At 43.0% G+C, this 144,179-nt stretch overlaps 1 protein-coding gene across 1 annotated transcript; it reads right to left on the bottom strand.

The window, feature by feature from the left end:
- Positions 1-83,592: 83,592 nt before the first annotated feature.
- Positions 83,593-138,483, bottom strand: LRIG2 (leucine rich repeats and immunoglobulin like domains 2; the record flags this gene model as incomplete). The annotated part of the gene is made up of 18 exons (XM_080690947.1): positions 83,593-83,816; positions 86,771-87,019; positions 87,226-87,375; positions 89,611-90,060; positions 92,065-92,346; positions 93,550-93,870; positions 96,728-96,891; positions 104,449-104,517; positions 104,868-104,939; positions 106,645-106,725; positions 111,618-111,761; positions 111,967-112,110; positions 113,105-113,248; positions 113,370-113,513; positions 114,092-114,226; positions 114,382-114,456; positions 116,640-116,705; positions 138,248-138,483. 18 exons carry the CDS (start codon positions 138,481-138,483, stop codon positions 83,593-83,595), a joined length of 3,150 nt encoding a protein of 1,049 aa, XP_080547073.1.
- Positions 138,484-144,179: the final 5,696 nt, after the last annotated feature.

Below are 144,179 nucleotides of genomic sequence, written 5' to 3'. Positions count from 1 at the left end.
CTTTTTTGAAAGTCCTGTATTATTTCTACAGTTATATTCCTGATTTGATCTTCTGGAAATCTCTGAATTTCTGTGTTATCATGTTCTAATATTGTGGGGTTGTGGGCCTTCATTGCTCTATTGTTGTTTCTCTTTCCTGTGATTTCAGAAGTTTGTGCCTTCTCTGGGATCTTCCCTGGGTTACCACGACTTCACTTAGGGTGCTCTGGATCTGGAGTTTGTGGTAATCTCAGCTGCCACTACTCCTTTACTGGGTTGTGTCGTAAAGTCTCAGACCCAGGGAGTTAATCAAGGCTGTGAGAGACCATGGGGGTGCTGGGCTGGGCATTTTTGCACAGGGAGCCACAACTAGGGTGTGGTATCTCTGCCACTGCTACTCCTTCACTGGGTTGGTCTGTAAAAATATCAGACCCAGGGAGATTATCAAAGCTGAGCAAGTCCCTGAGGTTGCAGTGCTGGGATTTCTCCTGTAGGGGCCGCAATTTCACTTGCAGTTATTGTGTGTGCCGATCTGAAGCTGTCGTAGGTGTGATGAACTTGCTGCCGCCGCCGCCGCCACCACCACTGCCGCTGGCAATATGGTGCTGCTGCCACACCCTTGGCCTTGAGGCTGGTGTATTTCTTTTCTGATTTTGAGCTCCGTTCTGAGTCCCTGGAAGGTGTGCTGAGCTTGGCCATTGGGAGTTTTAGACGTTCTTTGCGCTGGAAGAACTGCTGAATTACACCTGAATGATCTGCAGCTGCTCACTTCAGCTCCTTGTTTACCTTGACTCTCTGGAGCCTGGTGCTGTGAGGGAAGATGGCACCAGTATGGCTCCACTGCTGGATTGTGGGCTGGTTTTTTTTCTGGTCTCTGGTTGTTCTTCTAGTTTTCTTTTTCTCTGTCCCTTGTGTTTACATTTTTAATTTATCTGCTAATAGTGTTTTCTGGCTATGGAAAGCACTGATTTTGTGGCAATAAAGATTGTTTGTTAGCAGGCTCGTAACAATCTTTTCTTGGTCTTTTCTTGGTTGCCATCTTCCCGATGTCTGTATAATTTTAGAGCACTAAAATTTTCAAACAAAAAACTCCAGCTAGCCATTTGAAAAAGCAAGCCTGAAACCAAAACCTCATTTTTTTATATCAAAATAAATTTAAGCCCTATGTGGTGGTGCATGCCTATAATCCTAGTACTTAGTACTTAGGAGGTTTTTTTCCTTTCTTTTCTTTTCTTTTCTTTTTTTTTTTTTTTTTTTTTTTTTTTGGTACTGGGGATTGAACCCAGGGGCATTCTTCTTCCAAACTATACTCCCAGCCCTATTTTATTCTTTATTATGAAACAGGGTCTCACTAAGTTGCTGAGGCTGGCCACAAACCTTTGATCCTCCTGTCTCAGCCTCCCAAATACTGGGATTACAAGTGTGTGCTGCCATACCCGGATTTTATTTGGGAGGTTGAAACAGGAGGATCACAGATTCATGGACAGCCTCAGCAAGTAGTGAAACTATCATCAACCTAGTGAGACCCTGTTTCAACATTTAAAAAACAATAAAACTTGGGGTGAAGCTCAGAGGTAGAGGTAGAATGCTCTGGGTTCAATCCTTAGTACCACAATTATTATTATTTTTTTTTGTGGTACTGAGGGTAGAATCCAGAGGCTTTCTACCTCCGGGCTATACTCTCAGACCTATTTTATATTTTTTATTTGGAAACAGGGTCTCACTAAGTTGCTGAGAGCCTCACTAAGTAGCTGAGGCTGGCTTCGAGCCTGTGCAATCCTCCTGTCTCAGCCTCCCAAGTGCAGGGATTACAAGTGTGCACCATCATGCCCGGCCAAAAATTTGAAATTAAAATAAAATATAAAATATAAGCATTGCATGGTGTCACACACTTGTAATCCCCGCATATGGGAGGCTGAGACCAGAGGATTACAATTAGCAGCCAGCCTCTGCTACTTAGTGAGGCCCTCTGCAACTTAGTGAGACCCTTTTCAAGATAAAGAATAAAAAAATAGAGCTGGGGGTATAGTTTGAAAGTCAAATGCCCCTGGGTTTCATCCCCAGACCTAAAAATAAATTAAATAAATAAATAAAATAAAATATAGAAATATCATCAAAAGTTCATGTAAAAAATGAAACTATAAAAGTAGAGTGGAGTGAAAAAGATGGCAGGGAGTGTTCCTCAATGTCCCTGAGCACTGCAGGCAAAAGGAGATGCTCTGCTAACCTTAGGAGATGATTACCAGCAAACTAATAAGGAAGAAACCTACAGACCTGGTAGATACAGAGGACCAACTAAAGGGACAAATATGATCTGCTCTCCATGCCCAGAAACCTATGAATCACCAGGCTGCCCAGCAAATATCACCATGGCCAGGCCTCTGCAGAATCAGAATCCTGAGAAAACAGACTCTTCCTACAGAATCCTAGGAGGCTCCAATACACCTTGTAGCTATCACAAGTTTGCAGTCAGTTTTGCAGGCGTCTGCAAGGCTGAGGAAGGGTGGGGGTGAGTCTCTATGGAAAATACTGAATTCATGGAGTCTAAGAGTTTGCAGAGGATCCCTGCAGATGCTAGGACATTAAAGCCAGACATTGGAAATAAGAATTTGCTGACAGCCTCTAGTGGTTCCAGGGGGCAGAGGCAGGTAGCAGTAGTCTACATTACCCCTCCAGGCTACCCATAAACCAGGGGCCATTGACTCTAGTTGTGATATCCAAGGGCTATAAAGCACAACAGAAATTGAGAACATTGGTATTATTGAGCCTGGACCTGATCTGGTTTGCTAGTGGGTGAGTCTCTGGACACTAAGGTGATCCTAGTTGAAAGCTATAGTTACCACACTCAACAGAATGGTTGAAATACACAGGACACAGACTGCAGCAGTGGACTTTCAGGGCGAAAAACACTTAACACAAAGTCATGATTACCCATATTGCTGAACCTGTACCCTATTAGCATGGGTATACAGTCGGGTCCTTAGACATTAATACTTTCCATCTACCAAGACTGCCATGGAGACTGGCTGACAGATACAGAGGAACTGCAACCCAGGGCTGAGGCGGCAGATCAGCAGGGGGCTAATACAGGAGCAGACTGCAGCCATGGTCTCCCAGGGTGATAAAGCTTAACCGAACACTGTAATCACCTCTAATGATGAGTTTGGATGACAGTAGGTGGCACCCTCATCGAGTGCTTGGGATGCTGCAACACTATGCCCCCAGCAAAGTGCAGGCACAAGAAGTTGAGTCTGGGCCCCTGAAACAGGCAGCCTGTAGCAGTTCAAGTGTTCACTGAACAAAATGGGGACTCAATGGAATAATACAACCTATGCAGAACATGGAACTTTGTGAAACACAGGGTCTTCTGTGACCTCAGCAGACACAGAGTATAAGGCAGCCCCAGTAACCCGAGAAATGGAGGGGGGAATCTGTCTGGAGAATATAAACTAGATAGATACTCCCTGCAAGCTAAAAAATGCTACAGCCTCCAACTGGCTCTGTCTGGCTCTGTGAGGACAGAGGTTGGCACATAGTCAGTGGTCACCTATACCAGTGCTCCTTAAGACATAACAAAGTAAATGTTTACCTACAGAACAAGATACTTCATAAAAGGAAAGTGATTAGATATAGGAACTTTATATAAAAAGAGAAAGAGAGAATTGGCAAACACAAAAAGATACAAATTTAAGAGTGATATAAACATGTGAAAGAAGACTAGAAAGGAAACAATGAGCTCCTATGACTACAAACCCCAAAACAATGGAAATCACTGACTCAGAGGTAGAGAGAATGCCAGAAGGAGAATTCAGAACTCGAATTATAGGTATGTACAAAACTTTAGAGATGAGATCAGAGAAAGTCTAAAGGATATGAAGAGAGATATCAATAAAGAGATTAGTAGCTCAAGCAAGAATAATAAAAATCTGAAATAAATGAAGGATGCAAATAAATGAAATAAAAACTTCAATAGAAACCACAACTGGAAGACTAGACCACATGGAAAGCAGAGTCTCACTCTTAGAAGACAATTCATTCAGAAATGAACATGCAGTCAGCAAAATAAGACAATTTGACAACATGACCAAAACATCCAAGAGATTTGGATTATTATTATTTTTTGTGTGGTAATGGGGGTGGAACCCAGAGGCCTTCTACCTCTGGGCTACATTCCCAGACCTATTTTATATATTTTATTTAGAAACAGGGAACCTGCGCGATCCTTCTGTCTCCACCTCCCAAGCGCGGGGATTACAAGCGTGTGCCACTATGTCTGGTGAGATCTGGATTATTTTTAAAGGAGAAAACCTAAGAATAAAGGGCATACAAAAGGATCTAAAAAGTTCAAAAAGGGAATTAAAATCTCTTTAGAATGCTGGGCGTGGTGGCGCACGCTTGTAATCCCCGCGCTTGGGAGGCAGAGACAGGAGGATTGCGCAGGTTCGAAGCCAGCCGTGCGTGCTGGCTTAGGAGACTCTGTTTCCAAATAAAAAATATAAAATTAGGTCTGGGAGTGTAGCCCGGAGGTAGAAGGGTTTCCAGGAACCCCAGTACCACCAAATAAATAAATAAATAAATAAATAAATAAATAAATAAATAAAATCTCTTTAGAGAAGTAATATCAGAGAACTCCCTACTTATAAAAAATAAGGTGGACACACATTTTCATGAGACTTTAAAAACCCCCAATTAAACAAAATCAGAGAAGAACTTCACAACACATAATAAAAATGACTAATGTAGAGATCAAGGAAAGAATCTTTTTTTCTGTGGTTGTGGTACTGGGCATTGAACCCAGGGGCATTCTGCTTCTGAGTTACACTCCCAAACAGTTTTTATTTTTGAAACAGGGTCTTGCTAGGTCAATGAGTCTCACTACTTGCTGAGGCTATCCTCAAACTTGCTATTCTCCTGTCTTAGTCTCTCAAGTACTGGGATTACAAGTGTACACCACCACACTCAGCAAGAAGTGAATATTAAATGCATCAAGAGCAAAAACCTGGGTGACATTTACAGGTAAAACAAAAAGATTCACTCCAGATTCTGAAACCAAGTTATGAAAACTAGGAGGTCCTGGAATGCTGTACTTCAAATGCTGGAAAAAAACAACTTCTAGCCAAGACTACTTTATCCAGCAAAGATACCTTTCAAACTGAAGGAGAAATAAAAATCTTCCAAGAAAAACAAGCTAAAGTAATTCATATTTACCAAACAAGCACTAGAAAAAATACTCAAACACAAATAAGAAATAAAAAATAAGCGAGGTCTGGTGGTGCATGCTGGTAATCCCAGCATTCAGGAGGCTGAGACTTGAGGATTACGGTTGGTGGACAGCCTCAGCTACTTCGTGAGGTCCTCCACAACTTAGTGAGACCCTGTTTCAAAATAAAGAATAAAAAATAGCTTGGAGGTAGAATGCCCCTGGATTCCATCCCCAGACCCACAAATAAATAAATAATAAATAAACACTAGAATCAGAAAAGGGATGAATTCCATCAAATGAACAATAAGCAACAAAGAATTAACACTATCTCAAACAGAAAAGTAACTCAATATGACATGGATTAAAAATCATTTCTCACACTAAATGTCAATGGTCTCAACTCACCAATTAAAAGACACAAACTGGCTAAATGAATTAAAGAACATACTCCACCTATATGTTGTTTGCAAAACACACTTTACAAAACATTCATAGACTAAAGGTGAAGAGTTGAAATAAGATATTCCATGCAAATAGAGCCTAATGACAAGCAAGGGTAGCAAATCTTATATCAAAGTAGACTTCAAGCCAAAACATATCAGAAGAGATAAATCAGGTCATTTCTTACCTATGAAAGGAACAATCCAACAAAAGGATATAATGATAGTCAACATTTGTGCCCCTCACATAGGTACAATGATTTTATAAAACAAACTTTTTGTGGCTTTTAAGTCCCAAAACAATAATATTAGGTGACTTCAACACATTTCTCACACCACTATATTGATCTTCCAGACAGAAGATCAATAAAGATGCTTCAGACCTATAAAATTTATCAAATATTATAAACTAAATTCACCTATTAAACATATATAGAATACTCTACCCAACAGTAGCTGAATACACATTCTTTTAAGCTGCTCATAGAAGCTCCTCCAAAATAGAATATATTCTAGGACACAAAGCAAGCACTAACCAATTCAAAAAAAAGTAACATAATTCCTTGCATTTTTCAAACCAGAGTAGAATGAAAGTAGAAACCAACAACAGGAAGACCCAGAGAAATCACATAAATACCTGTACATTGAATATCACACTTCTAAATGAAGACTGAATCATGAAAGAAATAAAAAGAGAAAAAAATTCTAGAATCAAATGAAAATAGAGAAACAACATACCAAAATCTTTGGCACCCTTTGAAGGCAGTATTAAGAGGAAAATTAATAGCATTGAATGCCCACATAAGAACAAAAGTCACCAAATAAATAACAAAATGGCATACCTCAAAGCCTTTGAAAAACAGGAGTGGTCTAATCTCAAAGCCAGTAGAAGGCAGGAAAATGTTAAAATCAGAGCAGAAATAAACAAAATAGAGAACAACAAGACAAAAAAACACAAAAGATCAGCAAAAAAAAAAAAAAAAAAAAAAAAAAAAAGCTGTTTTTAGAGAAGAGAAATGACTGATAAATCCTTAGGTAACCTAACCAAAAGAAAGAATTGACCCACATTACTAAAATAAGAAATGAAAAATGAGACATCACCAGAGATAGCATGGAAATCCAGAGGAAATCAGAAACTATTTCGAAAAATTATACTCCAATAAACTGAAAAACCTAAAAGAAATCGACAAGTTTCTAGACACATACAACATACCCAAATTAAATCAAGAGGAACTTAAGCCATCCAATAGCAAGTAAATAGATTTTTGTTTTTAATTTTGCAGTCCTGGGAATGGAACCCAGGGGCTTTCTACTTTCGATCTACACCCCCAGCCCCATTTTTTTATTCTTTATTTTGAAACAGGGTCTCACTGAGTTGAAAAGGGCCTCACCAAGTAGAAGCTGAAGCTGGCCTTGAATCCCTATCCTCCTATGTAAGCTCCCAAATGTTGAGTTACAAGCATGCGCCTCCACACCCAGCTGCTAATAAAGATATTTAAATATTAATACAGAGCCTTCCAACAAAGAAAAGCCCAAGTCTAAATGAATTCTCAGCCAATTTTTAAATTAAGTCTTTATAGAAGATCTAAGCCCAAGGCTTCTCAAACTATTTCATGAAATAGAAATGAAATTATTTCAAACTCATTTTATAAGGCCAGCATCACCTTAATACCAAAATTGAATTTAAAAAAGCTCAAAAAAAGAAAATTATAAACCAATATTATTAATGAATTTACATGCAAAACTCCTAAACAAAATACTAGCAGTGACACACAATCACAAACACATCAAGAAAATTATATATCATGACTATGTTGGTTTCATTCCAGGGATACAAGGTTAATTCAACATACTTAAAACAATAAATGTAATTCACCACATAAATAAAGCTAAAAATAAAACTCATACTATCATATCAATAGATGCTGAAAAAGCATTTGACAAAATCCAACACCCATTCCTGCTTAAAAAAAAACAAAAAAACAAAAAACAGCACTGCAGAAGCTTGGTGTGGTGGCGCATGCTTGTAATCCCAGTACTTGGGAGGCTGAGACAGGAGTATATTACAGATTTGTGACCAGCCTCAGCTGCCAAAACTTAATGAGACCTTGTTTCAAAATAAAGAATAAGAAATATGAGCCAGGTGTTGTGGTACACGGTTTTTTTTTTTTGGTTTTTTTTTTTTTTTTTTTTTTTTGCGAGTCTGGGGATGGAACCCAGGGGCATTCGACCTCCAAGCTACACCTCCTGCCTTATTCTATTTATTATTCTTTACTTTGTTGTTGTTGGGGGTTTTTTTTTGTTTGTTTGTTTTTGGTTTTTTTTGGTGGTGGTACTGGGGGTGGAACCCAGAGGCTTTCTACCTCCGGGCTATACTCCCAGACCTATTTTTATATCTTATTTGGAAACAGGGTCTCACTAAGTTGCTGAGAGCCTCACTAAGTAGCTGAGGCTGGCTTCAAACCTGTGCGATCCTCCTATCTCAGCCTCCCAAGTGCGAGGATTACAAGCGTGCGCCACCACGTATTATTTATTTTGAATACCGGGTCTCACTGAGTTGCAGAGGGCCTAAGTAGCTGAGGCTGTCCGCGAATTGCGATCCTCTGTTCTCAGTCTCCCAAATGCTGGGATTACAGTGCGCCACCACGCCTGGCAAGTGGCGCAGGTTTGAATCCCAGTACGTGAGAGGCTGAGACAGGAGGATCACAGGTTCACTGCCAGTCTCAGCTACTGAGTGAGGCCCTTTGCAACTTAGTGAGACCCTGTTTCAAAATAAAGAATAAAAAAATGGAGCTGGGAGTGTAGCTCAGAGGTAGAATGCTCGTGGTTTCAATCCCCAGTACTGAAAGGAAAAAAAAAAAAAAAAAGCTGAAGAAAATCAAAATTGAAGGAATGTTCTACAAAATTGTGAGATCAATTTATAATAAGCCCAAAGCCATCATCATACTGAATGGGGAAAAATTATAGCAATTCCCTCTAAAATCAGGAGCAAGACAAGGAAGCCCCCCCATCACCACTTCATTTCAATATAGTACTAGAAAATTTAGCCAGAGCAATAAGGCAAGAGAAAGAAATAAAAGTAATGCAATTAGGGAAAGAACTGAAGTTTTTCTGAAGTATGATTGTGTTCCTGTATTAGGAAGGCCTAGGAAGATTTGAGAAAGCTCTGATTATTGATAAATATATTTCAAAAATCATTTTGTAGAAGGAAAGGGCAGACCTGGGGAAGGACTTGGTTTCTGCCAAGATGCAGGCCACTATTGTAATGTAAATTAACCTAGCTAAAGGTAATTAACAAGTGGAAAGAGAAGGGGAGCTAGAACTCACTCATTCTAAATGTAGGTTTACATAATAATGGGATAATCTAGTTAGGATGGGAGGAGGGGTCGACCTTTGGAAAAGGAGAAACCTGGGCGTAAATTAAGAGTTTGGCTGAAAAATTAAAAGGGAGGGCTTTACGTTTGTCAGCATTATGTAGGAAAAAGAAGATGGAGGATGTCATGTCTATACAAGACTGTTCCGGGTTTTATATTTTGGTGGTTTCGTTCAAAACCCCACCCCCATGCCACTCCTGAATGGCATGGGGCTCTGTCTTCTGTTTTTCTATATTTTTAATAAGTTCCTTTAAATCTTCAGCAAGAGTCCAGGCTCTTAGCTCAGGACAAGAACCCGTGGGTTTTTTGAGGGAAATTGTTCCTGGGGGTCTAACAAAGATTGGGGACTGTTCCCCTACACAGTAAGTCACCCCAAAAGGTAATATTCATCTTTCACCGCAACATCTTTCACTGTAACAGGCTGTATACCTAAAATAGCCTAAAAGCTCAATCAAAAAACTTATGGAGCTGATAAATTGAGCAAAGTAGCAGGATACAGAAATCTATAGCTTTTCTATACACCAATCACAAATCTGCTGAGAAAGACATCTGGTAAATAATCCCATTCACAATAGCCCCAAACAATAAAATAAAATATCTAGGAGTAAATCTAACCAAAGAAGTAAAAGACATTCTTGAAATGAAAACTTTATAAAACTATAAAGAAAGAAATTGATGAAAGCCTTAGAAGATGAAAAGATTTCCCAAACTCTAGGATAGGAAGAATAAATACCATTAAAATAGCCATTCTACCAAAGATGATCTACAGATTCAATGCAATTGCTGTTAAAATACCATGGTCATTCACAAAACTAGGAAAATCAGTCCCAAAATCATATGGAATAACAAAAGACCCAAAATAGCCAAAATAGTTTTAGTGATAAGAACCATGCAGGAGGCATCACAATAACTGACTTCAAATTATACTACAGAGCTGCAGTAATAAAACAAGCATGGTCCTGGCACAAAAATAGACATATAAATCAATGGAAAAGAATAGAATATTCAGAAACAAATTCACACACACACACACACACACACACACACACAAAGTGATTTTTGACAAAGGAGCCAAAATAGATACTGGAGAAAAATTAGTCTTCAAAAAATGGTGCTGCGAAAATGATTATCCATTTGTAGAAAAATAGAAATAATCTCCATTTTTTCACTCTGCTCAAAAGTCAAGATGGATCAGAAACCTGAAAATTAGACAGACACTTTGCAATTACTAGAAGAGGACATAGGATCAATACTCCAATAATTAGGCATTGGTAGAAACTTCCTCAAAAAGACTTTCCAAGGCACAAGAAACTAAAATGAGGATTAATACGTGAAATTAAGGCATAAGAAATTAAAATGAAAATTAATTTGATTATATTAAAGAGCTTCTGTGCAGCAAAGGAAACTATCAAGAACTTTAATAGCCATTACAATTGAAGAAGATCTTTGCCAGCTACTCCTCTGATAAAGGATTAATAACTAGAATATGCAAAGAACTTAAGAAGCTGACCACTATAAAAACAAATAATTAAGCCAGGCATGGTGGCTCATGCTTATAATCCCAGCATTCGGGAGGCTGAGACAGGAGGATCATGGTTTGCAGACAGCCTCAGCTACTCAGTGAGACTCTGTTTCAAAATTAAAAAGGACTAAAAATAGGGCTGGGGGTGTAGCTTAGAGGTAGAATGCCTCTGGGTTCCATCTCTGGTACCACACAAAAAAATAAAAAAATTTAAAAATGGGCAATTGAACTTAATAGGCACTTCACAAAAGAAGAAATACAGCCAGTGAGTCCATGAAAAAGTATTCAACCTAATTGGTAATCAAAGAGATGCAAATCAAAACTACACTGAGATTCCATTCAACTCCAGTTATAATGGCAATCAAGAATACAAACAATAATAAATGCTGGTGAGGGTGTGGGGAAACAGGAACCTTATACACTGTTGCTGGGATTACATTTAGTGTCGTGGCTATGAATATCAGTATGGAGGTTCCTCAGAGACTAGGAAGGGAACCACCCTATGACCCAGCTATATCACTCTTGAGTATCTTTCCATAGGAATTGAAATCAGAATATTATAGTGATACATGCATATCCATGTTTATAGTACAATTTATAATAATTGTACTTTAATTGTAAATAACGGAACTTTTTAGGTGTCTATCAAGAGGAGAGAGCTGGATTATGAAACTGTGGTGTATACGCACAATGGAATCTTACTCAGCTATATAGAACAAAACTATATCACATTTAGGAAAATGGAGAGAACTGGAGAATATTATGCTATTTGACATTAGCTAGTCTCAGAAAGTAAAGGGTTGTTTTCTCTCTTATGTGAAGCTAAAAAGAAATTGTGAAACATAAAGCACTTCAGGTAAAAGAGGAGAAACCCCACTGTTGCTATGGAGGGGGAGGAAGCTTGATGACGGAAATGGTTCCAATAACGCTATGTATGTATACAGAGTTATCAATGCCAATCTGAGTAACCGCTATGGGGAAGGGGAGGGAGTTGTGTGGAATCTGAAGGGACACGCACCAAGTGCTGTGTGCGTGCCTGTTCCTATCACTTTGAAACTCATTATGTTGTATAATTACAATGCAACGCTAAAAGTATATTTTTAAAAATTACATATAGATGGGCATCTTATTTTTAGTACTTAGGTATAAATCCCCAAATAATTTTTCCAGAATTTTTCAAAGATTCTGCTTTATAATATTAATCATGACACATAGCCTTCAACATGTGACATTGTAAGATAACACTGAATAATATATATTTGAAATAGTGAAGAAAAATAATTAGACAAAAGGAATTTTAATATGGAATGGCAAGATGACCCCAAATAGAGGCCATTTGATTTTTTGTTTTGTTTGTTTGTTTGTTTGTTGAGGGTCTGGGGATGGAACCGAGGGGCATTAGACCTCCGAGCTACAGCCTTTGCCCTATTTTTTATTCTTTATTTTGAAACCAGGTCTCACTGAGTTGCAGAGGGCCTCACTAAGTAGCTGAGGCTGTCTGCGAACTGCGATCCTCTGGTCTCAGCCTCTCAAATGCTGGGATTAAAAGTGTGTGCCACCATGCCCAGCTGGCCATTTGTTTTTTGAAAACATGATCTGACCCTACCTACTTAGATTAAATTTGGCTAGGTTTTTTTTTTTTAAGGAAAAGAGTCCATTTAGCAAAATCCTTTTACCCCTCAAATATTTTTTTTTAATGCCAATGTCTTTTTTTCCCCAATTCAGGGTTCCCATCCCTCTCTATCCCCCCTCACCCCGACATCTAAGTTGTATCATTAAATAAGTGTGTGATTTAAATTTCCATTTTGCCTCCTCTCCTCTCAACCCCATAGATGTTAGAAATGTGCCCTTTAAGCCAGCTGTGGTCATGCTAACTTTGCAATCCCAGTACCCTTTGGTGTTTGTTAGAAAGCAGAGCACCATGTCATAGCATCGCGATGTGACTCAAGTGTGGCCAGCCTTTTGACACTAATCATTTCAAGTTGAAAGGAAAAGGACTTGAGTACACTGAATGTAGATAGGATAAGGTCTTTGAAAGCCCAAAGCTATCACAGATTTTTGACTTAAAAATGAAAAGGCCAATGAAGCATCTCCCACAGGTTTTCACTTCTAAACAAACATCAGTTTCCATAACCCACCAAGTCCTTACTTATTATTAAAGTGGAAGAGGTCCTTGAGGCCAAACAGCGACACAACCAGCGTGAGTCACAGCCGGCGTGGCAGGGCCACTTCTGACTCTGACCTCACAAAGATCTACTGTGAGAGAACTCCAACAGCAGCTCTCCAAGGCCCTGGCTACTGCTGGAGTTTTGTCCTTAAACACGGGGAGCTCTTGGCTGATGACCTACTGGCCTAACAGCTTGTTTGGTGGGTTTTTGTTTTTTAACTTTGGTCTGGGAGTTTGTCTTCTCTCTCTCTCTCTCTCTCTCTCTCTCTCTCTCTCTCTCTCTCTCTCCTTCCCTCCCTCCCTTCACTAACATTGTTACCTGATGTTTCCATTTCAAATGTGTAGTGACACTGGTGGGACAATCCTGGGTGGCAGGGCCTCATGGCAGCTCTTTCTACAAGGAGACCCTCACATACCATTTTGAGGTCTTGAGGCACATTGGCCAGGGCAGCTTTGGCCAGGGCTAACTGGCCTGCCATATCCTCACTGGGACAGAGGTGGCTGTAAAAGTCCTGCCAAAGGTAGAGCAGAAGTCCCTGCCTGCCTCCTTTAAAAAAAAAAAAAAAAATGGTACTGGGGATTGAACCCAGGGACATCCTACCTCTAAGCTATACTCCCAAGCCTTTAAATTTTTATTTTTAAAGAGGATCTCACTAAGTTGCTAAGGTTCTTGCTCAGTTTCTGAGACTGGCCTTGAACCTAGGATTCTCTTGTCTCAGCCTCCCACGTACTGGATTGCAGGCGTGTGCCACCATGCCCAGTGAAGCTCCCCTTCATTATATCTGAGCTGTATATATGAAGAGTGTGAAGCAGCCAAATGTGACCCAGCGATTTCACATATCAATCAATGCCTTTGACCACCTTTACCTCGTGATGGAGCAGACAGCTACTGTACCACCTCCAGGAGGCTGGCGGTATGGAGGAGGCAGACGGGACAGTATTCAAGTAGATGGCATGTGGGGTGCTATTGCCATGAGAAGGGCATCACGCACAGAGACCTGAAGCTGGAGAATGCTGCTGGGTGCCAGAGGAATCATCAGACCCACCATGGCTGGGCAGGAGCGGTCATGTTCTGCGGCACTCTCCAGGGCTGTACCCCGAGCTCTCCCGGTGGGAAGACTGAGGCCCCATGGACACCTGGAGCCTGGGTATTTCCTGTACTTCCTGGTCACAGGGTGCCTCTCATTTAGAGAGACCTTTTGGCAGCTGCAGCAGCAGGTCCTGCATGCTGAGTACCACACTCCCCCTCGTGTTTCTGCTGAAGTGCAAGGCATCATCAGCCAACTATGCCGTTGTCTGCTTGCAGAGGCCCGCGGTAGGCCAAAGCCTGGCACGAGGCACCTGTGCTGAGCCGGGGCGAAAACCGTTCACCGACTCATTCTAGCAAGCCACTCCCCAACCACCCGAATGATGCCCAGCTACCTGCTAAACAGAAAATGTGACGAGACGGCTACACATGTGTTGCTCTGCAGCATCAGATACCCTGGGGAGCAGGGAACACATTTTAACTTAAGCTGGTGTATCTGGAAGTTGAGTATCCTCCATCCTCCATATATCTTCCCACCTATGTTTTCCCTCCAAAGAGGAGAGCCACTGAGCGTGCCCTTTCCACCCCGCCCCGGCATCGGCTGGCTGAGGAGGGCAGAAGGGCCGCAGAAGAGCCAGCCTGCTTCCCCTCTGCAGCCTGCAGGCAAGGACCCCCCACCATGCCCAGCATAGCTCCCTCCCAGCCTTGGAAGAACAGCAGTACAGGGGAGAGAGCAGCTCGTCCTCCCAGTGCATCATCAGAAGAAGAAAACCCCTCTCCACGGGCAAACCCACAGTGGGACCACAGCCTGTACCCACAATGACAGAGCTAGAAGGGCGTCCCTGGAGGACGGCCACCTGTATTATACAAACGAACTGACTCTGAACCAAAGTGGACAGCAGAGACAGACAACGCCAAGTAGGAGCGGCAGTCCAGCTTCCTATTTTATTTTACATATGACTTTGATCATGTCATTTTCAGCAGGCAAATCATAACTACATACATTTATGGGGTGCAGTGTGATGTTTAGGTAAACCCATGCACTGTGGCATAATTAACTCATGCAAATTCACATATCTCTCAGCTCCATGGATCCTGAACACATGGTGTGGGCATTAGCCAGGCCTGGACTCAGCTGCAGAGAGAGGGTGTGAGCTGCCTCCGGCTTCCTCGTGGGGACTGCAGCCGGAGGCGCCCAGAGCCACGTGGGGAGAGGGGCCCTACGCTCGCCTGGGGACTGCTTCTCCTGGGGCACTTCTCCTCGCCCTGATCTGTCTTTTCTCCCATGTTTCTGGGATAGCAGAAATGATTCTTAATTTCTGTTCCTCACACATCTTATAATAAAATTGATGCTCCTGAACGATGAAAAAAAGTTTTTAATAAATTTCAATTTTACTGAAGCTGCCGGTAGAATTGAAGGGATTGTATAGATGAGCGATTTTATTGAATGTCACTTCACATAAATTTGCATAAAGCTTCAAAAAAATCTACACAGTCTCTAAAAGTCTTCTGAAGGAGAAAGATAAAAAATGTATATTTACTGAACACCGACGGATGGTCAAGCACCGGGCTGGATCTATTATCTCATTTAATCCTTATGGTGAACATATGAAATTAGCATTATCATACTCGATTTATATGGGAGAGAACAGATCCTGGAAGATGAAAGACCAATGGGAAGTCACACCCAATCCATTCCAGCACCCACGTATAACTGCTCCCGTATCCGTGAGATGAGAACGTATATGCTGTGTACGTTTCCTTTGTGGTCCTGCAAGTCCTTTGGTGGCATTTCAAAGGGTCTTCAGACCACACATGCTCGCTGTCCGCTGCTGGGAAGTATCTGCTTTGTCCCTCGTCCAAGCTCAGATGCACTGTGGGGACCACCCAGTCACTGCCGCTGAGGCCTGGGTGGTCATCTCTCCCCTTGGCCAAAGCAGCTGGAGTCCTGGCTTCCCTCTTTGCAAAACCTGACTGCTAGAAGCTGCCAGCTTCAATGACACTGGTTTTTTACAGTTTGGTTCCTTGTTTTCTGATATTCTTGTCTGATGCTCAGGGGGGAATAGACCAGCAGAGAAGTCCAAGCATGAGCCTGGCTCTGTACAGGGACTTGATCTCTCTAAGCTCATCTCCTTATCTAAAAACAGGAGCTACTGATAGTCCACACCTGGCAGTGCTGTGGAGTTTATGATCAAAGGCATGACGCTTGATGCAGTGTTGGTGTGCGGTTAGGCGCTTCCTAAGTGGGCACTGTTTCTGCACCTCAATCTCAAATTCACCCTTCCCCGTTGCCCAGGTCCTTATGTCTGAACCAAGCATGTGCTGGACTCCTACCTTTGGGATACATCTTCCCCAGCCAGCTCCACAAGCCCTGGCAGGCCACCGCCCCTAGGCCTGTGGTCATTCCAGTCTCCCTGGATCCAAGGTTGGCTCCAATATAGGCACAAGCTTAACCCGAAGATAGGCCGAGTCTCCTAGAACCTAGAGTAACTCTAGGCTGACATGCTCCTGGAATCAATGTCAAATTAAAATTTCCCCTGCTCACAATTGATCCAGACTACCGAGGGGACTGTGACTCACCATGGAGGGAGGAAGGAGCATGTCTGGAGTACAGGGGATCCCTTAGGGCGCCTCTTAGTATTAATTTTTCCCTGCTGACAATTCTGCAAGATACTTGTTCCAACAGAGTAAGCCAGTGGCTGGCAGGTGAAGGAGCACTGTCCCGGGGAGCTGGCAGCTGCTGGTGGCGGGCTGCTCCTCCCCAGCACACTGCCCTTCTGGGGTCTTTCTTGCCTCCCTTGCCTGCTCTCCTGACCTTCTTTTATCCATCGCTGCTGAGTGGACTGATGTTAAGGGCTCGGTTTCCCCTGGCTAGTGGCCTAACTCGGATAAAGGTAGGCAACACACTGCACACTTGGTCGCCTTGGTCACTGGCCAGGACTCTAAGAGACAGGACAGGACCCAGTTGCAGTGCTCAGCGCTCCCAGTCTTACTTGATTATTCCATCCCCTTAACGCCCCCACGCCCCCTTGTTTCTGAGCGTTGTTAGCTCATGCTGTTCCCTCTGTGGGAAATGCCTTTCCCTGTCTCTGTGTGTGGGTGCTCTTGATGCCTCCTCCACAAAGTTTCAGACCCCCCCACCACGATTGTGATCTGCTCAGACCTCTATCAGAGCAGGAATGCACTGCTCCATGCGGCATGAAACTCCATATGCTTCAACCAAATTGGTTTTCTTATTTTATTTGGTATCTGTGAAAACATCATTCTGAGATGATTTTTCACATTTTTTTGATGCCCAGTGCCATAAAAAACACGAAGACCCCCTGAATCCAGACTGTGGTGAGTGATTCGGGAGGGTGGAGACCATGTCCCTGCCTCTAACCCTGCCCAGGGCCAGGTGGTGACTGTCCTCACAACCAGTGGGGCAGTGGGTCCCCAAGCAGTGTGCGCCACCCGGGAGGATGGTGCGTCCCGTGTCATGGCCCAGGGTCGTCTAATCTTGCATGTGCGGCTCTGTTGGCCTGGCCCTGGTGGCCCTGGGCTCCCGTGCTGCCAGCCCAGCTGCTCCCACATCGGGCTGGGAGCCGCGGGCAGGGCTGGGGCTTCTCAAGGTCACAGGGAAGGCTCCATCACCGGGCTGAGCTTCCCCAGCGCTAAATACAGCCTCTGCGGAATTTCCTTTGGGCTAATTTGTCTCTTTTAGTATCCAAGGAGGGAAATCAGGCTCATTGTTCCGCTCTTAATAAAATAAAACGCGATCTGGAGAAGCAGAAGAAAGCTGGCAGGGCCTCTCGGCTACACGGTTTCACTAAAACCGATTGATAGTTACACATGAGCATACAAAAATGAGAGCGCTTTTTGTCCCTGGAAATTCCTCATTACACACTTTATCCCTCCTTGAGGCTTCCCAGTAGGGGATGGTTCACAGCCAGGAATGTTCTAGGAAAACCGCAGGGATCTGGCTAATGAAATGCAAGACAGCCCAGAGGGAGGAAGGAGGGGACGGCTGTCTTTGAGCATCTACTGTGTCCCAGACACCGCATTAGGCATGTTACAAAATTTTTTTCACTTCCTGTCATTACAGCCCTCTGAGTTGGACAGGATGATCTTCACTTTTCAAATGGGGATGTGAGGCTTCAGAGAAGGTAATAAATGTGCCCCGGACTACACAGCTAGTGAGGAGTGGGGCCGGTTTGAATTCCGCTTTGTCTAGCTGCAGAGCCTTACATTTCCAGTCTGTCAAGGGGCCTAGGAGAGGGCAGCTTGGAGCTTGACTTTGACCTCTGGCGTGGTGGAAGTGTGGCCCTGGGTGCTGGGCGGCACCTCAGCCACTGATCGTGTGCAAAATGTCCTACTACTGTGCTGAGAGTAAAGCAGCAAACAGGTAAAAGAAATGCCGAGGTGTTTCAAAGCAGGGCACAGGCTCAGCAGCCTCCCAGACTTGTGGACAGAATGTTAGTTTTTTTGAAATCCCCAAATTCTTTTTATTTTCATTTTTTAATTTTAATTAATTTGTGGTACTGGGAATTGAACCCAGGGCCTCACACATGCTAGGCAAGCACTGTATCACTGAGCTATGTCCCCATCTCTTTTTATTTTGAGACAGGGTCTTTCGAAGTTGCCCAGCCTGGCCTTGAATTTTCGATCCTCCTGCCTCAGCCTCCTGAGTAGCTGGGATTACAGATTTGTGCCACCACACCAGGCCCGAAATCCCCAAATACTTTTTTTCTGTGTGTGTGTGTGTGTGTGTGTGTGTGTGTGTGTGCGCGCGCACGCGCACACACATACATGTGCTACTGGGAACTGAACACAGAGGTTATACTTCTGGGTTATATCCCGGTTCTATTTTATTTATTTATTTATTTATTTATTTTTGTGGTACTAGGGATGGAACCCAGGGGCTTTCTACCTCTGGGCTATACTCCCAGACTTATTTTATATTTTATTTGGAAACAGGGTCTCACTAAGTTGCTGAGAACCTCACTTAGTAGCTGAGGCTGGCTTTGAACCCGTGTGATCCTCCTGTCTCAGCCTCCCAAGCGCTGGGATTACAAGTGTGCGCCACCACGCCCAGCTTATTTTATTTTTATTTAGAAACAAGGTCTCAGTAGGTTGATGAGCATCTCATTACTTGCTGAGGCTGTCCTCCATCCTGGATCCTCTGTCTCAGCCTCCCAAGTACTGGGATTACAAGCATAAGCCACCACGCCTGGCTAAATCCCCAGATTCTTGATCACATCTGTTCTTTGGTGCTGCTGTTTGCTTCCAGCTACCACATTCTTTTTGTGTTCCTTTGAACATGTCACAATGGCTTTGTCATCGAAGCCTGCCCGAGCAGAGCACTTGTACAGGCGGGTTCTCCCTGACTTCAGCAAGGCCTAGAGCACTCTTCCACTGATCTGCATATTTTCCAGGAGTCAAAAGGTCTTACATCTAAGTACTGAACTTATGAGTTTGTAACTTTGGAGTAGGTAGGCAATCTGAAGGAAGATGGGGTATAGAGGAGGGTTAGAATGTCTCATCTGGAGAGTCCAAAGTTCCATTTTATGGGCAGTCATCAATAGTGAAATCAGTCTGTCTCTCTACCTATCATCTATCTATCATCTATCTATCTATCTATCATCATCATCATCTATCTATCTGTTTTTGTGGCACTGGGGATTGAGCCCAAGGACATTCTACCTCCAAGCTATACCCTCAGCCCTTTTATTTTTATTTTGACACAGGATCTTGCTAAGTTGCTAAGGGTCTTAATTGCTGATTGGGGCCTCAAACCTGCAGTCCTTTTGCCTCTGCCCTCTAAGCTCTGGGATTGCAGGCATGCACTACTACCCCTGGCTGAAATCAGTCTTTAAAAGGTGTGTCTGGATGGGGATCCCGGGCTTGGCTCTGTAACCATGGAAGCTGTCTCCCCCTCTGCTGCTGACTGTCACCTCCCTGCCTCCTCTTTAGCTATCGACTGCACACACGTTATCATGATACCGAAGTGTGAGAAGACGTTTGGGGGCTGGCACAGGCCTGTGGCTTGCTCCCAGGGAGGACTGGCTGAGTCTGGTTGGGACTCCAGGGTGAGACAGAGGAACCTCCCTGGCCCTCGAAGAGCTCGGTCTTCAGGGCACACCATGACTTTACCATTATACTTTTGGTGCCTATAAGTGGAATGCTGCAAATAGCAAGAAACTAAAATGCTTTGAAAATTGGCCTACTGAGTGAATGAATGGTAGATGATGAAAATAAAAAAGAATATGGTATGTTCTGAAAACTGAAATTATCTTAGAATTAGTAGAGCAGAGGGTCCATTTTGGTGGGAATACCAAAAACTTTCTTAATTAAAAAACCATTTATTGCACCTTTTGTTCCTGATACTGTGCTATGAGCCATGTCTGCAGGGACAGGGCAGAGGCACAAGCCCAGCGAGCTGGAGAGTTGCCGACTACACCTAGATGCATGAGCTCCTTCTCCTCCCAGACCCCTCTGCTCCCGCTCCTCATCTACAGTGGTCCACAGGGCCTCTGCCTTTAGCCTTTTTCCCCCCTTCTTTCCTCCCTCCCTTTCTTCCTCTCTTCCACTGGGGATTGAACTCAGAAATATTCTACCCTTAGATAAAGCCCAACCCACAACCCAAGTCCCCTCACCTCTTTTAAACTTCAAACAGGTTCTCATTAAGTTGCTGAGGGTTTTATTAAGGGGCTGAGGCTGGCCTTGAACCTGCGATCTTCCTGTCTCAGCCTCCTAAGTGTGCACCACCATGCCTGATCCTTAGCCTCTTCTACCCTCATCCTCATTCTCCTCATTCATCCCAAGTCTGTTCCCAGAACTTTGGATCCATTTGCAGCAGGATAAAGCATTCCCACAAAGAGAAGGCTGGGGGTGGGGGGGCACAGCCGAGTCAACGGCCGGGCACTTGTCATGCTCACTGGAGTATTCACACTAAGCACCAAAGAGGAAGGGTTCAGTTAATGGGACTTAGAGGGGAAAAGAATGAGAAGAGCTAAGGTGGCTGGCAGGCGTGCAGAAATACTTGGGTTTCTGCTTTTGGTGGGCTCTGTCATTATCACTCCTTGAAATCTTTGGCATGTTACCCCTGTATAATATCTATTACGTGAGCTAATATGTTATTGCTACTATATTGACATTACCAGTGTTAACATGTAATCATTGATAACTACTTGCTGCACACCTCCTGTGTGACGGGCTCAACTCATTAACGCCCCGCGGAGCTGCCTCTGCCGGGGTGCCGGGGCAGCGGGGTGTGCAGCGAAGCAGTAAGTACAGCATCGAGGTGGATGTGGACAGAGGGAGGCCTCTAGCCTGCGGAGGATGCGTACCCCACATTCAAGCACCTCTGGGATGCCGGATGCTCCTGCAGGAGCCGGCGGAAAGTCCTGGCTGGTCACTTGGTGTCTCAGCCCAGGCACAACACACGTGGCAGTGGACTCACATTCTCTAGTCCACCCAGCTTGCATATTTTGTGTTCTTCATCTCAGCTTGCAGTTGTGTGTTCCGAGTCTCAGCAGAGAGCACTGTTATCCTTACAGCCATGTAAAGCAGGATTCTGGTGCCATCCCTCACGCCCCCCAGTCCTGACTCCTAAGCTGCTCGTGCCCATCTATCAGAGCGCGGCAAGCATGACTGTTGCTGGCCATGTCTGTTCCCCTGGACGGTGCTCATCTCTGACAGCACCTGACATCCAGGAGAAGCTCCAAAAATGTTGGCTGAGTGGAGGAAGGAATAAACTGTCATAAAATGAGCATAAAGTTGAATTCCCCAGCCCTCGGGAATGTACTGTCGCTATCCCTTCCCCTCCTTCTCCTTCCCTTTCCTCCCCTCTCCCTCCTCCTCTCCTCTCTCCTGCCTTTCCCATAGCGCTGGGTCTGGTCAGTCAATGACAGCCCTTCTTTCTATTTTAGCTGCCATCTGACAACATCAAATTCATCAGTGTTCCTGTTCCCATCCTCACCGCCAGGCCTCTCAAATCCACGCTCAATTCCTGCCTAGGCCTGGATTCACCCTCTCTCCACAGGCTTGGCCGGCAGTTTCCATGCAGCCCACCCTGCTCAGCACATGGCAATTCTAAAGCAGCCTTTCCTGGGGCCAAACCACCTCCCACCACCAGGTGTACAAATGTTCTTATACCAGACCACAGGCCTCAGCTCAGCAGAGCAGGAGCAGATGACTCAGATCTGCTACATTCCTTCTTTTATTTGATTCCTCTTCTTGCTCCTAGAAGGGTTTCTGTGGCTTGCTTTTATAAATAAGCATTAGCAAGGATGCCATGCTCAGTTGTGCAGGACACTTACTGCTCCAGAGTGCCCACTGAGGGGAGAACGGAGGCAGAAGCCCCACCCTTAGCTGCTCACAGAGCCATGCAGTCCAGCACAGGCCACCCCTGCCCACTTCCACAAAGTCTTCCAGTTTACACACTCTTCTGTGGACCAGCATGAGGACACAGAAGGGAAGAAGAAAGAGAGAAATGAGGCTGAGGACAAAGGACAACCAAGTCCTCAGGATGGGGAGACCCTCAAAAGCAGATCTGTTCAAATCTTCGCCCAAGTGTGTCCCCAGGAAAAAGAGAACCCAAGAGCCTTCAAGCCCAGCCACACTATGGGCTAAAAGAAGAGAGGAGGTTGAACCGCTGCTGCCTGTGGGAAAGACAAGAAGGACTCTCAGGAAAACACACCACAGGCGGGCATGGGGTGCACACCTGTAATCTCAGTACATGGGAGGCCGAGACAGGAGGATTGTAGGTCTGAGTGCAGTCTCAGCAACATAGTGAGACCCTGTTTCAAACAATATAGCTCAGAGGGAGAATGCCCTAGGTTCAACCCTCAGTACCAAGAAAAGTAAAAAAGACAAAAGAGCACACACCACAGCTTCCTGCTGTGCCGTGCTCTCATTCCTCAGTGTGCTGCACCTGGAGAGTCTCAGCAGGCGAGCACGCCCCGCAGGGTGAGGGCTCCCACACCCTGGCTCACTTGCACGCACTGACCCTCGCCCAGGACTACAGCTGGGCGCTGGCCCCACCCTCCCAGTACCTCCCTGGGGAGCCGGGTCCTTCTCAGTCTCTTTAGACTTTTACTTTGCACGTTTCTGTTTCTGACTCACATGTATTCTGTAGGCAGAAAAGATTAGAAATGGATCCTGTGATGCTACCAGACCCTCAAAGCTGAAAAGCAAAAAATGGTGGCAGTCCCGCCAGTGCCTGCTCTCCACATCCTGGTTTTCCTACGCTCTGGCGAAACAATTTTCAAAAAGCTTTTGCATTAGGATATGAGTGAGTTGCGCACTCTGCGACCCCCTGGCTCACCCCCTGGCCACCTCATCAATGTATTGAAGACGCAGATCTATTCAAGAATTGAACTCACCATCAGGACGAGCAAAGGCTTACCGCCTCTGTTTACTGGCTCAAGAGACTCAGATTAGAAGGTGTGTGGATATCTTTGCTTTATTTAGCATGTGTAATGCTTGCGAGTAATTATCACAACAAAACAAATGACAGCTTAACCCCAGGCCCTCATCTTGTAAGACCCACAAGGGCATCAAATAATATTAACAAATGCAATTGCAAAAGCTACTGAACCTGCTCAACCCTGCGGGGAAGGTTGCTCTACCCCTCCCTCCCACAGCAGAGGGACAGGCTGGTTGTGGGTGAGTGCCGGGGATAGGCCACCTTCCTAGAGCAGGTCCCAGGACCTGTTTCCTACCTTCTAGGGGCTGCAGGCCACCTGTGTGTGGGCCCCTGCCAGCTCTCTGAAGCCCAGGGCCACTTCTGGCTTCATAGTCTTTCAACATCTCCCAGTTTGTTTATGTATAAAATAGGAACAATACTCTTTACCCCCTCCCCAAATTGTTGTGAAATTTTTTTTTTTTTTTGCAGGTCTGAGGATGGAACCCAGGGATACTTGGCCTTCAAGCTACACCCCCGCCCTGTTTTTTATTCCTTATTTTGAGACAGGGTCTCACTAAGTTGTGGAGGGCCTCACTAAGTAGCTGAAGCTATCTGCGAACCACGGTCCTCCTGTCTCAAGCCTCCTGAGTGCTGGGATTACAAGCGTGCGCCACCACATCCAGCTCTGTTGTGAGATTTAGATGACACAACATATGTCAAGTGCTTCAAGGATCTGGCACATTACCAGGCCCCGGACAAGTGACAAGCGTTGTTAATCTCAAAAGAAACAAAGGGGTAGAACGCAGGGGTCACAAGTTCGGGCCCTCTCCCCGGCCTTCCTTCTCCAGGTTAACCAGAATACCAGAAGCCAAAACAGAAAGGGAACCTCTTCTCTCCACATGCTACATGCTGCTCTGGGGTTGTGGCCCCTGTGCTGAACACCTGCTATAAAGGATGAAGGCTACTTTGTATTCACATCACTGTGAGGCCGCAGGCTGAGCACAGCTTGCAGAAAGGTTCCCAGCTCCTGACCTGGATAAGCTGGTGACTGGTATGCACAGGAATAGGGTTTCTTCATCAATAATAAAAGGCACTTTATACAGATAGGGTACAAAACACACAGCCACTTTAAAAAAAAATCTGCTCTTAAGAAAGAACAGGAATCAACCTTTGAGAAGATCATATTTGACAGTAACACAAACACAAGCATTAAGGGAAGGGTAATAGGCTCCCGTCCAAACCCCCATGCTGTGCCATGCAAGCATGAGAAACCCAAGCTGCCAGGCTTGCACAGCACTAGAGAAACAATGCCAAGTACCACGTGCAGAAGGAATCTGAGGGTGCTGCAGAGCAAATATTCAGGGGAAGCTCTGCTATTACCTCTGAAAATTGAGTTAGAGAAGTTTCATTAAGATGTTGGAGCCAGAACAGGCACTCACTCTGCAAGCCTAAAGAAAAGTGAATAATGTAAGGGAAGCCATTCCACTAAGTAGACGGGTGGACAGAGCCCTAATGTCGGCCGTCGGCCCTGGCTAGGTTATCCAGCAGGCTCCCTTGGGTTAGAGCCATGCAAACCATACAGCATTAGGTGAAAGGACCTGGCATGTCTGTGAGGCTGGAGCCAACACGTAGGACAGAAGCCACAGCGTGACGTGAAGATGGAGCCAGGCAGACAGAAGCTTGCGTTGAGGAACCCAGATCAACAGAGTTATGAAGACAGGTTACAGTGCCCTGAGGCCAAAGGTCCTCATTCTACCTGTCCCCACCTTCCATCCCTATGTTGGCTGGCTTTCCATTACTATAAACACCTGCAGCGATCAGCTTATAAAGAGAAAAAAATTATTTTGGCTCATGGTTTCGGAGGTTTCCACCCCTGATTCCTGTTGCGCTGTCTGTGACACATAAACACATCATGGTAGGAGCCCATGGCAGAGCAAAACTGCCCATCTCCTGGCTAAGCAGCAGAAGGGAGAGAAAGAAAAGGGCTGGTCCCATAATTCCCTGCAGGGGCATGATGACCTGATGACCTCCCAGTAGGCCTCACCTCTTAAAGGTTCTGCCATCTCTCGGCAGAGCCAAGGGGAGACAAGCCTTCATGGGCCTCTGGGGGAAACTTGAGATTCCAACCATAGCAGTCCCCGTGAGCGCAGTGCAGTGTGGCTCTGCAGACCAGAGTCATAGGAATCCATATAATGATAAAAACCTTGAGGGCAGGGGCCAGGAGTACAGTTCAGTGGTACATCGCTTGCCTAGCATGTGCCTGACCCTGGGTTAGATGCCCAGCACCACCACAGGCAACCGACAGAATAAAAACTGGCTTCCTGTGTTTAGTGTTCTTAAGACTCCAAGGGATGCTGGGCGTGGTGGTGCACACTTGTAATCCCAGCATTCGGGAGGCTGGGACCGGGGGATCGCAGTTTGTGGACAGCCTCAGATACTTAGTGAGGCCCTCCGCAACTCAGTGAGACTCTGTTTCAAGTTAAAAAGAATAAAAAATGGGGCAGGGGGTGTAGCTCATAGGTCGAATGCCCCTGGGTTCCATCCCCAGACCCACAGGGAAAAAAAAAAAAAAAAAAAGAGAGAGAGAGAGAGAGAGAGAAGGAAAATGAAAGAAAAAAAAGACTCCAGGGGATGATTTGGAAGTATACACTCAAGCCCGCCTTGGTGGTGCAGGCTTGTAATCCCAGCACTTGGGAGGCTGAGACAAGGAGGGTTGCAGGTTCGAGGCTAATCCTCAGCAACTTTTCAAGACACTGTTTCAAAATAAAGAATTTTAAAAAATAGAGCTGGCAGTATAGCTCAGAAGTAGAATGCCACTAGGTTCAATCCCCAGTATAAATAAATAAATAAATAAATAAATAAATAAATAAATAAATAAATAAATGGAGGTGAGCCCGGAGATAGAATGCCTCTGGTTCAATCCCTAGTACCACACCAAAAAAAAAAGAAAGAAAGAAAGAAAGAAAGAAAGAAAGAAAGAAAGAAAAAGGAGAGAGAGAAAGAGAGAGAGAGAGAGAGAGAGAGAGAGAGAGAGAGAGAAAGGAATCCAAGGCAGGGTTTAAAGACCAAAGACACAGAAGAAAAGGTCCAAATGTCAAATAATTCTCTTGTCTATACTTGGTTCCAAGAGAAGTGGTCCTGAGAAGTAGTTTCTGCATAAAGTTACAAAGCCTTGTGGCTGATCACCTAGGGAATTTACCCCCCCCTGCCCGGCCCACCAGGGTTCCAGCCCCGGGTAAACAGGCTGTGCCACAGGAGAAAGGCTGTCTCTGAGGAGGCTTGGTACAAACGCTGCTGCCGCAATCAGGAATCTTCCAACCCGGCTATCAGTAACCCAGCTAAAATAGGAAATGTACTGGCTCCCAAGAGGAGGTGGCTCTGGTGGCGCAAACGACATCGTCAGGGGGCTTTGGCTTTGAATCTCTCATCACATTAGCTTTGTTTCCTTCACATGACCTCTTCCCCTGTACCCGGGCAGAAGGTGGCTGGGAGCAGCTCCACAGTCAGGCTGAGAACGTGCGAGCCACGAGCGAGCACAGCGGCTCTGCTCCAGTGGCCACGGCAGCACCAGAAGCCGACTCTGATTGGCTGCATCGAGTCATGTGCCCAACTCTCTGCCAATCACTGCGATAAAGACTAGGCGGCCACTTTGATTGGCCAGACTGAGGACAGTACCCTCCCTGTGTTGGATGACGCGGATCACCCTGGTGACCCACAGGGATGGGTCCACGAGGGAAAGAAGTGACTTATTTCTAGGGGTGAGTGGGAGGTAAAGCAGGCAGGTGAAAACAAATGTGCCCCATTTCTGAACCCTAGGAGAGCCCACTTGGGGGGAGGTCGCTGCTGCTGCTGCTAGATCCTGTCTGCTAGGATAAATTTTGGATATTCAGAAGGAGGTGAATCTGTTGGCCTTAATTTGGAACCCAGGTTTCCATGAAACACACAGAACCTCTCCCCACCATCTTGAAAGTACCGGGACGCGAAGTGACTGAACGGCCGAGAGGATGGGCTTCTGTGCCAGCGGGAAGGCCACGGGTTACCTGGGTGTGTTGCCTCCTCATATCAGTAAAGAACCGAGCAGCACAGCTGGCCAAGGCCTCTCTGCTCTGCCCCACAGGTGGGCACAAGTGCACGCCCAGCCCTGGGCCCTCGCCTCAGGCCCCCTGTCATTCTGTGGGTCCGTGTTTACTAAACAGACCCAGTGAAGTAGGACATTCCTTCCTGTCCCCAGCATAGCCCCAGGCACCAAGGAGGTCCTTGAAAAAACTTGAGGCCCATTCTCATCAGGTGAAAGTAAATACTTGGGGATGTATTCTGAGGAAAAGCCAGGAGGGCTCTTTATCCTTAATTTTTCTTTCAACTGATGAGAACTCCTTAAAGAACCTGGATGAGATATTCCAGAAAACACTCATACTCCTGAACAGAAACAAATGCCTGTAGCCCCTACACACCTGTTTCTCCTGGGTTAGTAGCTGTCGAGTATTTGACAACTCCTTTCCTACAAAAAAGCAAGCCAGGCCAAACAGAAGACAGCTCATTTATTTGCTGAAAAATCCTGGAAGCAGCACAGCCTTGGAAGATCCTGACCAAATAACAGCAGGGAGAAGCTCAGAGTTTTGGCAGGTATCTATCTCCTCCTGCCTCTCCACCGTGCTGCCATGGGGAATGGGCGGAAAGCTGTCTCCGACTGGGTTCTAAATGCCCACCATGGGAAGTACTGAGGAAATCCAGGAAATATTTATACTCTGTGATAATCTGAATCCACAACCCCCCACCCCAATTCATATGTTGAGGTCCCAAACCCCAGGACCTCTGACTGTGTTTTGAGATATGGTCTTTAAAGAGGCAATTTAAGTTAAAAGGAGGCCATTAGAGTGGGCTCTAGTCCAAGGTGGCTGGTGTCCTCAGAAGGGGTTAGGAGACAGATGCTCACAGACGGTGCACAGAGGGAAGGGGGCCATTGACAAGCCAAAGAGAGAGAGAGGCTTTGAAAGACAACAACCCTGCCGACACCTGGTTCTCAGACTTCTACCCTTCAGAGTTGTGAGAAAATAAATGTCTGTTGTCTCAGCCACCCAGGTGTGAAATTTAGTTCTGGTAGCCCTAGCAAATTTATAAGCATATTTATTTATTTATTTATTTATTTATTTATTATTTATTTTGTTGGCTCTGGAGTTCCTGGAAACCCTTCTACCTCTGGGCTACACTCCCAGACCTATTTTATACTTTTTAAAAAAAAAAAATTTAGAAACAGGGTCTCTTAAGCCAGCGCAGCTGGCTTCGAACCTGCGTGATCCTCCTGTCTCTGCCTCCCAAGCGCGGGGATTACAAGCATGCACCACCACGCCCGGCAGCATATTTTACAGTTTATGAAGCTTTTTCTCACCAACTCCCTTCCTTTTCACGATTCGGATCAGCAAGAGTATGATCCCACTGTGGATGAGGAAACTGAGATTGTGGAACATAAAGTCCCATTGTAAGAGGCAAAGCCTTGCCTTGAATCCAGTTTTGATTCTGGATCCCCTTTTCTTCCGATGGATGCCGCTTCCTGTTTGTGAAGTGCTCAGCACCTTGTTTTCCCCAGGTTCCTGCCCATCAGCCATATACAAGTGGGTTAGAGCTGGGTCCTTGAATATAAACAGAGGCTGAGCTATGTGTTCAGGCTTACACAATAAGTTGGCATCTAGAATGATATTTGTGTTAGCTTTCTGTTGCTATGACAATATACATAAGAGGGTCCACTTACAAGGAGGAAAGGTTTACTTTGGCTCAGAGGTTTCATTCTGTGGTCAGTTGGCTCTGTTGTTTTGGGGGCTGTGGTTAAGCAAAGCATTGTGGTGGGGCTGGGGGTGGGGGCAGGAGCAGGCGCACACGGTGGAGGCTGCTCTTCTGGCTGCCAAGAAGCAAAGAGAAAGAGGAAGGGACCAGATTCCCAGTCTCCACTTCAAGGGCACTCGCCCTGTAACCTAACTTTCTCCCGTAGGCCCTCCTCCCAAAGGCTTTACCGCTGTACAGCACCACAGGTCAGCACCCAGCCCTTTAGGAGATGGGCTTTGGGGGACATTTAAGAACTAAACCTTAACAGTTCTTGAAACTCTGGGTCACTGTAAGTGATGACTTCTTATTTCTCCTGTTCATTCTCCCAAATCCAAAGAATTGAGATACTGCCAATGACTTTGCTCCACCGCCCATGCCGACTCCAGGTGTCGTCTAAAATGTCACAGGCCATCCAGAATGTACCCGCTGGGCACCTGAAGACGTCTAGGTTGTTTTGCTGCCCTGCTGCAGAGCGGGACTTGCTGGGCCCCCGAGTGCTGCTTTCATCAGTCACCAGCTCCCGGGAGGAGACCTGACCAGAAAACCAGTTCACCTGGGTTAAAATAGTCATGTCTTTTCCTGAGAATATGAATCAAAAAGATAAGATCAAAATAAGCAAAGGAGCCAGGTTAGCAAATTCCATTGGTTCAGGGTTTTTCAGGTTGTTTTGTTGTTGTTTTTCCTCTTTTTGGAGGGAGCAGGGGGCTGGGAGTACATGATAGGGTAGTGAGCACGATTGTTAAAAGATTTTTTAAGCCAGGCACTGTGGTGAACACCTAGAATCCCAGTACTTGTGAGGCTGAGACAGGTGGATTGCAGGTTTGAGGCCAGCCTTAGCAATTTAGAAAAACTCTCAGCAATTTAGCAAGACCTTACTTCAAAATAAAAACGGGGGGCTGTGGACGTAGCCCAGAGGTAGAATGCCCCTGGGTTCATTTCCATTACCAAAACATAAATTAATTTTCAGTGTAGTGCACAACACAGAAATGGGTATCTGGATACATAAAGGGGGAAATGGTACTCATACCCCTCCTCCTCCATTTCTTCTTCTTTTCTTTTCTTTCTTTCTTTCTTTCTTTCTCTTTTCTTTCTTTATTTTTTGGGTGTTCCTTTCTGTCCTTGTCCAGACACACACATTAATTTTTACAGTTATATTCATGGCAAAGATGAGATTTTATATTTTCATTAACATTGTAATATAGGCATTTTTCCAAGTCACCACATAACTTTCGTGATTATATATTTTTTAATGGCTGCATAATAACACTTGAAGCCATGGAACCATCATTTCCACAACCAGCCTCCTTTCCTCAGTCATTTAGGTTGTTTCTAATTTTTCGCTTCAAGTAATACATCCTCTTGCAGACTGCAAGCAAGCAGCGGGTTCTCAATTTAGCTGGAAGTTTTCTGGTACCTCACAGTGTTTCCCTTTACAGGTGGGTTGCCCTGAAGTCACCTGGGGCTGTGGAGACACAGCAGAAGGCGGGGTGGGAGGGCGCCTCAGAGCCAGCTAGGAGGCCTGGCCACCGCTCCATTCTCCCACCCCGTCTTCCCTGTCTCTCAGGGACCCCTGGCCGTTGCTCATTTGGCGCATGTGAACACAGTGGGTAAGTGGCAGAAGGTCCCGAGAAGCAGAATCGACCAGGAGCCACCTGGGGCAGCTCTGAGGTGTGTGTCTTGCGGCCTTTCTGAGCTTTGGCCTCCTCATATGAGCACCCAGCGGAAGAGAAATGGAGGCTTCGGCTGGCCTCATCAAGCGGCGTATGGCTGACCTGATCCTGGCTCTCTTGCTCCCCGGCGACTTCTGCCGAGGGGACAGGCAGTGCCAGTCCCAACGCCGCCAGGCATCCCCCTACGTCCTGCCTGTGCCAGTTGGGACTCCTGGTCCTGGAGCTTCTTGCCTGCTCCTTTGGGGAGAATACCCTGGAGAAGAGAATTGCTGACAGCTTTGGGAAGTGCAAACAAGCAGGAAGGCAGAGGATGTTCTCTTGCTTTTAAGGTCAGCTGTATTTGGAGAGAATTCAAAACGCAAGCATACTAATGCAGTCACTGTGGGCCAAGTTAATTTATTGCCTTCTGGTTACAGCCTCAGTCCCACCCCATAGAATGAGTTGGATTTTGGAAACTCCTCCATTATCCTCTTCATGGTTGTCAAGGTCACTCGGAACTTGTTTCAACTAGTAATAGCAGAAGTAGCCCACACCTAAAGAGTATTTATTGCTTGGAACTATGCTGAATGCCTGATACTATGCTTTATACAGTGTCTCAAATAATCCCTTGCAACAGCCCTATGAGAGAGGATTATTATCATCCCCATTCTATAGATGAGAACACAAAAACACAAACAGGTCAAGTAACTAGCCCCAAGGCACAAAGCTGGGGAGTCGGTCCGCTAGTTAAGACTTTTTGAATGAGAGAACTGAGCATCAGAGAGGTGACCTCACTTCTCCAGAGTCTGACTACGACAGAGACTATTTTCCAGTAAAGTCCAATTTTTTCTTCTTGTTTAATGATAGACTCCTATTTTTAGCCCGGCATGGGTCTTTCTAGAATGAAGACTGCACTGTGCAGGCCCTGTTGAAGCTAGGTATGTTCATGTGACTAAATTGTGGGCCACAGATAGAAGCCAAGATGGTGCGTGCAACCGCCTTGAATCTCTGCCAGGAAGCAGACACCGCAGTGGAGTGGGGTGGGGGGAACAGCCAGAGCCCAGGATGTGGCAAAGGCCATGGCAGCAGAGCCACTGAGAAGCAGGGGCCTGGATGTCCAAGGGGTCCACAGAGCCCACTTGGAAGTGCTAGGGCGGTCACTTCTAGATTTCACATGACAGAGAAAGAACTTTAATGTTGTTTAAGCCACTGTTGTTGTTGGGGGGGGGGGTTGTACCATTTACGGCCCACCCTAATCCTTATTAACACAGTGGGGGAGCTGGAATTTGAGCCACTTTGACTCTTGAGGCCCAACTTCACCACTTTACTGTGTTCTTTCTACTGGACAACTCTGTGCCCACACTGCTTCATCTTATGACCAAAGTGGTCCACTCCCTTCCTCTTGTCAGTCAATTAACATTGACCAAGTGCCAGGCTCTGTGCTGGGGAATAAACCAAGAATATGAATATGAAGATGTGGTTACCGTGCTTAAGGAGCTGGCGGTCTGTCTCGGAGGACAGAGGCTAAATAAATAAATAAAAGGGAGTGCGCTGGAGCCAAGAGGCCAGTGCTTTGGGGCCCTGGGAGGGGCAGGAGGGGCGTGCCAGCCAAGGGCAGCACCATCAGGCACAAGGACATTTAACCCCTGCCCTCCAGAGCCTCCCCAAGGTCTAGGAATGCAGTCCACCCTGGAATTCTAGATACTAGCCCATCATCTCTGGAGACCCCTATGGCTATCAACTTAAGAATCCAGAACTTTTCTGCTTTCTGACCCCAGAGTCTCAAAGAAAAATGTATGTGTGATCCCTATGCCAACCCCCTCACAGCAAGGAAGAAAGGAAAGTGGGAAACAGAAAGGCAAATAAAGACTGCTCCGAACAGCTGCGAAGCCAGACAGCTCTGCCTGTACGACCACCTTGGAAACCGCGTTTCCAACGCAACCTTTCTACCTGCTCTTCTAGTGGCGGAGCTGCTGTCACTGTTAATAAAGGCCGAACCCGGCTGTCCCTGATTAGCACCAATTAGAATCACCTTGAGGGGCAGCCAGGGCGGCCTCGCTGCTAATGAGGGCAGCTGGTGGGTTGGCAGTGGCTTCCTGGCCCCGCAGAGGAGATGGAAATGCTTACCCTGCTCCCCCCGCGGCCTCTGATGACTCTCCTCCCCACCCCATGAGTGCCAGCTCCAAAGCCAGGCAGCGAGGCTCCCCACAGGAGGCCACGTCCCGCGGTGCTTTTCCGGGCTCAGCATGTATTTCTGAAGCGACTACTAGGTGCCAGATGTGGTGCCAAGGGCAGCACGTAGTGACGAATCAGACGCAAGCAGGACGAGCTGACCACATTGGAATTGAAGGGGGAGCTTCAGGGCTCCCAGGAGGGACTGCTGGAAGGGACTGGGGCAGCAGGTCTCCTGCCCGAGCTCCTGGGTTCTGTAAAATTTACAAGTCAGTCATTTTCACCACACTTGGTCAGGACTGCTCTTTCCATTCTGGCTTCCCTGCCATGTTCCCCTCATGGGCTGGCACCGAGGAAGCCACGGGCACTTTGGGGATCTGGCTAAGAGGAGATTGAGTTGGGGGTGCAATTGACTTTGGGGTTTGTGGGACATAGATGGTTTGTGGTCGCTCTTGGGTATGGTCATTGCTGGCCATTTCAGTGGAGAAATGGCAGGAAAACAACTGGCATCATGCTGGCTTCTCCGGGCATGGCGGCACCAGGTGATGGGCCATGATGACCAGGCTGAGTGTGAGAGCACCTCTGCGATGGTGCTGGAGGGGGAAAACAAGAGGATGGCTACAGGATTGGATTCTCACTGACTTCCGGTCACATACAGTAGGAATATGTTCAGCAATGCAATCAGACAATTATATGCTATGCATTTTTCTTTTTTGATAGGAATTATGCCAAATATATTTATCAGAATTCTTGTGCTTATTGGACACAAATTATATCCACCATACCCAATATAGTCAGTTGTCCAGCAAGTATGTCCAGCAATGACATCGCATGTTTTATGTGCCCTGACCATCAGGGGTTTTGTTGTTACTTTGTTTTGAGACAGGGCATCCCTAACTCGCTTGAACTTGTGATCCTCCTGCTTCAGCCTCCTGATAGCTGGGATTCAGAATCATGTGCCACCATCCTTGGCTTCTAAACATGATTTTTATTATGCTGGAGAAAAGACTAATAGGATAATCCTTTCTCTGTATAGAAAATATAAGAAAATTGTTACACATGAAGAGGCGATGAAAGATAATTCAGCCAAAAGACGCAAAGGGAAGAAGTATTATGCTGGAGGAAGCAGTGTGTTAGGCAATTAATTAACAAAAATTATATTGTTTTTCTAAACATTGTGATACTTATGGTAATTTTCCATGATAAATAAAGGAGTACTTTTATGCCTAATTTTGTATTTGTAATTTTGGTTTGTTCTTTGTTGGTGGTGGTGTGTAGGGGGAGATTGGGGATTGAACCCAGGGGCATTATTCCTCTGACCTACACCCCCAGACTTTTTATTTATTTATTTTGAAACAGTTTTTCACTAGGTTCCTGAGGGCCGTCCTAAGTTGCTGAGGATGGCTTTGAATTTGTGATCCTTCTGTCTCTGCCTCCAAAGTACTGGGTTTACAGGGGTGCACCACCCTGCCCAACATAATTGTGTGCGTGTGTCTGTGTGTGTGTGTGTGTGTGTTACCAGGAATAATTGAACCCAGAGGTGTTCTGGCTCTGAGCTATACCCCAGCCCTTTTTAAAATTTTTTGCTTGCTTTCTTTCTTTCTTTCTTTCTTTCTTTCTTTCTTTCTTTCTTTCTTTCTTTCTTTCTTTTGGTGGTACTGGGGTTCCTGGAAGCCCTTTTACCTCCAGGCTACACTCCCAGACCTATTTTATATTTTTATTTAGAAACAGGGTCTCCTAAGCCAGCGCGTCTGGCTTCGAACCTGCGCGATCCTCCTGTCTCCGCCTCCCAAGCGTGGGGATTACAAGCATGCGCCACCATGCCTGGCAAAATTTTTGGTTTTAAAACAGGGTCTCACTTGGTTGCCAAGTTTCACTGCATCCCTGTGGCTAGTCTCTAATCTGCAGGCCTCCTGTCTCAGCCTCAAGTACTAGGATTACAGACATGCATCACCAGGCCTGGCTTTACTTTTTTCTTAAAGAGAACCCTCCAAGCTGTCTAAGCCTCAGGCCCCACAAAACCCAAGTTTGCCCTGATGTTGAACAGCTCATTATTCCTTGCTGTGGTCTGGTGGGAGCACCCTGCCACCTCCCTCTCCTCACTACATAGGCGCTCGGTGCCCAACACAGGCCAAGCTCAGCGGGAGGGCGGGAACACAGGCCCAGCCCCTTCCACCAGGAGAGGAGAGCCGGACACCAATAAACCCAATCATACAGCACCCTGGGAGTCAAAATAAGTGTGGAGGGGGAGTCTCCAGTGGGAAATAACACGTCAGTTGAGACTTAAAGAATAAGTAATGGCGCGTTAGATGAAGAGTAAAACAAAATCTATGCCAAGCAGAAAGAGCGGCGTAAAGGAAGGCACTGAGCCAGGCAGGGCTCGGTACCCCGCAGGTGCTCTGCGAGCATCTATTGAAGTAACTAAAACAGAAAAGTCAGGCACAGTGGTGCCCTCCTAGATCCAAGTGCCCGGACAGCTGGTTGGAGGATCACAGCTTCCAAGCCAGCCTTAGCAATGTAGTGAGACTCTTTGCAACTTAGTGAAACCCTATTTCAAAATAAAAAATAAAATAGCACTGCAGGTGTAGCTTGGGGGGCAAAATGCCCCTGGGTTCAATCCCCAGTACCAAAAATTAAGTAAGTAAGTAAGTAAGTAGATATTATGATTGGGGAAGGTCAGGGTGCCACGGGAATATACGGGAGGGGCGCTGAGTCTGTGCCAAGGGCACTTAGCAACAAAGGACTGAGGAGTGAGCAAGATTTTAGAAATTACTCTGATTTCAGGAGGAGAAGCAACATGTGCAAAGTCCCTGAGGTCAGAAAGAAAGAGCAGAGAGTAGTTTCGTGTGGCTGGATCACAGTGGGCCAGATTTAGGGGAAAGGCTTTTTTGAGGGGGAATGGAGAATGGGAAATATGGTAAATCAGAACAGAACTGGAAAGGAATGAGGCTGGGAAGACCTCATGAGGTGTGAGAAAATGTTGGACGCTAAGGTGATATGGTTCTAGGGACGGTCATGACATGATCGGAGCTGCTTGTCGGGAAAGATTGGTTGCATAGCTGACGGGACTAGGTGGGGGAGCGAGCGGGGAGACCAGTCAAGGAGCTGTCAGAGAAAGGCACACAAGAGAGGGTGCGTGGGAAGAAGTGGATGGGTCCAGAGAGGAGCGTTGGAGTGGCTGGTGCAGTCAGGTGGGGTGCAGGAATCACAGGGGCAGGGGCGGCTGGCCACGCGCACGGAGAGCCAGTCCTTTGTTTATGATGGAAAGTGCTTCTTCCCAGTAACAGGACTGTCTGCAACCCCTGCCACTGGAGATCCTGGGAAGCCGCTCTGATCCCTGACTTCTCACTGGGCTTGGACTATGGAGAACCCACAGAAGGTGGGAAGGCAGGTAGCAGAGGCACAGGATTTAGTCCCTGTGGCTCCCCGCGAGGAGGCCCAGGCTGGCCGAGCCCCACGTCTCTCGAGACAAGCTTCTCATGGCTACCCTTCTCTCCACTACCTTTCTCCTTCCTGCTTTAAGAAGCCACTTTCCTCCCCCTTCACTTGGACTACAGCTCCCCTCACCCAGCACCCCTCATGGACACCCATGCCTCACCCACACCTCTGTAAGTTCACCCTCCTCAAGATTCTCTACCAAGTGGGGCATCTGTTTCTGTTGGGGCCCGGGCTCAGGCTCTTCACACCTGGCTGAGTTGTTTATGTCCTTTCTCCTGTAAGCCCTTTGCCTTGTGGCCATTGATCTCCCTCCCTCTCTACACTCTGGCCAAGCTCTGCTCCTGGACTCTTGGACTTGAGTTTGGCTCTGATTTCCTGGCTCTGATGATGGGGATTTTCCTGAGCTGGCCAAGGTGCCAGGCCAGGCACAATCCCTGGGGCCAGGCCTCGGTTTGTAGGGCCAGGGCCAGGCCAGGGAGGTGGGTAGCCCGAGGGCTCCTTTCCTCCAGCCCTGGTGAGACCTAGGAAGCCAGTCAAGTGGCCAACAACCCTGCCTCCCAGGGCCACACCTGTTGCACTGCTGTTCTCAGACTCACCTGCTTGAGGCTCCTGCTGACCTGGAATCATCTACCTGTCTGGGTGCAGGTACGAGTGAGTCTGTGTGGTAGTTTTGCCTGTTCCTACTCCCCTACCCCAGACTAGAAACACCCCAAGGGAAGGGTGTTTCCAGGGCTCACAGTGTACCTGGGCTTACAGTGTACTAGGTAGGGCTCACAGTGTTCCAGGGCTCACAGTGTACCTGGGCTTACAGTGTACTAGGTAGGGCTCACAGTGTTCCAGGGCTCACAGTGTACCTGGGCTTACAGTATACCAGGACTCACAGTGTACCTGGGCTCACAGTATCTAGGGCTCACAGCATTCCAGGGCTCACAGTTTCAGAGGCTCAGGCCACAGCAGAAACAGCAGCGGTGGTGGCAGAGGGATGCTTCTCTCACATCACAAAGGCAGAAGCAGAAAGAGAAGGGGAGGGGTGAGGGACCTATAGAGTCCTCACAGCACACCCCCAGTGAGGTACCTCTTCTGAACATTTTGGCATTGCCAACACACAAGCTTTTCCAGGGGACATTCTAGATCTAAACTTATTTGGCTACAGATTTCCCTACTGGACCCCCTTCTAATCCTGCCTGCCGAGAGGGCCCTCCTCAGCATCTGGAATTTCTAGCAACTAATAGTGTCCATCAACATTCTCACTGCCATGATCCAAACAACTGGCCATACAACTTAGAGGAAGGAAGAATTACTTGCTCCGTTTTTAGAGATTTCAGGGTTCAGTCCATGTCAGGCTGGCTCTGTGGAGCCCAGGGCATGGTGGGAGGAAGTGGGAAATGAAGAACAGGGGCTCTGCTCTCACATCACAGAGGCAAGAGCAGAGAGGGAGCAGGGGAGGGGGAAGGACCGACAATCCCCAAGCCCCCCCCCCCCAGCAGCCAAGCCCGCCTCCCACGGGGCTGCTTTGTTTTCATGAGGGATAAGAGGACATCTTGAATCCAAACCATTACACTCCTTGCCACACATTTAGAGTCCAGTGTCCTATTGGGAGACTCCTACTGCCCGGCGAATGTCTCCATTAACTCCAAGTTTAGAGGGAACGACTTCATGTGAAATTCAGATTCAGTATCTTATCTTTAAAAATTTACATTAGGCTGGGCGTGGTGGCGCACGCTTGTAATCCCTGCGCTTGGGAGGCAGAGACAGGAGGATCGCGCAGGTTCGAAGCCAGCCCCGCGCGCTGGCTTAGGAGACCCTGTTTCTAAATAAAAATATAAAATAGCTCTGGGAGTGTAGCCCGGAGGTAGAAGGGCTTCCAGGAACCCCAGTACCACAAAAAAAAAAATTTACATTAAACCTGTGCTAAAAATTTTTAAATCAATTTTCTAGATCTTTTGCCTGAACTGTGTGAAAGCACATCACAGCTGAACTTACCTTTCTTCTCTTTCTGTTTGCGGATCCTCAGGCAAGTGTTTGGTTTGTCCACTGGGCACTGGTTATCTCCATATGAGGAGAATTCCACTCATCATGTGTGGATTTTACTGTTTGTTTTAAACAACTCTAGCCTTATTTTTTAATTTTGAAACAGGGTCTCACTAAGTTGCTACAGTCTCACTAACTTGCTCAGGCTGGACTCAAACCTGCGACCCTCCTGTCCCAGCCTCCCAAGTACTGGGCTTACAGACAGGTGCCACTGTACCCGGCTGACATTTGCCATTTCTGATCGTCAGGTGCCAGATGCTATTTCAGCCCCCAGCTGTGACGATGAACAAAACAGAAAGCCTCCAAACGCTACCCCGAACCATTTTACTTCAGATTGGAAGCAACAAGCCCTGTGTGGTAGGCTATAGGCTGAAAGAATGTTCTCTGAGATGTCTGACCTGCCCTGCTCTGCAGGTCTGGGGTAAAGCTTTCTGCCCCCTCCCACCACGCTCTCCAAGCCCTTCCTTGGCAATGGCACCCAGGGCTATTGCTTCTATTCTCTCTGCTCTGAGAGAGCAGTGATATTATTAGCAGTTTTCCTGTAGCATCCTGTCACACTGGATGACTGGCTGTATCATCACCTTTAATATTAATTAACTCTGGAGGTTTGTTACAAAACGCTTAAAAATCTCCACACGTGCCTCTCTGACTACATATAAGTTCCCAGAAAGCAGAAATCCTGCTTTACATCCTCTTTGCTTGGGGAAGAGGGCTGGTTCCAGGTGCTCAGTAGAGGGGCAGGAGCGGCACAGAGGCTCTCTGGAGCTCTGTGGAATGAGCCTGAAGGGAGTTGGGACTTGACTGCCCAGAAAGGGAGCCGATGCTGTGGTGCAGAGCGGGTGTCCTGGGCCCAGGAATCTTGTGTTCAAGAATAATCACCTTAGGCCGGGCGTGGTGGCGCACACTTGTAATCCCCGTGCTTGGGAGACAGAGACAGGAGGATCGCACTGGTTTGGAGCCAGCCGTGCGCGCTGGCTTAGGAGACCCTGTTTCTAAATAAAAATGTAAAAAATAGGTCTGGGAGTATAGCCCGGAGGTAGAAGGGCTTCCAGGAACCCCAGTACCACCAAAAAAAAAAAAAAAAGAATAATCACCTTTAGAATGTGGAAGAAAAATAAAGTCCAATAACAGAAAAAGCCAGAATGATAGGGTGCAGGGAGTGAGAGGGACGTTGCTGAGTCGGAGAAGCTGGTGGCAGGGAGGGGGCTGTTCCTGAGAACAGGAGAAGGCTGCACTCAGGAGAGGCTGCTCCATCTTCCAGCTGAGAAGCCCACCGTGTTTAGGATCCTCTCGGTGCAGTGGTGAGGAGGATATCTCAGTCCTTTGAGAGGATGAAATGGGAGGACCGCAGGAAAAAAAAAGAAATTGTGAGAGTGAAGGGGAAGAGGGGACAGTGGGGCACAGGGGGAAGTGTTTCCATAACTACTAACAGAAATGTGTAATCAATTATGTATTTTTATAAATCTATCTCAGTATCACAGGAGGGATCGAGGCAGTGTTTGTGGCGGGGTTAAAGAAGCCTGCCTTTTTTCTTTCTTCGTCCAACAGGGCTGGGATTGAGCTCAACGCCTCCCTCGTGCTAGGCAGGCGCTCTAGTGACTGAGCTGCAGCTCAGCCCTGGGGAGCCCTTTGCAATGGAGTATTTATTTGAACAGGAAAGTGAGCCGCATCTGCGTAGAAGGAGAGGGATCCCAAGTCCAGGAGGACGCCAGAGACTCTCTAAGGAGAAAGGAGGCTCCTGGACATGGGGATAGTGGCTTGGCGGGATAGTAAAGAGAATGAGTTTCTAAGGTGACAGCTTTTCTGGCAATCCTACCAAAAACATGAAATGACTCTCTGGAACTTCCTTCTTTGTGTGGAGGCATTTAAGTGTCTTCCAGCAACGTTTGAGCCTCTTGCAGAAGGCAGAAGTTTCCATAGTTGGAAACTATGGCTGGGCAGGCGTTCCAGGGCAGGCTGTGAAGAGGGGGGACCATCACAGTGTCCAGACGATCAGGGTGCGGCCTTCACTCCTGCACTGAGGTTGTAATAAAAAAGAGTTTATCACCAATTAATCCATGGCCCGAATGCAAAGGTTAGCGGTAAAAAAAAAAAAAAAAAAAAAAAAAAGGAAAGGAAAGCCAGCCTCAACTACATGACCTGATCTCTTCCTTTTTACAATCCTGGCAAAACCCAGCCAATCCCGTTTACAAGGACAGCGAAAGCTCGGTCTCCTCCCTGACCCCAGCCTCTCCATGCCTCATAAATATCTCTATAGTCATAAATATCGCTGATGAGGAAGCAGAAGGCTCCTAATTGGCTCCAAGTCATTTCATGGTGGAGAAAGCGAGGGGAGCGCACTGAATAAGAATAAGACCGGGCGAGGGATGATGTCCCAGGAGGAAGTTAAAGTCTAACCTTCTCTCAGTGGTGCTGTGTCAGGAAACCAGCGGGGAGCTGGCTTATAGTGCCTTGGGGGGAGCCTCTTGTCTGTGCTTGGGGTTTGCTCCATCTCAGAGATGCTGATTCCTTTTGGTTGAGTTTTGTGCCAGTTGATGTGGCTGATGAAAATCTGCCAGAAGGAAAGAAAGGATGTAACTAGCACTTATTAAAAGCTAACAGCATGATAAGGAACAAACAAATGGTGGCATATGAATGCAATGCAATACGTTGTAGCACTGAAGAGAGATGTACCAGATCACACAACAGTGGGTGAATTTCAAAAGCATGTAAAGGAAGAGGAGATACAGAAAACAGCACACACTTGAGGGTGTGAAGCAGCTTCCCAGGGCACTGGTGGCCAACCTGAGTCAGGTGAGACAGAACGCCCAGGCAAACGAGTCGCAAAAAGCAGATGTATTGCTTACAGATATGCAGCAAGGGACCAAGAAGCCTGGGACCCCCTGGAGCCGCCCCCTCCACCCCCCGGGCTCAGGAACCAAAGGAGTCTCTGTGCACGCCCCACTTGCACTACAGTGAAGGACCCTGGAAAGCAGCCTGCCCGGGGATGTGACTTGTGCTGCAGTGCTGAAGGGCGTCCAGTTTGGGAGGACGGCTGGGTCAGGGCCTGGCCAGTTCCAGCCAGTTCCTTCTTATCTCAAACTGCTGCTCCTAAGTGAATTCCAGTCAGTTTTGCAAGCTGCTAGTGAGGAAAGGGGAGACCTGGGTTAACTCAAGGCCACCTGAGCTCGTGCTGTGGTGCGCGCGCGCGCGCGCACACACACACACACACACACACACACACACTCCTAGTTATTGCAGAGGCAGGAGGATCACAGGTTCAAGGCCAGCTGCAGCCACTTAATGAAACTGTCTCAAAATGTAAAAGAAATTAATAAATCTCAGTGATAGCGCACTCCTGGCTTTAACCCTCTTTCCCCCAAGGCCACCGGGAGAACTATCTTGCACATGATTCCATTTATATGATGGTCTATAATAGGTAATCTTTGAGAAAAAAAATCTGAATACTGATTTGGAGCAGCCCTAGCACTAGCTGGAGGGAGTGACTGGGAGGAGCGTGAGCAAATTCTCTGTAGTGTGGAAGTGTTCTAAACATCTTGGTAGGTGTGTGGATGACACAGGCATTTGCATCTTTAAAACTCAGCAAATGCACACTTAAGATCCATGCATTTCAGTGCATCTAAAGTTTACATCCAGCTGAGCATGGTGCTGCACCCCGGCGATCCCAGTACTTGGGAAGCTGAGACAGGGGGATCACAGGTTTGGGGATAGCCTCAGCAATATAGCAAGACACTCAGCAACCTAGCAAGACTCTGTTTCAGAACATAAAATAAAAAAGAGCTTGGGGTGTAGCTCAGAGGTAGAATGCTGCTTGGTTTAATCCCCAGTAAAACACACACACACACACACACACACACACACGAAATGAAAAAAATTTAGAGTTTACATCCAGTGAAGAAAACTGAACAAACATTAAACTTTAGTTAAATACACAAGCCAAAGAATGTTGGTGGAAGTGGAGCAGTGTCTTCAATTTACTTTAAGCACATCACCAAAACAAAATAGATTCATGGGTAAATGAAGGGATGGAGAGATGGGTAGATAACTGAAAATAATTTTTACTAAAACAGTGTACCAACATTTTCCTAATCTTTGTATTATGCTAATTTTATGGATCGGAAGATTAATATTCAGAGAATGACCTGCACAGAGCCACGGTAGTTAAAAATTCCAGGCTAAACTTGTTTGACGCTTCTACACAATGAGAATTCGACTCTCAGGTGGACGAAAGCTTCTTTGCCCTGCCTCTACGCGCGCCCTCTAGGGGCAGTATCTGGCGGCGCAGTTTGAGTAACCAACAGCCTTCATTCTCAGGGCAGCGCAGTGAAGCCTGGGCCTTGCGCATGCGCACGAGGCAAGTGCTTTACCGCTGAGCACATCCCAGCCCGCCCCAGCCTTTTGATTAGCGGCAAAGTGCTGGGGAATGCTCCGCTGGTCCTCAACTGATGACGCCACAGATAGTAATTGAACACCTAGGGAATTCAAAGAAACTAAAAACATAGTCTCTACCGCCAAGAAGCTCCCAGAGTGGCTAATCCAGCGGGAGGACTGGACTCTGAGTTTGACTTCGAAGTTAGTCAGCGAACTGTGTAATTAACGGTGTGACTTTATACAAGTCCTTTCAACTCCTCTCATCCATGTAATAGGAGTGTAAACTAGACCAGCCCTTGGGTCCCCCAGCCCTCGTGTTCCTGTGACTTTTGGTCTGTAGGTAATTTTAAAGGCCTCAGGACTGGTGCAGCTAGCTTGGCTAATGGATGCTGGGGGTTAGTTGTCTCCTAAGAAGAAATGGAGTATCGAATAGGATGTCAAGGTCTGTGTCTGTGGAGGCGAGGGGTGATGTCATTTGGGTGGAGGAAATGCAAGCGCAGGATGGAAGGTGGGGCGCTGGGGACAGCAGGAGGGAGTGTGACTGGACAGAGTTGGGACCTGGGGAGCAGGGGCAGGGCTGAGAAAGAAGTCTTGAGCTGGACATGGTGGTTCACACTTGCAATTCCAGGACTTGGTAGGCTGAAACAGGATGCTTACAGATTGGAGGCCAGCCTTGGCAACTTGGTAAGACCTTCAACAACTTAGACCCTGTTTCAAAAGAAAAATGGGCTGGGCATGTAGCTTGGCAGTAGAATGACCCTGGGGTACAACCCCTAGTACCCTCTCTGCTACAGCATTTCATGCAGATCTTGAGAAAGCTCGGCCAGGAAACTCGCAAAGGCGTAGATCCCCCATGATGTATGTTTAGCATTCCCTTCTTTAAAAAATTATTTTAGGATTATTTGGATCAATATGTAAAATTGAAATTTTATGTATAACCATTATAACTAAAACTGATGGGCAGCGGCTTGTGAGAGACTCAGGCAGCAAAGATTTTTTTTCCCAAGGATAAAGTTTGGGCCAAAGATTAAGTTCAAACTGACCTTAGTTTGGGCCAATGTAGGAGATTAAGTTCAAGTTGGCCTTGTGATGAGACAAAGCATGCTCTCTATGATTATTTAAATGTCTGGCACCCTGCCCTGAAGTCTGTAAAAAACTTTTCCTGTCCTTGAAGTTCCTGCTTGCATGCCTATGCCTTTGCTTTTTCTGCCAAAAAAAGAAAGTATAAAAATTGTAAGAAATCCTGAATAAAGTTGGAGAAGCTTGCAGCTGGTCTCGTGTGACAGCGTCTTCTCTCATTCGACCTCGACTCTCCTCTCACCAACACACAAACCTCGATTCTTACTAGGGCTGGACCCCAGCACCTCTCCACAAAGAAAAGTTTTGAAAGGAGTTTTGAGAGCCTGTCCAAGGCTCTCAGCAGTGAAGTCTTATGTGAGCTGAGGAGGAGGATGGCGCCCCCACCCCAGAGGTTTTAAGTATGGAAGTGGGTGATAAGGTGGTATCTGAGGAACATTAATCTATTTATTTGTAGTAATGGAAAAAAAAACAGCAACACAAATTAACACAAATAGCACATTATCATAAGACCATGTGGTAGGCTCCATAATCGCCTGTCATTCAAAGCCTTGCTCTTCAGAACGCGGATTCAGCATCACTCTCATCCCCAGCTCAACTGGAACAGCACTGCTTTTACTGGTTCAATACATGGCAGTTCCAGATGAAATCTGTTTTGAAACCAGAATTCCAGACCTCAATTTAGCAGGCTCAATTAATTGTAGAAATAAGTTGCCTGAGAAATGCATCAGGAGGGGCTTGTTCGAGGTAGAATCGCTGGCTGTTTCTGATTGCGGTGCCTCAGCGTTCCCGCCCCTGCAGTGCAGCCCACCCTGGCAGAGGTTCTGGGAAGGAAGGTGGTGGAGGCTGCGCCTTAGACCCACGAGGTCCCAGAGGCTGCTCATTCAACACACGATGCGATGCGGGACTCGGTGCAGAGCCCTGCAGCTGTTGTGCCCCAGGGCTGCTTCAGGCTCCAGGCTCTCGGTGCTGACAAGTTTATAGTTACTCAGTAGGGGACATGGCCTCTGCCCTCATCCCTCTGTCACTCTAAACAAACTCAAAGCACTTTGCACCCCAGAAAACAAGACCACAGTAACAAAGGCAACAAACTTAGGGAAGTTATACAGGTTCTAGATTCTTGCAAATCCTTTGGTGTTTGTCTCCTTTAATCACACAGTTAAAAGTATTTTTATTAATTAATTTACTTATTGGTATTGGTACTGGGGATTGAACCCAGGGCCATCCTACCTCTGAGCTACACCCCTAGTCCTTTTTATTTATTTATTTATTTTTAAATTTTATTTATTTATTTTTTGGTGGTACTGGGGTTCCTGAAAACCCTTCTACCTCCTGGCTACACTCCCAGACCTATTTTATATATATTTTTGGAAACAGGGTCTCTTAAGCCAGTGAGACTGACTTCAAACCAGTGCGATTCTCCTGTCTCCGCCTCCCAAGCCCGGGGATTACAAGCGTGTGCCACCATGCCCGGCTATTTATTTATTTATTTATTTATTATTATTTTTTGGTATTGGGGGTGGAACCCGGGGGCTTTCTACCTCCAGGGTATACTTCCAGACCTATTATATACTTTATTTGGAAACAGGGTATCACTAAGTAGCTGAGGCTGGCTTTGAACCTGTGCAATCCTTTGGTCTCAGCCTCCCAAGCGCTGGGATTACAAGCGTGTGCCACCATGCCCAGCCTATTTTTTCATTTTGAAACAAGATCTTGCTAAGTTGCTGAGGCTGGCCTCAACCCTTTTTTCCTTCTGTCTCAGCCTCCCAAGTACTGGTATTACAGGTATGTGCCACCATGCCCAGCTTGTTAAATTTAGTTTTAAATGATCTCATTATTTAGACCTATTAGGTGTCATCAAGGAAAACTTTAGTCCTCCTCTTAGCTCAAGTGTCCTATATGAGAAAGGTCCACAGCAAATCAATCACAACAGCTTAAAATCATCATAATTTACCATCTGTCATGGTTTCTATTGGTCCAGGATTTGGGACGCTCTCTCGAGGTAGTTCTCTTCCAGGCTCTCGAGCAGTGCCATCACACGTGAGCAGGGGCTGCAATACACCCAAAGGCTCGACTGGAGTAGGAGGAGCCCGTCACGGTGGTCATTCACCCACTGGCCCACTGGCAAGTTGGCTGCTGGTTCTTGTCCAGGGACTAGTTCCTCTCCATGTGGGCCTCTTCACAAGAAACCTAAGAGACCAAGACAGATGTTGGAATAACTTTCAGGGCCTATCCTCGAATGTCAGAGTGACCACGTCTACATTAGTTTACTGGTCACATAAGTCCACAAGGAGGCAAGAATCACTGGAAGCCATCGCGGAGGCTGGCTCACCATACTCCAGAAATGTCAAAAGAGGAAGCTGGGCCTGGTGGCAAATGCTTGTAATCCCAGTACCTGGGAGGCTGAAACAGGAGGATCACAGGTTCACAGCCAGCCTCAGCTACTTAGTGAGGCCCTCTGCAACTTAGTGAGCTCTTGTTTCAAAATAAAGAATAAAAATAGGGCTGGGGGTGTAGCTCAGAGGAAGAAAGCCTCCGGATTCAATTCCTAGAACTGTGGAGGGGGGAGGAACATGAGGCTCAAGGAAAAAGAAAAGGTAACCCCTATACACCCTGGAATTCAAACTAAGTATCAACTGAACCAGAGAGGCAGAGCCTCTGCCATCTTGAAGCTTGTGGTCTCATAGGAATGACAGGCTTTATATAAATAATTGCACTGGAATAACACCTGACCCCCTTAACCTTGCCCCTGCCTCTTCTTTTCCTCTGCTGTTCATCTCCTTTCTCTCTGAGATCTGACTGCGCTGGTCTTTTCTCCATTCTTCCCAGAGATCAAGCCCCTACCTCCCCCGGGCCGCTGCACTTGCTGTTCCCTGGAAGGCGTCCCCAGACCTCTGTGTGGCCGGCGCCATCCAGGTCTCCAACTTCATCGCCACCGAGTACTTTCTCCCGTACTTGTCTGTCTCCCGCCACTAGAAGAAAAGCAGCATGAAAACACAGACTCTGTTAAGTCTCCTTTGTTGCTCCGTCCCCAGACTTGGAATAGCACTGGCTACATATTAAGTGATGAATGTATTTTAATAAGTGAATGAAGTACCTTTCTTTTAGAATATTGTCAACTCAAGCACCAGCCCGGCACTTGGTGACTTGCAGTCCACACAAATGTCCGTAGGTCACAGACCTGTTCTAAGTTCTAACTTTGCAGATTGCCTGAGGAGCAAACAGCAGAGCTCCGACTTGCCCACCATCCACCCACTTCCAGACTCAGCCTGTCCAGGCCGGGCTACAGGTGCTATTTTTATTCTTCCCCAAGATGGTTCCTCCATGTTTGCTTGGCTTCCCATCCAGCTTGCCTCCCTCCTCCAAAGGAAGGGCAACGCAGCCTTGCTTCACCGCCCTGTGTTTCCTGCTTTTCTGGGTAGAATTACTGAAAACAGTTGCTCATTAATGAGGCAGCTTCCCTGCTTTTCAGAGGAAACAACCTGACAAACAGGGACCCCACGCATATTTATTTTGAAAATATGTTTTTTAATTTGGAAGCAAATGGACACGGCCCATGTGCAGGTCGTCGCACCTGCTGCGGCATGTGATTAGTGAGGCCTTTTCTCTCTGGGTGGTACTGCTAGCTAATGGACTCACGCTCCGCGTCTATGTTTATCTTCAGTTAATTAAAATTTTGCCAAATCTTCCTCATAGCCCTCATGTACAGCAAGGCCAAGCCTTGGCTTGTGGTGCAGATCTGGGCTGGCAAGCTGGATGGGGGCGGTCATCCCATTAAATATTAATCTAAGAAGGCAATCAGGCCTGTGGGCTTCCACCCTAGAGGTTCTCCCGCTGAGAAGTCACAAATCGATGCCAGAGCTCAGTGCCTGTGGCAACATTCCCTGCCAGGACTGAGTCAGAACCAGACACAGTTTTTCGGAACTGTTTGATGCTAAATCTGAGCAGAATTCTGAGCAATCTTTCTTAAAAAAATTGGGATGAATTATACACACATCTACCATGGAAAGCACTGAATATATATATATATATATATATATATATATATATATATTAGAAAAAAAGAAATATCTATGTGAAAGTGTGCCTTATATGAGATCAACAGTGCTAGTGGCGTGGCACATACCTATAATTCTAGTACTTGGGAGGCTGAGACAGGAGGATCACAGGTTCAAGACCAGCCTCGGCAACTCAGCAAGACCCTGTTTCAAAATACAAAAACAAAAAGGGGCTGGGAGAGTAAGTTGGAAGTAGAATGTCCTGAGCTCAACCCTCAGTACAAAAAAAAAAAAAAAAAAAAAAAAAAAAAAGAACGAATGGCCTTATTTGCCAGTATTATTTGGAAGTCATGGGCCAGGCGAAGACTAACAAACATGCTCGGCACTACAGTCATCAGTTTTTAAAATCTACTGTCAGTGATGGGGAAAGATGAGGGGTCAACTTGGCCCCACCCCATTTGCCTGGGTGCACCTGCCTGCCCTCTCCCTCAGTCACTGGTAATTCTGTCCTAGCTGTCAAATCATTGCAGCAGACACCTTCTGCTAAACACATGGAAGGTAGTGAAAATCCAAGGAACATCAGCAGCTACCAGAGTGAGGAAGAAAGTGGTCCTCCTCAAGAACTTCACGGGGAGTGCGGCCCTGCTGCACCTTGACTTCAGACGCCCAGCCTCCAGAACTGTGCAGGAGTGGCTTTCTGCTATTGCAAAGCACTAAGATTGTTGTTCTTTGCTATAACCGCCCTGGGAAACTAACACATATTTTACTCCTGCCCTGGCTACAGCGGCCTCCCTCTGCAGACCCCTGCAGACCGGCACAGTCACCCTGAGCCTTGCCTTCCTGGGATGTCAAGAACAACAAAATCCTAGTTTCAGTTTAGGAAGTGGGGAATAAAGCTAAGAAGAAAACCTCATCACATTTCAAGTCTTGCCAGTGATTTTCTAAACCTCTTGGTTCACATTCTTGCCAAGGCAGAGGTCAGTGAGCATAAGATCTCTCTTTGATGACGGAGGGTGCAGATTGGCCTCAGGGATCATCACCATAATTCAAGTCTCATGGGCTGGCATCACAGATAGAGAAGAAGATGTTGGCATGAATTTGTATAGATTTCTGCATATCTCCTAGGAATTGAATTTTTGTATTTTGGACCAATTCTTCTGAAAGTCAGATGTTAGTGTCTGAGGGTTTAGCTCAGTGGCAGAACACTTGCCTGGCATACACAAAGCCCTGGGTTTGATCCCCAGTACCACACATACACAGACACACACAAAAATAAAACTTACTTTTGCTTCTTACTTAATTCCTCCAGAATTAGGGAAAAAAGTTGAATGTTACCCCAAAAGGGAAACAGTTGAATTCAACAGCACCATCAACCAACTGAATATCATCAACACCTATAGACTAATTCATCTAACATCAGCAGAATTCATTTTCTTTTCAAGCTCATATGGAACATTTACCAAGATAGACCACACTTTGTGTCATAGAACAACCTTAACAAATTTAAAAGAATATGAATCAATATAAATCATGTGATCTCTGCTCTCAGTCCACAATAGAATTAAGCCAGAAATTCATAACAGAAAGGTGACTGGAAAATAATAACACACTTGGAAGCTAAATAAATTGAATCAAAAATTAATAACCTTCTGTGGGGCATGGTGGCGCACGCTTGTAATCCCCGCACTTGGGAGGCAGAGACAGGAGGATCGCGCAGGTTCGAAGCCAGCCCTTGCTCTGCTTAGGAGACCCTGTTTCCAAATAAAAAAATGTAAAAATAGGTCTGGGAGTGTAGCCCGGAGGTAGAAGGGCTTCCAGGAACCCCAGTACCACACACACACACACACACACACACACACACACACACACACACACAAACAAAATTAATAACCTTCTGAAACAGAAAGCACCAAATCCAGATGGATTCACTGGTGAATTTCACCAAACATTTAAATAAAAAAATTACACCAGTTCTCTAGAATCACTTTCAGGAGATGAAAGCAGAGGGAACACTTCCTCATTCATTCTTTGAGGCCATTGTTACTATAATGTCAAAACCAGACAAAGGTTTCACAATAAAAGAAACTCCAGCGGGCGTGGTGGCGCACGCTTGTAATCCCCACGCTTGGGAGGCGGAGACAGGAGGATCATGCTGGTTCGAAGCTAGCCTTGCTGGCTTAAGAGACCCTGTTTCCAAATAAAAATATAAAAATAGGTCTGGGAGTGTAGCCCTAGCCCGGAGGTAGAAGGGCTTCCAGTAACCCCAGTACCACCAAAAGAAAAAAATAAAATAAAACAAAACAACAACAAACACCTTCAACCAAATAGCTCTCATAAACACAGACACAGAAATTCTGAATAAAACAGCAATAAATTAAATCCAATAATGTATAAAAATAATTAGATACTATAACTGTCTTAGTCTATCCAAACCTCTATAACAAAATGCAATACACTGGGTAGTTTAAACAACAAGCATTTCTTTCTCACAGTTCTAGAGGCTGAAAGTCCAAGACGGAGATGCCAGCAGATTTGGTACCTTCCAGGGCCCAATCCTGGTTCATCAAAAGCCATTTTTCAGCCGGGCGTGGTGGCCACACTTGTAATCACCGTGCTTGGGAGGTGGATTGCGCTGGTTCGAAGCCAGCCTCGCTGGCTTAAGAGACCCTGTTTCCAAATAAAAATATAAAAATAGGTCTGGGAGTGTAGCCCAGAGGTAAAAGGGCTTCCAGGAACCTCAGTACCACCAAAAAACCCCCCAAAACCAAAAAACAAACCCCCCCAAAAACCCATTTTTCAGCCAGGCATGGTGGCGCACACTTGTAGTCCCAGCATTCGGGAGGCTGAGACAGGAGGATCAAGGTTCATGGACTGCCTCATCTACTTAGTGAGGCCCTTGCAACTCATTGAGACCGTGTTTCCAAATAAAGAATAAAAAAATAGGGCTGGGGGTATAACTCAAAGGTAGAATACCCCTGGGTTCCAACCCCAGTAACACACACACACACACACACACACACACACACGCCATTTTTCTCTGTGTCCTCACCTGATAAAAGGAGTGAGGAAATTTCTGAGGTCTCTTTCTAGCATTTGGGAGGCTGAGACTGAAGGATCACGATTTGCGGACAGCCTTAGCTATTTTGCGAGGCCCTTTGCAAGTAACTCAGCGAGACCCTGTTTCAAAAAATTAAAAAGACTAAAAAATAGGACTGGGGGTGTAGCTCAGAGATAAAATGCCCCTGGGTTCCATCCCCAGTGCTGCAAAAAAAAAAAAAAAAAAAAAAAAGAACCCTTCAGAGTGTGAATTTGACTAAAAAATATTAACATATTAATGGGGGGGACACACATATTCAGGGCAGAAAGCAGTGACCAAGTGGAATTCATCTTATATATTGAGTTGGTTTGACATTTTAAAAAATCAATTAATGTAATCCATTATCTCAACAGGTTATAAGGGGGGAATTGCATGGTCATATCAAATAGATATATAAAAAGTATCTGATATAATCCGATGTCCATTTATGATAAAAAAAACTCTATGCAAAGTAGGAATAGAGGAGAATTTACTCAACTTGATAAACATCTCCAAATCCTACAGCTAACACTGTACTTAGTGACTAAACACACACACACACATGCACACATGCACACATGCACACACAGACATACTGCTTTCCACTAAGATTAAAAACAAAGCAAAGATGTCCCCTCTCACTATTGTGTTTCAGTGTCGTACTCAAAATTCTCACTAGTGCAATAAGACAAAAAAGTGTGAATATGGCCCCCGACCCTGGGCGGGTGGGCGGGCGCTGGCGGGGCACCCCTAGGCGAACCCCCTCTCCACCCGGAAGGAGCCCATGGTCCAGGCCCCTGGGCCCCCAACCCTGGGCGGGTGGGCAGGCACTGGCAGGGCGCCCCTAGGCGAGCCCCTCTCCACCCGGAAGGACCCTGTAAGAAAGGAAAAGAAAAAGAAAAAAGGAAAATATCAGAGAGGGGTCAAGGAGGGGGCGGATGCCAGGATACTGGAGATGCAGACAAAACTTATCCAAATGAACTGGAATTATTGGAAAAATTCTCCGCTAAGGAGGACTGCTTCTTCTCTACATTGTTAAGAATCTTGGACATCACCTGTAAGGAGAGAGACTTTAGCGGAGACCAAGGAGAAAGGCGGTGCTGAAAGCGGTCTCTGCGTTGGCGGTGGAGAATTGTATTCAGGAGAAGCAGAAATCGGAGCCTACCAACCTTATTTATTTATTTATTTATTTTGAGAAATTACACCAAAGGTTGAATGCTACCATTGCACATGCTTAGGAAGACCGGACAACATTCAGAGTGGAAAAAGAGCTTGGGAAAGATTTGAAATGGTGGAGGCAGTGGTAATGGCAGTGGCCAGTACTCAGGGGAGGCAGAGATCTGATACATTACACCTGGAACCTTTGAAGTAATGACCCCAGAGGCAGAATGCTACCACCACCACGCACCCTCGAGAATGTGGGACAAATAGTTGGGTAAAGAGGGTGCTCGGATTAGAGCCTGCCGAGGGGTGAGGCCGGCGACAGACACAGCAAAGCTGGGATCGGAGCCTGCCATGAGGCAAGGCCAGTGCTGGGGCCTCTGAGGCCAGGACCGGAGCCTGCCGAGGGGTTAGGCCAGTGCCGGGGCCAATGGCCAGCATCGGAGCCTTCTGTGAGGCAAGGCCGTTATTGAGGCCTCCGAGGCTGGGATCAGAGCCTGCCAAGGGGTTAGGCTGGTGCTGGGGCCAATGGCCGGCATTGGAGCCTTCTATGAGACAAGGCCATTATTGAGGCCTCCGAGGCCAGGATCGGAGCCTGCCGAGGGGTTAGGCCGGTGCTGGGGCCAGCGAGGCCAGGATCGGAGCCTGCCATGAGGCAAGACCGATGCTGGGGCCTCCGAGGCCGGGATCAGAACCTGCTGAGGGGTTAGGCCAGTGCCAGGGCCACTGGCTGGAATCGGAGCCTTCCGTGAGGCAAGGCCGCTACTGAGGCCTCCGAGGCCTGGATTGGAGCCTGCTGAGGGGTTAGGCCGATGCCAGGGCCATCGGCTAACATCGGAGCCTGCCGTGAGGCAAAGCCGGTGCTGGGGCTTCCGAAGCCGGAATCAGAGCCATCTGAGGAGTTAGGCCAGTGTCGGGGCCAGCGAGGCCAGAACCAGGGCCTTCCATGAGGCAAGGCCGCTGCTTGAGCCAGCGAGGTCTGGATCAGTCCACCGGGTAGCCAGGCCACAACTGGGGCCGTCAAGAGTGGGATCGGTATTTGCAATGCGGCATGCACAGAGAAATATCGCAGAAAATTAAAACCAGATGCTTCCCCTAATCAGCAATAACTAGGAGGAAACAGGCAACAGGAAGTGGTCAAGCTATAGAAAGGGCCCTATAGTGAAGCAATTAAGGTGACCAATCAGAGGGTATGGAATAGGGGAGGATGGAGCCTCTTTAAAAAGCAGGAGGTACATAAACATATGTATCAAAGTTAATCACCAAACAAGCATGGGATTGAGGGAGGCGGAGGGAATGGGATGGGGACTGGATGAGGGCTAATTGGATGATGTGTGCTTGTATATCCTCTGAAGTCTTGTATTCCAATGTGATGTATGATTACAATGCACCAATAAGAATAAATTTAAACACACACACACACACACACACACACACACACACACACACACACACAGTGTGAATATTAGGAAGAAAAAAAAACTACCCAGATTTTCAGATGAAATGATCTTCTGTGTACAAAATTTGAAGAAACTGACAAACAAACAAACAAAAAAAACTTCCTTGAACAAAAAGGTAATTTTAGCAAATTCCAATATACAAGTCAATCACTTTCCTATAGACCAGTAATGAACAAGTGGAATTTGAAATTAAAACATTAATTTACTATTATATTAAAACATTCAAGCCAGATGCAGTGGTGAACATCTGAAATCCCAGTACTTTGGAGGCTGAGACAGGAGGATCACAGGTTCACAGCCGGCCTGAGCAACTTAGCAAGGTTCCTCACAGCTGAATGAGACTCTGTTTCAAAAGATAAATAAATAAAAATAGAACTGGGGTATAGTTCAGAGACAGAATGCTTTTGAGTTCAACCCCTAGGACCTTCCTCACACAAAATTGACCATTAACACCTCCAAAATGAAATACTTAGGCTCAAACATACATGTATACATTTTATACTTAAGTGTTAATAATTAAGTAGATATGAAATTATATGCAAAATCTACATGAGGAAAACTATAAAATTCTAATAGATATTAAAAAGAGGAATGAAGTAAATGGAAAGATATTCCAAATTTATGGATAGGAAGACAATATTGTCAACATATCAGTTCTTCCCAACTTGGTCTGTAGCTTCAATGCAATAGCAAGCAAAATAGCAGCAAGTTATCTTGTGGATATTAATGAACCGATTCTAAAGTTTATATAGAGGCAAAAGATCCGGAATTGTTAACACAATACTGAAGGAAGAAAAGTCAGAGGGCTGATATTAACCAACATCAAGACTTATTATAAAGCTACTACTATCAAGATAGTATTTGGCAAAAGAAGATACAAAGAGATTAATGGAATGGAATAGAAAGCCCAGAAATAGACTCACACAAATATAGGACATCGATCTTCGACAATAGAGCAAAAATAGTCTTGCTTCTTACTTGTGGGAGTGTAAGGTGGTACAGCCATTTTGAAAGACCGTTTGGCAGTTTCTTACAAAACTAAACATATGATCAAGCAATTGCATTGTCCCGTCCCTAAGGCTCCGTCCTGCAGAGCCCCGGGAGAGAACACACAAACGCCGAGTCTGTTGATGATGCTTCTTCTTTAATGCTTCTCTTCCAATGCGCACAGCAGACAAATATATATCAGCATCATAACCCCTCCCTCATCACTCCACTAATCCCAAGCTTCCCACAGCTAGGGCATGCACATTTCTAACCCTCTCATAGGCGGGCTGGTGGTAGCACAAGGCGCTGCGTCACTGATCATCCGTAGGGAGCCTGATAGGGCACATTGCACAGGCTCAGGGCACTGCCAGCCTCGTGAGCCTCGTGACTTGGCAACATGCCTAGGCGCCATCTTGAGCCACCGCCCCATCCTGGTTTAGCCAAGAGAGCCACGACATTGCATTCCTTGGTATTTACCCAAGGGAACTGAAAATGTATGTCCACACAAAACTATGCACACAGATGTTTATAGCAGCTTTATTTATAATTGCCAAGTCTTGGAAGCAACTAAGATGCCCTTCAGCAGGAAAATGGATAAATAAACCATAGTACATCCAACAGTAAAAAGAAATGAGCCATGAAAAGACATGGGAGAGCCGGGCGTGGTGGCGCACGCTTGTAATCCCCACGCTTGGGAGGCAGAGACAGGAGGATCGCGCAGGTTCGAAGCCAGCCACGCGCGCTGGCTTAGGAGACCCTGTTTCCAAATATAAAATGTAAAAATAGGTCTGGGAGTGTAGCCCGGAGGTAGAAGGGCTTCCAGGAACCCCAGTACCACCAAAAAAAAAAAAAAGACATGGGAGAAACTTAAGTGCATATTGTTAAGTGAAAGAAGCCAATCTAACAAGGCTGCATACTCTAAGATTCCAACTATGATAGCCCCCCCCACATTATCTGTGATTCTGTGTTCTGTAGTTTCAATTACCTGTGGCCAACGACGGTCTGAAAAATATTAAATTGAAAATTTTAGAAATAAATAATTTATAAGTGCTAAATTGTATGCCGTTCTCAGCTATGTGATAAAAGTCTCACGGCATCCTGCGCCATCTTGCCCTGGACACAAATCGTCTTCTTGTCCAGTGTATCCATGCTGTATGTGCTACCCTCCATTAGTCACTTAGTAGCCATCTCAGCTATCAGACTCGCTTTCATGGTATTATATGGTATTAGTACATTATGATGCCCACATCAATCACCTCACTTTATCTCATCATACAGGCATTGGATCAGCTCACATCATCATAAAAAGAGGGAGGAGTACAGTACAAGAAAATATTTTGAGAGAGAACACATATTCATATTGTTTTTATTACAGTATAGTTATGATTGTTCTATTTAATTATTAATTATTGATATTCTCTTACTATGCCTAATTTATAAATTAAACTCTATCATAAGTAGGTATATATAAAAATAACAGTATATATAGGGTTTGGTACTATCTCTGGTTTCAGGCATCCACTGGAGCATCTTAGAACATATTCCTTGAGGATGGGGCAGGGGATGGCTCCATATGACATTCTGTCAAAGGCTAAACTATGAAAACAATAAAAAGATCTGTGGTTGCCAGGAGTTGGACAGAAAGAGCAATAAATGGGCGGGACACAGAGGACTTTCAGGGCAGTGAAACTGTTCTGTATGATACTACAAGGACAGATATCTCTCTGTATACTTTTTTTTTTTTTTTTTTTAGAACCCATTAGAATGGAACAGCACCAAGAGTGAACCCAAATATAAACTATGGACTCCGGGTGATGGTGATGTGGCCATGTAGGTCCATCAGCTATAACAAATGTGCCGCTCCAGCGTGGGATGCCCATGGCGGATAAGGTTGTACCTGTAGAGGGACAGAAGATATGTTGGAAATCTCTGTATTTTGCTTTTTATTTTCTTTTCTTTTCAGCGCTGGGAGGAACCCTGGGCCTTGTGCACGCTAGGGGCGAGCACTCCCACTGAGCTACAACCTAGCCCCTTTCCACTCGGCGTTGTTGTGAGCTAAAATTGCTCTTTAAATATCAGGCTTATTCATGAAAAAAGAAAAAAGGAAAAGGACAACAGTGAACCTACGTTTCCCTCTCTTCCCTGTCACCAAGTGGCTCGGCCCTTCCCCTGCCACCCTCGCTTCACCCACGGTAGGCAGTTTCTTAAACATCCTCTAGCGACATCCTTGGGTGTCTGCAGATACAACCATGTTTTGTAGACCATAGTTGCCTCCCTCAGAGGAAAAGGATGTTTGAAGCTAACCCAGGGAAACAATGCCGTTCTCCACCCTAGCTAAACTTCCGGTGCTCAGATACAAATGGAACTTGCTTTTTCTTTTTCTTTTTTTTTTTTTTTTTTATGTTTTCCTGACAACTGGTAAAGTGTACTGAAAAGAGCTGGCATCTGGAATCTGATGGGGCCAAACTCAAATCCACGCCTCCGTTGGCAGGTGTCGTCACCTCGCAGAGCAGTGTCCACATCTGAAGGGTGGAGTTCATCCTCCCTCCCTCCAAAGGCTTCTAATGTCAGGATGAAATCAGAGGATGAAGGTGAAACATCTGGCGTCCTCCTCCCTCCCCGCCTACAGTTCCTCCAAAGCCTCTTTAAGAATACAGAGAAAAGGAAAAGCAAATTTCCAAAGTCTACACACTGTTTAATGATCAGCTTTGACCTAATTTTACTTCAAAGCATTTCCTTCTCTTTCCTACCTCCCACGACCTCCCACCCAGCTGCCAAGGATAGAGAATGCATGAAAACTTGGCCAAGTGGGAGCCTGGAACGTGGAAGCCTTTGAGAAAACAGCTGTTTGTGTGTTCATCTATTATTGTGTTTTTGCTCCTGTCTTATTTGATGACAAGAGCCTGTGGGGGAAAGTAATAATCCTTTGCACTTCAGATGAGTCTATTCAGGGCTCTTGTAGCCTCCATTTCACTCCATAACATCTCTGGAAAAAGAGGCAATTCATGTTTAGGAATCAAATGCTCTAGTAAGAAATGGGACTAGAACCTAAGTCTTCTCACTGGTTTCTTTGTCTTCTGCTGATGCTAGTTGGCTTTTATTTGTCTATTTATTTTTGGTGCTGGGGATAAAACCCAGGGGCATTGTAGCTCTGAGCCACACACAGCCCTATTTATTTTTTAGTTTGAAACAGGGTCTCAATGGATTGCTGAGATATTATGTTGCTGAGACAGTCTTTGAACCTGCGATCCTCCTGTCTCAGCCTCCCAAGTACTGGGTTTAAGGTGTGTAGCACCATGCCAGCACTAGTTAGCTTTTACTGTAGTCCCTACTGCATTAGCAAGAAGGCAGTCAAGTCAGGAGGCTCATGGTGTTGCAAATCCAGGGTTGGGCAGCTTCAGGATCAAGGCAGTGGCTCCATTCTCTTTCCCTCTTCTGGTCAATGGCTTCCCCCTCGTAATCTGGCCATACTATAGTACGTGTTTGTCCTTTTATTGGGGACCTAGCATTCCCTAACTCCAAATTCATATGTTTTGCCTTAATTTCCCCTTTGAGGAAACTGCCTATGATCTGAGGCTTCTATCGCGCAAGGCCTGAAATGGCTCATTCGTCTCCCTGGCCCAGAGCTGGTGGGGAAGAGGTGTGGAGCCACAGGCTTGGCCTCCTGCAGCCTCTCTCCTAGGCTTTGAGTGAGAGCCAGAGGGCAGGCCGCCACAGTGCACAGCCCCCAGCGACTCTCTGGGGGTGGCCCTGCCCGTGGCTCTGCTGGGGCTCGGTACTGAAACTCCAGAGCCAAGGCCTCAGATGCAAAGTTTCCCTCCTGCCTCTCACCCTTCATGCTCTTCTGAGGCAAGAAACTAGAATTCCTCTTTCCCAAGGCAGACCATAGACACCAGAATCCATTTTTCCCAAAAAACCATCATAAAATCTAAAAATATTCTAACTTCTTCATACCTTTCTGTGCAAAAGCTGGTCATCAAGAAATTCTCTAAAAGAAACTGAAGAGGACAGAGAGAGAGAGAGAGAGAGAGAGAGAGAGAGAGAGAGAGAGAGAAAGAGAGAGAGAGAAACTAAAAGAGAAGAAAAAACACCTAAAATTCTAAAATGTGTATAGAACCACCAAAGACCCCTAATAGCCAAAGCAATTCTGAGTAGAAAGAGCAAAGCTAGAAACACTTAAAATACCTGACTTCAAAACATTCTATGAAGCTATAGTAAACAAAGTTCATGGTACTGGCCTAAAACAGACACACATAGACCAAAGGAACAGAAGAGAGAGCTTGGAGAAAAAAACCATATATGCATGTGTGAATGTATGTATGTATGTATGTATGTATGTATGTATGTATGGATGGATATGGAACCCAGGGGCCTTCTACTTCTGGGATAAACTCCCAACTCATTTTATTTTATTTTATTTTGGTGCTGGAGATTAAAACCAGGAGCATTCTACCTCCAAGCTATACTTCCTGCCCTATTTTTTTATTCTTTATTTTGAAACAGAGTCTCACTAAGTTGCAGAGGCCTCACTAAGTAGCTGAGGCTGTCTGCAAATCTGGATCTTCCTAGCTCAGCCTCCCAAGTACTAGGATTACAAGTGTGCAGCACCACGCCTGTCTTTTTGTTTTATTTTTTATTTTGAAACAGGTCTTGCTAAGTTGCTGAGAGTCTCAGTAAGTTGCTGAGGCTGGTTTTGAATCTGAGATCCTCCTGTGTCAGTTTCCCAAGCACTGGGATTACAGGTGTGTGCCACTATGCCTTGATAGACCCGTATATTCATGGCTGTTTTCTCACAAAGACAGCAAGAACACATGTTAGAAAAGGGAAAGTCTCTTCCGTAAATGGTGCTGGGGAGACTGGATGTAGATATGCAGAAGGAAACTAGATCTGGTCTCTCACTGTGTAAAACAATCAACTCAAAATGAGTCTCACTTAAAACCAAATTCTGTGAGATCACTAGAAGAAGACGTAGAAGAAATACTTAGAATACTGGTCTGGGCAAAGTTTCTTTTTGGATGTTATTTCCAAAATACAGGCAACATTAGCAAAACTTGATGTTACACAGCTGGTGGTGGTGTACACTTTTAATCTCAGTACTTGGAAGGCTGAGACAGGAGGATCGCAGGTTTGCAGGCAGCCTCAGCCATTTAGTGAGGCCCTCCACAACTTAGTGAGATCCTCTTTCAAAATAAAGAATTAAAAATTAGGGCTGGGCGTGTAGCTCGAAGATAGAATGCCCCTGAGCTCAACCCCTAGTTAAAAAAAAAAAAAGACATAATAATAAAAGGGTTAGGGGGCGTAGCTCAGAGGTAGAATACCCCTTGTGTTTCATCTGCCCGCAACCTCAAAAAGGCATGAATGACCTGAATAGATATTTCTCAAAAGAAGTTATATAAGGTGGATATATAAATGGTCATAAACATAATAAAAAATATGCTCTCTATTTTAAATCACCGGGGAAATGCTAACCAAAACCACACTGAGATATGTCTCACCCCAGCTAGAATGGCTATCATCAGAAAGAAAAGACAAGATATAACAGATGCTGGTGAAGACACGGAGAAAGGGAAACTCCCATACACCTTGGGTGGGAGTGTAAGTCAACACAGCCATTACAGAAAACAGCATGGAGGGTGCTCAGAAGACTAGAAATAGGTCTACCATCTGACCCGGCAATCCTGCTGCTGGGTACATAGCCAAAGGAAGGGAAACAAGAATGCAGAAAAGACACTGGAATGGATAAGGCAGCACTATTCACAAAGGCTAAAATACAGACTCAACCTAGCTATCCACTGACAGTGAATGGGTAAAGAAAATGTGGAATACGCACACAATGAAATATCATTCGGGCCTTAAAATAGAGAATGAAAGTAGAATCCTGTCATTTTCAGCAACATGGGTAGAACCATTAAATCTGAGTGAAACAAATCAAGTATAGAAAGACAAATATTGAATGTTCTCACTTATACGTGGAAGCTAAAAAAAAAAAATTGATCTCAAAGAAGTAGAGAAGCAGTGGTTACCAGAGCTTGGGAATGGTGTTGCGGAAGGAGGTGGGTACCAGGGTATAATCAAATAGGAAGAATAACTTCTAATTTTCCATAGCACAGTAGGATAACAAAGCTTGACAACCATTAACTGAACATTTCAAAAGAGCTAGTAGAAAGGATTTTAAATGTTCCCCAAACAGAGAAATTATAAATGTCTGAGGTGGTAAGCCAATTTACCCTGATTTTATCACTACATGTTGTATAGATATTGAAATGTCACATGATACTCCATAGATATACGCAATTTCTATGTGTTAATTAAAAATAAAAATAAGTCAGCCAGGCGTGGTGGCGCACGCTTGTAATCCCGGCGCTTGGGAGGCTGAGACAGGAGGATCACGCAGGTTCGAAGCCAGGCTCAGCTACTGAGTGAGGCTCTCAGCAACTTAGTGAGACCCTGTTTCCAAATAAAATATAAAATGGGTCTGGGAGTATAGCCCGGAAGTAGAATGCCTCTGGGTTCCACCCCCAGTACCACCAAAAATAAATAATAATAATAATAATAATAATAATAATAATAATAAGTAAATAGGAATTTCCCTGACTTACTTTGTTTGATTGTAGGTCATAAACCCCCATTTCCGTAGGGGTCCTGCCCAGGACCTGGAAGGAGTGAGTACCACAGAGAGGCCAGGGGAGTCTGGGCAGACAGGCCTCTCTGGCCTCCTTGGGTCCTCACTATTAGATCACACCTCTTCCTCCAATTAGATTTTCACACGTTCCAAATTTCACTGAACCTGAGAAAACTGGGTAGTTCATCCTGGGCCTTTGGATATTCAGTCCAAAGACTCTTGTGTCACATAAAATTATGACCCAAGTTGGATGTGGTGGTGCACACCTGTAATCGCAGGACCTGGGAGGCTGAGACAAGAAGATCACAGGTTCCAGGGTAGCCTCAGCAACTTAGCAAGACCTGGTTTCAAAACAGAAAATAACTGGGGGGGCATACCTCAGAGGCAGAATGCCCCTAAGTTCAATCCCCATTATCATCGAATTTCTAAATTTCTAGGGTAGTAAACAGTAACAAATTCCTCTGTATTAGTGGTGTGTGTGTGTGTGTGTGTGTTACTGGGGACTGAAGCCAGAGGCATTCTCTGAGCTATACCCCCAACCCTATTTAATTTTTTATTTTGAAACAGGACCTTACTAAGTACCTGAGGCTGGACTCAAACCTGCAATCCTCCTGTCTCAGCCTCCCAGCTACTGGTATTACAGACGTGTCACTGTGCTGGGCTCCTACATTACTTCCCACTGTAGTTACTAGCTCACAGTGTCTATTTCCAGACATCAAGGATCATGTAGTCTATTAATTGCTATGTCTGCAATACTTAGCCACCATTTGGCACACAATAGGCCCTAATAAACCTCATTTGAATTAACTAGTGGTGCCCGCCTTGAGAAGCAGAGCCAGAGGGTGCGGGATGGGCGATGCATGAAGGCCGAGGCCAGCCCACCAGAGCACACGGGCCCCAGTGTGCTGAGGCGCATGCGCGGGAGCCCCCCTGACTACTCCCTCTACACTAAGGAGGCTGCCGCAGCCACCTGTGTCCAGAGACAAAAGAAAGTGGTTTCTATTGGTTCAGATAGGAGAGTAAAGCAGAGCAGCACTGTGTTTATTCTACCCAAGGTACAACCATTGAGAGCCAGGTCCATGCCAAGCCCCACGCCAGGCACCACAGAGGAGACCAATGCAAGTCGGGCCCACACGACTGCTAGCACCACCTTCCAAAATCCATGCGGCAGCCGCTGGGCCAGCGCCGTGGTCTAGCAGCGTGCGCTGGGACCCACGTGGGGTTGCAGTGGGGGTGTGGAAACAAAGCCACGGAAAGGAGGCCTGGGGAACTGCTCGCAGGGACGCAGAAGATGGGGTGTGGGCTGTGATGGAACTCCGCTGATGTAGGCTCTGGTCCAATGGCTCTCGTTCTAGTCGTGGCAACGAGCCCTGAGCCCCCGAGGTACCGCACCCTCAGCTCCTTCTGCATGACTCGGACCATGAACGCTCTCTCTGCCCGTCGCTTCCGAGCACCGAGGTGCGCCCTCCCTCCGGCGCAGCCCTGACCCAGGCTTGCTCAGGTGTCCAGGCAGATCAAGGACAGAGAACCAGGCTAAAGGGCTTTGGTGCACCTGAAAGAGATGGTTAGGATGGTCGTGCATCGCACGGATTCTCAGCCTGGGCACGGCTGACATTTGGGCCCAGATAATTCTTTGTCTTGGAGAACTGACTGGTGCTCTCTCTCTCTCTCTTTATATACAAGAGAGAGCAACACTCCCAGAGATGGCCTGGCTCCCTCTGGGCAGCGGGGGCTGTAAAATCATCCCCTGGCCAGGTCTACCGCACACAGACCCCATCTTTTGCTAGCTCTGTGGGCCTGGGCAGGTTACTTAACTGATCTGTCATTCAGTTTCTTCATCAGATGAGGATGATAATGGCCTCCTAGGATTATGGGATGAGTCAAGATGTGTAAAAAAGTGTCTAGCGCATAGTAACCACTCAACAAACATGAGTTATTGTTCTTAGCATAAACATCAAATGCAGATAAAGCAGATGGTCTAAAAGACTGCTCCACAAATACTCCTTGGAGTACAGGAAAAAAAGAAACATAATTAATTTATTTACTGCCTTGCTTACTTCTAGTAAACTATTTGAGGTAGCTTAAAATAAAACCACACACACTAGTGAGCAATTTCAAGTTGAGTAAGAGATTAACCATTAAAATCGGAGAGAAAACTGAACACGAGAAAGTTAATTTTATTATGAAATCAAAATTAGATGAGTGTTCACTAATAAATAGAACCCTGAGCTTCTAGCAGCCACTGCAAAATAAAAACACAGCCTACAAACTTACCTCCAGGACCTCTGGGAAAGAGATGCTTTTGTCACTAAGCCCAAAAGGAATGTTTTGTCAAGTGAGCCCTAACACTTTCTGAGTATCAGAATGGACAATGTTTCAACAGCAATTCTAGAGGTGATGCTGTGTGTGTCTCTTCTGTTTGCCCACAAGCAATAAGATTGTTTATTGTATGTTTGGTACTGAGGATTGAACCCAGGGATGTTCTACTGCTGAGCTGTATTCCACACCTGAACTATACTCCCAGCCCTTTTCATTTTTTTTTAATTTTGAAAAAATAAAAAAAAATTAGTGAAGGCTGTGCTAATTTACCATGCACTGGCATAAAACCTGTGATCCTTCTGTCTTTACCTCCCAAGTCCTGGGATTGCAGACATGTGCACCTGGCTTTTACCTTATTTACATATGTACTTATTTATGATTGCTGGGGATTGAACTCAGGTGCATTCTACCTCTGAGCTACTTCCAGCCCATTTCATTTTGTAGTTTGAAACAGGGTTGCTGAGGTTTCACAAGTTGCTGAGGCTGACCTGGATCCCGAGATCCTCCTGTCTCAGCCTCCCAAGTATTGGGATTCCAGGCAGGTGCCACCATGCCCAGCTACAAAACACCACAATTCTGTAGCTCTGTTCTAGCAAGAAAGTGCTTTAAGGCTGAAGGTGTAACTCAAAGGTGGAGCACTTGCCTAGCATATGAAGGGCTCTGGGTTCCATCTCCAGCACCACAAAAAAATAGAGTGCCTTAAAGAGGTCCTAAGAACACACACACACACACACACACACACACACACACACACACACATATACACACCCCATCAGCAAACATTATGCTAAGTGAGATTAGCCAGTCATAGAAAGTGAAGGGTCATATGTTTTCTCTAATATTTGGAAGCTAAGGAGTAATCGAGATAACAGAAAGACTCCAGATAATGGAGGGGAAACCTCAGTGGAGCCAGGGGCGTGGTCTAGGGGAAGAAAAGGGAAGAGCGAGGATCGATGAAGGAATTATTTTCATTGACATTATATACATATGTGGGAATACCAGTGTCAATCTCAGTACCCTGTATAGGGAAGGAGAGGAGGGGAGGGAGCCAGGGGAAAGCCCGCCAAGTGCTGTGAGCATGTATATCACTATCCCTGTGAACTACATTATGACGTGGGACTATAATGCACCAATAAAAGTAGAAAGAAAGAAAACAAACCTGCCAGTCCCTCTAGGAGCAGCTTGGGCCTGGCAAAAGTAGCATCCCCTCCCGCCTGCCTGCCCATGGCTGCTGCAGCCCCTCGCTGGTAGAAGACCTGCAGGGCTGCTCCCTCATGCCCACCACCAGCTCTGATGGCTCGGCTCTCTGGCTGCAGCCTCCGGCAGGGCCTGGCTCTGGGAGTCCTGCCCTGTTCTGACAGCCGAGGGCAAGTAAGGAGTGGAAGACGCCTGCTCTGAATGCGTGGAATAAAAGACGTGACCAGACCAGAAGCTCAGAGTGCCCAAGGCACGGGAAAAGAGTTAGGGGAGCACACTGTGGTGAGAGCCGCATCTTACCTTCCTAAGCTCTCGGTGCCTCAGTTTCTTCTGCTGTAAAATGGGGGTGGTGCTGGTCACATGATGTATTGCGTGGACTAAGAGCTTAGAACAATGTCCAGCACTCGGGAAGTGTTAACGTTATCACTGTTACTTTTGCCCTTGACACTCGTGCATCCCTTTGAGGGGTTCCCAGAGTGGGAAAAGTCTCTGGACCTTCTAGCCACTGTGTAGACCCAAGCCATGAGACCAAGCACGAGTTTGTGACACATCAGAGGAGCCCTAAGAATGGGAGACTCATCCCAGCTGGGTGACAGCCTCATCGCTCTGACCTTGGGCAAGTCCTGCTCCTCTCTGGCCCTCAATTACAGGCCTAGAAGATGAAGTGGTTAGGCCACAGAGGTCCGCAATCTTGCTAGACCTTACAATCACTTCAAAACACACTGAGATTCCCAGACTCTGCCAATCCAACCGGTTCTTTGAGAATGGAGGCCAAAAGATGCATTTGACTGAGCTCCTTGGAGGACTTTGGTGCTGGGTCAGGGGTTACACATGTGTGTGCTGGTGGTGGAGGTTTTTTAGGGGGAGGAGGCCCCTGAACCCTCTTTAGGCAGGTTTGAGACCCACTCATGAGATAAACTCTAAGGCCTCCTTCCATATTCAAATACCCAAGATAAAGTAATCATACACTTATTAACAGAAAGTAGCTTTGAACATTGTTGGCCTTTGTGGTCCTGGTCAGACGGCCACTCACCAGTGAAAGAAAGAGCCCAGCTTGTGTCCTTGTAGCTATTCTAGGGTTTAATCATCCTTAGTGCGGGGAAGATATGCTTTCTGTCTAATCAAACACTCCATCTCAGCAATTTACCTCTCTTCTGCTGTTTGTTCTTAGGGTGTGGAGAATGGCTGGCCAGTGCCCCTCAGTGCAGCTCTCCGGGTGCTTGAAAGCTGTGTGAAGTCAGAGGAGCCCTGACATTACCACGATGAGGTGTCTCTCCTCTTGGGCCTCTTATTTCTATTTCCATTGTACCTGCCCTAGATGTGGCTGTTAATAATTTTTGTTTGGACCATGTAACAGCATCCTAACTAAACTTTTGACTTCCAGTCTACCTTTCCTTCAGGATACCAGTAGTTATTTTCTTAACCTTGGTCTTGATTATATCACTTCTGCTTACAAATTCTCCATGCTTCCCAGTCAAAACTAAAACCTTCAGCCTGTCTCTCAAGACCTTTCAGAGCCTGAGCCAACCTACATCTTCACTTCCAAAGCTTATTACATTTCCCAAATTCCAAGGCTGATAGCCACTTATTGGTTCCAGTTGTGTGTGTGTGTGTGTGTGTGTGTATGTGTGTGTGTGTTTGATTGATAGTTTCCCTAACTTGAATAACCAATATCTCATGGATGTGGCTTATAGAACCCAGTTTGAACAACACTCCCTCCGTCCTTCCATGTCATTCCCAATGACTTGACTTTTCTCAGATCTGCCCAGGTCTTTAACTCTGAACAAACGTCTAATGTCATCTCCATCTGTCGATTTTTGAACCCTGACAAGACTCTAGAGAGACACGGAACTAGAACATTCCTCTGTCCTCACCTTATTCTTTCTTTTCCTTCCTTCCTGGGCTAGTACCATGTTTGTCCCAAGAGCTGAAATGCTCAGTGTCCATCATGGACTTAACTAAATGAGCATCACTGACCAGTCAGCCATCTGCCCCCCCCCACTCCTAAATAAACAGCTTCCTCTTCTCATGAGCAGCTCAAGCAGGTTAGATATCCACCTCCCCTGGGGCTACTCCCTGTCCCTGCACCCGTGACAGACACGGTTGGCTGATCGCAGCACTCGTTCCTAAACCCAAAGATGTGATGATGAAGACTCAGAACCGTCTCAATGATTCCCCAGGCAGGCTTTCTCCACCAGGCAGCTTTGGAAACGCAGCTGAGGCAGGCCTAGTTATCATCAGTGACCTGGATGATTAAGTAGCTGATGTGTTTACTAGAAAAGCCCTGAGCGTTTACATTTCAACTCCCTCATGAAACCTTTCACTAGTATCTAGTTCCCTTCTGTCTCCTTCAAGCCTTTTAGGCTGCAGGATGTGGGTTGTGAGTGCGGGCCTATTAGAAGGCTAATTTGGCCTAAGAACTGGAAGGAGACAGCCAAGGTCAGAAAAGTCTCTACTAAGAACAGTCTGGAGCATCGTCTGCCACCCATCTCACGGAAACCCACAGAAGTATCTGGGGAACTGGCTTGGGTTTAGCCATAAAGAAGAGCACCTGAGAGGCTACAGCAGAAGAGAAAAATGTCTCGTAGAACAAATCTCCAGTGCAGGGAGCAACCGGAGATGCCGTCAAGGCCCTGAGCGGCAGCAAAGCTTTCAACTTGGCCTGAGCTGCTGGAATCGTGTGCAGTGGAAAGGCTGATACTGTGCTCAGATAACAGGCTGCTCCAGTTTCTTCTCACTCCTCCTACCGTGCCTTCTCCTCCACGCTGATCGCATTTCCTTGGTGATTTTCATGCTCAGTCGTTAGCTCTTAGGGGACAAGTGTGTATTCCACAGGGATCTTGTGCACGTGCACTACTTTGTACTAATTAAAGCTATCCTTTAGAAAGTATGTGCCTTCCTTCCTTTCAGCCATAAGCATTCATTAAGCACCTACTACGTGCCACAGGTGCAGACAAGAAAGCCCTGAAACTATGGGGCTGCTGAGGCAGTTTGTATATGACATAAAGATGCTGCTGCCTCCATTATTAGAAAAAGTACATCTCAAGTGCTTCCTCTCAAGACCTCGACGAAGCTAAAGTGAGGGAAATCTATAAAATCCTGAAGAGCCCTCACAGGGGGAACACCCACCATTTCTCAAATCCAGGTTATCACATAGAGAGATCAGCTGGGTTGTAGTGGTGTATGCCTGCAATCCCAGTACTTTGGAGGCTGAGACAGGATTGTAGGTTCAAGACCAGCTTTAGCAACATAGTGAGACCCTCAACAACCTAGTAAGACCCTGTTTCAAAACAAAAATAAAAAGGGCTGGGGGTGTAGCTCAAAGGTAGAATGCACGGCACCTGGATTCAATCCCCAGCACCACCAGAAGAGGAGAGAGAGAGAGAGAGAGAGAGAGAGAGAGAGAGAGAGATTGAGATCAGCTAAACACGTCCTTCCTTTTCTCTACTTCTTGCCAGCCATCACTCTATTTTCTACATATTAACTCCCTAGGTCCTTACAATAATATTTTGAGTTACTCTACTGCAATATCATTCAATGTGTGAAAAACAAAGATACAAGGAAATTAAATGATTAACCCAAGGCCAGACAGCTAGGAAGTAGAAGAGCTATGTTATCTCATTCCAGAGTTCTAAAGTGCCTAAAACGTGTGCATTTAAACAACTCAGAAAATATGTATTCATGAGTTAGATGGAGTGGGACAGGCAATAACTAGGTGGAACTTCTCCCCTCAGGAGAAGGGGAGATAAAAGGGTTTCAATAGATAGGAGTCTCAGAATACCTCCTGCTCCTATACTTTTTTTCTTTTCTTTTTTGTGGTACTGGAGCTTTCTACCTCCAGGCTATACTCCCAGCCCTGTTTTATAATTTATTTGGAAACAGGTTCTCACTAAGTTGCTGAGAGCTTCACTAAGTAGCTGAGGCTGGCTTCGAACCTGTACAATCTTCCTCTGTCAGCCTCCCAAGCGCTGGGATTACAAGCGCGTGCACCACCACACCCAGCCTATACTTTTTTTTTTTTTCAGTACTAGGTATTACACCTTCAAGCTACACCCCCAGACCTATTTTTGTATTCTTTATTTTTTGCAACAGGGTCTCATTAAGGTGCAGAAGCCCTCGCTAAATATCTGAGGTTGGCTGCAAACTTGCAATCCTCCTGCCTCAGCCTCCCAAGTACTGGGATTACAAAATGCACCACCATGCCTGGCTCCCATATGTTTAACGAAAACCTCAAAAGGACTACCCACCCCAGCTCCACCCACATCTCCTAGTGTTCCCTGACAGCAGCCTGGTGCTCCTCCAGTGCCTGACCAGAGTACAGAAGCTTCATGATCTTAGTGTCAGGCATGGAGACAGACCTGCATAGGTTCCTTTATGTTCTTTCTCTCTCTCTCTCTCTCTCTCTCTCTCTCTCTCTCTCTCTCTCTCTCTCTCTCTCTCCCCCTCCCTCATTAAGTAGCTGAGGCTTTCTGTGAACAGTGATCCTCCCAAATGCTGGGATTACCAGCCACCACGCCTGGCTTTTTATATTTTGAGACAGGAATTGCCCAAGCTGGCCTCAAACTTGTGATCCTCCTGCCTCAGTCTCCTGAGTCACGGTTATTAGAGGTGTGTGTACCACTGACCCCAACTTGCTTGCTGTGTTTCTGACCAGAAAACCATGTGTAACTTGTATCTAGTATAGCAATGTTGCTGGTCCCAGGAATCTGAAGCCATGACTTCTAAAATGGGCTCTACCAGACTGAGCCTTGCTTTATTTTTTCATCTGTAAATATTCATCTCATAAATAATTTTGAGCACCTCCTCCGTGCCAAGCCCAGAAATCACTAGGTTGAATTCAATAATCGCTCCAAGGAGCTCACTATTTGCTGTAGTGACAGGCAGGTGAACAGCTCTGCACAGATGCACTGTGTCTTCAAAGGGAGGGCCCAGCCCTTCCCTCCACCCTGGGAGCCTCAGCCGCAAATGAGATCACACTGAGGACAGTGCTTTGTAAACAGCAGAAGGTGAGAATGGGGTGTGCAGGGAGGGAGAGAGGGAAGACAGGGGAAGGACTTCACAACGCAGGAGCTGGCGAAGCCAAGGCGTATGAGCAAGGCCTGGACAAAGGTCCAGCTTCTGGGCCCACTCTCCCATCAGGCCAAATCAAACCTTGCAGCCTTTGCCAAGCTGCTCTGAGCTCCATCCTGGCAGGAACCTAAAACTGTGTTTACACTGCTCCAGACAGTGTTTTCGTTAGCCCTCCAACATCCTGATATCCTCGGGGTCCCAGCTGTAATGGCAGAGGCCAGGCCTTCCCTCCATTGTAAGGCCAGAGAGGCCCTTTTTCTCCTGATTTCCCTTTATAATCGTTATGAGGTTAGCCTGAGAAATGGTGGCCCAGGGATGTCGGTGCTGCCATTCTCTATGCTGAAGCGCCACCTGGTGGCCAGTTCTAGGTCAAACCAGTGTGCAGGTTAAGTTCTAAAATCAGCCTGGAGGTAGAAAACAAGAAATGTCTTCTTAAAGGGCAGTGATGGCCAGGGCCGCAAGAGGACCTGCTGGCTTGTCTACCTGCCCTTCTGTGGTTTGCTGATGAGACACATTTAAAGGCTGGAAGGATTCAACGGGATGGGATTCTTCCATGTCTTGGACCAGCACGAGAAGGTAACTGCTTTTCATAGACGCTAAGATCTAGATTTGAAGAGCAATTATGCCAAGAAAACCTCCCCAGTTTGCCCTGCATCCCAGACCTCAATCCATCTGTTGAGACTCAGGCCAGCTTGGGAAGGCTGCTTTAGGGGTGGTTTGGTTCTGCTTGTCTCTGTGGAATCAGGCTGCCCTGCACTGAGCACAGACACACATTTATCCGGCGCCATTTATTAAGAAGTAACTAGATGAATCCACAAAGGAGCCAAAGATAGATAGTTCAAAAGAGGCATCGAGACATTTTAGCCTGAAGAAAATTGAAGCTAGATGGTGCAGAGTCTCTGGGGTCCTAATGTCAACAGGGAGTACTGCATATGGGGAAAGGTTTCCAAAATTAGCAAAGAGTTTGATGGGTTTTTTGTTGTTGTTTTTAACTCTTTCTTTCGTAGGGTTTTCTGTGTATTCCTTTGACAGGCCGACAATCTAGCATCCTGCTCCTCCATTTTTGGGATATTAAGTGTGACGGGAAAACAAGATCCGTGAACTATTCAAGCTCTCGTTTGTCAGAGCATCTTAATCCAGGCTCCTTGGAGGCAGCTGCCATGTGCAGGGGACGCCCAGACTCCCACACACACTCACAGGCAGCGGCTGTGGCCTCTCTGCAGACCAACAGTTCCAACAAGGGCCCCCTTTATAGTCAGCCTGAGGGGCCTAGGAAAATGGAAGTGATGTTTGATTCCACTGAAAACCACAGCTGTTTCCCAGGATAAAGTGAGTCCACTGACCAGCCAAAGGCCCTGGAGAAAGCGAGAATACAATTTCGTTTATCCATACTCCAAAGTTAAGTAGATTTACCTTACTCCTAAGTAAGTTAGATTGATAAAGACTGAAGTGTTTGCTTCTCTCCAGTAAAAAATGACTCAGTTATTTTCACAGAAATCTTATGGAATGAATATTATTGTTACTGTTTACAGAGAATGAAACAGAAATTAAAAGAAATTTAGTAATTTGTCTATGAGGTAAGTAGTATGATTTGAACTCAAATGTTCTGATTCCAAAACATGTGTGGTTTCTCTAATCCCTCCTAGCATGAAACCAACCCGTTATGTACTGAAGAGAATATTCTGAGAAGCAATTTAGTTGGCTTCAAGCTGTGGCATGAATTCTCGTGCAAGCCCTGGGACTATGCTATAAGGTGGGTTTTTTAGGCCAAGGATGCCCTTGCTTAGGAGTAATGCTCAGCATCAGCCCATTTATACAGTATACTTTCTAGGTGGCTCACGACATAAAGATTTCTTCTGACTTTGTTTCCCACATAACTCCCTCCATTTAAGCCAGACACAGACTCTTTGACCTGTATAAAAACCCATGAAAGCATTTATAATTTGTCCTTTTAATAAAGGGGGGGGGTCTTTCCTGGTAGTTAAGAACTACTGTTAAATACTTAGAAGAGCCGGGCATGGTGGCGCACTTGGGAGGCAGAGACAGGAGGATCGCGGAGGTTCGAAGTCAGCCTCGCTGGCTTAAGAGACCCTGTTTCCAAATAAAAATATAAAATAGGTCTGGGAGTACAGCCCGGAGAAGGGTTCCATCCCCAACACCACCAAAAAAAAAAAAAAAAAAAAAAAAAAAATTTAGAAGAAACAAAGGCTCATTGGGGGCCGAGGTGAGGACGGTTCTTCGTGCGTGGAAGAACGCAGCATTTCAGAGTTGGAAAGGGCCTTCAGGGCACCTCTTGACAGTGTACGAGCAGCCTTGGTGTATGACATCAAGAGGCATCAGTCAGGCAACTTCCCAAGATCACAATCAGTGAACACAGAGCTGGTCAGAACCTCAGCCCAAATGACTCTTAGCTGAATGCACTTGGCATTTAATCATATTTCTTGCTTCTAAGCAAAATCCAACTAGAAACTCACATCTCCAGGGCTTGTCCCTGGAACAGCCCATCCCCAGCTAGGAGAGGGGAGAGCGCTCCCTGGAGTGCCTTTAACGATCTGTAGCCAAAAGTTGTTGGACGCTGTGCCGGACACTGTGTCTAGAGCACTGTCTGATACATTAGCTTATGCAGTTATCTCAATACACTTGTAAGCTAGGCATGATTACTTCTGCTCTATAGATAAGGCAGACATGGCACAAAGCACCCGACTGGCTTAAGCAACTGCATGAGTTGAGATGCAGCGGTCAGGCTGGAATCCACCACTGACTTTTGAAAACCAGATGGTAAAGTTGAGGGTGGTAACAAACATCTTTAATAACAGTAGTTGGGAGGCGGAGACTGAAGGATCACAGGTTCAAGGCCAGTCTTAGTGAGGCCCTCTGCAACTTAGTGAGACCCTGTTTCAAAAATAATATAGGGTGGGGTAGATCTTACAGGAAGAACATCCTTAGGTTCAACCCCCAGCATCACAAAAACAAAACAACAACAAAAACCATACGGCAAATGGAGGGCCCAGCTGGCTACGAGGGGTCCTCATACAGCCAGTTGCTGTCTCTGAAGGAGACTGGCAGCCTCTACCTAACCATGGAATTCAATATAATGAATGTCAAACTGGGGACTTGCAAATTTATTTTCTTGCTTCTTTTACCCAAGTTCTCTTACTGGGGACTGAAGGAAGGGTAGGTTTCATGGAGAGAGACAGAAAAACAGGTTTAGTTTTTCTGTTTGGTACTTTCTTTGCTTTCTTTTGGGGGGTTAAACTCAAGGGCATTCTACCTCTGAGCTATATCCCTAATCCTTCTTTTATTTATTTATTTATTTATTTATTTATTTATTTATTTATTATTTTTGTTGTGAAACAGTGTCTTGTAAATTGCTGAGGCTGGCCTTGAACCTGCAACCCTCCTGTCTCAGCCTCCCAAGTACTGGAATTACAGGCATGCACCACTGTGCCTGGCCAGGTTGGTTTTCTTAACCAGATATATTCCAAACGCCACACCTTGTCTTCAAGAGCTTCAGAAGAATTTCTCTGTTCTTTAATTATCCCCTTAATCATTTCACTAACAAGTCTTTTATCATATAGAACTTAGACACAAGAAAGGACTTGAAAGAAATGAACCAGTCATTTCTTTTCACAAAATACTGTTCCTGGACTAGGAAAGTAATGAGCACAGCCAGCTCTTAGAGCCTTTCCTAAGTCCAAGCTGCCCAAAGGTAGAAACATGGGCATGTCCAACAGGGGAAGACACCAGATAGCTTTTAAGCTTCTCCTTACCTCCCTGGGTTTATTTTTCTTTTGTGCTCAAGGGAACGTGAGGAATTGGTACACATTTGGCAGGTGAGGCAGGTCTAGAAGAAGAGAAGCTGGTGCTTCTGGCAGAGAGGGCTCGGGAGGTACTCTTACCGATAGGATGCATGGCTTTTCCCCTTGGCCCTACAATTTATTATGATTTTGTGCTTCCCCGAAAGTCAAAAGTTCTCAACATCACATGTTTGAATCTTAACCTTAAGTTCCATTTCAGTAAGAGCATCGATGTAGTCCCTGAGCCACCTCGGGGTGACATGTATAAAGAACAAGGTCACTGAGGCAGCAGTAATCCACAGTTGGAAGACAATTGTATTTCTGCTCTGCACTAGCTGTTTCTGGCCTGGAACCTATACTCATGTGCTCTGGGAGTTTGTTCCAAAGAATAAATAATTCAAGTTAGCTTATATCAGTGGTGACCTGAACCATATAAATGTTGTTTTCAAGACAGAGAAATTTGCATTGGCTTTGAGTAAGATTTAGAAAAGACAAAATTAAACTATTTGATCTTGCAAAGAAGTCAAGAGCAGCCAGTCATTCTGCAGTATGGGATTCTACCTTTTGATTTAAAATCTGGTTTCCCTGGGAAGGGGAAAATAGAAGCTGAAAAACAATCACTCATGAATGTTTCAAATGCCTTCTCTGTTCCCCGATGCACTCCTTTATGCCATAAAGACACATCCGTCCCTGCTTTTTGGCAAGCCTGGCTCAGTGTTTGCAGAGCCTTTGGTCTGGACTTCTTTATGGCTGGGATGTGTTGGGACCACAAGCATGCAAGTCGGCGTGTCCGCTGGCTTCGTTTGCTATTTCTCCTTTGGTCTGAGAATACTGAATTTCTACAATGCATTTTAAAGAACTGACTGGGGTCAGAGGACAGTGTAGCTCAGTAGAAAGAGCAGAAACTTTGGAGCATGTGATTCATAGCATGAGTCAATTTCCTTACTTGCAAAATTGGGGGCTGAGGATGTAGTTTAGAGGTAGAGTGTTTGCCTAGTATGTACAAAGTCCTGGACTCCATCCCCAGGACTGCAAGAAAGAAATAAAGGGAGAAAAAAATTCTACCAGCTTGGCTTGGTTGTTGGAAGACTATATTAGTGTGCCAGTACTTCCATGACAAAATTCTACAGGCTGTATATCTTACACTACAACTGGTTTACTCACAATTCTGGGAGCTCAAAGTCTAAGATAACTGTCAGCAGACTTGGTTTCTTCTAAAGGCTCTCCTTGGCATGCACTCGCTGCCTTCCTGATGAGTCCACGCACGGCCTCAGGCCTTTCCTCTGCGCTCCCACGTGTCTGGTGTTTAATTTCCTCTTCTTCAAAAGACATCAGCCACATCAGACTCGGGCCCATTCTAAAGATTTCATTTTAACTTAATTGCTTCTTTAAAGATCTCATCTTGAAATACTGCTTTCTGAGGTACCCAAGGAAAGGAAACCAAGCATGAATTTTTGGAGGGCAAAATCCAGACAATAAAAAATACCAAAGTAGGGGCTGGCTAAAAGCGCATTTCCCCTGTTTTTGGAACAAAGAACTTGTGCTTTGAGATCTTAAAGACATCCTTTCAACCCCCTGGTTTTACTACTTGCTAACTATGTAAATTTGGGCAAGCTGCTTGGTTTGTTTTCATCATCTGTAAAGTGGGGATAAGAATATCTTTCTCAAAGGGATTGGTGAAAATAAAACGTTAAGTAAGTGAAAAGTGCTTAATAGCATCTGGAAAAGGCAGGCAGAATACATTTGCTATTAGTTTTTCCTAACAGTAATTGTGATTATGCTTCCTTGTTAGCCTTTTTTTTTTTTTTTTTTTTTGTAAAAGTACTTTGGTGATGGTTTGGGAACTAAATGGAGAGTGACAAATCTCTTAAGAGACATCAGGACTCACTGGCTGAATCAAAGAGCAGTGGCAGATGACCACAGACCCTTACTCTAGGGACTACTCACAAGTCCACATGAGTCCACAGTTCAGACCACCTCCTTCCCAGTGTGACCCATGTACTTTCTCCTCCCATAACCTATCTTGTGACAGACTCTCCCTTATAATAAGTCTCAGGCTGCCCACCCCAGAGCACTGACCAGAAACACACAGACTGCAAAGAATCCTATTTGGTAAGGGAGGAGGTAGCGAGTAGGGAGAGGAAGCTTAGTTGTAAAGTTGTAACCATTGCTTCTGGTCGGGGAGACTTCAGGACAGGAGCCTAGTCCTCAAGTTTCAACAATTCTATACCAGCAGGGTTCCAAGGAAGCCCCAGAAATTAATATGACCGACTCCCTTCCTGACACCGCACTACTCCTCCACAAACGGTCTGTGGATGGTACCAATCATCCACGAGCTATTTGCTACTTGGCCACAATAAAATACAAAAATTAAGAGTAAGGAGTTAAAAAAAAATCTCAATAGCAGTTTGACAGGGCTAATTTTGTCTGTTAAATCTGTAATAAAAATTTTATGCTTGCCAGGCGTGGTGGCGCATGCTTGTAATCCCCACGCTTGGGAGGTGGAGACAGAAGGATTGCGCAGGTTCGAAGCCAGCCGCGCTGGCGGTAAGAGGCCCTGTTTCCAAATAAAACCTATAAAATAGGTCTGGGAGTGTAGCCCGGAGGTAGAAGGGCTTCCAGGAACCCCAGTACCACCAAAAAAAAAAAAAAAAAAAAAAAAAAAATTTATGCTTGGGCCTGGGGTGTGTGGTAGAATACTTGCCTAGGATGTACAGGACCCCACCTGCCTACACTACTGAGAATAGGGTGAGACTTGTATTTCACCTTTTAATTCCATTTTTGTAATATTCATTGTTATTGTATTTTACAAAAGTATTAATCCATAGTGATTAGTCCTGCAGCACAGAAAGCTTAATCACTGGGCTATAAGCTTCTAAATATCTGTGAATGTGAACAATATATTTCAAAACTTAACAGGATGCTATGTCAGACACTAACATATCTCATTCCAATGTAAAAAAAATACAGTAATACCACAGCATTTTTAAATTTCATCTAATAAAATAAATGAAAGTCTTGTTTTCCATCATAAATTTGGTAAAAATCAACTTCCAGGTACATTCTAGTCAATTTCCAACTCTGGAAATGACCAGTGTTCAGCAGGTTTTATTCAAGTGTTTATGCAGACTACAAACAAGATATACTGCTGGAAACCGTAAAGTATCAAGTGGAAAAAACCCTATATTGAAGTTAGAAAACCTGGATTCAAATCCTAGCTTTATTGTCTAAAAGATTTTTTTGACTTTGAATGTGTAATAATCTCACTGAGCCAGTTTCCTTAATTACAAAATTAAGACTAATGTAAAGACTAAATCACCTGCTTGGTCTTTATCATAAGATCGCTACAGGATTTGAATGAGATGCTCTCTGTGGAAAGTGGGCCAGGCATGGTGGAACGTGCCTGCACTCCCAGTACTTGGGAGGCCGAGAAAGGAGGATTAGAAGGTCAATGCCAGCCTGGAAAACCCTGTTTCAAAAATAAAAAATAAAACTGGACTGGGAATGCAGATCAAGGGTAGGACACCCAAGTTCAATTCCCAATACAAATAAATGAATAAATAAATAAATAAATAAATAAATAAATAGCAGCTGAATGTGGTAGTACATGCCTTATCAGGAAGGTTCCAGGTTCAAGGTCAGTCTTAGCAAAGTAGTGAGACTCTCAGCAATCTAGTAAGACCCTGTTTCAAAACAAACTATAAAAAGGGCTGGGGGTGTAGCTCAGAGGTATAACACCTCTGGATCCAATTCTAGGAAAAAAAATAATAAAGTGCAGTGGATATACACAAATGGGATCAAGATTATGAACCTAGTCTTTAAAGAGTTAACGTTCTGGGGGAGAGCCCTCAAGATGGTATAGAAACAAAGCTACAGAATCTTGACGTTCTTTATATATTCAGTTAATCAGATTTACCAAATTAGAATATGTTGCCTCCAAGTCCTTTACTGTGCAGAAAGCACTCTTACTTTCTAATGAACTGTGGCGGCTCTCTTTCCATACCTGCCAGGCATCTGGCACCAAGGCAGGCACCAGGGAGCAGGAGGCAAGGGGAGACACAGCAGGCACCCGCTGCAGGGCGCGGCTGGGCGAGGGCAGTGGCAAGAACTCGACAAGAGCAACTCTTTCCTGTTTTAGCTTGTTCAATTCTTCGAAGATTCCCTAAAAAGGAGAACTAAAAAAACATATCATTCCTGTACTTTAAGCAAGAGAAGACCAGATCATACTGTATTTTAGCTTTATTGAAGACATATTACAGCAAACAAGTAGGCAAAACACATGCTCTATAAAATACATTCTTATGTGTGAGAAAATAGGAACAAATACCAGGAAAGGAGCACATGAACAACACCTTGGCCACGCTTCTCTTGCGGTGCTTTTAATACCAGGGTTATTCAGACTGACATCTTCTAATAGGGAAAAAAGAGAAAACAGGGAAGTACAGGGTAGAAATAAGTCTCTCCGTGGATCAAGAGGCCACATTAAGTAGCCAAGAGATATCTGAAGAGCACTTGAACACCTGATGGTCTCTCAAACAGAGTTGGTACAAGATCATTCAACTTTTTATATTTGAAAACAGGCAGAAACAAGTCAAGCTGTTTCTTCATCTTTGCCCCTGGGGATTAATAGGCCACCTAAGAAACAACTCAGCCTGGAGGGCGTGGGTTCAAATCTTAATTTTTAGGCCATCTCCCATATAAATACACATACACGGGACTGGGGATGTAGCTTAGTGGTAGAGCACTTACCTAGCATGTGCAAGGCCCTGGGTTTGAGTCCCCAGTACCAGAAAACACACACAGACACACAAATAACCCTTACTTCTCATAAACCCTCCAAATGGCTCTTGGGTTTTCAGATATTGTATTGTGTAGTTTGTAACATATCTCAATTCAGAATTTGTTTTGTAAATGAACCAGGCAGTTGTCAAAAAAAGAAAAAAGAAAAAAAGAAAAGAAAATCAAGGCTAGCTGGTTGATTTAGATTACATTCCAAACAAAAACTCTAAGGTAAAAAAGGCAGGGAGGAAAAACACCTGCCAAACTGAACTGGGAGAGAGATGATATAAAAGAATAATTATTTGCAGGTTGCCAAAAAAAGATAACTTTGCTCAACTTTCGAAAGTTCAATTGTTTTCTCAATTCCCTCTATAATCTGCACTAAGAAGCAAAGTTAAAGAAATGAAAGACATAAAATACAACAGCAAATTTGAGGCTGAGGGTGTAGCTCAGTGGTAGAGTACATGCTTATCAGGAATGAAGACCTGGGTTAATACAGAGCACTAAAGGTAAAAAATCAAAAGCAAATTTCCCTGCTGCTCCATTACTCCTCTGGCATTTCTGTGGAAATTAAAATTATGAGAAAAGGCTATAATCCCTAACAGTGAACACCTTAATTCCAAACCCATTCCAACTGGGGGTTCCACAGATAAGAAAAACCAGAATAAGGATTAAGCTGGGAGTGGTGGCCCATGCCTGTAATCTCAGCTATTTGAGAAGCTGAAGCAAGAGGATGCCAAGTTCAAGCCTCGCCTGTGCTAATTCAGCAAAACTCTCTAAATTAAAGGGGTGTGCAGTGCCGGGCGTGGTGGCGCACGCTTGTAATCCCCGCGCTTGGGAGGCGGAGACAGGAGGATCGCGCAGGTTCGAAAGCCAGCCGCGCTGGCGTAAGAGACCCTGTTTCAAAAATATAAAATAGGTCTGGGAGTGTAGCCCAGAGGAAGAAGGGCTTCCAGGAACCCCAGTACCACCACAAAAAAAAGGGGGTGTGCGCAGTGGAGATGTCTCTCAGTGGTAGAACACCTCTGCATCCAAACCTTAGTAACACATACACAAAAAAGAACAAAAATTAGTTAGTGTAAAAAAGTTATTATGTAATACAAGCTTAAAAATTTTCAGCATAGTAATGCCATTTGTATTGTAGGCTGCTTAATAGATTTCCTCAGAAAAATAAGCCCATAATTTCTTTTTAGTCATGAACATGGGTCAGATCCCTTTTGTCAACTAGTCCAAAGTTCTTTATTTAAAGAAAAAATTCTAGCCAGGCGTTGTGGGGCATTCTTGTAATCCCAGCATTTGGGAGGCTGAGACAGGAGGATCGTGATTCATGGACAGTCTCAGCTACTTAGTGAGGCACTTTGCAATTCAGTGAGACCCTGTTTCAAAATGAAAAAAATAAAAAAACAGGGCTGGGGGTGCAGCTTGGAGGTAGAATGCTCCTGGGTTCCATTCCCAGTACAGGAAAAAAAAAAAAAAAATCTGAAGTGCTCTAAACTGAACACAAAAGATTTTTAAGAACAAAGTTTAAACACTGTCACATTGCATTTAGAGATCTCCATAATAAAAATGGAAGAGACCTTGAAGAGACTTTAAAGGTCATCTTGTCCATATTCCATCTCAAGCAGAAATTTCAAAACTGTCAGATGAGCTTTTACAAATATCCACTCTCTCACAAACATAACTGTTAGAGTTAGCTTATACAGGTTTATGAGTATAAACTGCACCTGCCTGTAGATGACTCCTGTCCCGTCATTTTTTGACAAACTTTTAAGACTTCTGTCACATCTCCCTTTTCATAGAAAAATGGGTAACACAGTCTAAATTGCTTGACAGTCTAATGTTCCTTTTACAACTTCTCAATGGGCAATGTGCAGGCAACTGTTTTTAAACATGAAAGTTACCATACAGAAAAAAATACATTTAAAACAATCTGAGCCGGGCGTGGTGGTGCATGCTTGTAATCCCCATGCTTGGGAGGCAGAGACAGGAGGATCTTGCAGGTTCGAAGCCAGCCGCAGAGAGACCCTGTTTCCAAATAAAAAAAAAGTATAAAATAGATCTGGAAGTGTAGCCCGGAGGTAGAAGGGCTTCCAGGAACCCTAGTACCAACACACACACACACACACACACACACACACACACACACACACACACACTCTGAGGTGACACACTTTAGGGGCAACTGCAACTGGGTTGGGTTCTTGATATTTCCTATTCTAGAAAGTAGCTTGCATACAAGGGGAAATGCGTAAAAGATGCTGAGTGACAGAAAGTCAATGGCTTAGGTGTAGATTTTGTACCAGTAAGGCTTGGAGTCCAAGGAAAATGCCATTTATTTTTCCATGTAGATTTGGAGAATCGGCTTAGGAAGGGCACAAATAAAGAGAATTTATATATCCCTGGTAAAGAAATTGGGTGATGTTTTACTTGGCCAAAAACATATGCAATAGTCCGTATGGTGGCGCATTCCTGTAATCCCAACTCAGAAGGCTGAGGCATGACAGTTTCAATTTTGAGACCAGCCTGGGCAATTTAGTAAGGTCCTGTTACTAACATTAGCATTAAAATAAAGTAATAAAATAAAATACAAGGTTTGGAGATGTAGCTTAATGGTAAAGGGCTTGCCTGGGTTCAATCCCCTATACCTTTAAAAAAAATGAAAAAAATATATTTTTTTCCTTTTCCTAGGATTATTGTTGTTGTTGTTGTTGTTGTTGTTATAAAACCATATGTAGAGCTGGGCATGGTGGTACATGCTTGTAATCCCAGTACTTGGGAGGCTGAGACAGGAGGATTGTAGGTTTGAAGCTAGCCCTGGCAATTAAGTGAGGCTCTCAATAAACCAGTGAGATCTTATTTCCAAATAAGAAATAAAATCGGGCTGGGAGTGTAGCTCAGAGATCGGATATCTCTGGGCTCAATCCCTAGTTCAAAAAGAAAAACAAACATATGTAGGCACTCCACATTTAACAGATTCCTGGGTAGTTAGTGAGGCAAGCTAGGAATATCTGGAAGGATAGTTCAATTATTTGAGCTAATACAATAAAAGAATCACCTGGCCCTTCAGGAGACAAGCCCCCGCCACCAGTGGCAGAAGAGTGAGCAGGCAGGCAGAAGGCCTGCAGGGAAAGCTCCCGGAGCAGTGGCTCACAGCCTCGCTTCTGACATCTCACACGTCGTAGCTGATGCTCATGGGCACAATCTCTGGCAGCCTAAACCTAACTCCACACTTTCCACTCAGGAAAATCTATGTGAATTTGAGTGAGACTATCAAAACTTTGAACACATCAGAAAGATAAGTGAGGCACAAGCCAGGTACACGTTAGCTGTGGCACCGCCCTCAGCTGATTCTGATACTCTGGTGAGCTGTCTGCAACACCAGCATTCAGACCTGCTGCACCTGAGAGAAACAGGCAACTTCAACTTAGACGAGATTCTACAGGTTTACTGACACTGCTTAGAAGAGCGTTCCTGTCCTCTTGAGCAGTCTTAAGACTATTACTCTTGCTACAGAGGAAAGTTTAAGTTAGCGCCAGCAGCATCGCTCTTGTTCTACACTGACAAACACTTCACAAAAGCAGCTTTTTATTAAGTAGCAAAATCCTCTTTGTTCCTAGAGGGAGCTGTAGATTTATAGAATGGTATCGCTGGAAAGGGTTTCAGAGCATCTAGTAAAATTTCTCATTTTGTAAATGAAAAAATTGAGCAACCTAGAGAAGTAAGAGGATTCTCTTGATTACATAGCTAATCAGGAGCAGCATCAGAAATAGGCTAGGCCTATTTCTTTAGTAATTCCCTTAATTCCTAGTTTCTAGTACAACACTATAATCTCCTAAAAAAGGGATCGTAAATTAAAGGTATAGGGAAATCACCACAGTTAATAAGTGCAAAGTGAAAGCAAATAGAGACTGACGGTTCAAAGAGCGAAGAGGCGTGGCAGGCGTGGCAGGACTAAATGGCTGAAGAAGTACTGCCGTCGACGGGAGAGAAAAGCAGGATTAAAATCAAGCATGAAACTCAGCTCAACTTTCTGGCAGAAAGCTGAGAAATAACGTGAGCTCAGAACTCTGGAAGTACATGACTTAGAAACATGTTTTTATTTAAGAGACTGAAATATTAGAATGAGGACATAACTGAACAACCTGTGTAAGGAAATATGAAAGCACAAAGAGAAAACTGTGGCCCATTACGCTGCTCAGTTCTTTGTTTACATAAAGCTCTTTGCTATCAAAATTCAAGAAAACATTTTGGCTTAAATAATCACTTGGACAAAATAAGGGCCACTCCAGAGCTTCATAGTATAACAACTTCTGCATGTTTATCTATTCCCAAGAGCACTCTTAAGATATACTGTATTAGTAAAAGAGATTAAAATTAAACAAACACAGAAAATAAGTAATCTTTGGTTTCCTTGTCAATTAAATACTTTGCTAAAGGTCCCAAACAAGTAGTCTTCTATGTCTGTATGGCTATGACATGGCTGCCAGGCTATGAAAGAAATCTTTTTATGTTAGAAAGGGACTGATTACCTGGCACCTGTAAACAGATGGCAAATGATTAGATGTATGCACCTTTAGGCACGAAGAAAGCAGGCAATTACACAAAGATTGTGTTTGTGTGTACGCAATCACTAAGTACCCTGCCTCTACACATATACTTCTTAACAGGTATATTTTTAGAATTTTAAAAAAGTGTTTACATTTCACTAAACAGTTATACAAAAAAAATCTGTCTGTAATCTGACAAGCTGCTACCACTATAATAACTTGATAGACATTATATATAATTTTGGCATATCAAAAATATTTACATTGCAGCCAACACACACAGTCAATGAATAGAAAAACCGTTTATAAATACACATATATTTACAATGAGAGTCCCTGGGCAATAGGGACAAAAAAAAATTTTTTTTTTTTTCCACAAGAATACAAAAACCTTTGACCTGGTACCAGCTGGTCAAACTTAGGATTCTTGCTGAAGACTTTGAATATCAAAGCACCAGTCTCAACCACCTGGTTAAAATTACTGAAGAACCCCAGGTACACTTCCCAGAGGGCTCCAAAATTGTTTTTGCTCCTTGGAAGGCAAAGTAGAACATCAAAGTAATGATGTTTTCTGAGGATCATTCCGGGGATTGGGACAATCCAGCAGGTCAAGCAGCAATGAGACTCTTGCTGACAGGCAATGCACACTTGGGCACAATCCTGTGGAACCATCAGGAAGCACACTGCCCCACATCTTCCTCTGCCAGTGCTGTACATTTTCAATCTGATGTATCCATTTCTGTCAGCCATTACACTCTCTTCGTCAGGTACAAGCTCAAACAAATGCCTGGCCTATGCCTTGGTGTGGTCAGATGTAATCACAAAGAGTAAAGCAAATGCTGACTTTGGGTTTCTTCTCAACTGTGAGGTAGTAAATACAAAATTAACTTGAGTCTCTGCCCAGATTTTGTCCTGGAGTGGGTTTCATGTGCCCTCACTACCATCTTGAATGTTCCGAGTTCTACTAAATTCAAAAGCATGGTCATGTAACCTGTGGCAGGATATGGGAGGAGAACAGTCTGGATTTCTCTCTGTCAGGCCCTCAGTTCGATGAGGCTGTGGCGGCTCCAGAACTGGCTGCTGGGACAAGGGAGGATGAGGCAGGCCTAGTTCTCTGTTTATGTTCCACAGAGGCTGCTGCAATTGTTCTGCAAACGAGAGGATTATCAGTGGTGACTAAAATTCAAAATTAATTCTCTGACACTTAACATCCTTTTAACCAAGTCCTCAAATAAATAAAGAAGCCCTATATTCTTGAATAAGAACATTGAGACCAAATGCATACTTGTATCTTCTTAGTCACAATTAAAAAAGCAAAACCAAAATAAGAATTGGAATCATAGTCTATCAAATCCTTCTACTCAATAAACTTACTAATTTCTGAAACTGCAATATCTCATGTTCAGCCCTTGTTATTTTAGTGGTTCTGCTGCTTCAAATTTTTAAAAATAAAACTCTTTAAAGCCGGGCGTGGTGGCGCAAGCTTGTAATCCCTGAGCTTGGGAGGCTGAGACAGGAGGATCGCACGGGTTCAAAGCCAGCCTCAGCTACTTAGGCTCTCAGCAACTTAGTAAGACCCTGCTTCCAAATAAAATATATTAAAAAAAAAAAAAAAGGTCTGGGAGTATAGCCCGGAGGTAGAAAGCCTCTGGGTTTCACCCCTAGTACCACAAATAAATAAATAAATAAATAAAACTCTTTAGGTACATGAAAAGGATTAAAAGGAGACAGTGGTATCCATATTGTAATGAGAGTTTCATAATACATATTTAATAATCACTGATTCAAGCTGGGCGTGGTGGCACAAGCTTGTAATCCAGCATTCGGGAGGCTGAGACTGGAGGATTGTGATTCACAGACAGCCTCAGATACTTAGTGAGATCCTCTGCAACTTAGTGAGACCCTGTTTCAAAATAAAGAATAAAAAAATAGGGCAGGTAGTGTAGCTCAGAGGTAGAATGACCCTGGGTTCTATTCCCAGACCCACACACACACAAAAAAAAATCACTGATTCAGTATAGCTGTAACATCTTTAAATATGTTTTAAAATTGTTTTAAAGATAAACAAGCCAGGTGTGGTGGCACACACCTGTAATCCCAGGACTTGGGAAGCTGATGCAGGAGGATCAGCAACTTAAGCTCTCAGCAACTTAGAGAGACTGTTTCAAAAATTAAAAATAAAATAGGGCTGGAGTATAACTCAGAGCTAGAATGTCTCTGGTTCAATACCCAGAAAAAAAAATAAAAATAAACAGCCATTTCCTTCCAACGTCTAGTAAGCAAGAAATAAAGCCCAAAGTAGCTATATTAAATGAGATTTCTACACTTTGATTTGAAAAGCATGCATTTCTCATTCTTCTTATTTACTACAGAACTATTTTCCCAAAGATTATTTGGTGAACATTAAATTAATTTCATGAGGTACATTTTAGAAAAGCCTAATTGTGGAAACACCCACAAATAAAAATGATATCCACATGAAAAGTAAGTTAGAGCAGAGTATCTCAAGCTTCTACATGCTTAAGTGATCTTGTTAACTGTGGATTCAGAGCCATCAGATCTGAGTGAGACGTGAAGGCACTGCCAGTGCTGTAGCTGAAGTCTGTAGCCCAGGCTTGGTGCAGCAGGAATCCAGAGTGCCCCAGGCAAAGGGCAGACAAAGCACAAGGCACTCCATTTCTGATTCCTCATTACAAGCCAGACTCAAAGTTAATGCACCCAATTTTTTAAAAAAATAAACCCTTTTTGTATGACTCTTCTAGGAAATAAAAAAAAAAATGTCGGTACATTTCTTTCTTTTTATTTATTTATTTTTTGCGGGTCTGGGGATGGAACCCAGGGGGATTCTACCTCTGAGCTACATCCTCTGCCCTATTTTTTATTCTTTATTTTGAAACAGGGTCTCACTGAGTTACAGGAGGCCTCACTAAGTAGCTGAGGCTGTCCACGAATCGTGATCCTTCCTGTCTCAGGCTCCCAAATGCTGGGATTACTAGCATGAGCCACCAGGCCCAGCAGTCCATTTCTTTCATAGACACCGAATGTAAAGTTTTAATAACAGTACTTTTCTCTGACCTGTACCCTCTTGAGAAGTCTTTCAAATTGGTCTCTTAGAAAAAGAGCAAATCTTAAACCTCATGTGAGCTTACTGTTCTTGCTAGAACTATTCCTGGAACACCACTACCCACTTCCTACTTTACCTCCACCTGTATTCTCACCCCCTACTTACTCCATTTCCAGTGCTTTTCCACTTCAGGCTACAGGAGTTGCCATGAAAAGCCTGAATGGATAGGAGTCATGTTCAGTAGTACCCTGCATGATCTAGAAAAACCTCTGTGCCAAGTGTGCTGTCATACACCTATAATCCCAGTACCTGGGAGGCTGAGACAGGAGAAGTGCAGGTTTACTGAGACCCTGTTTCAAAATAAAAGAATAAAAAGGGGCTAGGAGTGTACCCTGAAGTTAGAATGCCTCTGTATTCAATCCCCAGTACCAAGAAAATAGAAAAGCTTTATTTTACTAACCAAGTTGACATCAAAGGCCTGATATATACAGCACAGTATTTATTTTCCTGGGTTATACAGGACAAAGGACATGATTCCAAAACTGCCTTCCTAATTATGGCCCTGACCACAGCCCACAGGGGAAAGAAAATGCCAGCCAAGTGATGCTAAGAGGACATATTTGCCTGAGAGAACATCAACTAAATAAAACATTTTCTCAGTAAAAGCCTTCACCAATCATGCTCAAATTATATTCTTAACATTTCAAATCTCCATTATTAAAATGAAATAGGAGAGAAGTTACTTACACCTATATGAAACTTTAAAAAATCCTTTCCCATGTGGCCTATAAATTTTCAGTATTGTGATCTTGTTACCCTACATAAACTGCTTCCATCTTACACGAGTTGCATATTTGTAAATCAAATATGTAAAAAAAAATTATTCTAATTTACAGCAGTTAACAGTGGCCATTTATTCCCGTCTATCAATTTGTTTGCTTCCTGTCAAATATGAGTGCCACCTATATGACACAAGTAAACAGTGAGAATGAAAGCAAAATAAACCTGAAAGCTGAAACAAAACCAAAGTGCCCTTACCACTGCTCATCTGTGTGGCGGGAAGTTTCTTCTCATCTGTCCTCTCAGGGTTGGCGGGAAAGGCAGAGGGCTCGCTGTCTGCTGATGACAAAAACGCCTCTTTGGGCATCTGGACCATGAGGCTTGACAGGGTCTGATCTAGAGCATCCTCCTCAGCAATATAAGTATATGGACAGTATTCTCGGGTCCTTGAGTAGATGTTGGCATTGTCATAACAATCTGAGCAGATCACCCGGGTGCCAGGGCCACCTGATATCAACACAAGACAGACCCAAACATTTTTAGGTTAAGAAATTAAGTTTTGCTAATTACTAGTTTCTTTCCTTGAATGCTTACTTTATAAGTGAAATTTTAAGGTTTTTCTGTAATTAACCCATTGAAACCTCACAGTATCCCTTTAAAAAGACTCAGCAGGATAGGCTCAATTGTAACCATCAACAACAGGGAGTCCTCACCATCAGTGCCTTTGTGTACATATCCATTGGCAGGAGGCATGAGCTGCTGATGACTGCCTGCCTCGGAGTTGCTGTAGCCTTCCTGTGGCTCAGAGAGTGTTCCTTGGGAAGACAAGTAGCTGGGAATGTCTGCAGGCAGATTGAGCTCCTCTGTAAAAGAGATACCTGTGAGCCGGGCGTGGTGGTGCACGCTTGTAATCCCAGCATTTGGGAGGCTGAGACAGGAGGATCACGGTTCTCTAACAGCCTCAGGTACTTAGTGAAAGCTTTCCACAACTTAGTGAGACCCTGTTTCAAAAGACTAAAAATAGGGCTGAAAGTGTAACTCGGAGGTAGAATATCCCTGGGTTCCATTCCTAGTACTGGGGGGGGGGGGGGAGAGAAACCTCTCTCCAGTAAAACTCTCCAGTAAAGTTAGGCCATTAAAGCTACCATCAAAAGACCATTTTGTGAATGTGCTCAACTCTGATACTACGGGCCAGGAAAGGGGCTCTTCATACTTTCCTTAAAAGTAGTTTTCACTAAAATTTTTCTCTAAGTTTTACTTTAAAAGTATCATCAATGCCCATATGTTGGAGTGTTAGTCCTATGCCCTCTTCAGTTACTGCAAAGTCTCTGGTATAATTTCCAGGTCTTTTGATCCATCTTGAATTAATTCTTGTGCAGGGTGAGAAAGTGGGATTTATTTCTATTTTTCTGCATATGGATAACCAGTTTTGCCAACACCATCTGTTGAAAAGGCTATTTTTCCCGTATGTTTTTGTCCCTTTTGTCAAAAATTAATTGGCTATGTGTGGATTTGTTTCTGAGTCTTTTATTCTGCTCCACTGGTCTATGTGTCTGCTTTTGTGTCAATACCATGCTGTTTTTTAATTACTATCACTCTGCAATATAGTTTAAAGTCAGGTATTGTGATGCCTCCTGCATGGTTCTTAATGCTGAGAACTACTTGGCTATTCTGGTTTTTTTTGTTATTCCAAATGAATTTAAGGCTGATTTTTCTATATCTGCTAAGAATGACCATGGTATTTTAATGGGGATTACATTGAATCTGTATCACATTTGTGTAATTACCAAACTATGGAACCAGCTGAGACCTCTTATTGACAGATAAAAATGAATTGCAAAATTATGGACTATATACACAATGGAATTCTACTCAACTATAAAGAACAAAATTATGTCATTTGAGCCGGGCTTGGTGGCTCATGCCTGTAATCCCCGCGCTTGGGAGGCTGAGACAGGAGGATCGCACGGGTTCAAAGCCAGCCTCAGCTACTTAGTGAGGCTCTCAGCAACTTAGTGAGACCCTGTTTCCAAATAAAATAGAAAATGGGTCTGGGAGTATAGCCCGGAGGTAGAAAGCCTCTGGGTTCCACCCCCAGTACCACACACACACACACACACACACACACACACACACACACACACAAAATATGTCATTTGCAGGGAAATGGATGGAACTGAAGAATATTATACTAAGTAAGATTAGTCAGTCACAAAAAGTGAAAGGGCAGTTGTTCTCCCTCAAATGCAGAAGCAAGGGAGAAATTGGGACACAGGAGGGACTCCAGACAAAGGAAGAGAAACATCAGTGGAGTGAAGGAGGAGACCCAACTGCGGGAGAGAGGAGGGGGGGAGGAAGACTTGAAGAGGGAAGCTCCTCAATGGACATGATGTACACACACAAACTGATCAAAGCCATCACTGTGTTGAACATGGGAAGGTTGGGAGAGAGAGGGAGAGGGGTAGGACCTGAAGAGGGCTCAAAAAGTATTGTGCCTCTATTACCCTGAACTTCATCAAAATATATGATTACAATGCATCAATTAAAAAAAAAAGTATTACCAGGGCTGGGGTTGTAGTGTGCCTGGTATACAAAGGTCCTAGGTATATAGCACACAGACACACACACACTTCCCAAAAAAACAAAGCCTAAGTTCAACTCAATCTTGTCAATTTCGGCATGTGATGAGTAAAAGATTGACCTCAGTCATGAAGGCTAGCTCTTCCTTGTTCCAAATATAGTCTATTAAGGAAGTGAGACATTTCAGTAGAAAAACTTCCTTATAATTCACATCAACTAATGTCTCATAGTTCCTCAGTTTTTGTATTTTACAATAAATACTATGCTACATTCTTTTAAGTGTGCAGTACTGGGGATTGAATCCAGAGATATTCTGCCTCTGAGGTACACCTCCAGCCCTTTCTATTATTTTATTTTGAAACAGGGTCTCACTAAGTTGCTACGGTTGCCCTCAAATCTTTGATCGTTCTGTGTCTCAGTCTCCAAGTACTGGGATTACAAGTGTGTGCCACCTTGCCCAGCTTATACTACATTCTCTTGAAAGCAGAAGCCACAGGTGTCATCTGGGTACCACTCACCTGTGTTGGTGATACTATAATCTTCATTTTTCCTTCTCATGTGGTAAATAACAATGACCCAGATCAAAGAGGTGCCCACAACACAGCAGACCACAACAATGATGACAATGCCAACTGTGGTCCAGCCATCATCTTCATGGCCAATGCTACTCTGAGAAGAGTCACAATTGGGGGTGGAAATGACATTGAGGTAGATGTGGCCACGTTCCGTCCCAAGGGTGTTAGACATAATACAGGTATATTTCCCAGCATCTTCTAGTCCAGCATCTACAATGATGAGAAGCTGGTTGGCTGCAGCAAAAAAGTGTCGCTCTGTCACGAGCAGAGGTCCATCATCTTTAGTCCAATTGAGGCGAGGGGCAGGACTCCCTCCAGCTATGCACTGTAATACAGCCGTCTCACCACGCGTTACTGTCTTGTCCTCCAGAGGTCGAACAAATGAAGGTGTCTCTGACAGGAGAATGTTTAAAAAACCCCATTAGGCAATTTAATTTTCTAAATACTACTGAATTAAGGCTACTAAGGATATGATGAAATGAGACCTTCATATAGTCATGGGAAGACTTAAAGTTAGTTTCAGAAAAGCAAAAGTCTCAAAAAAAAATCTCTATATCTGAGGCTGGAAGTATATCTGAGGCTGGAAAGTATATCTCAATGGCAGAAGATCTGTCTACCATATTCAAGGCCCTAGGATTCCTCAGTATCATTAGGAAAAAAAAACCTCCTAAATCTTCTTTCAATAATTCTACTTTGAGCAAGGTATCCCAAAGAATTTAAAAGTTTATATGCAAAGATGTTACTTACAAATTTATTTGTCATTTTTAAATATAAAGAAAAATATCTAGCTGGGTGTGGTGGCACATGTCTGTAATCCCAATACTTGGGAGGCTGACAGGAGGATCACAGGTTTGCCATCAGCCTCAGCAACTTAACAAGACCCTGTTTCAAGAAGAAAAATAAAAATAAGAATAAATAGAGCTGGAGGTGTATCTCAAAGGTAGAGTGACCCTGGCTTCAGTCCACAGTACCAAAAAAAGAAAGAAAGAAAATAGGGTAGGAAAGTGGCCAGTTATAGTAGAGTCACATAATATTTTATGAAGACTTTCTTTTAATGGCAGGATAATCTTTGCAATACAATAGCAAATGGAAAAAGTAGGCAAACTTTACATAAGTGAAAAATGTCTCGAATCTTTAATAGTGTTTGAGTGATTTACATTAATTTTTTGTAATCTTCAAATTTTAAAACAATAAACTTATTTTTCTGATTATACAAGTAAAAAAAAAAAAACTTAAAAAACCCAACCATGACATCTAGGAAAATACAGAACTGGAAAGTAGAATTTGCCTTAGATTTGAGCTCCATGAAAATAGATTCTAGTAAGAAGAAGAAAGGAAAAACAAGCAGGAAATGGTGACACACACCTGTAATCCTAGTACTTGGGAGCTGAGACAGAAGGATCACAGGTCTGTGGCCAGCCTCAGCTGAGTCCCTCTCAACTTAGTGAGACTCTTTTTCAGAATAAAAACTTTAAAAAATTGACTGGGGTTGTAATTCAGAGGCATAATTCCTCTGGGTTCAATCCACACTACCACCAAAAAGGGGGGGGGGGACAAAAACAAAACAAAACACTAGTCAGGGAATCTATTTCAAAATAAAAAATAAAAAGGGCCTGGCGTGGTGGCGCACGCTTGGGAGATGGAGACAGGAGGATCACTCAGGTTCGAAGCCAGCCTCACTGGCTTAAGAGACCCTGTTTCCAAATAAAAATAAAAAATAGGTCTGAGAGTGTAGCATGGAGGTAGAAGGGTTTCCAGGAACCCCAGTACCACCAAAAAAATAAAAAATAATAATAATAAATAAAAAGGGCTGAGGGTATAGTTAGGAGGTAGACTCACCCTGGGTTCAATCCCCAGAACTAAAAACAAAACACACTAGTCAGGGAAATTTTTATGGGAAAGACATTTACCAGGATAGAGGATTAAAAAGAGTGCACTGGAGGGAAAACAGTAAATATAACCAGAAGACAGGTAATTTTTGGTATTAATTTTTTTAACTAACTAGGGAAAAATAATTAAAATTTTCTTAGGTTTATGAAGCAGTACTGGGATATTTCTAAGAAAAACAGTAAAACTCTCAATGCAAATTCACAGAATAGCGGAAAAGAAACTTTAGAAAGGGAGACATAAAATGACAAAGTGATAAAGAGATTTGAATTTAATTTATAATTCATATGATCTCTAATGTTACTATCGGCATTTTCCCAGATTGTTACCTGACCTCACACTAACATCCTAGACTGATTATCACCCTGCATAAACAGCAAATAAGAATAACAAACTTAAGAATCACAACTGAAACCTCAAAATTATTTTTCTCCCCCTTAATTAAAACAAGCTCTTAAAGACTCAAAGGAAAAAAAAAAAAAGCAGGGACCCTTGAAGCAGTCAACATACCTAACACTGTTAGCGAGGCATTTGCAGAGAGGCCGCCTGCTATATTCTGTGCCATGCAGCTATAAATTCCCATGTCCTCTATCTTCACGTTGGCAATGAAGAAGACATCATCTTCAGGCATGACATGCATGCGTCTTTCTCGAGCCGCAGGGAAGTCAGTACCACCATCTTTCTGCCAGGATATCTGCGGGGCAGGGTGCCCCTCTGCAGCACACTCTAATCTGGCCATGGCACCAGCGCGAATAGTTAGGTCCATTGGAGTTTTCAGAAAAGATGGCATCTCTATTACAAAGATCACCAAGAAAAGGTAGGCAGAGGGGAAAATACACACACACACACACACACACACACACACACACACACACACAAACACACACACTGGTGTAGCTGATAGGCAAAATACCAACAACTGCTCCCATTTCTCTGAGAAGATGTGATCTCTGGATTGACAGCCAATACAGCTTTAGAGGCCATTATTTTCTCCCAGAACCTTGGAGTACTTGGAGCATAGTGACGACTAATTTTCAGGAACACATGATATACCTATCTAATCATCCAGATGGCAACAAGGAAAAGCAGAAGGTCACAGACCTTTCTGAAATATGTATTTCAGAAACTGGTATTTAATAATAATCTCTCACTTCTGAAGCTAAATGGTGCTTCCTAAATTAACATCAGCACAGTTGTCACGGAAACGTGTGTTAAAAAATATTATGCCTTTAAAATAGCATTAAAAACACAGAAGTAGCCAGGTGTGGTGGCACACGCTTGTAATCCCAGCATTTGGGAGGCTGAGACTGGAGGATCTCGGTTCGCGGACAGACTCAGCTACTTAGTGAGGCCCTGTACAACTTAGTGTGACCTTGTTTCAAAATAAAGAATAAAAAACAGGGCAGGGGGTGTAGCTCAGAGGTTGAATGCCCTTGGATTCTATCCCCAGACCCATAAACAACAACAACCCCCCCCCCACAAAACACAGAAGGCACAAAGCCTAAAATGTTGTAGTTATTCAATGTAATGGCTGTTTTAGAGAAGTTTCTTGCAGCCACAGTAAGAAAAATAATAAGGTAAAAAATGATTATGTGGCTACATTTGGACAAAAATAATGTCCACTGAGGCCAGAAATACCCTTTACCCTTAGTTATTAAAAGTCCTTTTGAACATCATCAGAAATAAATTTCATAGTTTTCAGGATGAAATAATAGTTTCGGAAAGAAAACTGATCATTTCAAAAGAATATTTCCAAAAGCACAAATAGCAATGGAAGTACATATCTCCTAGGCCATTAAGTTTAATCCCTCAACCAAGTACCAATTGCGGACAGCAGGTAGGCAGACCAACTAATGCAAAATTTTCACCCAATTACAGTAAGATTCTCCTTCAAATGTTGGGCTTAGCCTAATTTTCTTGGTCAAGTGATTCCAAAACTGAACACAGAAAAATCCTTCTAAAGTGAAAAAAAATTCAAGGAGCATAATTTCTTACCATTCACAGTCAGTTTGGCTTTCTGAGAATAATTGGATCCAAAGTGATTAGTAACGATACACTGATATTTTCCTTCATCTGTGAAATTCACATTGAAAAGATATAAGATGCTAGTATATTCCAGAGCTTCTCCAGCTTGTTGACGATAACGAACAAAATTCTCAATATCCACGTCATACAGGATCTCACTGTCTTTGCGCCACACAGTGGACATGGGTGAGTCACTGCTACTCACGGCAGTGCATGTTAGAGTCACATTAATGCCTCTTAGGGCAACTGTGGTTTCAGGATGTGTCCTTATCTGTGGCTTGAGAAAATCATCTAAGAGGGAAAAATGCAACAAGCCTCGTCAGTTATTTTTCCGTCTTTAAATTTTAAAACAAATATTGTAAATCTGTCGGGTTTTATTTACATAGGCACATTAGGGTTGAAGGAAACATCAGACTAGAGATGGGAAAAATCAAGTCCAGAAAAGATAAATGGCTTGCTCCAAGACATTTAAGTTTGTGGTAGAACTTGGACTGGAACTTAAGTTACTGACCTCAGGATCCAGCACTTTGAACTATCCCTTACTTACTTACTTAAAAATGTGTGATTGCATTTTTGTGTGTGTAATGCTGCAGATTGAACCCAGGGACATTCAACCTCCGAATTATACCCCCAGCTCCGTTTTATTTATTTTTCATTTCATTTCATTTTATTTTTTATTTTTATTTGCAGGTCTGGGGATCGAACCCAGGGGCATTTGACTTCCAAACTACGCCCCCTGCCCTATTTTTTTATTCTTTATTTTGAAACTAGGTCTCATGGAGTTGCAAAGGGCCTCACTAATTTACTTTTTATTTGAGAACAGAGTGTTGCTAAATTGACAAGAGCCTGAACTGCTGAGGCTTCCAACATCCTTCTTTTTTTGGTGGTACTGGGGGTGGAACCCAGGGGCTTTCTACCTCCGGGCTATACTCCCAGACCTATTTTATATTTTATTTGGAAACAGGGTCTCACTAAGTTGCTGAGAGCCTCACTAAGTAGCTGAGGCTGGCTTCGAACCTGTGTGATCCTCCTGTCTCAGCCTCCCAAGCACAGGGATTACAAGCGTGCACCACCACGCCCGGCCCAACCTGTGATCCTTCTGTCTCAGTCCCCCAAGTATTAGAATTTGACCATTGCCAGCTAGTAGAAAAAAGGAGACATTTTGTATGGGACCTTCAAGGCAGTTTAATTCTATATTACCCTTTTATATCTATATATGATTATGACTTAAGATGTATATAACTATTACCCTTGCTATGCCAATATGAAATATGGGGGTATAACTTAGCGTATTTCACAAGAAATACTATAAATAAAACAAATTACCTTGAAAGTACTTTGTGCATAGCTTTCAATATTAAAAATAGTGAGCCGGGCATGGTGGCGCACACTTGTAATCTCAGCATTTGGGAGGCTGAGACAGGAGGATCGCAGTTTGCGGACAGCCTCAGCTATTTAGTGAGGCCCTCTGCAACTCAGTTTGAGACCCTGTTTCAAAATAAAGAATAAAAATAAATAGGGCAGGGGGTGTAGCTTGGAGGTCAAATGCTCCTAGGTTCCATCCCCAGACTCGCAAAAAAAAAAAAAAAAAAAAAAAGGTGAAAAATTTCTAACATGCCAAATGTACAACTAAAGACTGGTTTAGGACTGGCTAATAAACTATAGCCTCATAAACAGCAATTTTATTGGGTTAATTCAGAGAAGCTGGAGTATGAAATTTTTAACTAGTAACTTGAATGAATGACATTTTGCTGTGCCATAAAAAGTGATGAGTAGAAAAAAAAGATAAAATATAAGGTATGTTTACACTTAAAACTAAAGCCAAGCTGAGCGTGGTGGTGCACACTTGTAATCCCAGCATTCGGAAGGTTCAGACAGGAGGACTGCAATTCACAGACAGCCTCAGCTACTACTTAGTGAGGCCCTTTGCAACTCAGTAAGACTCTATTTCAAAATAAATAATGAAAAATAGAGCTGGGGGTGTAGCTTGGAGGTAAAATGCCCCTGGATTCCATCCCCAGTACTGCAAAAATAAATAAATAATGCCAAAAGAGAATATGTGGCAATGAAAGCAGGATTTCATCTTTATTAGATTCACTGTTTTCTTCTTTAAAATTTGTAAAAAGCAGCCAGGCATGGTGGCACACGCTTGTAATCCCAGCATTCAGGAGGCTGAGACCAGAGGATCGCAGTTCGAGGACAGCCTCAGCTACTTAGTGAGGCCCTCTGCAACTCAGTGAGACCTGGTTTCAAAATAAAGAATAAAAAAATAGGGCAGGGGGGTGTAGCTCGGAGGTCAGATGCCCCTGGCTTCCATCCCCAGACCCGAAAAAAAAAAAAAAAAATTGTAAAAAGCAATGGAAGCATTTTGTGGGACTGAACTTTCAAATATCCCAAGTAATTTTAAGTAGATTGTGAAAATATATCTGACAATACACAGTACTCAAATGAACATAGACTAATGATGTGCAACACAGATTGATTTTTGTGTGTGTGTGCCCTAGGGATTGAACCCAGGGGCATTATGCCTGCATGTTACATCCTCAGCCCTATCTTACTTAGTTTTCATTTGGAAACATGGTCTCACTAAGTAGATGCAAGTCTCACTGAGTTGCTGAGGCTGGCTGTGAACCTGCGATCCTATTTCAGCCTCCCAAGCACTGGGATTACAGGCATGTGCCACTATGCCCAGCAATATACTGATTTTAAAAGTTGTTCTCTATATCCATGGGCTATGCAGCCAAGGATTCGACCTGCAGAATAAGAATAATAAGGGGAAAAAACCCTATTCCAAACATGTACTTTTATTCTTGTCATTCCCTAAATAATACGGCATAACAACTATTTATGAAGCATTTATATTGCATTCACTGTTATAAGTAATTTAGAGATGACATAAAATATACAGGAGGATATGCACTGGTCATACACAAATACTACGCCATTTTATAAAAGGGACTTGAGCCATACCCCCAACCTTTTTTATTTATTTTGAGACAGAGTTTTGCTACATTGCTCAAGATAGCCTTTAATTTGTAATCCTCCTAGTTGAGCTTCCCAAATAGGATTCTGGCTTTTTGTTTGATTAATTTTGTTGTTAGGCTACTTTAGTATATAATATATAAAAATTTAAAACAAAAATACAAACCACAGACAAAATCTTTCAGGTCTACATTTAGGATGCTTTGCCCTGCCAGCCACTCAGGGTGTGCACAGCTTACATTCACAGAATGATGAAAGTTATGATCAACCAGCCACTGAAGTAACCACTTCAAATGACAGTCACAGAGCAAACTACTTGTGTTCAGAATCCTGCAGGAAAGAAAAAAAGAGGGAAAACACCTTTGTTTTACTTTTCATTCTACGTTTCTTCAGCCCTAAAACCCTGGCAAACACCCCCCGCCCCCCTTTGGTGATACTGGAGATTGAACTCAGAGGTGTTCTACCTTCAAGCTACACCCTTGGCCCAATTTTATTTATTTTGAAACAGGGTCTTCTTACATTGCTGTGGTTGGCCCTGAACCTGAGATCTTCCTACCAAGTACTGGGATTACAAGCATGCACCACGATACCCAGTACTTATACATCTTTCTTTTTGTGGTACTGGGGATGGAACCCAAGGGCATCCTACCTCTAAGATACACCCCAGCCCTATTTTTTATTATTTATTTTGAAACAGGGTCTCACTGAGTTGCAAAAGGCCTAAGTAGCTTGAGGCTGTCCATGAACTACAATCCTTGTCTCTAAGCTACACCCCAGCCCTACTTTTTTTTAAATTCTTTATTTTGAAACAGGGTCTCACTGAGTTGCAAAGGGCCTACGTAGCTTGAGGCTGTCCGTGAACTGCAATCTTTCTGTCTCAGCCTCCCAAATGCTGGAATTACAAGTGTGCACAACCACGCCTGGCTTACACATCTTTCTTGCTAAAATGTTTAATTTTAATCTAAGTACAAGACTATAATTTAATATTCATTAAATAATATTTGATAAATGTCAGCCTCAATTCTTAGTATGCTCTAGCAAAAGCAAGGAGACCAGCCAGGTGTAGTGGTGCTAGCCCTTAGTCTCAGCACTCAGAAAGCTTAAGTGAGAAGACCTCTTGAATCCAGGAGTTCAAGACCAGTCTGGGCAACATAGTAAGATGATGTCTCAAAAAAAAAGAGCCGAGCATGGTGGCACATGCTTGTAATCCCAGCATTTGGGAGGCTGAGATAGGAAGATTGTGGTTTGCGGACAGCCTGAGCTACTTAGCAAGGCCCTTTGCAACTCAGTAAGACTCTTTTTCAAAATAAAGAACAACCAAAAAAAAAAAAAAAAAAATAGGGCCGGGGGTGTAGTTTAGAGGTAGAATGCCCCTGGGTTCCATCCACAGTACTGCAAATAAATAATAAAAATGATAAAATTTCAAGTTTGCAACAATCAAACAACATAAAAATATGTAATTAAGTCTAAAAGAGGCAAAAAATGTGCAGTTAAGTGAAGTCTAAAAGAAATTAGAATCAGTTGTGTAAGCTGGGTATGGTGGCACACACCTATAATCTTAGTACTTGGGAGGCTGAGACAGAAGGATCAAAGGTTCAAGGACATCCTCAGCAAGTAGTGAGATTCTCAGCAACCTATCAAGACTGGGTGTGGTGGCACAGGCTTATAACCCTCAGATTTGGGAAGGTGAGACAGAAGGATTACAGTTTCTCAGCCAGCCTCAGCTATTTAGTGAAGCTCTCTGCAACTTAGTGAGACCCTGTTTCAAAATAAAACATAAAAAATAGGGTTAGGGGTGTAGCTCAGAGGTAGGATGATCCTGGGAGTACTGGGAGACTTTACTTAGGGGCTCGAGATGTAGCTCAGTGGTAGAGCACTGGCCTGGTATGTGTGAAGCCCTCAGTTTAATTCTTAGTACAGGGGAGATATGCATTATTTAGAATTTGACTTGGGGAACTTGTCAAAAACATCAAAATATTTCAATACTTCACTAAATAGGATCAGATAATTAGAATATAATATTTTTAATTAAAGCCAAGTTTGATGAAAGAAAATTTACATAGGCATATCAGATATTAAAGTTATTTTTAAAATTATTATACTAAATTCATTCAATTTAGCAAGGTATGATAACACATACCTATAATCCCAGTACTTGAAAGGTTGAGACAGGAGGATCACAGGTTAGAGGATAGCCTCAGAAAGTAGTGAGACTCTCATTGACTTAGCAAGACTCTGTTTCAAAATAAAGATAAAGGCTGGGCGTGGTAGCGCTCCCTTGTAACCCCTGTGCTTGGGAGGCAGAGACAAGAGGATCGAGCAGGTTCGAAGCCAGCCCCGCTGGTTTAAGAGACCCTGTTTAAAAAAAAAAAAAAAAAAAAAAAAAAAAAATATATATATATATATATATATATATATATATATATATATGTCTGGGAGTGTAGCCCGGAGGTAGAAGGGCTTCCAGGAACCCCAGTACCACCAAAAAAATAAAATAAAATAGGGCTAGGAGTTGAGGTTCAATCCCCAGTACCACAATACATACATTCATACATACATGCATACATACAACATACATACATAAAATTTGTTCAATTTTAGCCAGCTTTATATGCTTCCAACTTTCTATTTTATTTATAGTTTTTGTCCTTTATTCTCCATTTTCATTCTAAAACAATTAAAATAACCTCCTTCCTAATTATTCTTTTCCCTCAACAAAAATGCATCTTCAGCTGGACATGGTAGTTCATGCCTATAATCCCAATATTTGGGAGACTGAGACTGGAGGATCACAGGTTCTGACAGCCTCAGCCACACAGCAAGACTCTCAGCAACCTATGAAGATTCTGTTTCAAAACCAAAAATAAAAAGGGTTGAGGCTGTTACTTCGAGGTAGAATGCCCTGGGTTCAATTCCCAGTGACAGATAGACAGACACACACACACACCTTCATATTTCACATTTTTTATTTTTTTTATTTTTTATTTTTTATTTTGAAACAAGGTCTCACTGATTTGCAAAGGGCCTAAGTATTAGCTGAGGCTGCCCGCAAACCATGATCCTCCTGTCTCAGCCTCCCAAATGCGGGGATTACAAGCATGCCCACCACACCCGGCTTGAAACTATTTTTAAGCAGAAACATTTTATAAAATATAATTACTGTTAAAAGTTTAATTTATAAAATTTTAATCCAAGTATCCCTACTTTAAATAATTGTTACTAACAATTATGCTTGAGCTGCTCATGAAGCTTCACAGACATTATATAAAGCTAGCCATCATCTTTATTACCTTTTTGTTAACAAAAGCAAATATAAAAAATGTTACAAGTTGCTGGAGATCAGTGGAGAGTGAACACTTAGTATGCACAAGGCCTTGGCTTCAGTCCCCACTACACACACACACAAAGCACCAAATTGTGTTTCTAACAAAATTGTATTATTAAAATTGCCTGTCTATCAATATAGTAGGTCTCCCTTCTTTACCTATGGTTTTACTTTCTACAGTTTGTTACCACAATTCACTGGGATCCAGAAGTATTATGAAAAAATTTCCAGAAGTAAACAACACTTAAGTTTTCAACTGTGTGTCATTCTGTGCAGCACATGATGAAATCTTGTGCTGTCTTTCCAGTGTATCCGCACTGTACATGTATCTGCCTGTTAGTCACTCAGTGGCCATCTTAATTATATCACTGTTGCATTATCACAGTGCCTGTGTCAAGTAATTTGTGGTAACAGTTCAAAGCACAAAAATAGTGACTGCAAAGGATGTACCAGGGCAGAAACCATGAAAGACTAGATGAACTTGGTTACTATTGGCAATGCTGCAGGACATATAAGAAAAAGCATGGTATATATAAGATTTGATACTATTTTCAGTTTTAGGAGTCCACTGGTATTTGGAACATATCCCTCACAAATAAGAGGGAACTAATATTTGTGTGGAGACTTTCCAGATTTTCTTTTGTCCTGATATGTAATCTTATGGAGACTAAACAGACATCTAGGGACTATCTAGGTTATCTCCAAAGCCCATCTGAGTATAGATAAAATATGCAGTCTGTTTCCACTCAGCTACTTTCCTTTTCAGCCTTAGGAGTTGCTCTTTTGGGTCTCTTGAGTCCCTGGAGAGCCCCCTTTGGAGGATGAAGGGGTTAAAGTTCAAGTGACTGAGAGGCCAGAGTGGGAAGGGAAAAGTATGACAGGTGGGCCAAGGATGCAGGAAGGAGGGATTTGGAGGAGGACATAACAAAGTACTCATGGAACTGGAAGGAAGATTAAAGGTGATTAAAAGGAAAGAAGGAACAAAAGCAGTGGGAAGGGAGAGATCTTAGAGGAGCCAGTTTTATTAGATTTTAAGTTTCCCAAAGAGAATACTGAAATTCCAACAAGAAGGAGGTAAAAAGAAGTTAGCAGAGCATATAGTTAGCTCACGAGGAGATTCAGCTGAGAGAGAGATTCCCCTGGGAGAAACAAAATCCAACAAGAAAACAAGAGGCTTCACAGAGGACCAGGATTTCTACCCTAATAGAATCTTTCCCACTTAGAAAAGAGAGCCAGGAAGATGACCTTCCAGCCTAGCGGGTATCTTTCAAATAAAAGGTACTTTATCCCAACTTCAGAAAATAGACTCAGAATCTTAAAAAAATCAAAATCTCTCTTTATAGCTTCAACAAGCATTTGTCTGGAGCAATGGTATTGCAGTCTGACTCATCTGATCCTTGATCAGTCAGGAATAAAAACAAAGGCTTCAAAGGTACACTTGAGGTCCTAGGTGAGAGGACTGGGGCTCCAATGATGAATCTGATCCTATCCAAGCCACAGTGCCATAACTATTAAAGGAAAAATTACTCAGCGATATTTGTTAAAACATGGTAAAGCTGACTTTATTCAAAACCATTTCAATAGGTACAGAGATCACTGCAAATACACTTTTGCAATGAGAGAGAAATATTGGGTTCAACTCTAAATACAGCATTAGTAAATGAGGATTTATAGCCAAGAAGCAGGTGGAGATGAGTGGATGAAAAAATTACTAAGAAGTACAGGGGAGGAGTGGGGATGAAAAGGAAGGAAGGAAGGAAGGAAGGAAGGAAGGAAGGAAGGAAGGAAGGAAGGAAGGAAGGAAACGAAACAAAACAAAACAGGTGGGATTCTGGCTAAATCAACCAGGTGTCTTGGCGAAGTTAGTCCAAGGTGATGAGACATCACCTGGGGAATGGTGTGACATAAGAAACCTGATCAGAAACTGAGGGTTACTGTAGGGCAACCAGATATTTGGGTGGGAGGGATATTGCTAAAATGGGTTAGCAAGGTTCTTGATAAATCTATTTTACCAAAACAAAAGAAAAAACTAAAACCCAAGCAAAGATAAGCCTAGGAAGTCCAGCAGAGAATCTTTGTCATGATTCCCAAGTTACTTATATTAATTTCTAAAGATTGAAACTACAATATTTGATTTCACTTATTATCTAAATTATGTTAAACTGGGTTATAATAATAATAATAATAATAAAAACTTTGTGCTGGCCCTCAAATTATCACTGGCAAAAAAGGTCAAACTGATTTGCAGTAAGTTATGTCCTTACAAATTAACTAAGGCTAGAAGAAATAATTCAAAATATCTCAACAAGACCTCCAATTAAAAAAAAAAAAAATTGGCAGAAGGGCTGGAGATGTAGCTCAGTAGTAAAATGCTTTTCCAGCATATGAAAGGCCCTATGTTCAATCCCCAGTGCCTCAAAAAATTTTCATCCAGCAGAAAAAAATTAATGATTTTCATAACATTTTAATTTTTGTTGTTAATATACTTATTCAACTACTACACGCCAGGGCCAGGCTATATGCATAACATTTTCTCAAAACTCTCCAGTGCTGCCTAATGCATTTAGGAAAAAGAAAAATCCTGATTCCTTATGGCCTATTGTTAGGCCCCACATGATCTGGTTCCTGCTTGCCTCTCTGAACTCATTTCGCCTGTGCCTCCCTGCCTGGAAGCCCTTCAGCCAACAGTCACATAGTCTGCCGCTTCATTTCAGTAAGGTCCTGTTCAAATGCTGTATTTTCACAAGTCTCCCTTTGCTACTTTATCTAAAATAGTAATCCCTGTCACTCCACACACCTCGGACTTGGTTTTTATTTTTTCTTCAATTATCTGATGAAATTATCTATATTTACTGGTTTATTATTTCTTTTCCTTAGTGAAATTTATGGTTAATCTTCTATATGGTAACCTGGTATAAGAAGAGACACTTGGCTTTGTTTATTCTTATGGTTTCAGTATCCAGAACAGCATCTTACATGGTAATAAATATTTTAACATAAAAATATGTCTTTTTCTTCGTATAACCCTGAGAGAGGTACTATTCCCATTTTAAGAAGAAACATGGAGTCTCAAGCTAAACCATCTGCCCACCATCACGAGATATAAGAAATGAAGCAAGCATCTAAACACAACCAGTTTCAAAACTCACATATTTCCAGTGCATCTCAAAGTATTTAAAATGATATTAAATTGTTCTAAACAGTTTCTAAAAAGCCAGTCATGGTGATGCATGCTTGCAATCCCAGGCTGAGATAGGAGGATCCAGGTTCACAGTCAGCCTCAGTTACTTAGTGAGGCCCTCCATAACTTAGTGAGACTCTGTTTAAAAGAAATAAAGAATAGCTGGGCGTGGTGACCCATGCTTATAATCCCAGCACTTGGGAGGCTGAGACAAGAGGATTACACAGATTCAAAGCCAGCCTCAGCTATTTAGTGAAGCTTTCAGCAACTTAGTGAGATAGTTTCCAAATAAAATATAAAATCAGTCTGGGAGTGTAGCTCAGAGGTAGCAGCTTGGCAGTACAATGCCCTGGGCTCAATCCCCAGTACTGCAAAATAAATAAATAAATAAATAAAGTAAGTTTCTAAAAGCTTACTCTAAATTTATCTCATTATCTTGTCATTAAATAGTTCTGCTACAGAGACCATCCTATAAGTAGCTTCCAGACAAGGCAAAATAAACACAGTCCAGTGGTTCTGACATCTGGCTACATATTCAGATCACCAGAGTTTGAGATTAATACCAATGCCCAGCTAACCTCCCTTTCTCCAGGAAAATCTCTAAACAGAAGCAATTTTTAAAAAATCATAAATGAAAAGGGTATAAAAAGATAATTTTTTCATACTGCACTATTTAACAGGTTTCCTACATTTTAGTAATTTGAACAGATTAGAGAGTCTCTCTGACAACTATAACCAAAGTCCGTTATCATCTCACAAACTAAACAACAAAATCACATTGTTACCTTAATCTTAATCCACCCAAGGTGTAAGAATTAAAAATACATGCTTCTGATAGTCCACAAAGTAAGAAAGAGGGGAAAAAAGGAAAATAAACAGTAGGATATAAACATAGAGTAAAGTACAGGGAGCCAGGTGTATTGGCACACGCTTGTAATCCCAGCATTTGGGAGGCTGAGACCGGAGGATCGCAGTTCGCGGACAGCCTCAGCTATTTAGTAAGGCCCTCCGCAATTCAGTGAGACCCGGTTTCAAAATAAAGAATAAAAAATAGGGCAGGGGGTGTAGCTAGGAGGTCAATGCCCCTGGGTTCCATCCCCAGACCCGCAAAAAAATAAAAGTAAAGTACAGGGAGCAGTGTTAAGGTTTCCTAATCATGAGCACTGGCAGCACAGGAAAAACAAAAGTTTTTGGTGCCACACACTCTGGTCTTTGGGCTACTTTAAATTATATCCAGCCACTAAAATAACTGAGTATCAATAGTTTTTTTTTTTTTTTCCTGTCTGAATTGCATGCTTTGGAAAATATCTATGGCACCGTCATCACACATTAAACACAAAAAACACAGATAATGATCTGACTAAAAAAATAAATTACTTACAGTTCTTTCAAGTGTGTCTGAGAAAAGGCATTTTCTTGTATAGACATTATAGCATTGTTGTTCAAATCTCTGAAATGAAACATTATCAGTCACCATTTTTACAATCAAGTTATATGAACAATTTTTTTTTGAGGCACAGGATATGGAACCCAAGGACATTCTATCTCCAAGCTAAACCCCCTGCCCTATTTTTTAATCTTTATTTTGAAACAGGGTCTCACTGAGTTGCAAAGGGCCTAAGTAGCTGAGACGGTTCGTGAACTGTGATCTTCCTGTCTCCGCCTCCCAAATACTGGGATTACAAGCGTGTGCCACCACAACCAGCTTTATATAAACACTTTAAATGCTCATGACAACCTCTGCTAAAAGCAAAGATTATATATATATATACAGTACAAAAATGTATGCAAAATACTTACAGATGCTCAAGGGATTCGAGACCGATAAATGCTTTCTTTGTAATTGACTTAATCTGGTTTCCTTGTAAGATTCTGAAATAAAATCACCTTCATTAAACATTTACCTATAAAAAGTGAAAGTAAGCTTAACATGTATTTTTTAATATTTTAACAGCTTTCGTGAAGTATAACTGATTAAAAACTGCACACACACACACACACACACACACACACACACACACACACACACACATATATATATTTTTTGGCAGTACTGGGAACAGAACCCAGAGGCATTTTACCTCTGAGCTACACCCCCAGCTCTTTTTTTTTTTCTTTGTCTTGAAACCAGGTCTCACTGAATTGCAAAGGGCCTCATTAAGCAGCTGAGGCTGTCCATGAACCACGATCCTCTGGTCTCAGCCTACCAAATGCTGGGATTACAAGCGTGCGCCACCATGCCTGGCTATGTATAAAGTTTGATGACACCATGCATGTTTATGAACTTATTAATCAATGAAAAGCACAGCATGAAGGCTTCTATTAAGATGCTAGAGCTCATGCAGGGTGTGGTGCGCACGCTTGTAATCCCAGCATTTGGGAGGTGGAACAGGAGGATCGTGGTTCACGGATAGCCTCAGCTATTTAGTGAGGTCCTCTGCAACTCAGTAAAACCCTGTTTCAGAATAAAGAATAAAATATAGTGCTGAGGGTGTAGCTTAGAGGTAGAATGCCCCTGGGTTCCATCCCCAGTACTGCAAAGAAAGAAAGAAAGAAGGAAGGAAGGAAGGAAGGAAGGAAGGAAGGAAGGAAGGAAGGAAGGAAGGAAGGAAGAAGTTAGAGCTCAATTATGTATCATCTCTGGACAACCATCCTGATTACAAATAACTAGTCATTTTCCTGTGCTTAATTAGGTAAAAATCTCTCATTTCTTTCTTCTTCTTTTCTTTTTGCAGTACTGGGGATTGAAACCAGGGGCATACTACCTCTAAGCTACACCCCCTGCCCTATTTTTCATTATTTTGAAGCAGGGTCTCACTAAGTTGTAGAGGGCCTCACTAAGTAGCTGAGGCTGTCCGTGAACTGCGATCCTCCTGTCTCATCCTCCCAAGTACTGGGATTACAAGCGTGCACCACTATGCCCAGCTTCATTTCTTTCTTTTTAACAAAAGATCATCAGGTTAAAAAATTCAGATAACTGTGAACATTGGTGAAGTTCTCATGAGAGCTCTAAAATGCAGCATGAACTGAGTGTGGTGGTGCTTGACTGTAATCTCAGGACTTGAGAAGGCGAAACAGGAACATGGCTTTGAGGACAGTCTCAGCAGTGGTGAGACTCTTGCCAACCTAGTGAGATCCTGTTTCAAAACAAAAATAAAATGGGCCTGGGTGTGTAGTTGAGGTAGAATGTTCCCCAGGTTCAATCCCCAGCACCAATAAATAAATAAATACAATGCAACATGAGAGAATCTTTTTCCCTTTTGCTAGGTAAATTACTCATAAATCTAGCACAATTATTCATACTTACTACCAGTTCGACTACAGTTTCTCAGTGAATTTCTTTTACTTAGATAAAAAATCTAGTTCCATAAATAATTTCCCTTTAAATGCCCATCGGAATGCTTTATCAACAAAACTGCCCCTTGAACAACTACTTGATAAACAACAAAGCTCCCTCCCTCAGCAGATGTGTCATAAGACTGACTTTCTAGCCATACAAATAAATATAATTCAGTCACTTTATAACTGGCTCTTAAAATATACTTCTGTAGACATAGACAAAATTATAAACACATACAGTTTAGTAAGACTTGTGAGTCCAGCAAAGGCTTCACTAGCATCTTCTATGGCCCAAGAAATTTCATTGTTTCTTAAATCTCTAAAAGAAGGACAGGAAAAGACAGGTTGTGTTAGTCAACATGACTACTACACCAATGCGTAGGATTCTGGCAGGGCAATGCCAAGGTGTACATGCTAATTCTGGTCCTTCGTTTAAGTAATTTAGATTCAATCTAGCTTTTTAAAGGCATATCTGTGATAAAGAAGCAAGAACTGAACGGATTCTCATAAGCCAAGAATTAAGCCAGCCTTAATAAATAAAGTAACCTACTAAGAGCACTAATCTTCCCACTGCATCTATTTTTTATTTTTTATTTTTGTGGTACTGGTGATAGAACTCAGAGGCATTCTACCTCCAAGCTATGCTGTATCCCCAGTCCTATTTTTTATTCTTTAGTTTGAAACAAGGTCTCACAAAGTTGCAGAGGGCCTCACTAAGTAGCTGAAGCTGTCAGCGAACCCATGGTCCTCCTGTGTCAGCCTCCCAAGTACTAGGATTACAGGTGTGCACCACCACACCTGGCTTACAGCACCTAAAATTGTGTTAACATATTAAAAATTAAAGACAGGGTCCCGCAATTAGGAGGCTTATGAATATAATTTTAGACTAATGTGATTTCTGGGTGACCCAAGCCTCCCCTTAAGCTTTTTAACCTAAAATGGCTGAGAAAAAAATCAGTACAGAACTACACAGCCCAAAAGCAATTAAACAAGACCCCTGGGAAATCTAAATAATATGTCCGTGTGTTAAATGTGGTCACTGCATTTTTTAAAGGAAAAGTATGGTTCCTTTAAAATCTGTTCCATTCTCAGAAGAAATGCAACTGTACCATATTATGTGCTGACAGACCAAATACCAGTTAAAAATATTTAATCACTACTGCTTTTGTAAACCACCTCTCAATAAAATAAAGCAAAAGGCTTTCTGCTTTATAGGACATATTTAAGCTTGTGAATAACTATAAGGAAATACCTCTTCGTTTTGTGTGTGTGGTACCAGGGATGGAACCTACAGGCATTCTACCTCTGAGCTACACCCCCAGCCCTATTTTTTAGTCTTTTTTTATTTCTTGAAACAGGGTCTCACTGAGTCGCTAAGGGCCTCGCTAAGGAGCTGAGGCTGTCCGCGAACCGCGATCCTCCGGTCTCCGCCTCCCGAATGCTGGGATTACAAGCGTGCACCACCACGCCCGGCAGGAAATCCCTCTTTTTACTTAGACATCTTTACCTAAAATGAAAAGTAAATGAAGCTCATTTCATTGGTAAGGAAAAACACTGAAACCACTATTAGTTCAAATCTAGGCTTTTCCTCTCCTCCACAGCATAGCACAAGTAGAAATCTTGCACCAAAGTGAGTAAAGCACATCTACCTCTTGCAAGAGCATTGGGCCAAAGCCTTAAATTTCTCAGATATGACCCTAATTCTGCCCTTAATTATCTCTATGGAATTAGACAAACATTTACTGCCTCAATTACTTTCCTAAACTTTAATCCTAAAAGTAATGATTAGGGGCACTGAAAGAACTTGGTTTGCCATCCCTTGCACTGTTAAAAAGGCTGCAGCTATATCTGATGTAAATTTCTGAACTTGCATTTAGTTTCACCTCTCATAATGTAGAAAGAGGAGGTAAAAAAAAAAAAAAAGAAATCACTTGTTAATTTTTCAAAGCTAAATCTGAGGGAAGTTTAAAAGAAAAATCCATAGCCGGCTGTGACGGCACATGCCTGTAATCCCAGTACTTGGGAGGCTGAGACAGGAGAATGACAGGTTCAAAGTCAGCCTCAGCAACTTAGACTCTCAGTGACCTAATGAGACCCTGCTTCAAAATAAAAAAATAAAAAGGGCTAGGGGTGTAGCTCAGAGGTAGAATGCCCCTGTGTTCAATTCCCAGTACCATACACACACACACACACACACACACACACACACACACACACACACACACAAAAGCCTGGTATAGTGGTGCACATTTGTAATCCCAGCATTTAGGAGGCTGAAACCAGAGGATCCAGGTTCACAGCCAGACTCAGCTACTTAGTGAGGCTCTCTGCAACTTAGTGAGACCATTTCAAATTAAAGAATAAAAAACAGGGCTGGGGATGTAGCTCAGAGGTAAACTGGCCCTGGGTTCAATTCCCAGTACTGAGGAAGATTACATACATAAAAAAATATTATATGATAGGGCACACTTGTAATCCCAGTACGTGGGAGTCTGAGACAGGAAGATGGCAGGTTTGTGGCCAACCTCAGCAATTGAATGAGCTCCTCTGCAATTTAGTGAGATTCTGTTTCAAAATTGGGTGATGTGTGCATGTATGCCTCCACCATCTTGTACCCATTAAGATGTATGGCTACAATGCACCAATAAAAAAATTTTTTTAATAAAATAAAATAGGAGCCGGGTGTGGTGGCACATGCTTGTAACCCCAGTACTTATGAGACTGAGATAAAAGGATTGCAGGTTTGAGGACAGCCTCTGCAACTAATGAGACTCATCAACCTAGTGAGACCTTGTTTCCAAATAAAAGTAAAATAGGGCTTGGGGATATACTTTGGAAGTAGAACACCCCGGCTCAATCCCCAGTGCCTCAAAAAAGTATATATATATAAAAATAAATATATATATAGGGCTGGGGGTGTAGATTAGAAGTAAAATGTCCTTCAATCCACAGTACCACACACATAAAAATAGTTTATGTATGTATATATCTAGTATATGTATATATGTGTACACACACACACACACACACACACACACACACACACACACACATATATGTTATACCTTAATAAAATTTTATTTTCTTGTCATTGATGGTTAAGTCCCAAAGTTGGGAGCCTACCTCTTTTCTAAAATCACTTGTCAATTCTGATTTGATAACCACAAAGTTCCTAATCAGGAATCATTAAGAATATATAAATTCTGCCAGGTGCAGTGGCACACACAAATAATCCCTATGACTTGGGAGGTTAAAGCATTGGAGGATTGCAAGTTTGAGGCCAGCCTGGGTAATTTAGTGAGGCCTTGGCTCAAAGCAGTGAGTAAGCCAGGTATGGTGATGCATACCTGCAATCCCCATAGTTGGGAAGCTGAGATGGGAGGATTGCAGATTCGAGATCAGCCTCAACAAGTTAGTATGACTCTCTAGCAAGACCCTGTTTCAAAAAAATAAAATAAAAAAGGCTGTGGTTATATCCCATATCAAAACAAAACAAAAGCCGGGCATGGTGGCGCACGCTTGTAATCCCCACACTTGGGAGGCTGAGACAGGGGGATTGCGCAGGTTCGAAGCCAGCCTCTGCTGGTTAAGAGACCCTGTTTCCAAATAAAAAATATAAAATAGGCCTGGGAGTGTAACCTGGAGGTAGAAGGCCCCTGGGTTCTATCCCCAGTACCACCAAAAATAAAATAAAATAAAATAAAATTTAAAAATGTATTGTATTCCCATATCAAAACAAAACAAAAAAATGAAAAGTAAAAAGGGTTAGGGATGTACCTCAGTGGTAGGGCACATGCCTAGCAAGTACAAGACCCTAAATTCAATCCCAATTACTTAAAAAAAGAAAGAAATATCTACAAATTCAATTAATTACTGTTTTCTCTGCTGTATTTTATTAAAATACCTCTTCATTCAGTAGACTGTATTTTATGATCAGGGTGAAACATTTAACTTATAGGACCATAGGGTTTTATAGTTAGAATTGCCTTTAGCAACCACCTAATCTTAAATTCTTCCTTCATGGATGAAGAAACAAAAAATAATGCTCAGAAAAAACCTAAATAATTGTATTCATCTGGTAGAAAAAAACACACATAATATTTCATGTCAAATTAACCTGGGTTCTACTCCTGATTCAAACATTTATTAGCTATGTGACTTTAAGCAAATTATTTTAATCTCTCAAGACCTCAGCATCCTAATATAAAAGAGCAGAATCCTAATATTTGAAAGCATCTGACATATACATTGTTAGTTTCTTCTGCCCGAATAAACTAGTAACAGCGAACAGAGCTGTTCCCACTGCATATCATGCGTTCTTTTGAATGAGAACTAAGAGTTCTGATGTACTAAGTCAGAGGAATAAGAAAATGCAATTTTTTTGGGGGGAGGGGGGAATGGTGACTGTAGAAAGTGAACCCAGGGGCACTTTACCACAATATGTGGTATATTACCAAAATATATTACACAACATATATATATGCGCCACAATACCCAGCTAAAATGACTGCATTCTTGGCACTAGCAACTATATTTTATAGCATGGCAACTGGCACAATAAGAGGCTTTACTATTTATGTGTTTGCTTGGAATTAAAATATAAATTGAACTGTCTACTACAGACTTTAAGATTTACTTGCAGCCAGATGTGGTGGTGCACACCTGTAAGCCCTGTACTTGGGAGGCTGGACAGGAGGATAGCAGCTTCAAGGACAGCCTCCACAAGGAGTGAGACTCTCCTCAATCTAGCGAGACCTTGTTTACAAATAAGAAATAAAATCAGGCTGGGGGATGTAGCTCAAAAGTAGAATGCCTTTAGGTTCAATCCTCAGTACCAAAAAGAAAAAAAGACTTTCTTGTGAGAGCCGGGCATAGTGGTATAGTGGTGCAAGCCTATAAACCCAGTCCTTAGAAGGCTAATACAAGAGGGTTGCAGGTTTGAGGCCAGTCTCAGCAACTTAGACTCCTTTTCAAAATAAAATAGGAGTGGGAGTGTAGCACAAAGGTAGAATGTCCCTGGGTTCAATCCCCAGTACCACAAAAATACATACATATATGTGATTTTCTTATGGGGATAAAGACAAGATTATCTTGCCCTAATGCACAGTATAGAAGAACCACAAAATATTAACATTCAAAAACTTGTAAGCTTGATTAGTTATTTCAATTAATTGGCTTAATTTCATAAAGAAAAGGAATGGATGTACTTACAGGGTCTGAAGATTGGAAAGAAACCTGAATACACCATCAGCAATGTGAGTGACTCTGTTGTCCCCTAAATTCAATTTCTCCAGTAAGCTCAGACCCACAAAGGCAGATTCATCCAGGCGAGTCAGCTGGTTATAGGACAAATCACTAAAAGTAGAAAACACAAAAGATATGAAATTCACTGTGTTTTGGTTCAACTTACAAATTTTTACTATATTTACATGATAAATTCAGAGCTTCCAACAAAATTCTAGCAAAGAGAGATATTAGATCTCATTACTGGCCATGAGAATGATTTATTCCAACCTGTTCTAGTCCCACAGTCACTGGCAAAATGCTATCCAACACTTACAGTTCAGATAATCTTTGGCAGAACTCCCATGCATCAGGGCTGATTCCTTCAATAGCATTCTGGCTCACGTACAGCTGTTGTAACATTCGCAAACCATACAACCACCCCTTGTTCACTCGTGTAAGATTATTGTGTTCCAGTTCTCTGCAGAATTAGAGAAAGGCATTTCAAAACAAGGCATTTCAATAGCAAGTACAGCCGGGCATGGTGGTGCACATTTGTAATCCCAGCATCTGGGAGGCTGACACAGGAGGACTGCAGTTCGTGGACAGCCTCAACTACTTAGTGAGGCCCTTTGCAAATCAGTGAGACCCTGTTTCAAAGTAAAGAATAAAAAAATAGGGCTGGGGGTATCGCTTGAAGATAGAATGCCCCTGGATTCCATTCTCAGTACCAAAAAAAAAAAAAAAAAAAAAAAAGCAGGTACAGTTTAAATCTTAAGTCTTCCTCAGAAAGACAGATAACTTTGTTTAATCAAAATGTTCAAACAAATCTATTCAATTAAGTGTGTGTGTGTGTGTGTGTGTGTGTGACTGCAGATTGAATCCAGGGACATCTACCTCTAAACTCCCAGCCCTATTTTTACATTTATTTGGAAAGAAGGTCTTGCTAGGTTGAGGAGTCTCATTCCTTGCTGAGGCTATCCTCGAACCTGTGATCCTTCTGTCTCAGCCTCCCAAGTACTGGGATTACAAGTGTGCGCCACCACACTCAACTCAATTAGTATTTATACCTTAATATTTAGTGCCAGAATGTAGTTAAACCATCTAAAACATCAGATCTACAAAATGAACATGCTAAGTGCTCTAGTACAAGATAAATTCTGATAATTTCCCTCAATAGGGACTGTAAACTTTTTAAATGAGAAGTCTGTAAGAATGACAAAAGTATCAGTTAGCTTAGCTAACAAAACTTAAGAGCTTTGTGTGAAAACTGGGGCTATAGCTCATTGGTAAAGGGTGTGCTTATTAGCATGTGTGGTTCAAGCCACAGCATTTAAAAAAAAAACTTTATATACACTTATTTCACATGAGAGTAACTAATGAACCTTGTTTAATTAAAACAACTATCCTGCCATTTGGCATTGCAAAGTCTCAGGCAGACTCTTTTCTTTAGCAGTCTAGTTTTTACTACTTACAGTTCCTCCATGTTATTCAAGCCAAAAAATGCTCCATCCTTAAGCTTGCTAATTCCATTACGCTGCATTTTCAAAGATCTTAAGGAGTCAAGCCCTTGGAATGTAAGACCTTCCACAATTTTAATCCTATTTCTTTTAAGTTCCCTTAAAGAAAAAAAAATTTCAGTCAGCAAAATTTGCTTCCTGAGTTATTCTAACAATAATTAAGAAGAAAAAACACTAAGGAAAAATCATCTTCTCATAATTCGTTCATTTAGTTACTCACAAGAATTGGAGGTGAGGCAGCTTGAAGATTTTAGGTGGAATCATGCTAATCCGGTTCCGGTTTAACTTCACCACTAATAAGGAACTCGATAAATTATCAAAGCAACCAGCCTCCAAGGTGGTTATCCTATTATTACTCAAATTCCTAAAATGAGCAAGACAACAATAACAAAAAAAAATTTTAGTACACCAAAAATTCTACCACTGCAAAGCTGCCCAAAGCCTATGACTGAGCCCCAGATCTATCACTTAACCATACCACTTTACACATCAATTAACTGGTTTCTTTACCTACAAAATTCATTTAAGAGGGCTGTGAGAGGAATGCTTGCATAGGATGTGCAGGGCTCTGGATTTCATCCCCAGCATGAAAAAAAAAAAAGTGGTATGATATCTACTTTATTTAGGTGGATAAGAAGCAATGTGATTAAGCTTTGAAAACAAAACCACTGGTATGCATGCCATCACCACCATTATTTATGGTAAGGTGCTGTTTAACAATCATTCCTACTAATCTTGATTTAAAAAATCTAGACGTAAATCTCAAAAAAAGCCCTGGATGCCTACTAGTAATTTCTTACAATATTCTCTGTCTCTTTTGAGGGGATGGGAGAAATCAATGATCCTTAAAACCCAATTCTATGTTGTTTCACATATATCAAAATCACAATAAATAACCGACATTTGGGGGAAGATAGCAATGAATAATAAAAATGCACTTACAGGTATTTAAGCTGCATTCGAGGAAATGAAGATGTCTTTATTTCTGATATTACATTGGAGCTCAAGTCTAAACTCTCAAGAACAGAGTAAAATTGTAATGCCTCTGCATTTATTTCTGGGATTAAATTATGGACTCTACAAAAAAAGATTACATTGAAGTTATTGCCAGTGATCCAACCCAGGACATAGGATATTAAATAATTAGAATCAACAGTATGGCACTCCCCCCCAAAAAAAAACTATACACTATTCATAATTTAAGTAAATGATCTAAAATCCGAATTACTTACAATGAAAGCAGAGTAATATTAGATGTTGATTCTCCGAAATAAGGAATTTCTTTTAGCTCATTGTAATTCATTTTCCTAGGCAAGAGGAAAGATTGATTTAAATGTTTAATGAGAAAAATGCTACCTTTTGAATTCTGGTTTCTGGCTAATAAACTTCAGGGTAGGTGCCAATTTTTAATAGGCCTATGACTCATAGTGAGTTAGACTAAAATAAAAATGTATTTAGTGAGAAATTAGAGATTTTAAAAATCTTTTTTTTCATAGCAACCTAGTACTGGTCTCAATATTAGTTCCAGCAAAGTTATTTGAGAAGCTGCATTTATAACACTTAGAGTCCTAAAATTAAAAAAAAAAGAAATAACCAAACAATCTAGATCTCACAATTTAAGGCACAATTCAAAGTTAAGTAATATTGTTTAGGAGCTCAGATGAAATTAATCTGTCCACCCAGAAAATTGGAACTTATGACTAATATTACATAAGACACAATATGTCACATCTATTCCCAATAGGCCTTTCAAAAGACGGTCCCAAATATTTTAAGAAACTAATACAATACAATAACATTTTATTAACCAAGTTTTTAATTACTGAACAACCTCAAAATCTGGAATACAGAAATAATAAAAACAGATGTAAATCGTCTCTAGGAAACCAATTGACCTTACAAAGTCCATTCGTTAAAGCTCCCAGTAAAGCAATTTCAGCCTCTCCTCAGTGCCTTAATCATTTAGCTAATATCTGTCAACTGTTTATCAATTCTAAAACAAATTATAAGTACTACATTTGAATCCAGGGAGGGAAGAAAAGTTAGGGCTGGGAGTGCAGCTCAGTGATAGAGCATTTGCCTAGGTGTCACAGAGCTCTTGGTTCAATTCCCAGCACCACACAAGTAAAGAGGGGGGAAAAAAAAAGAAAAATTAAATTATATCAATCATCACATTCTCAAAAAAACATTCCAAATACCATTTCAGCTGGTCATGTGGCACATATCTGTAATCCCAGTACTTGGGAGTATGAGAAAGGAAGAGCACAGGTTTAAGGCCAATATATGGTAACTTAGTGAGACCCTGTTTTAAAATAAAAAATAAAACAAGGCTGGGGGTGTAGTTCAGTGGTAAAATGCCCCTGGGTTCAATGCACACATATACACACTCTTTCATACATACATACATACATACATACATACATACATACATACATGTATTCAACATGATGCTTTCATTATAGATGTTAAGACCTTAAAATTTAAACAACACAGTTGTACTGGCTGAAAATTTGGCAAACAAACAAACCATGGAGAAGAAATTTTACTTTTTCCTCAGGGAAATAGAATAATATTTCTACACAGTAACTTGGACTTATCAACTCAATGTCCACAGTTTGTGATAATAACAAAGCCAAAGACCAAACTTAGGTTTTATTGGGTTTTTTTTGTTTGTTTTTTTACGGTACCAGGGATGGAAGCCAGGGGCATTGTATTTCCGAGCTACACCCCTAGCCCTAGTTTTTAGTAGTTTTTAATTTTTTGAACAGGGTCTCACCGAGCTGCGAAGAGCCTCGCTAAGTAGCTGAGGCTGTCCACGAACTGCAACTCTCCAGTCTCCGCCTCCCGAATACTGGGATTACAAGTGAGTACCACAATGCCCAGCCACATTTAGAGGTTTTCTTCTTTTTTTCTTTTTTTCTTTTTTGTGATACTGGAGATTGGGTACCAGAGGTATTCTATCTCTGAGCTACACCCCCAGCCCTTTTTTACTTTTTGTTAGGAAACAGGGTCTCACCAGTTTTTCTAAGAGTCTCACTTGTTGAGGCTGTTCCTGAACCTGCCATCCTCCTCTCTCAGCCTCCCAAGTACTGGGATTATAGGAAGGCACCACCATGCCCATTTGCAAAGTTTAGATGTGTGCATGTGTGTGTATATATATGTGTGTGTGTGTGTGTGTTACTAGGAATTGAATCTAGGGGCGTTCTACCTCTGAGCTACTCCCCAGCCCTATTTTATTTTTTATTTGGAAACAGGGTCTCACTAAGTTGCTTAGGCTGCCTATAACCTGCAATCCTCCTGTCTCAGCCTCCCACATACTGGGATTACACAGTGTGACCCACCATGCCTGGCTATATTTAGATTTTTAAACAATTTCTTTTAATTAAAAAAATTTCCCTTCAATATTTTGAGATCATCACTGGATTGAATATTTCCAAACAATTTATTAAATCATTTCAAAGACTTTAACATTAAATAAAAAGTAACTTACACTTCCTGTAATGTTTGTGATTCCAAGCTGATGTTCCAGTCAGACAATCGATTATGACTCAAATCCCTGAAGCAGAAAAAAATACTAGTCAGTGAGAAAGCAGACTTAAAAAAAAAAAAAAACAACCAGGGGCTAAGAATACAACTGAGTGGTAGAATGCTATCTAGTATGCAGGAGGTTCTAGGTTTGATCCCAGCACCAGTAAACAAAAAGGGAGGGAGGAATGAAATATAGAAAATACTAATGTTCCATTAAGTGTGAATTTGAGTAGTACTGACAAATAACCATTTGTCTAGGCTTTAAAGTAGGTCTATAATTTTTACTTTTTTTTGTTGTTGTTTTTTTGCAGTACTGGGGATGAAACCCAGGGGCATCCTACCTCTGAGTTACACCCCCAGCCCTATTTTTTATTTATTTTGAAACAGGGTCTCACTGAGTCGCAAAGGGCCTAAGTAGTAGCTGAGGCTGTCCTTGAACCATGATCCTCTTGTCTCCAGCCTCCCAAATGCTGGGATTACAAGCATGTGCCACCATGCCTGGCTTATTTTTACTTTTTACTCTTTATTAGTAGAGAATACATTCACATAGTTCAATAATCAAAGAGTATAAAAGAGTATAAAGTCTCCCGCCCTTGCCTCCTGCCACACAACAGCAACAAATGAAAATACTACATACCATTTCTGTGTGGCCTTTCAGATACACACACACACACACACACACACACACACCCCAAACTTATACACAAGTGATAGAATTTACACATTATTTTGTCTCTTGTTTTCTCTATTTATTGAGGTTTTATTTTCATCCTTTGCAATTACTATATATTAGCTATAAAATTTGAAGGTAGATATCACAAGTCAAGATAGTGAGCTTCTATAGTAAAATCAGAGTTGATCACATCCTTTATAGGGATGTAATCATAGAGCTACCCAGTTTTAGGACAGGTAAATGAATATCACCCCTAATTATGTAATAATGATGATGACAGTGGTGGCTAACATTTAGTAAGAACCAGGCATTTCTCTATGCACCATACATGTGTAGAGGTAGAGGGGTGTGTGTGTGTGTGTGTGTGTGTGTGTGTGTGTGTTAAGTAAATTAGCTAAACTCACACAATACTTTGCAAGGCAAATATCTTTATAATTCTCTTTCCTGATACTTAAAAAGGCACAGAGAGATCAATAACTTGTCAATATAGTAACAGGAATGCCATAAATTTAAAGTTCCATCTCACTTCTAGTAAGTGGTTTATTAGATATAGTAGAAAGCTCACTAAAGTTAGTCATGTGTTTAAATATCTAAATAGGCTTTAAAAATTCACCTTGATACTTCCTGGCATCTTTACACACATGCTGTCTGCCCAAGAAATATGCTAACTGCTGCAATATGGCTACCAATAGGGACACACTAGAGGAAGAGTACAGATAATTTATCTCACTGGGCAGGCTACCACAGGCAGTTGACAGATGCATGAAGGTTTGAATGTCTCTGTCACAGCAGAAAAATTTTTTCTCAGCCAGATTCATGTCTGTCCATCTGTAAAACCTAGCCACTTTTATTTAAAAGTTTAATTTACACTAGGACATAAACTAAGACTATGTTAAACCACACCTTTTCCACAACAGTTCTAAAGCCTTTATTCCAAGATGTCTGTCACAAAATAGCAGCTCAAAGATTCTTGTGATACTTGTGAATAAAGGAGTCTGCTGGGAAATATTAAAGATAAAAATAAATTAATGAATTTGTGTCATAAAAATCTCATATTCAGGGCTAGGGAGTGTAGTTAAAGCCTCTCTTACTGAGCTTAGCATGTATGAGGTTCTTCAACACCTAGCACCAGAAATATAAATCTCCTATTTGGATTCTTTTATCTAACTCACACTTGCTACTAAACAAACAGAATTTCACATAAGTGAAACATTTTATTAGTATTTTGTAACATCTCAATTCTAGGAGAAATTCAACGGCTCTACCTTAGATGGTCCATGTTCTCACTGATGTGACAAATGAATAACAACATCTGGGTAGAAAACTAGCACTGTATGATCTATAGACCACAACTGCTAAAAGTTAGCATCTTCTCTCCTTGCAGACTGAGGGCTTCCATTTGAATTATAAGAGTGCTCAAAGATGCCTTCCCCAATCCTCCACCTCCCTGGCAATATAGCTCAACTGTACTCTTCCCCAAAAATGCACCCATGGATGCGACTCATCATTGACATAACTATTCACCAACTAATCAGTTTTTAAAGAAAACTAATAGCCGGGCGTGGTGGCGCACGCTTGTAATCCCCACGCTTGGGAGGCAGAGACAGGAGGATCGCGCAGGTTTGAAGCCAGCCGCGCGCGCGCTGGCTTAGGAGACCCTGTTTCCAAATAAAAATGTAAAAATAGGTCTGGGAGTGTAGTCCGGAGATAGAAGGGCTTCCAGGAACCCCAGTACCACCAAAAAAAAGAAAAGAAAAAGAAAAAAAAAAAAAAGAAAACTAATATATAACAAATCTTAAAGGAATAAAATGAAACTATTATAGAGTATAAAAAACTTTGCAGTCAGTACTAGTGAAAACTGTTCTGTTATCTCTATTGGGGAAACCCTTGTTTTACCTTTATCTTTGAAGAAATAATGGGTCTTGTAAGGGAACCCAAAGGATACCTAATGTGCTTTCAAGCCTCTTACAGAATAATATAGTTTTAAGGATATATGCTTTGAAACAGCCTCATTGGTCAAAACTCCAGAGAACTTTCTGAAACAAATCTTCATTGAATGTGACTTAAAAACATTAGTAGTTGGCTATAAGAGAGAATTGGGGGGTGAGTGAAGTAATTCAAATTGTGGTGAGTGAAGAAATTTAATCCCCCCCCCCTTTTTTTCCCTATTTAACCATTTTGGAGATTGAACCAAGAGCCTTGTGCCAGCTAGGCAAGTACTTTACTACTAAGCTATACTCCCACTCCTCAATTTTCCTCTTACATGAAGTTGTTTCTGTAATGAACAATCTGGAGAATTTTAAAGATATTACTGTTAGTTACTGCATTTGATATTCCCAGGGATGTGTTTGCCTAGCATGTGCAAGGCCCTGGGTTCCATCCCCAGCAGCAACAGCATCACCAACACACATACATATATACACAGTGAAGTGAAATACACTCCCAACATAGTACCATTATAGAAGGCAACTACTACATACCAGGATAACTGCAACATAACCAGTATTTCAGTTGTCTAACTAGACCTCTATGGCTTGATTCTGATCGTCAGGTATTCATACAATAAACATTTACAGAACTACATACTATATACTATGCTAAGTGCTACACTGTCGACTGTTAACCCTTTTCTTCTAAAAGCAACAAGTTCTCAGTGGTAGAGTTACTCTAAAATTAAATTCAACAACTTAATATATATGTATTTTGGTACTGGGGATGGAACCCAGGGGCATTCTACCGCTTGAGCTACACTCCCAGCTCTATTTTTTTTTTAAAAAAAAACAGGGTCTCGCTAAGTTGTAGAGGGCCTAAGTTGCTGAGGCTGGCCACGAACCTGTGATTCTCCTGTCTCTGCCTCTCAAGTAAGACAGGTGTGCGCCACCAAGTCCACCTCACTCAGGAATTTAATCATGACCATGTGTTTACAGGAGTGCACAGACACACTTGTTCCCCCATAAGAGCATGCCTTTTCTATTTTCTGGTTTGATTTCTTGTTATATGATTGTTTGGAGGCTGAGTTTCACCATGTTGCCCAGGCTGGTCTTGTTATAGGCTCAAGGGATCCTACCATCTCAGCCTTCCTTAGTAGCTGGGATTATAGGCATATACCACCACACTTAGCTTCTTTTTATAAAAAAATAATTCCACAGTAGTTGGAATGCTAAGAAAAGAGTATCGCAGGTTCAAGGGCCAGTTTCACTGACTTGGCAACACTCTCATCAACTCAGCAAGAACCTGTTTCAAAATTAAAAATAACAAGACTTGGGAATGTAGCTTAGAGATAGAATGCTCTGGGTTCAATCCCCAGTACCAAGGAAAAAGGCTTTCAAAGAATGCCATCCTTGAAATATCTCAAAATGGCTGGGCATGGTGGCGCACACCAGTAATCCCAGTACTTGGAAGGCTGAGATAGGAAAATCTAAGATTTAAACCCAGCCTAACAATTTAGCAAGACTCTCAGAAACCTAGTGAGACCTTATTTCAAAACAAAAAATGAAACAGTGACTGGAGGTGCAGCTCTGAGGCATAACTCCCCTGGATTAAATCCCTAGTACCGCAAAAACAAACAAACAAACAAACACCCTCAAAATATATTTAAGAACTAATTGTCAGGCCAGGCACAGTGTATACAATTGTAATTTCAATACCTGGGAGCTGAGACAGGATGATTGCAGGTTTGAGGCCAGCCTCAGCAACTTAGCAAGTTTCTGTTTCAAAATAAAAAGGGCTGAGGGTATACTGTGGAAGTAGAATGCCCCTCAGTTTAATCCCCAGTATAAGAAAAAAAGAACAAATAGTCAATAATCTTTCCTTTATTTTCTAACACCACTAATGTTTAGGATATGATGACTGAAGAGTAAAGGTCTCAGAAAAGACCTTTAGCTTAGTGTTATAAACTCAGCTCCCACTCTTGCTACAGGGATGCAGCTGCAATAAATGATAAATTATTAAAGTTCTTAATATCATGTGGAGCCAGAGGTGCCATTAATGTAGTCGTGTAGTACCATCAGGGTGTAAATTATTTATAGACTGTGCAGAGCAATCCCAACAGTCTGAGGAGGAGACAAGTTCTCCCAGCGAGATTCAGGGATTTCCTTCTGCACAATCATATAGGTACAATTCTGAGTTGTCAATAATTTTTTCCCCCCAAGAATCTACAGCATTAAAAGGCCAAACTATGAACTTCAACATAATAAAACCTCTTTGCAAATGTTAAAAAAAATTATGTCTAGTATTTTGGATATGATAATCTCTCACTTATTTAGCCAGCATAATTTGCCCTTTTTTTTGTGAATGGAAATCTCTGGAAATCTCTGACTTATTAGAACATACCTCCACAATTATCGTAATTATTTTTATTATTTATTTATTGCAGTACTTGGGATGGAACCCAGGGGCATTTAACCCCAAGCTACATCCCCAGCCCTATTTTTTATTCTTTATTTTGAAACAGGGTCTCACTAAGTTGCAAAGGGCCTCACTAAATAGCTGAGGCTGGCCACAAACCACAATTCTGTCTCAGCCTCCCAAATGCTGGGATTACAAGTGTATGCCACCACACCTGGCTACCTCCACAATTAAAAAAAAAAAAAATACTCAGAGCTGGGTGTAGTGGCACATACCTGTAAATCCCAGTAGTTGGGAGGCTAAGACAGAAGGATTGCAAGTTTAGCGAGACCCTCAGCAACAGTGAGAATCTGTTTCAAAATTACAAAGAGCTAGAGGTATAGCTCAAAAGTATAAAGTCCTGGGACTCAATTCCTAGTACCAAATACTAATAACAACAACAATAATAATATACTCAGGGTTACTATTATAGATAATTACCACGTTGTGATATACCATGCTAATGACCTGAGTATTTTTGGAGTGCAAGAATTTCTATACAACTCTTAAAATTCTGTTGGTTTTTTTTTTTTTTTGGGGGGGTGGTACTGGGGTACCTGGAAGCCCTTCTACCTCCGGGTTACACTCCTCCCAGACCTATTTTAATTTTGGAAGCAGGGTCTCTTAAGCCAGCGTGCCTGGCTTCAAACCTGCGCGGTCGATCCTCCTGTCTCGGCCTCCCAAGTGCGGGGATTACAAGCGTCCGCCACCACGCCCAGCTTAAAATTCTGTTTCTACAAAGGTTTGCTTTTCCTTTACCACACTTTTTTCCCCCAAAAAACTGGGAATTGGAAGGGACATTCTACCTGCGAGCTACACCACTAGACCTATTTTTTATTCATCTTGAAACTAGGTCTACTTAAGTTATAGACAGCCCAAGTAGCTGAGGTTGGCTGCGAACCTATGATCCTCCTGTCTCAGCCTCCCAAGTACTGGGATTACAAGCATGTGCTACCATGCCCAGCTTCCTTTACCACTTTTAATATGTCAGCTTTACATGAAAAGCTCTCACTTCTTGGAACAGTCTGCATTCCTGCCCATAATGACCTACTTATCATTTTTTCTGATTTGCCGCTTCTAGTCGAGGAAACATCAACACCTCAACACACTGTCTAAATGAGAAGCAAAACGAGACCTGAGTGGGAATGTTGCCTGGAAGCACTTTTGCTTTATAGATAAACTAGACATAGCTAGAATTATTGGGTAAATATCTTCAGGATAAATAAGATTTGAAGGTCAGGCACGTGCTTGTAATTCCAGTACTTGGGACGATGAAACAGGAGGATCACAGGTTTGTGGCCAGCCTTAGCTACTTAGTGAGACCCTGTTTCAAAATAAAGAATAAAATATAGGGCTGGGGGTATAGCTCGGAGGTAGAATGCTCCTAGGTTCAATCCCCAGTACTGCAAAGAGAGCGAGAGCGAGAGCGAGAGCGAGAGAGAGAGAGAGAGAGAGAAGGAGATTAGAAGAGTGCCTGAGTCATAATGCTATTCCAAAGTAAACTTTCTTCCATTTGTAATACTTGTTTATAATGTGTTGTGCAATGCCTTTATATATGCCCCCAAAGCTAGAAGTGGTAGGAAATGGGAACATTCATTTCAAGAATAATGTTTTATCTTTGAACAAAGGAGCATTTTTTAATCTATTACCTTTCCTTGGATTTCTAAATGACTGAAAACACTCTTTCATTGGTGAATAAACCCACAACAAAATAGAAAGTACAACTTCTACATATACATTTAAGATTATAGTCTTTGTTTGCCCAATTCTGGGACCTTTGGTAGGTCATATCAGTACCAACCTTACTGGATTGCTCTGAAAATTAAAAGAATATTTTAAAAAATGCTTAGCACATAGGTCAGTATACAGATAGTAGGTTATTATAGTATCAGTTTTAAAATAGGATGAGGGAGGCCGGGCATGGTAGCGCATGCTTGTAATCCCAGCATTTGGGAGGCTGAGACAGGAGGATTGCGGTTCGTGGACAGCCTCAGTTACTTAGTGAAGCCCTCCGCAACTTAATGAGACCCTATTTCAAAATAAAAAAATAAAAAACTCAGGGCAGGGGGTGTAGCTCCGAGGTCAAATGCCCCTGGTTCCATCCCTGGACCCGCAAAAAATAAAATAAAATAAAATAAAATAAAATAAAATAGGCTGAGGGTCGAGTGCTACATCTTTTTCCAAGTATTTATATATTGGACATGTAGGTATATTATAATCTATCTCCCAGCCAGGCGTGGTGGCACATGCTTGTAATCCCCACGCTTGGGAGGCTGAGACAGGAGGATCGCACAGGTTCGAAGCCAGCCTCAGCTACTGAGTGAGGCTCTCAGCAACTTAGTGAGACCCTGTTTCCAAATAAAGTATAAAATAGGTCTGGGAATATAGCCCAGAGGTAGGAAGCCTCTGGGTTCCACCCCCAGTATCACCAGAAACAAAACAAAACAAAACAAAATAATCTACCTCCCAAGGTAAATCCGTAATTGGAGCTATTTCTCTATATTAATTTATTAAAATACTACTCCAAGTATTGCTTCTGAATTCCAACTTCATAAAAAAGATGCCCATAATAAGATAGTCCATCAAAGATTTTATCAACTTATTAAGGGGTATAATAAGGAGTTTATTTGTATCACAAGATTTGAAGTTTCAGAATTACCCATTAATACTACTTCTAAGAATTTAGATATATCCTCAGATAATTTTAAGATATCTACCAGTAAATTATTCTATTAACAAAATCATAAAAGAAATCTATATATTTTTCCAGAAGAAATCAATTAAAAAACATATAAATACCATATAATTAAATTCTCTGTAACCAATAAAAAGAATATACAAGCCCAGCATGGAGGCATATGCCTGTAATCCCTTGGAAGATTACTTGGAAGACTGAAACAGGAGGATCACAGGTTCAAGGACAACCTCAGCAATGTAGAAAGACTGTGAGCAAACTAGGGAGGCCCTGTTTCAAAACAAAAACAATAAAAAAGGTTGGGGAATGGCTTGGATGTAAAGCGCCTCTGGGTTCAATTCCAGTACCACACACACACACACACACACACACACACACACACACACACACAAGAAAAGAAAAGAAAGAAAAACAACAGTTGTGTAAACTGTTAAGGAGCATACCCAAGAAACAATCAATAGTGGATTTTCCTTTAGTGTGACAAAAAGAACTTGTTATTTTTCTACCGTAAATGCCTCTGGGCTATTTTAATGGTTTACTATGGGACAGTATCACTTTATTTTAAAATTTTTCAGAGTTGGGATTGTAATCCCAGTACTTGGGAGGTTGAAACAAGAGGATTACAGATTTGAGGCCAAGCTCAACAATTTAGCAAGACCGTCATCAAGCCAGCAAGATCCTGTTTCAAAATTAAAATGAGAGCCGGGCGTGGTGGCGCACGCTTGTAATCCCAGCATTCGGGAGGCTGAGACTGGAGGATCGTGGTTCACCGGCAGCCTCATCTACTTAGTGAGGCCCTCCGCAACTCAGTGAGACCCTTTTTCAAATTAAAGAATAAAAACTAGGGCAGGGAGTGTAGCTCAGAGGTTGAATGCCCCTGGGTTCCATCCCCAGACCCATACACACACACAAAAAAATTAAAAATTAAATGGGCTGAGGATGTAGCTCAGGGGCAGAAGGCCCTAGGTTCAAACTCAACCAGGAATGGTGGTGCACACCTATATTCCCAGTTACTCCAGAAGCTGAACCAGGAAGATCACAAATGCAAGGTCAAAACAACCCAGGCTACTTTCAGAGACTGCCTCATAAAATTTTAAAAAGGGGTGAGGATGTGGCCCAGTGGTAGAGCACTGGCTTAGTATGCAGGAAACCATGGGTTCAATCCCCAGCACACAAAAATACATTTTATAAATATTGCCAGGTGTGGTAGTGCACGCTTGTAATCCCAGCATTTGGGAGGCTGAGACAGGAGGATCATGGTTCACTAACAGCCTCAGCTACTTAGTGAGGCCCTTTGCAACTCAGTGAGACCCAGTTTCAAAAAATAAAGAATAAAAATAGGGCTGGGTGTGTAGCTCAGAGGTAGAATGACCCTGGGTTCCATCCCTGGTACCACAAAAAATAGATAAATAAACTACACACACACACACACACACACACACACACACCCTTCCCAGGATGAGCCAAGAAATAAAATTTCAGTTCTGTTACTTTTCTGAGATTAAAATTCTTCTTACAGAGGTGGGGGTGTGGCTCAGTGATAGAGTGCTTGTCTGGCACTGAGTCAGGCTCTGGGTTGAATCCTCAGCATCAAAATTAAAAACAAAACTCTTTCTAAAAGAATTCTCTCTACAACACAGTGTATTCAAATTAATGTCACAAACTGATGAAATCAAGTTAATGACAAAAACTTAATAACTACATGGTTTCTTTTCTTCCTAATCAGTAATATACCTCAGAAAGATAGTAAAAATGCAAACACATCTGACTTAGTTTTTAGTCTGATTTATGAAATAGTAAATTCCACTTTAGAACCCAGTGTCTGGCCCTCAACTTCAGGATAACCAAGCTGAATTTCTAGTGAGCAGTACAAAACCAAGCATACTAGTCTCGTGTGTGTGTGTGTGTGTGTGTGTGTGTGTGTGTGTGTGTGTGGTTGTTGTTGTTGTTGTTGTTTTGGTACTATGGATTGAATCCAGGTGAATTCTACCTCCAAGCTATAGCCCCAGCCCTATTTTATTTTTAAATTTGAAACAGAGTCTACGTTGCTGAGGGTGTTGCTAAATTGCTAAGGCTGGCCTCAAACCTGAAATCTTTCTATCTTAGCTTCACAAGCACTGGGATGAGAGGTGTGTGCCATCAAGCCCAACCCATATTTTTAATGCTTCCCTTCCCATTTAGACTAGTTCACAAATCGTGCAACAAATGCCACTGCTTATATATTGAAATACATAGAAAACTATTAACATTTTTCATCATTATTTGTGAGCATTTTCCAAGTATCGACTTGGAATAATCTTTGTATCATTAGTCATAATCGTTGTGTTATTATAAAGACTATTAGAAGTGGATGGATGTTGAAACAAGTCATCTTATCACAATATTGGTAGAAAAGGTATACTTACAAAGCCAAGCATCAGTTGAGTTTCCCATTATTAAAGCAATCCATCATTCCGTAATGTCCACACAGTTTAACCTGACCAAGTCTAATAGCTCATCAAACAAGTACACTTATGCTCAGGGTTAGTTATGCTTATCTTGCTACAACTTGCCAAGATTTTTATTATATAAGCGAGCTGTCCCAATAAAGTTTGAAAGATATGCAAAAAACAAAATGTGTATGAGAAACACAAAATTATGAAGCAATTAGTTATAAATATATTCTTACTACATCATTATTAGACTATTTACAGTTTGACTTTAAACTGCTAATCACCATTAGTTATTCTAGCAGTTGTTACAAATAACATAATTACAGTCTCTTTTTTTTTTTTTTTTTTAGGAAAGGTTGGGGAAGGGCAATAAAGCAAAGATAACACACATACAGTACTTGGGAGGCTGAGACAGGAGGATCACAGGTTCAAAGCCAGCCTCAGCAACATAGCAAGGCTCTCAGAAACCTAATGAGACCTTGTTTCCAAATAAAATAAAATTGGGCTGGGGGCATAGCTTAGATGTAGAATGTCTCTAGTTTCAATCTCCAGTACCAAAAAATAAATAAATAACCCACCACATATAGTACTTGGAAGGCCCAAAACAGAAGGACCACAAGTTTGAGGACACCACACAGTAATTTAGCAAGAGCCTGTTTCAAAATGAAAGTAAAAATTAGGCCCTCAGGGCATAGTTCAGAGGTAGAACACCCCTGATTAAAAAAAAAAAAAAAAAAAAAAAAAACCTTAAAACTGGTAAAGCTAACATCAACTAGTCCATTCTTCTGATTTTTGTCCCAAACATGAAATTATTTTGATTAATTATATAACTACTTAAATTGCTTTTATTTACATCAACTGAACATCCTAACATTTTTCTTTTTCTTTTTTCAGTACTGGGAATGGAACCCAGGGGTATTCTACCTCCAAACTATACCCCCTGCCCCATTTTTTATTCTTCTTTTATTTTTTGTGGGTCTGGAGATGGAACCCAGGGGCATTCGACCTCCGAGCTACACCCCCTGCCCTGTTTTTTATTCTTTATTTTGAAACCGGGTCTCACTGAGTTGCAGAGGGCCTCACTAAGTAGCTGAGGTTGTCCACGAACCGTGATCCTCCGGTCTCAGCCTCCCGAATGCTGGGATTACAAGCGTGTGCCACCATGCCCGGCCCCATTTTTTATTCTTTATTTATTTTTGTGTGTGTTTGTGTGGTACTGGGGTGGAACCCAGGGGCTTTTCTACTTCCAAGCTACACACCCAGACCTATTTTATACTTTATTTAGAAACAGGGTCTCACTAAGTTGCTAAGAGCCTAAGTAGCTGAGACTGGCTTCAAACCTGTGTGATCCTCCTGTTCAGCCCCCCCAAGTGCTGGAGTTACAAGCGTGTGCCACCACACCCGGCTTATTCTTTATTTTTTAAACAGAGTCTTCACTGAGTTGCAAAGGGCCTAAGTAGTAGCTGAGGCTGTCCACGACCCATGATCCTTCCCGTCTCAGCCTTCTGAATGCTGGGATTACAAGCATGTCCCACCACGCCCAGCACCCTAACATTTTTCATGACTGAAATAATACAGAATAAATGAGTTAAGTCATGTACTTTGGCACAGAGAAGAAAATATAGCATAAGAGTGCATTCAAAGTACTTTTAAAAATATTTCTGCTAGGCTTTAAATAGGTTATGATCTTTTCTGGTTAAATGCCAGTTTTTCATTTGGCTAGAAGGACATTTAAAGAGTAAAGCATATAAGATGTCATGGACCTAAGATGAGCATATAGTTCAGAGGCACAGTGTGTGCTTAGCAAGCTTGCAGCCCTAAATTCAATCTCCAGCACCAGAAAAAAAGGGGGGGCTTTTTTTTGAGGGGACTTCTTGTATCAAATTAGAAAACAAGACTTATTATGACCATCAACATTAGGGAAAATGTGACCAAACAAGAACTCTCACAATGCCAGAAGGAACTGAAATCAGTTATTTAGGCTGAGCTCAATCTACAATATCAAGACAGCAGGGAACGGTGGCATGCATCTTTAACCCCAGCAACTTGGGGTGTTAAAACAAGAAGACAACTTCAGGGCATCTTGAGCAATTTAGCAAGACCCTGTCTAAAAATATAAAAAGAGGGGGGGCTGGGGAGATAGTTCAGTGGTAAAGTGTCCCTGGGTTCAATCCCCATACTGCAAAAAATACAAAATCAAGACAATCTAGGATAGATTTAGCAACTCTAAATTATCTGTATCAGATTTTTATTAGATCAGATTTCTAAAGGCTTTCTTATTTAGGTATCTTCTGAAATAACAAAAATGTGTTGGAGAGTAGATTTTGTGGACTCACATCTTTTTACCACTTCCCCAGATATACCAGGATAAAGATAAAATATGTTAAAAAATATTTGATGCAGTCAAAGAAAGCATACAATATGTGCTTTGAAATGACTGTTGAAAATGAAACAGTTCTTGTGGGGGGTGGATGCTAGGGATTGAACCTAGGGGCCTTCTACCTCTCAGCTACACCCCAGACCTATTTTAGTTTTTATTCAGAAACAGGGTCTCAGTTTCACTGAGGGTTTCACTAAGTTATATTAAAATGAACTATTAGAGCCAGGAGTAGTGGTGCACGCTTGTAATTCCAGTACTTGGGAGGCTAAGACAGGAGGATCAAGGTTCCTGAACAGCCTCAGCTACTTAGTGAGGCCCTTTGCAACTCAGTGAAAGCCTGTTTCAAAATAAAGAATAAACAAATAGGGCTGGCGGTGTAGCTCAGCGGTAGAATGCCCCTGGGTTCCATCCCCAGAACCATAAAAAAAAAAAAAAAGCACTACTGGACATGGTGGTGCATGCCTATAATCCCAGTAACTGGGAGGCTGGGACAGGAGGATCGAAGATTTGAGGCCAGCACATGCTTATAATCCCAGAATTTGGAAGGCTGAGACAAGAGAACCACAGGTTCAAAGCCAGCCTTGGCAATTCAGCAAGGCTCCCAGCAATCTACCAAGACCATGTTTCCAAATAAACATAGGCTAGGCATGTAGCGTGGAGGTAGAATGCCTCTGGATTCAGTCTCCAATATCAAAATAAAAATAATGATCTCTGGGCAATGGTGACACACACCAGTAATCCTAGTACTTGGGAGGCTGAGATAGGAGGATTGCAGGTTCAAAGCCAGCTCAGCAATTTAGCAACGCTCTCAAAAATTTAGCAAAACTCTGTTTCCAAATGAAAAATAAAAGTAAGCCAAGTGCAGTGGCGCATGCTTTTATTCCCAGTACTTGGAAGCCTGAAACAGATAGATTCAAGGCCAGCCTCAACAACTTAAGTGAGACCCTGTTTCAAAATAAAAAATAAAAAAGGGCTGGGGGTGTAGCTGACAGGTAGAATGCCCCTGGGTATACTCCCCAGTACCACAAATACAATGATGATCAAAAGAAATTAAACATTATTGATTCACGCAAAGAGTCTTTCTGAATTAAGCAAAACATCCCAGACACAGACTGAGATAGAAATTAGAATTAGTAGGAACTTAATTTTGCCTATATTTAGAATTTTTCTCCTTTGTTTAAAGAAAAAGATGGCTTTTAACATAAATAATTAGCTAAGGATTTGTTCACAATGTTAACAATGAGATACATTTAAAAAAATCACACAATAACATATTCAAAAGACTACAGAAGCCTGATGTAGTGGTGCATACCTATAATCCTAGTACTTGGGAGGCTGAGACAGGAGGATAGCAGATTCGAAATCAGCAACTTAGTGAGACTCTCAGAAACTTAGCAAGACCGCATTTCAAAGCAAAACATAAAAATAGGGCTAGGGGTATAATTTGGAGGTAGAATGCCTCTGGGTTCAATCTCCAGTGCCTCCTGACAAGGGGGGGGGGCTATTGAGAAGAAATAAGAATGGACACAAATAGACTGCTTCAATTTAACTTCTTTGGGAATTTCTACTGATCTTCAAATGCTATAATCTCTAATTCAATTATTCACTAACTTTACTCAACAAAGATTCTTGAGCACCTAGGAGTCTCAATTCCACTTCTCTATGGGAAGTATTATGAAAAATATTATGAACTCAAAATGGAAAAAGGAAGTAGAAAAGAAAGGTAGACAGTAAAAACTGAGGTAAATGTGATGATGGCCTTATAAAAGGGAAGTCTATTCTGTACCTTTTATAAGAAGACTCATTTTTAATTCATCACCTGTGGTTTAAAGCAATTAAAGTGGATAATTTTTTATATTCCAGCTGGGCTATCCCCTTCAAAGTACAAAGTTTTGTCAAAAATGTTTCCTCCTCTCAAGAGTTTCTTCACACTCATTCTTTATATGCAACAAAGAGTTCAAAGAAGCTAGGAGCGGTAGTCCCTGCACTGGAGGCTGAGATGGGGGAACTACTTGAGCCCAGTATACAATACCAGTCTAAGTAACATAGTGAAACCCATTTCAACAACAAAAAGTTGAGAGAGATCATTTTTAGAGAATCAAACAAGAACTGGAATGATGGGCTGGGGCTCAGTGGTAGAGTGAGCCTTGCACACACAAGGCCCTGAGTTCAAACTCCAGCACCATGGGAGTTGGGGGGGGGGGGCAAAACAAAAACCTGCAATTAATTTAAAAAGGTCTTCAAGTTGGGCGTGGGGGCAGACGTTTGTAATCCCAGCATCTAGGAGGCTGAGATGAGGATCACAGGTTCATGGCCAGCCTCAGCTATTAGTGAGGCCCTCTGCAACTTAGTGAGATCCTGTTTCAAAATAAAGAATAAAAATCAGGCTAAGGGAGGTGCTTAGAGGTAGAATGCCCCCTAGATTCAATCCCTAGTACCATAAAAAGAAGAAAAAAGAAAAAAAAGAATCAATTTCCCTACCAACTCACCTTTATAACCCCTAGAATGTTTTCCAAAGGGTATTTCATTATTTACCAGTATGATTACAAGTGTAGAAAGAATAGTGGAAAGTATCTGTTCTTTCAGGAAGTAAATATGAAATAGAGGCAAAGCTATGCAGTTTTTGCTTGACTTCCTTCAAGTTACTGGTAGTGAGCTAAGGGACTCTGAAGAGACTAAGACAATCTACAATGTCTTGGAGTGAAAATATATTGCAAATGCCATTAACACAGTGATTGTTAATAGAGGTTGAAACTCAAGTCACACAAGACTAAAAAGATACTTCCCGGACTTCCGGGAAGATGGCGATCGAGAAAAGTGGGGCTTAAGAGACCCGCTAACAACCAATCTCTATTACCATAAAATCAGCGCCTTTCATAGCCAGAAAACACCATCACCAGAGAAACAAAAAAATGTAATTACAAGGGACAGAGAAAAAGAGGCCTGGAAAAACGGGACACCAGAAAGAAACCAGACTGCAGTGCTGCGGCCGGAGGCGTGGCGAGGAGCAGCAGGCACCATGTTTCCTTGCAGCAACAGCCCCAGAGAGGAGGGGTCTCAGAACGGAGCTCAGAGCCACAGAGGAGACACGCCGGCCTGCCAGCAGCAGTGGCGACTTCACCAGACGGCTACGACTACAGACCAACGCACTTAACAGCCCACCAAGCTCCAGAGAGGAGCGGCAGACAGCGAGCCGAGGTGAGCCGCTGCAGAACAGCCGGGCGGGATTCGGCAGATATTTTTGGCGCAGGGAGCATCTAAAGCTCCCAGTGGCTGGGCTCAGCACACGCTGCAGGGAATGAGCAGAGCTCAAAACCAGAGAAGAAATACGCCAGCCTCACGGCCGAGGGCATAGCAGTGGCACCATATTACCACCAGCGGCAGCAGCAGCGAATTAACGGAGTCCACTACAGCTCCATCTGCGTACTCAACAACAGTGAGTCAAATTGTGGCTCCTAGAGGAGAAATCCCAGTACTGACTCCCAGGGACTTGACCCAGTGGGGGAGTGGCGGTGGCAGAGATATCACACCATAGGAGAACGCCCAACCTGGCACCCCCCATGGTCTAAAGCAGCCTCTATCGACTTCCTGGGTCTGAGACACTGTGATACAACCCAGTAAAGGAGTAGTGGGGTCTGAAATACCACAGACTCAAGATCCAGAGCACCTTAAGTCGTAGTGACCCAAGGGAAGAACCCAGAGAAGGCACAAACTTCCGAAATCATGAGAAAGAGGAATAACAATGGAGCAATGAATGCACACAACCCCACAACATCAGAACCCAATAAAACAGAAATTCAGAGATTTCTAGAAGATCAAATCAGGAAAATAACTGTAGAAATAATAGAGGTGTTTCAGAAAGAATTCAGAGAGAGCCAAAAAGAGATAAAGGATGCAATTAATGAAGTAAAGGCCTCAATTCAAAGTACAAACAACCGATTAGACCACATGGAGAATAGAATCTCGCTCTTAGAAGATGAGCAATCCAAAAATGAACGCATAGTTTCTAATCTAGAAAAAAATATCCGACAGCAGGAATCTGACATTGAAGAAATATGGGCCCATTTTAAGAGAGCTAACCTAAGAATAATTGGAATAGAGGAGGGGAAAGAAGGTAAAACCAAAGGGATCAACAATCTCTTCAAGGAAGTAATAGCAGAAAATTTTCCAAACATAGAGCAAGAGGTTGATACACAGGTCCAGGAAACTTATAGAACTCCCTTTAGACAGGATCAGAGAAGAGGATCCCCACGCCACATAAGTGTCAAAATGACCAATGTGGAAGCCAAGCAGAGAATCTTAAAGGCAACAAAAACAAAGGGCCAAGTGACATTCAGAGGCAAACCAATTAGAATCACTCCAGACTTCCCAAACCAAGTCATGAGAGCCAGAAGGGCTTGGAGTAACATATTCCAAACTCTGAAAGAAAACAACTTCCAGCCAAAAATTTCCTACCCAACAAAACTTTCTATTAAATTAGATGGAGAAAGAAGCTTCCATGACAAACAGAAACTGAAGGAATTTATGTCTTCAAAACCAGCGCTAGAGAAAATACTCAGAGAGATTAACTACAAAGAAGAAATAGGTAACACACACCAGAACCAGAGAAACAAGATTTTCTATCCAACAGACAACTAAGATTAGTTATCTGTGGAGATTCATTACTTATGTTAGTCTTTTACCTATCTCTAAATTGTATTGTTTGCCTTTATTGTTGTTAATTTTTAGGATTTCTAGTTGGAATATTAATATACCTTCAGATATAGCATTTGGAAATATTTTATCCCATTCTATCAGTAACTTTTAACTCTGTTTACATTATCTTTGGATATACAATTTTTTTTTATTTTTTAGGGAGTTTGTATACTCTTCTGTTGCCTGTGCCATTGAAATCATATCCAAGAAATCACTGCCAATTTCAATGTTGTGAGGTTTTATGACCCAGATTTTCTTCTAAAAGTTTATAGTCTTAAGATTTATATTTAGGTCTTCTATCTATTTTGAATTAATATTTGTATATGGGATTAGGTAAGGGTCCAGTTTTATTCTTTTTCTTGTAATTATTATTTTTCAACAATATTTAGTTAAAAGATTTCCTTCACCAATGTCCGTGGAAACCTTGTCAAAAATAACTTGACAATATATGGAAGAATTTAGCTCTAGGCTTTTATTTAACTCCAATGGCTTATATATCTGCCTTTAGAACAGTACTATACTGTTTCAATTATTGTAGCTTTATATGGTTTGAAATCAGAAAATATATATCTTTTAGCTTTGTTCTTTTTCGAGATCATTTTGGGTATCTAGAGTCCATATTCCATATTAGGATAGATTTTTTCTGAAAAATAAATATATAAATATATGATAGTTTCACCTAAAAAAAAAGAAAAAAAATATTCTCTGGTAAGAAAGAAAGCAAAAAGAAATATTGAAATGTTATCTTTAAGTCATCAAAAGCTTGGTATCAGACAAATGAAACTGTTCTGTGAGATTATTATTGTTAATTTTGGATAAATTGCTATAATACTAGATGTCAACCACTAAGCCAAGCATGGGAAGGAGGGATGGGAAGAGAATGGGGTGGGGATCGGGTGGGGGCTGACTGGGCAATGTGTACATGTATGTCTACAAAAGTTTTTTTGTATCCCACTATGATGTATGAATACAGTGCACCAATAAAAAAAATGAAAAATAAATAAATAAATAAATAAAAAAGAAAGATACTTCCCTAGAGTTACTCAATGTCTCTTTATTCAATATCTGTATGTCAAAGAACTAAACTGTTCACAATTATTCTAAAGGAACAAATATAAATTAAACAGTTTCTACAATGAGAACAAGGGGACTAAAAACTGATATGTAACTAAATACATGTAATCCAATAAAGTTTATATAATATAGCAGTGGTTCCCAAATACTGATCCATTTTCAGCAATCTATAGTGAAATAAAAATAGGAAGAACAAGTTTATAAGTTTTTATACAGCTAAATTTAACAAACAGAATTGTCTTTAATTCTGTTAAGTACATACTTCTTAGACCATAACAACAAACAATTGGGGAAGAGGAGTCCTAACATCCTTACTTGACAAAACAAAAATGACTAATATACCTGGTATTCCAATGCTTGTTTGTGTTGTGTGTGTAACCAGAATAATGTGCTACAGAGTTCTGCACCCACCCAGAAAATCCAGTCAAGTTATGAATAACTAAACCATATTTCAGAGAGCTTTTCATAGAGAGATCCAAAGAGACAGAATCTAAAGAGGTTTCAAAAACAAGACTGGGCTCGTTATAGCTCCACGATAAAGTACTTGCCTAGCATGTATAAGGCCCTGAGTTTGAACCCCAGTACCTCAAAATAATAATAGTAAAGAAAAAATAACAGAATTAACAAAAGTCCAGTCATTTTGATGATGGCCACTAATATGAGCATTTGGGTTTGAATCTGAATTACCAAAATATTTAGAGTATCAAATGTGTTGTATGTATGTATGTATGTATGTATGTATGTACGCACGCATGCATGGAGAGCGGGGTGTCAAACCCAGGGCCTCATGCATGCTAGGCAAGTGCTACTGAGTTACATCCCCACACATCAGATATATTTTAAAAATTCAAATTTACATAAAGAAAACCACCAAGTGCACTTGGTTGTTGTAGAGCAATAGCAGAAGCTTTTTTTTTTTTTTTGGTAGTGGTGTGGTACTGGGGACTGAACCCAGAGGCATTCTACCTCTGAGCTATACTCCTAGCCCTTTTTATTTTGAAACAGGGTCTAAGTTATAGTACACTGGCTTAGAACTCAGGATTCTCCTGTCTTAGCCTAGCAAGTACTTCAATTACAGGCATGTGACACCAGTGCCTGCCCAGTCCTATTTTATTCTTTATTTTGAAACAGGGTCTCACTAATTTGCAGAGGGCCTCACATGAGGCTGGCCACAAACTGGCAATCCTCCTGCCTCGGCCTCAAAGTAATGGAATTACAAGTGTGTGCCACCATGCCCAGCTCAACAATCAATTTCATTATAGAATATTTAATACTTTTGAATGTCACTTGGCTTTAGGCAATTTATCTTGATTAAATTAAATCAAACTTAGACAAAATAAATTTACCTTACATAAAAGTATTTCTAATTACTGTTCACCAATCAATGGAGGACCTTAAAAAAATACATTTCAATTACAGCTACATTAAATTGTGTTGTTTTTAAACCTGTGCCAGATTTATTCTGTCATAATCAAGTAGGTTTTTCTCCAAGAATTTCTTAGAAAAAGACATTTTCTGCTTAACAAAGATATTGTGCTTAACAAAGAACCAGGCATGTTGCTGAACATGCCTGTAATCCCAGTACTTAGGAGGCTGAGACAGGAGGAGCTCAGATTATGCACCAGCCTCAACAACGTGGAGACTTTTGTTTTGAAACACTGTTTTTGTTTTGAAACACTGTTTCAAAACAAAAATTAAACTAAAAAAAATGGAAGGCTTGGGGTGTAGCTCAGAAGTAGAATACTCCTGGTTTTCATCTTCAGTATCACAAAAGAAATAACAACAACAAAAAAGATGCTGTGCTCGGTTAAATTCAGACAACCCTGAACACCATTATCATCATCATTATATTATTATTATTATTATTATTATTATTATTATTATTATTATTATTATTTTGGTACTGGGGATTGAACCCAGAGACATTCTATTTCCGAGCTACACCCCTTGCCCAATTTTATTTTTAATTTTCAAACAGGGTTGTGCTAAGTTGCTGAAGCTAGCTCTGAATTTGCAATCCTCCTGTCTTTGAACCTGTCTCAGACTCCCAGGTACTGGGATAACAGGCATGTGCCACCATGCCCGGTCATTGGTATAAATTTTTAAGTTTAATTTGAGCCAACACAGCAAAATTAGCTACACATGCCACTATAATAAAATAAAAAAGTATTATTATACTGCAATACTGTTTACTGTATTTGGCTAATTTTCCCAATGAAAATGTGAGTTTGTTTCCTTACACTCTATGCTAACCTACTTGCAAAAATACAAATACTTATTACCCTCTACATAGGACTTCTATTTGTATTCTATGTCCAACGAAAATCCAAACAGTTCCTTCTATTTTAATTGCATCCCAAGGGCTTCTCCTCAGCGATGACTCTTTTTCGGAAACAACTTTATGAGAAGTCTGTTAATTACTGAACATGTTGCTCAGTTAGTGGCAGAGAAATAACTGTTACGTTGCTGGAATTCCCATAACTGCAGTGTTTAATACCTACTGTTCCTAATGCCACTAGGCTGACTCAGACTAATGACCTCTCCGCATGCCCCTATCTACTATGGGCCTGTCAAGATAAAAACTCAGCAGTGGAGACTTCAGATCACTGTATTTTCTGCTCATACATAAACAAAGCTACCTCATTTGGGGGGTTCTATGTCACAAGGAAATGCAATGAAAAACAAAGCATCACATGATTTTAGAAAAAAATACTCCTTCTTTACACTGAATCCTAAATCAGCTCAGGAAGGCGACTTATAAACATATTCCCGGTTAGCACTGGATCTTCTGATACACGATGAAGTTCTCAACCCTGTCAAATATCATAACTGCAGCGCAAGATGAACCGCCGAGCGAACTAGAGACAAAAGACAATTCGTGTGTCTTCGTTGATGGGTGTTTATAAAATCACGTGCCTGGGGACCACTCAGGCTGCAGCCCCGGAGGGACCCGCTCCCGCCCCGCCCCCTATCCCTTCAGAACCCTCGAGTCCTTAACACCAAATATCCCCGCCCCGACTCCTCCCATCCCGGGAAACCAGACTCCCTAACCCCGAGGACCTTAACTGGATCTCCATACAAGTCTCCAGGAACCTTATCGTTGGCCTTTTCGGGTTCCCACCCTCCAAATCCAAGTTCACCACAAGGGAAGGGCAGCCTCCTTCGGAGCCTCCCTCCTCCCTCGGCCGCGGGGCCTCGCCGTCCTCCCCCGGCCCCACGCGGTCCTCGCACTCACAGGCAGACGGCGTCGGGGGGCAGCGGGCCCGCCAGCGCCCTCCAGCTGGGCGCGGGCAGCCTCCTGCGGCTGCAGTCCAGCAGAGGGACGCGGCAGGAGCAGGGCCCCGGGCACAGGCCCGCCGGGGCGAGCGGCAGCAGGAGGGCGGCCTGGACGAGGAAGAGGAGGCGGGAGAGGGGTCCGGCCCGGCGCCCCGGCAGCTGCGGCTCCCGGACGCCTAGGGGCGCCGGCGCCATTTTCCCCAGACCAGGACCCGGCCGAGAAGAGCCGCCCGGTAGAACAGCCGGCTCCGCGGAGGCGCGTGGCGGCTCGCGACCTCCCGAGACCGCGGCCGTCACCTGTACCCTTGAAAAGCCAGCGAGAGGCAGAGGCAGCACGACGGCGGGGACAGCGGCAGGGATGCGCCGCTAAGGCCCCACGGACGCCGCTCGCGCCCCGCCCCGCGACGCCGCGTCCGCACGCGCAGGGGCCGGCCAATCGGAGCCCCGGACGCGATGCGTCGGGGGCGGGACTCCGAGGGGGCGGGACCCGAGCCCGCCCGGCGCCTTTGGGAGGAGGGCGTTAGGGTCGAGCGGCGGCGCCTCCCTCTGCCGCCCCGCCGCCGGAGGGCGCAGTGGCTCGGTAAGAAGGAACGGCGGGAGGGAGCGCGGCGGATCCAAAGCCCCCACCACGGCTGTCGTCTTCTGTCCCAGCGGGACAGGATCTCTTCCTGGACTCCTAGAGAGGGCTGCCTTCCCAGCCGCGGACGCAGAGCTCGCTCCCTCCTGGCCGCGGCCAGGCAGCCTCTTCTGCCCCCTGCTGCTCGTCCCCCGCAGTGCAGTCCTGCCAGCCGGCCGCGAGCGCGCTCTCCCCAGGCAGAGCACTCTTGGCGGGACTCAAGCTTGGTTTATTCATCGCTGCGCCTCCAGCTTCTGTTGTAGCTTGGAGTTAGATAGATGCTGAACTCCAAGCACTTGTATATACGTCTCTCGGGAAAATAACGCTTCTTCCTGTGGTTTGGGAAGATGTTCTTGGTACACACCTTCAGTGAAACAAATGGGGCAAATAGACAAGAAGGTGTTTTGATCAGCCAACAATTTTTAAAGTTTATTCTGAGGTAGAGGCTATGGAAAACTTACTCGGAACAGTGAAATCTAGCTACCGTATGCTCATTCAGCCATACGGGGAGGGGCTGGGGATATATCTCAGTGGTGGAGCATCTCTGGATTCAATCCCCAGCACAGCAAAATAAAGTATATTAAATAATTAAAAGATGCCTGAAACAAAACTAAAAGACACCTAGATCAAACAAAGACATGAAGGAGAAATAGTATATGGAGAACATTATAAAACATTGTTGAAAAGTTTAAACGAAGACCTAAATAGATATATACTGTGCTCTTAAACTTAAAGAATAATTATTTTAAAGATTATCAAACTCTCTCAGAATCACTAAAAGATTTAATGCAATCCCAATAAGATTTCTAATGTAAAAAAGGGAACAAATGTATTTGGTATAGCAAGGTGAAAATAATAACAGAAACACTTTTAGGGTTAAAACTGTAGAAGAGGGGCTAGAGGTGTAGCTCAATACTATTCTGTCCAGCATGAGCGAGGCGCTGAGTGTGATGCAACACACACACACACACACACATACACACACAGCAATGGGCATGTTAATAATACTAGTAAAAGATAAAAATAAAATGTAGAATTTGCTGTACTGGATAGCTATATATACATATACATATACATACACACACACACACATATATATATATATATGTGTGTGTGTGTGTGTGGTACTGGGGGTTCCTGGAAACCCTTCTACCTCCAGGCTACACTCCCATACCTATTTTTATATATTTTTATTTGGAAACAGGGTCTCTTAAGCCAGTGCAGCTGGCTTCGAACCTGCGCGATCCTCCTGTCTCCGCCTCCCAAATGTGGGGATTACAAGCGTGCGCCACCACGCCCGGCTACAATATATTTTAAAGCTACTGTAATGCTCCAGGGAAAGTTAAACAGACTTTTGGCACAAATCAAGGGATTAGACACTTGATTTATGACACAGAACTTTGGAGCAGTGATCAAAGGACAGACTTCTCTAGTTCATTAGATGGTCATGTGGGAAAAAAGAAATTGGATCTTCCTGTACCATATAGGGAAATCAGTTCAAGACCTAAAACTGGCCCAGAGTTGTGGCCCACGCCTTTAATCCGAGTACTTGGGAGGCTGAGACAGGAAGGTCACAAGTTCGAGGATCTCTTCAACAAGAGACTCTCAACAATCTAGGAAGACCCTGTCTCAAAAATAAAAATAAAATAAGGTTGAGGAGTATAGCTTGGAGGTAGAATGCCTCTTAATTCAATCTCCAGTACAAAAAAAAAAAAAGACCTAAGAATGATATAAAAAACCATAACGCTTTTAGAAAAGAATATTGGAGAACGTTTTTCTACTTTGAAGTAGAAAATGATATCCTGTAATGCAAAAAAATTAAACATAAAAGGAAATAATGATAAATTTTACTATATTAAAATGAATTTTCATTCACAAAAGACACCATAAAAAGGTATTTTCAGGCATGGGAGGTGATGCCCACCTATAATCTCAGCTACTCAGAAGGGAAAGGCAGAAGAATCACAAGTTGGATGCCAGCCTGGGCAACTTAGCAAAAGCCTGTCTGAAATAAATGAATTAATAAATAAATACGGTTGGGGATGTAGCTCAGTAGTAAAGTGCTTGCCTAGCTTGTGGGAGGCCTTGGGTTTGATATCCTGTATCAGGAAGGAAGGAAGGAAGGAAGGAAGGAAGGAAGGAAGGAAGGAAGGAAGGAAGGAAGGAAGGACTAAAGCAAGTGACCTACCCTTCCAGATAGACTTAAAATAAAACTTTAGTTACTAAAAAAAAAAAGCAAGGAAGAAATATAGTGATAGGAAAACAGTCAAACAAAACAGAGTTGAATTAGAGTCATGTACACAGGGAACACATGATGAATAGAACAACTAATTATAAGAAAATAAAATAAAAACAAAACTAATAAAGCCGGGCATGGTGGCACACACTTGTAATCCCAGCATTCGGGAGGCTGAGACCGGGGGATCGTGGTTTGCGGACAGCCTCAGCTATTTAGTGAGGCCCTCTGCAATTCAGTGAGACACGGTTTCAAAATAAAGAATAAAAAAATAGGGCAGGAGGTGTAGCTCGGAAGTTGAAATGCCCTTGGGTTCCATCCCCAGACCCGCAAAAAAACAAAGAAAAAAATTGAAAGTTGGCAAAATTAACAAGAATATTAATGTGTAAGTCAATACAAGCACTTTAGAGAATTACCTGGAAAGATGTAGGAAAGTTGAAATACACATTATTGATGATGCAGAAATTTCATTCCTAGGTATATACCCAAGAGAAATTCTTGCAAATGGGTGGAAAGGACCATATACAAAAATACTAATTACAGTATTTACAGAAGTTGAATATTGGAATCAACTTAATATGTACCAACAAGAAATAGATAGATTCTACCTCCAAGCTATACCCCCAGCACTTATTTATTTACTTAGTTTTTGTTTGTTTGTTTGTTTGTTTGTTTGTTTGTTTTGTGGGTCTGGGATGGAACCCAGGGGCATTCAACCTCTGAGCTACACCCCCTGCCCTATTTTTTTAAAAAATCTTTATTTTGAAACCAGGTCTCACTGAGTTGCAAAGGGCCTCACTAAGTAGCTGAGGCTGTCCTCAAACTGCAATCCTTTGTCTCAGCCTCCCAAATGCTGAGATTACAAGCATGTACCACCACGCCCAGTTTAGGATGCAAATTCTAAGTCCTACTCTAGATTTACTGATTCAGAAACTGTGAATCATCTCAGTAACCTATAAATTAACAAGCCTTCAGCAGCCAACTGTGTTAATACACACACACACACACACACACACACACACACACACTAAATTTAAAAAAAAATTGGGGGTACTGGGGATTAAATTCAGGGATATTCTATCTCCGAGTCATCCCCCCCCCAGCCCTATTTTATTTACATTTTATTTGAAAACAGAATCTTACTAAGTTGCTGAGAGCCTCGCTAAGTTGCTGAGCCTGGCTTCGAACCTGCTATCTTCCTGTCTCAGAAGAATTTGCATTCTGACAAGATCACAGGTAGCTGGTCCATGGACAACACTTTGAGAAGCATACTTTAGTATCTGCAATTAAGTTTCTTATATACACCGCAGGAGCCATTGTGATTGTGGGGAAATAAGAGACAAAGCAGTGGGGGAAAAAAAACAAAACATGGCATTCTTCCTGCACATTCTTTGGACTGTGGCCAGCACAGAAGCTCGTGATTCTAGCAGGTGAACGGGAGTGTGGACAGTGCGGCAGGTAGGAGCCAGGTGTCAGCCAAATGAGTGTGATACGAACCTTTCTTCCCAGTATTTGCCTGAAGAGATAGATGCCATGTGACTGGTTGGAAAAGAATCCATTAATCAGCCACTCAAGCCCCACTCCACCCCTCTTCCTCGGTGTAAACTCCATTCTCCTGCTCTAAGGCGTGGGGAGGAGAGGGTTAAGAATGCTCACATCCCATGTGTTCCCAACCAATCAACCCGCCTGGGCTGCTTGGGCTTGGCCCTAACCTGCCCCAAGTCCCACTTTCTTGCTTCCAGCCAGCTGGGCCACTCCGGAGCTGCTGCTGTATCCTGTCAGGTTGCAGGGAGCGCTCCCGCTCTAGATGGGCCTTGCGATGATTTAATGGGCTCTTGGGAACCTTGGGGTCTGGTTATTCTCAGCAATCAGCAGGGGCACTCATGCGTTTCTGGGCCCTCCAGCCTCTCCCTGGTCACCAGCCTTCTGGGCCAGGAATGCATCCACCAAGCCTTTAGCTAAAATCCCAGGGCATCTGCGTGTGCGTGTGTGTGCATGGCCAAGGGAGCTGAAGCCCAGTGCATGGAAGAGGGCCAGAGGCCTCAGGCTGGCCATTATCTCCAGGCCAGAGCCTTCCCATCCCTGAATGGGACCCTGATGTTCTGCCAAACGGACAGCCTCTCACTCTGTCTAATGAAGTCAGCGCTGATTATCCTGATGATGTCCTGGGAGACCTGGGCCCAGGGGGGCCCACTGCTGCCAACCCTCATCCCTTGTTCCACTCCCCTATGAAAATGAGGGTGTCACTGTAGTTCCTCCAGCATCTCACTTTCCCCCAATAACTCCTACCCCCAAGGACCCCGAGCCTGGGGCTGAAGCTGGACTGCAGGACAGTGGTCACTTGTTAATTAGACTAATGAGAGGCCAGGGAGAGTGAGAAGCAAAAGTGAAGAGAAAAGAATCCTAGATTTTAGGTTGGAAACAGGGCTCACTTTCTGAGTGTCTGCAGAGCAAAGAGCGTAGGATTTGGAAGATGGTTTTACAAACTTTCTCCCCCCCACCCTTTTTTTGTGGTACTGGGGATTGAACCCAGGGATTTTACCTCAGAGCTACATTCCCATCCCTAGTTTAGTTTTTATTTTGAAATAGGGTCTCACTGCCTGTATGTGACACATGCCTGTCATTCCAGTACTTGAAAGGCTGAGACAGGAGGATTGTACATTCTACACAGCCTCAGCAAGTAGCAAGATACTCAGCAACCTACCAGAATAAAAATAAAATGGGGCTGAGATGTAGCTCAGAGGTAGAATGCCTCTGAGTTCAATTCCTAATACCGTAAAGAAAAAAACAAAAAAAGCCGGGCATGGTGTGGCATGTCTATAATTCCAGTACTACTTGAAAGGCTAAGACAGAAGAATTGATTGCAGGTTCAAGGATAGCCTCGGGAAATAGTGAGACTTTCATCAGCCTAGCAAGACCGTGTTTCAAGATTTAAATTTAAAAATATATATATGGATAGAGATGTAGCTTGGTGGTAGAATGCCCTTGAGTTCAATCCCCAGGACCAGAAGAAAAAAAAGGAAGAAAAAAAAGAAAAAA

The sequence above is a fragment of the Muscardinus avellanarius genome, assembly GCF_963383645.1.
Source record: "Muscardinus avellanarius genome assembly, chromosome: 3".
Taxonomy (NCBI): Eukaryota; Metazoa; Chordata; class Mammalia; order Rodentia; family Gliridae; genus Muscardinus; species Muscardinus avellanarius.
The sequence above is the reverse complement of the archived record's forward strand: the minus strand, read 5'-3'. Positions and strand labels throughout refer to the sequence as shown.